This window comes from Wyeomyia smithii, chromosome 3, assembly GCF_029784165.1.
Source record: "Wyeomyia smithii strain HCP4-BCI-WySm-NY-G18 chromosome 3, ASM2978416v1, whole genome shotgun sequence".
Taxonomy (NCBI): domain Eukaryota; kingdom Metazoa; phylum Arthropoda; class Insecta; order Diptera; family Culicidae; genus Wyeomyia; species Wyeomyia smithii.
In genome coordinates, this window is record NC_073696.1 from 48,243,315 (window position 1) to 48,357,790 (window position 114,476).

The following is a 114,476-nucleotide window of genomic DNA, read 5'->3' on the forward strand; positions in this document are numbered from 1 at the left end:
CGAAATCTTTAGGAAACCCACACATACTAAGCGGGTAATACCTAACACTTCTAACCACTCCTCCCAGCATAAAATGGCTTCTTTCCACCATATGATCCACCGTATGGAATCTTTGCCTCTCAGTAACGAAGGTAAGAAAAACGAAATGGAATATATTTTTGATATTGGTGAGCAGAATGGATATAACAGAAGAGCCATACAAGCCATTTATGACAAAAAGAAACGAATCCAACATAGGAAATCTCACACAACACTCACTCCGCTAACAGAAGATCGGAAAAGAGTAGTGGTTGAATATGACGTCAGTTTCACTCGTCAACTTCGTAAAAAGTTTAGAAAATTTGGTATCGATATTATCTACAGTAGTAGAAATAATCAAATGAAAACAAAGTTGGGGTCTACTAAAGACACTATTGACAAATTACATAGGGCGGGTGTTTATAAAGTTGCATGTCCACATTGTGATAAAGTTTACATTGGCCAAACAAAAAGAAATTTAGACATCCGGTTTAAGGAACATACTTCAGAACTTGTAAAGGCTAAGAAAGACTCAGAAAAAGGAATAACTCACCATTTCAGATCCAAAATAGCCGAACATATATTTCATGAAGATCACGCTATGACTACCGACAACATTAGTCTAGTTCGATCAGTAACATCCCCTTGGAAATTAGATGTCGCAGAAAGTTTAGAAATTTTCAAACAAAACCCAGCTACCCTCCTTAACAGAGATCAGGGTAATCATTTCTCTTGGCTTTTTAAATTTCTACCGAAAACTCCCCGACAAGGCATGGATCACCAGGCCGCACATTTCTCTACCTAACTCAAGTTGTTTACGTTTTCTGAGTTAAAATTTGCCCCAGTCGTTTACCTAATTAGGTATAAAATTCTTGGGGTTTCGCTATTTTCTCCACAGTCCAAATAAGCACTGACAAAGGCTCTATGTCAGTGCCGAAATACGTATTTGCAAGTGAAAAGTGAAAAGTGATAGAATTAAATAGTGAAAGTGAATAAAAAGTGAAAAGTGTAGTGAAAATTTTTCTATCAAGACGCTCGAACATAAGTGAATAAATTTGAAGGGAAATAGGTTTTCTCGCATCTTTGAGTAACCTCTTGATCAATTGAAAAAAATATTTTTTTTTGCTTCTGAAAATATTTCTACAAGGGCATGAAAGAGGCTTAAAAATACTGATAGATGATGGAAAATAGGTTTTAGCGCATCCTTGAGTAACCATTAACATTCTTGCAGAAATTAAATAAAAATTGTTTTGCTTCGATATAACCAGTGGTGAGCACCGCTAATCGAAAATTTAGCGACGCTAATCGCTAAGTCGCTAACCGGAAAATTTAGCTCGATAATCGCTAAACGTTAAACGCTTAACCCACATTAGCGGAACTTTCGCCAATCGCTAATCGCTTTTGTAAGATTTGGACCACTTTGATCTTTTTTGGTTAAACAAACGAAAACAATTACTTTTTAAAGCTATTTACAGTAAGAGGTTCACGAAACGGTATTCATATTTGATTTTGTAAAAACAAGAATAACAAAAGTTTTTTAGCTTGCATTGAAAATAGATACTCTTAGGAATATTTTCATAAAAATTCAATTATTATCTGAATCAAAAAAGTAGAACCAAAGTTGTCATAATTTCAAGCGCATTGCAATTTACCAAAGTTCTTGGTGTGCCGAAAATTCAATCTAGACCTTGTACTTGATCTTCAAAATGCTCCTGTGGCTTGTACGATAGCTGGAACTTCATTCTAGGGTGATGATGATGATGATGGTCCCGCCACATACCCCTACAAAGGTTTGAGCTGGATGATCTATAGATAATTAATGTAATCACAATTTCAATCAGTTATACAAAAAAAACGAACTGATTCCATTTCGAGATATAAACTTCTTCAAAAACTGTTTACTTGATTCACATCGGTAAAGACGTGAATTGCTGTAGAGTTACACAAAGCTAGCACAGGGTTTTCATGACCTTCAGTCAGACTAACCACAACTACTTCATGCATATTCTCTAAGCATTCAAATAACAATTTAAGTTTCAATTGTAAAAGAATCCATTTATATCTGACTTCCGCGCGCGAGGCTCAAACTTATGTAGTCACTTTCTTTTATTTTTTAAGCTAAAACAACATAAAGGAAAAAAAAATCCATCATCACCACCGCGACGAACACAGTAGTTTTGTCATTATATGTTAAAAAAAGATCTAATATAAAATATAAATTATATTTTACAACACAATCATATCCGTTCGTAAAAAACTTCGTCAGTTACAGGCTTCAATTAAACAATCAATAAATAAATAGGTTCCCAAAAATAAATATTTTATCCAAAATAAATCCGTTGTTTAAACTTCGTCATATAAACTCTCGTCATTGTTAAAAGCTTTTAAATTTCGTTCTGTACAACAGAAACTTTCACGTGTGAAATACATTGTCTCTTGAACTCCGCAAATGTTGGTGCACGTTTAACATGTCTTGGCATCGAATTGAAAAAATTCATACCTATATAAAATAACGAATTCTGGGTAGAAAAACTGACAAAAGTAACTTTCGCAGTAAAGTATGTTCAACTTACGAAGCAATTTACGTACGCCATCAGCAATTCACAGTTTTTCTAAATATTTCTATTGTCGCTTCTCTACAAAATTTAGCGAATTAGCGATTAGCGTTTCGAAGGCCAAAATTTTAGCGACGCTAACAGTTTCGCCAACCAGCTCAAAAATTAGCGAAATCGCTAACTGAATTTTAAGTTGCTAATAAGCGAATTAGCGAATTAGCGGAATGGTGCCCACCACTGCATATTACGTAACTCGATATAACGTACCGAAAATAAAAATAAAGTTGCCTTATATCGAGGTATGACTGTATTTGTCTTCCGTCCTACGTGAGAGGACCGATGGCTTCCTCCTGCATACTACCGCATTTCGAGAATTCCTCATAGAATATCATTAATTTTTCAACTAACCTGCAATAATCTCTTGTGAAACTGGTAAACCAGCATCAGAGCACCCAATTTAATCAGTTTGCAAATTTTATTTTACCGTGAACCCTTTAAAACGTTTAAATCTTGATATTTTCCACATCACTATTCTTTCTCTCTCTATGTTGTTTATGTTTGGAACATTCTCCAGAAATACCGACACGTAAGAGTCGCGTAACCACTCAAACTAAGTATACTTTTCTCTTTACATTAATAAACAGCGCGATCGTAACTAATTTCCGCAAAAAAAAAAACGGCCAGAATGGGCTAAAACTTGCTTCTATATAAAAGTAGCGCCACGTGAAATTCCAGTTTTTGCTTTTTTCTAGTTTTGAGTCTACTAGGTGCGTCAAATTTTGCACCCGTGTTGTCAGCACTGCCAGCAGCATGCTGCGTTAGCATATAGAAAAGTTTAAATTGTTATGATTCTGTTGAATTTTATGGTAGGTCAAAAATATCAAAAATTTGTTAACCATATACTGTTAACAATGATAAAATAATGCTTGGATTCCGTCCCGTTTCAACTTAATGCAAGAACACTCGTGTTGTTTTCATGTGAGCCACTGCTTGAATGCTCTTGCTTTGATTTTGACAGTTGAAGTGCTCGAAAAGGAAACAAATGATTTTGAAATAAAAGTGAAGCTTCTCGGTGTCGTCGAAATCTGCTTATTTTGAGTTGAAAATGATTTTGAGCGCTGCCGAAGTCATTCCACAGTCGTCGTACAGTGGGAATGCTAATCATGATTCAATGGCAGTAGCCAAAACAAATGAAACTGGTCGAATAAAAATGATTGCTCGAAAGGTTCAGTTTTATTTTATATTTCGAAAATATTAGGCTTAAAGTGGAAAGAATTGCTATTTTCTTCTATTCAGATATCGCACCGTGATTAACATGTGAATAGATATTTACAACTTTATAAGAGGAACACTTATTTCGTGTTTGGTTTACAAATTGTCTAATACAATATAAAAGGGTGTTTTACCGTAGTTGATTAATTTGGTTTTAACAAAACAAACAGTAATCAATGATGTCATTTGTTGTTGCAAAACCTAGCAAATTCCCCACTGATTCCTTGAAACCATATTGCAAAACAATGCTGAAGGGTTTTCCCAAAGTATTAACAAATCTGCTAAGCAAACATTGCTAAAACGTGACTCGATGATGTTATGGAATGGCCGAAATCGTGATGTAGTAAAACTTTATTAGACGCCAATCGACACACTGTGAGGTGTCATTAACATAAAGTTGCTAATGAATGACACAGAATGTGGAACTTCAAAAGGAGCCCAATGCAGCGATGCATAGTTGCTGGGAGAAGCAGTGCTGTTTTGGATATGTGGTAAGTGGAGCACTCTTTTCTGCAGAGAAACCACGACATATTACCATTGTCCCACTCATAACGTGTGTTAATTTAACCTTGGCCCATAGAGATGGGCTGCTAGTGCTCTCGTTTTTTTGAGCAACATGTTTTTGAGCCAAGAAGTGACAGTCGTTACGATCTCAAAGGTTTTTTTTTTAATTTAATTGAAGGCTGCAATCGTACGCGTGATACTGTAACTTATACTGTTTAAAGAGTAAAATAGAAAAAAGGCAACCGTACCACACTTCCTGTATACGAAACCATACAGAACAATATTTTATATTACCATCATCATTTCCATTGTCAATATGTTGCAAACATAAACTGTTACGCAATTTTCCAAGTCTCCCAAGAATCGATCTTTCACTTTCGCTTCCAACTAAAGCCACCACCATTATGATGTAACACCTCGCGGCTTCTGCATTTCGCTCGCTAAATGGTCGATAAAGATTACACCGGTGACACATATAAACCCTTGTACCAGTTTCCGTTTACCAGATATGGCCGGCTAGCAGCAGCTTCATCTGTCGCAAATGGCAACGACAACGACCACCACTGCAGAAGCAGTAGCAGCAGCTGGTGGTACGCGAGCTGAAACGACATTAGACTCGAATCGGGTATCCGTCCGCCGATTGCACAAAGCTCTCCAAGTGTCCACAAAACTGCTTCGAACCAGTATAGGGAGGCTCGACAGGAGGAAGCCGAGCCGAGGTTTACGCGAAACAATCACGTGATACACGTTCGCAATCTTCCCAGTGGAGTTTTATTTTTCTACCGTTGGAGCAAAAACGACGAAATTGTTGTCGGTAGCGAAGATGAGTTTGTTAGACCGATTCATGAGTTTTAATAAAACTGATTGAAACATTCTTAAATTTTATTTCTCAAAAGAACATTTTGCAAATTTCAATTTGAAAAATTATGAACATAGAAAATTTTGCAAACTCATCAGTGCCGAATTTCCCCCCTCAACAGTCCTAATATTCATGTTGCAATACGGCGAACGTAAAATGGCAAGATAATTACACCGACCGCGCTCGCGGTTGTTGGTTCCTTCGACTGGCAGGCAGATCACGTGCTTTTTGTTGCTGCGCAAAACTTGTCGCAAACGCCGGTCGCCGCTGTTGCTGCTGCTGCTGTTTGGGGAAGTAAATTGAGGATGGTTGTTTACGGTGGTGCTTCTTTTCGTGCATAGCGTGGATGGTCACTGCAGTCCTCCTTCCTCTGTAGCACGCGGGGAGGCAGTTAATGTTGGCAAAATTATGAAACGCGGCAAATTCTTTGTCACGAGTAGCCCTTACAGGTGGTACTGCCTGCATACTTCCAGAATGGGTTAGTAAGGTTGGAGAGTGTAGGTATATGTTGCTATACAAGACTCCGACTAAAAGTGGCTATGATTCAACTGGCATATAAGAAGATATGAATTTATCAGATCTCTATCTGAGGGTTCAAAATAATAACAACAACAGGAGCATAATCTATATTAGTCGTCTGTAGACGCATCTACGGGACGGAAGAGATTAAAAATTAAAAATGATCACTAATTAAACACCAGAACAAAAAGAAATCACTCTCAGAAAATGATCTCAAATAAGCCCTGAGCGGCTGAAAACCGCTTCCCTGAAAAAAAAAATCCTGTTTGCTAGAATGCCCAGAACCAATACCAATGATAAATGTATTCCTAATTAAGTCTAGACTTGCTAAAAACTGCTTCTAATGACCTAAAAAGTGAAAAAATAGCTAAGCAAAACACACCACACATCTAAAACAGCCGAAAACACCACGAAGTTTCTTGGGAATGATCCAAAAATATGCTTCAAATCTCCGAAATCCGCTTCCAAAGGCCACGAAGTAGAGGACAGAAATAAACAGAATCGCTGAAAATACTCCTTAAAATCAAAACAAAAGAGATTCAGGAAATGATCCCGGATCAAACTATTAATCTCTTCAAAAACGTTTTGAAAACTAAAGAAAATTAAAGGAGACCATGAAAAAATGTGAGGAAAAACATGAAACGATTTTAAGTTTAACCTAAAATAGCAGAAACGAATCCAAAATTGCTGAAAAGCCCAACTAAAGCCAACGAAGGGAATTGACTGAAAACCATTGAATAACGCTGCTACAGACAGAAAATGATTTTAAATTAAGCTCAAATTAGGATAAAAAGTGCTCATAAAGGACAGAAGAGTAGAAAAGCATGAAATCAAACCCAAATCGAGCTAAAAATTTAAAAAATCACTCGAAAACTATTAGAAGATATGAAATGAATATAAAAAATTGAAATTATGGCCAAAAAGTTGAGAGTAGAAAATAATCCAAAATTAAACTCCGACATATTAAAGCGCGCTTTCAAAGGTCAGAGAAGAAAAAAAACACTATTTCTTTGTTTCCCAAATTGAATTCATTATCGCTGCAAAATGTCTCTGAGAAAGAAAATCCCAAATTAAACTCATGTTAAAGTCGCCAAAAACGCATCTAAATGTTACCAAAATTATTGTAAATAATGCCCAAAAACTGAAGAAACTTTCCTAAGCCCCGGAGATGAAAAAATGGAAGTTACTCTGAATTAACCCTAGGACATTTCGTTCTTTAATTGAATTTAACGCAAGTAAAACTATTTTGAATTTTTCTTTAATGTGGTAAATGTACACCGGGAATGGGTTAAGACCAGAAAAGAAAAGGAATGAGACTGGTTTCATGTTTAACTCAGAACTAATAATAAACTAATAACTAATAACAAATGCCGTTGTAGGTCACAATAAATGAGACTAGAAAATTATCAATTTGAGCCTGGATTGACTGAAAACCAATTCTGCACACATTGTCTGCTTAATGAACTCGAATGTTAACGGGTAAAAGCCATCGTAAAAAATATAAATTTAGTTCGAAAAAATATTTCTGGAGTTCATTAATTTGTATATTTCATCTCAACACCTATATTCATTTCATGCTCATTTTACCATCAAATTTTACCATATATTGTAAGTAAAACTTTCGACTACTCGACTTGCGAGAGGCAAAAATATTTAGCTTAGAAATTTAGGGAAATTTGACGTTTTGATGAACAAATGAGAGTAGCTATAAGAGCGATTACTTTACTGATTTTTGGAATCATATTCAATAAACAGAATTCAACCCGTAAAGACCCGGGACGGAACTTGTTTTTTGAAAATGCTCGTTCTCAGCACTGGAATGGCCGATTTGGGAAAACTTGGACTTTTATTCAAGGGGAATAGTTGCTCTAAGTTTTGGTAAAGGTGTCACCTCTCTGGACCCCTTCCCGTATTTGTGAGACGCAAATATGTCTGTGTTTATTTCTAATTTTTCAAACAGATTGAGCAAACACTGGTAATTTTTATACATATCAATTGCTCTTTGCATCGAATCAGTTCAGGTGGATGAAATATGGTATGTAAGAGTGAATTTTGGAGTTTTCAAATTATTTCAGTACAAAATCACAAAACTACATATTTTTATAAAAATTCAAACAACAAAACCGTTCTTCAAATTTTAAGCTCTACATTTTTGCGGTAAGGTCTCCTGTACCCATACGTGATGAAATGTTTATTTTAGCATGCAAACATTTTGAGAAAAACCAGTTTAAATTCACCAAAGTACGTATTTTCATGGAAACCTAATTTTCTCAGTCTTCCACGGTAGGTTTCAACTTAGCTCTTCAATTTTCAAGCTCTATAGTTTTAGAGTAACGTCTCCTAAATCCAAAGATGCTGAAATATTTATTCTAGCATGCACAGATTTAGAGAAAATCAAGGTTTCATAAGAACTCGTACTTTAGTGAATTCAAACTCGTTTTTCTCTTAATCTGTGCATGCTAGAATAAATCTTTCAGCATCTTTGGATTCAGAAGACGTTACTATAGAAATATAGAGCTTGAAAATTGAAGAGCCAAGTTGAAACCAACTGTGGGAGACTGAGAAAATCAGGTTTCCATGAAAATACGTACTTAAGTAAATTTAAACTGGTTTTTCTCAAAATATTTGCATGCTAAAATGAATATTTCATCGCGTATTGATTCAGGAGACCTTACTTCAAAAATGTAGAGCTTAAAATTTGAATAACGATTTTCTTATTTGATTTTTTATGAAAATACGTAGTTTTGTGATTTTGTACTGAAATGATTTGAAAACTCCAAAATTCACTCTTACATACCATATTTCATCCACCTGACATGATTTGATACATGAAGCAATTGATACGTATGAAAATTACAGGTGTTTGCTCAATCTGTTTGAAAAATTAGAAAAAAACACAGACATATTCGCGTCTCACAAAGAAGGGGAGGGTCCAGAGAGCTGGCACCTTTACCAAAACTTAGAGCAACTATTCCCCTTGAATAAAAGTTCAAGTTTTCCCAAATCGGCCATTCCAGTGCTGAGGACGAGCATTTTCAAACAACAAGTTCCGTCCCGGGTCTTTACGGGTTAATAACGTTGTTGAAAACTTCATCAGGAAAGTAATTATTTCAAATAAGGCACAGAATCTTCAAAATGCATTTCTCGCGTAATTTTTCAAAAGGACCTAAGTAACAATAAGAGATGCTCTCCTCTCTCACTTTGTTTCGTTAATTACGTCGTCATTATAAATATTTTCCAAGCTTTCTTCCCCTTAATCGAGTGATTGTAATACTGTCTTGCTTACTATGCATTGAGTGTAATGAAATATGGAGAATATAACATAGTTATTGACCAAAGAGAAAGTAAACAAAGAGAGTCTCTCAATGTTAGATAGGTCCTTTTGAAAATTACGCGAGATTTCTGAATACTAGAAGCAGAAAAGATAGGAAATGACACTGGTCAATAAAAGCGAAAGGTGCGTTAAAGGGGCGCAGAGTAATTGCTCGCCGGGTTCGCCGCTTTGCTTACGGGATAACTTCATTTAAATCTCTGAAAACTTGACGCACTTCCGACCTAGCTAAAAAAATATTCAATTATCCAGCCAACCGATTAATTATTAAGAGAAATTGACTTAATCTGATGGTCCACTAGAGATTAATTTACTCTCAATATTGTCCTGTGGCTCTGTGGTTAGGGATGTCGATCGGCTAACTCTCCCACAAGGTTGTGATATCGGGTTCGATTCCCGATCTTTTCGAGCTGGAACTTTTCTCGACTCTCCACTGGGGCACGGCGTATCGTGGTACTTATCCTACAACATGAAAAATGTGCCACAAAAACAATATCGATAGCGAGCTCTCTCAGGCGACATCCTAAAATTACGTAACGCAAAAAATTATTTCCGGACCCCACCTTCCCATATGTAACGCAACGTAACGCCAACACCTACCTCCCTCCCCTACAAAAATGTAACGCTGTAGGAGAATTTGCATGATAGAAATGCTCGTTATGTTTTCCCTGTGTAACAAACCGAAACGCTCAAAGATAGGAGTCATCCACAAATTATTTGTTATTTGTTATTTGTTATTTATTGTTGTTAAATCAGCTGGCAGCGATCCGAGTACGCCGGTAGCTGCTGCGGGTCTCGCCACGGAAGAAAACGTAAAGCGTACTGTACAAGTTTCCTTTGCACGGATTCAATTGTTGCAATCCAGTTTGCGTTGAATGGACACTACACTACGAAGTTTGTTTCAAGGACAGATCGCACCAGAGAGTAGAATAATGATCGGAGGCACAGTGGATCATGAAAGTCCGAGGCTACCTTAAAAATAAAACCGAGTTGTCGGTTCGCCTTTGCTATGATCTTATTATAGTAAGACCTGAAGGACATGGCTGAATCCAACGTAACACCCAAATCTCGAACCTGGTTAACCCTTGTCAGAGTTTGACCAACATTTTTCCTATGGAACGAAATCACACAGCATTTCAGGATACTAACTGTCAACAAGTTAATGGAGCACCACTTTAGAAAAAGACTAGGCGCTGGAGTTCGAGACAGTCTGAAGTATTTCTTATTGTCTTGAATAACTTGACATCGTCTGCAAAAAACATTCGGCAATTTTCAGGCAACACTAAAGATACATCATTTATGTACAAGGCAAAGAGCAATGCGTTTGAAAACACCAAGAATCATCGTGGTATACCACGGTGAAAGCACGACATAGAGTAGCCGAGTTCCGCCTACAAGCAACCAACATTTGAAAGAATCGTTGCGATCGTTCGAGGGCAATCGTTTACGATTCTTTCGTGAAACACTCGCTATATGTTGCTCGCTCCGCCTACAGCAGGCGATAGTGAAACAAAATCATCAAAGAAAGCTACCATATATTTCTTTGCTCTAAGTTGTCTCTTGCATGCGTGAGAATGTGTAATTTTTAATAGCGATAGTTTGCTGGGATTGAAAGCTTATGAACAGCATGTTCAGAAATGATACCCGAATGATTGTTATGCGATACGATTTTTTCCATCCTTGAGCAGAATGTTGTGATCCAATCTTCACGTAGAGTGTACGATTTACCAAATAGGACCTCAGCCATTGTACCAGAGCGGGGGCCATTCCAAGTTTCTCCATCTTAGCGAGCAGGATACCATGGTCGACGCAGTCAAATGTAGCTTTTAAATCAGTATAAACCGCATCAATTTGGGCTCCTTCAGTCATATTCTGCAGGCACGTTGCAGTGAATTGAACGAGGTTAGTAGCGGTAGAACGTTTTGGATAAAAACCATGCTGATCGATTGAGATATAGTGTTTACAACTAGCGAAAGTGCATCATAAAAAACGATTTCAAATACTTTTGAACAAGCGCAAAGAGAGGTTATGTCTCTGTAATTCTGCACGTTGCGTTTGTCACTTTTTTTGTGCACCGGAAACATGGTCGATATTTTCCAACTGGTTTTAAAATTATGTAGGAGGCTTTAGGAGGAGAGGGGAGGTATCCAATTTTCTTACGAATGCTTACGAGGAGGAGAGAGGGATTAGAGAAAATCTTACGTAAGATTGAAAATTTTTAAATACAAACAAAAACTTACCAAACTAAAAAATAAAATTAGTTGAATCATTTCTCGCTGAGATCCTAACAGTTGTACCCTGGGAAAGCGTGAATTCATCTTAGCTGAATGATATTTTATTAAGTTACTGAATGGGTAAATTGTTTTGTTTTTATTCTTCACGAATACGCCATATGTAAAATATGTTAGTTCTTCATTAACAAATTTTTTTTTGAAAAAGAAAATCTCATATGAAATTTATGGGGGGAGTGGGGTGATGCAAAATCTTCCAAAGCCTTATTATGGGGGGAAGTATATGTTGTTATAATTCGAAAAAAGTCCTTATGTAATTTGTGGATGACGCCATACCTCCCGCACTCCTATGAGAGTTACGTAATTTCTGGATGCCGCCTCAACTAATCTAGTTCATCGAGACCGCTATTAGCCCCACAGGCTAGTCCACGATTATGTTGTTTAGTTCAAACCAACTGAAAGCGCATCTGAAGATCATAAGACAAAAAAAAAACAAGAAAATCCAAAATTTAATTTAACCTGATGAGTGATCTACTATAGAAAATGAGTTAACTATTGGTTAATTTACCCAAAATAAATCCTAGAATTGATTAACAACTTTTCTACCATAGGGTAATATAACCTATTAAGGGACTCCTTTATTTTATTAACCCATAGTGGACCACCCCTTAGATTAACTCAATTTCTCTCAACATATTTACAAATGTTTGTGTTTCAGCTCGCAGTCGTCAGCGAGGATAAAAAAATTGCCTTTTGCTTACAAGATATTTTAGACCATACGGCATTAGATTAAATTGGCTCCGTAAAACAATAATTTGTATTGTGCCGTGTCAAATAAATGTAGTGAAAAATAAATGTTTGTGTTTGGCTGGATGAGATTTTTTCCGACGAAAGTTTTCTGAAAATCCCTCGAGTTTTCGCTTAAATTCAGTTGATCTGGCGGGTGGTAGACTATAAGGAAAGGCCCAATATAGATTAACTTAACCTACACGAGAAAGGATAACCTCAAATTAACCCTTTCCCACTTACGTGGTTTCCCATGACTTAAGCACTGACTTTACGAGTTAATTTTGGCAAAATATTTGGACCACCACGTCTTTTAGTGGACCACCTGTCAAATTAACTAAATTTATGCGAATTATTTCTGAAAAAAATCCTTCGGTAAAATAGGGTAGAACTATTTTGGATGAGCCACTTCCTTCAGTGGACCAGTTCAATGCAAGAATGTGGGCGATCAAGCATTCCAATGAACGTAAGGTTTTCGCTGGAGAACTACAGACAAAATTAAGAAAAACGTGTATTTTCCTGAATATTAATATTTTTTCGAGCTTAAACTCAAAATAGCTCGAAAACCGATGCCTCTAGAATGACCAAGAGCTTTTTGATTCAAAATGACTCTCTACATCTTTTCAAATCATCAGAATGCAAAGATTTTGGAAAATGTTTGAATTAGAATTTTTATAAAAAAATTAATTTACCATGAAAATATTAATTTTCATTTCTCTATCCTGGACTTTTTTATAAAAGTTGCGTATCAACATCAAGTTTCTTTGAAAAAATTAAAAAAAAAATCATCTCTTATTTTTTTAAATTGAAATTCAATAAATTTTTTTTTTTTTATCAGATTTTGTGTTTGTACAGTGCATTTTTAATTCCATACAACTCATTCTCAGACAGTATTTCTATACAACCAACGGCTTCTGGGCTACAATGCTTCGAATAAGATTTATGCCGAAAGGCATACGCTCTTTTAGAATATAACTCATGGGTGTAAAAAAACTTTCCATCTGTGAAAAATGCCAGTTTGCTACACCAAATTCGTGTGCAAAAATTTATTCAAATCAAAAATGGTCGATATTCGACCATAGGACATTTGGCGCGATTTGTCTCTGTAGTTCTTTTTCTCTGAGCACCATGAAAAAGCATGGAACAAGCAAAAGGCATGCTAGTTTTATAGATAAACAATGCATTTACCTAAACAATATTTTCATTATTATTTTTACCAATGAATGAATGTTTTAAAGCGGTTGTTAGAAATTCCAACCAAAACTTTGAATCTAGGTTGTAACTTTTCTAAAACTTTTCTGTAAAATTATGAGCATTGCTACTGGTGATGCTCTAGAATCACCATGAGCGGGAAAGAGTAGGGCCTCGAATTTACAAAAGAAAGCTTCTAAAGGCCAGAATGAAAATGATACCAACAAAATGATACAAACAGATAGCAGTTTCAGATGAAACTAAAAATGTTCCCATATTTAGCCCAGAAGTGTTACCCATATCTTACTTGACAATCAGAAATCAACGGCGATTGGACTATTGGACCGCCATCTCCAAAAAATAATTCTAAATGTTAGAAAAAAAAAAAATAGGAAATAATCCTTTCATCAGACCAGAAGGATTGGAAACGCTTAGACATTGCGAATTCCAAAATGTGTTGCAAATACTTCTTAATTCCTCCACCTGACAATTTTCTCTGCGGACTGGGAAAAAGCTCTAAACCAGCGGAAATTGCATCCACCTATACTGCCCATAATCGCATATAAGTCCCAGCTTAATTTATATCAAGTTCTTCCTTAAGTTATTTCAGCTGAGCTTCCTTAAGTTATTTGAGCGTGGTTTATTCCCATATTTTTGACATAATATTATGAGATAGACATTTCCCATAACTTCTCTAGAAGAACGACAAAAATGCAGAATAAGAACGATGCGAACGATAAGAACGATGGACACGATACGAAAATTGTAAGTCTGGGGGAATACAAGCACTATAACACGTAACAGGTAACTTCTATATAAGTGACACTGCGGAAAGGAACAATAACAAAAAAGCACGAACGGCAAGAAACGTTTAGACAAAGCCACAAAAGATCAAAATTACTGGTTGCTGTGGGGCCCACACAACAAATATGCACATAATTATTCAACAACACTTCTTGAGACTGAAAAAAGGAAAAAAAAGAAAATTATTACAAAAAAAAACAAGATGGAGAATGATTTCAAATTAAACCTAGAATTGCTAGAAAACGTTTCTGAAGAATTGAAAGGGATTTCAAAAAAACTTAGATCAGCAGAAAACACAAGAAATATCCAAAAAAATGAAATGCATTACTTTCCTCCCCTCATAAATCTTATGTAAGATTTTCTTTCCCAGGAAAAAAATGTTAAGGAAGAAGTTTTACTGAGATTTTTCTACATATGGCGTATTCGTGAAGAAATCAAAACCAATTAAACCAATTCAGGCAATATCATGTTGAAGTTAATGAAACTGAAAATTAAGTGAACGAAGTAAAACACATAATCATTCAGCTAAGGTGATTTCACGCTTTCCCAAGGTTCAACTGTTAAGATTTCAGCAAGAAATAGTTCAACTAATTTTATTATTTTAGTTTTGTAAGTTTTGGTTTGTATTTTAATTTTTTCAATCTTGCGTAAGATTTTCTCGAACCCCCCTCTCCCCCTCGTAAGCATTCGTAAGAAATGTGGATACCCCTCCTCTCCCCCTAAACCCTTACATAATTTGTGGATGACCCCTAAATTAAAATTTGAAACTCAAAAAAAGTTCCTCAAGACTAGAAAGAAGTATTAGATCAAATCCTCACTTGCTACGAAGTACTTCTAAAGTTAGATTATCCGTGCGTTTCGTCTTCGACTCATCAGTATGGGACAGTTCTACTTGAACCGTCCATAGACGCAATGTCTTATAGGTAATACTACTTGTATACCATGTAAACGAATGGCTTCCGGTGGATGGAGCAACTTCGTCCTGATGAGATCCAATAAGATTGAAACATGGGTTCGGCTCCAAGCCTGACAACTATAGTGTATTATTCACACCCTCCAAGCAATGCGCTGGTAAAGTAATTTTTAAGTTATAATGCACCAAAGCATGGCGCAAAATATCAAGTAAAAGCTGAAATGTATATTTTTCAACGATGCGAAAATTGTTAGAATTGAAATTTAAGTTTTATTGTTTCGTTATTCTATTAAAAGCGCTGTTTTAATTAATGAATTCATTATTATAATTTTTTTCAACTTATTCCGAGTTACATGTCCGTTTTACCCTCGCGCGTCTCAGCAACCAGCGTACGACCTCACGCGCCACAGCCGGGTCGTGATCGTGACAAAAACTTTCTCCTTGCTTGCGACTGTCAGCCACCCGCGCTAGCCAAACGCATGTGCGAAATTTGCACTCAGCTCCCCGTTAAGCGCCGGTTCATTCGCTCGAGAGCAATCGTACCGATTCGCGATCTGATATTAAAACCCCTGTGCAGCTCTCCAGCGGTAATCATTCACAACACAGCAATCCGGCCGCAACCGGTGACGGTAGGTGAATTTGTGCTTCTTCTTGCAAGTACGAATATCAACGGGTTCGTCGTCTCTGCTACGCTACGAGTCTCTCACACGATTCGCCTTGCGGATCTCGCGAGTGCCTATCGATCGTGAATCGATGAAAAGTGTTTTTTTTCCGGCTCGACTCTCACTGCGAAAGGCGATGGCGAAACTTCATTTATACTTTTGGTGGTAAACTTTTGATTTCATTAAAGCTCCCAAGAGGCACCGGGCCACGAACCAGTCGCAGTGAAGTCGTCGTAGCGCGAGCACGCAAACTTGCCGGTTTGCCGTGCCGTTTTTCGAGAGTCCGTCCCATCTGCTAACCTTTCCCCCACCAGGGATACAAGCTGATCGTGAGTGTTTGTTAGTGTATCGTTAATAGAGCGCAAGAGGCGCGCGCGGAGAGGGAAACCGCCAGCTGGGAGCTGTTTTCTGTCCAGTTTGTCGCGATTTCTGGTCTCGAGTAGAGCGTCTGCAGAGTGGCTCTTCGCGGAATAATTACGATGTGTCTCGATACACGAGTGATATCCTAGGGCACCGAACGTGATATTTGATGTGACGTTGTGCCATCTCTAATTATCGGTGCTCAGTGTGTAAGAGAAAGAAAGAAAGAGAGAAGTTTGACAGATCTTTTTTCACCTCGATAATCCAGTGCCAGTGACACATTGTTTGATATTATTTCACACGGAACCGCACTACCCTGCTGTGGGTTGAACCCATCACAAACCGGATTTGTGAAACGCAGCGTGACCGCTCGGAAGGCATGAGACAAAATTTATCTTGAAGTTATGGGAATTGAAACTCTTTTATTACCGATATTTTAATTTTGCTTTCGCAGGATTTTGTGTTACAGGAGAAAGTGATCATTTGAATTTGTTAGTGAATTAGTGCGTACGTAACTGCAAGTGAGTTGAATATCAGTTTTAACTGAAAATACGTAATAAAATTATTTGGGCACCCAGTGGAAGCCACTCAAGATGGCGAAAAAACGGATGGGTCTGTTCAATACAAGGTAAGCTTTAAACTATTTATTGAGTATTTTATAAGCAATCCCGAAAAATTAGATTTTTTCTTAAACAAAATCGGTTTGGTAGATATATCTGAAATGTAAATTAATGAATTCAACAGAAAAAAAAGAACAAAAAAAACTTAAGCTAGCAATTTCAAATATCTTCCCAATTGACCGCACATCTTCTCCAACTCGTCAGCTCACGGTAAACAGCTTACGGGGGAGACGAAGATCACTCGAATAACACGCAAAAACGAGGCTTTATGCTCATGCATTATTAAATACTTTGACCGGCAGCCGTGGCAGCAAAGTTAGTTTATAACACACTAGTAAAAGAAGCTAGCCTAGTATTTCGGTTTGGCGGTTACGAACTAAAAACGCGCGCATGCATGCTTCTGAATAAGAACAGGCGAAAGGAGGCTAGCCGTAGCTGCAGTACCTAATGGGATGATCATAATCGCATAACACTGGCGAAGACTTCGGCACCGTCGAGCGGAGCGTAATAACCGCTAGAGCTTTGAAGTCCACTTGTACATGAAAAGTGAAGCCGAGAAAATTCGCATGAAAATGTTGAATGATTGGCCTGAAAAAATAAAACAAATAATTGGCCCGAAAGTTTCACTGCCACACTGCACTGTTTGGCGCCGTGTTGGAGTTGAACCGAGCTGCACAGACAGAGGCAGCCCGGTTCAAACAGTGGTGACCGGTGCCAGGAACACGTGACATTGTACGTTGGATGCAAAATTTTGCAATCTTTCTCAAAGTCGATGCGTGAGAACTGGAATTCTATGGTTTCAACAAGATCTTAGTTTAGAATTAAAATGTTGACTTCCGAGAGCGATTTTTGTCTCAACATCAATATTGCTCTAAGGGCAAGTTTAATTTGTTCACAATAGCAGAAACTGGGAGTCACGTTTTTTGTCGTGGGCTGCTGGAAGGCTTTTGCCTAGTTGGAACTAGTCTGCAGATAGATTCTGCGTCAATACCAGTAGGCACAGTTGTCAATCAAATTATATGTCGGATTTGTAACTCGTTGGAAACAAGCGCAACTAGCCGGAGAATTAAAAATATTTTTTCAATGTGACTTTGCATAGAAAATAATCGAAAAACGAAATCTCGAAAAGTTTTGAGTAAAAGAAGCGTGATAAATTATAGGTTTAATACTTTGCAAAACTGGGTAGCTGTGTTATTAAGAGTTGCGATCCTGATGAGTAATTTTGCGGTTTTCGCAAATATGGGTCAGTTTTTCAAAGTACAAACGAGTACAAAATAAATAGACGAAAATGTAACTCAGAAAACTCAAGGTTAATCCTAGAAAATCACGTCACGTTTATCTTCGAAAAATTTGGAAAAAATATGTAGGATATCGAACGTCTTCGTCAGTGGTTTTCATCGGCCCCCTTTTGCAAAAGATTGCTGCAGAAAAACTGCAGAAGTAAACCACTGACGAAGACGTTCGATACCCTAATCAAAATTACTACCACGAGCATTTCGGGTTCGAATCCCAAAAATAAAAATGGAAAACAAAATCATAGCATCAATACGGCTGCGTAGTGTCAACAATTAGACAATTTCAATAAAACCATCGAAAAGAAGCGGCCAAAATTGGCAACTCGTGAAGGTATTGTGTTTCATCACAACAACGCGAGACCACACACAAGTTTGGTGACCCGCCAAAAACTGCTGGAGATTACTTCTAGTTGTATAAAAAAAGACCAGAAAATTAATCTGCGTGCTTTTCTATGCGTAATATATGAAATTATTGGAATTTTTGTCATGTTTTTAAATTGAATTTATTTAAATTTAAAAAATAACATATTTTTAAAAATTCCTCCATTAATAGAGTCAAATATGCCCTTCAAAATGATAGCAAGAGATATTTTTTTATGTTTGTCCCAAAAAGAATGACAAACAAATGAAAAACGCATGTTTTATGATGAAGAATATTAATAACTTTGAGTTGAATTGAGATATTTACAATATCAGCATTGAAAATTGTTTCTCTTAAAAAGCTCTAAAAGTCGTTCAAAGACAGTTTTAAGATAAAACTTAAAATAAAGGAGTTAGAGCGCACAATAGGTTTTTTTTTTCAATATAAATCGTTTGTTTTCAAAGATAGGGAAAAACTTTTTTTTAAAAGTTACTAAAATTATTGGAGCTATAACATTGTAGCATAAGTTTTTCTTTGATCTACAAAGATAAAAAAGTTAGATACCTACTTGATTGCATCGAACATTTTGGTCACCCTAATTTTTGATAATTTTTCAATAAGCGCTTTATCTAATGTAACAACTTTGTAGAAGAAAATTTTTCTCTAAAACATTGCTATAGTTTTGTATACAATGTCCCAGTTATGACTAGTTTGGCATTTTGTCAACAAACTTAAGATATATATTTTGGTCAATTTGCATATCTGCATTTTTTAAACTATTGGGGCTTTGGATGCATGAAACTTTGCCAATTTTTCTATTTGATAGGCAACACTCGCATTAACAGCTAATAAAGAATCGGCGTGAAATATCGTGCTCCCGAGCGTCTCCGTCGGTAGGCGTGGATTGAGCGGTCGTGCATAATGCTTCGGTGTAAACGCGTCTCCGGCCCGGGAGAGTTCTGCTCATATAAATGTTTTCGAAATGTAGTGACCCAACTCTATAATATGTTAGTTCAAATCGTCCACATAGTGTAGTATAACATTCTGCGTTTCATTAGAATATACCACACACACCTGTGCGTGGCCCTAATAACATTCTATTGTTTATTTCTGCTTTAAATCGGTCTCAAATCAGGAAATCGCTCTTCAAGAACAGACGAACAATTTACAAGAAACGTCGTTAGTCGACCTGTTAAGCTCAAAGCCAGATGTCCGGGTCACCGAATATCTGGAGACTTCGCGTCGATACCTTTCATGAGGTCGTATTTTCTACAGATTGGTTATAACCGTGTTATAATTTTCGGTATAAAGAGGGTCACTTCACGAAGAAGTGATAGGAGTGGCGAGGCGTTAACGTAGAGTCAACTCTCGTAGCTTTCGTAACATTGTGTAGTCAGCTGAGATAAATCAATGAGAGATACGTTTCGGTAGTTGCATAATGACTTCATAAACAGATTTTCGAATATTTGAGTCTGTCTTGATTGAGTCATAGGTCCGGTATCCTCGCGTGCGCTTTATTTTTGCGGTGTTACATCATCAACCGGAATGAGTTCGGATCGCGTTATGATTTCCGTAGAAGATATGATGAACTCGGACGTGCGATATTTGTTATTGTGAACCCGGTACTAGAACTCAGCGCATCGTTTACCAAAACGAAACCTGCTGCAAACCTTACCCTTTTCTCCAACATCCCAGTGGTTTCTCGTGGAAGTGCAGAGGTGTTCTCGGCTTGCAATAAAGCGAGTATCACGTCAACATATTCCAATACACACTCCTTCTTTGACCTGCATTCGGATGCGGCCGGCGCTGGTATTGCCTAAAATAAAGATTAAGGTCACCAGTTTTTACACATTGAGGATGAATGCTAATCCCAAGCATCATCCATTGGTTCTCTGTGTAATTACAGCTGATCTGGCAATAACGGAGTAGCAACCGCGGGCGGTCAATCATGCTCATGCTCATGTTCAAAACATTGCTATAGAGCTCTAGATCCAAATTTCCCCCTGAATTTGGTTTCTGGAGCATTGTCACCCGATAAGTCTGTGAATTTTCTGGTTCGTGCAAATATCCATTGCCATTTGCATCCGACGGGGGATAATCCTCGTTTTCTTGTTATTTCTAGTAGTCCATTTCATTTAATTTAAATCACAAGTAGTTTTCGCGAGTTGTCAAGTCGTTTAATCTGCGTTACACATTACTAAACGACTCAACCACAGCAACAAGAAAAGTTTAGATTAGTGATTCAAAATTGCTCGCTTTGAAAAAATTAAGAACTGCACATTTCCTAATTTGAAAGATAAAAAATCAGTATTGTTTTAGGAACGTGTTTGGGGCCTTGGTTTGACTTGGAGCAAGTGTAATTCGTAACAGTTTCAGCCCCTTCGAACACAGCGTGCTTGGCGTACGGACGTCTGAACTTCACTCGGATAGCTCTCCTTACGATGTGGCTTCTTCTTTTTCTTGTCACCTCTGGCAATGTTTTTCTTAGCTGCCAACGATATGCTTGTTGGCGGTGTGCAGTTGACGACAAGGTCACGCACAACGATCGTGTGTTCCCTGCGAACAGTGTACAGTACAGTACCATTCTTTTTTTCGCTTCGCTCATTCTATCATCTACGCCTACTTGTTGCATTAGTCTTCTCCGTAGATATTCAAGACAATCACACGAGATGTTTTATGTTCCAGCAGTTTTGTTCATCCTCACCTCGCTATTTTGCTCAATCAAATTTGCTTTAGTTCGCGGTAGATTTAATTCATCATTTGATGCACAATGAAAATTACGCGCGTGTTGATCTGCTGGCTATAATGGAGCTGCAGAAGTGTTAGAATTGACGGCAAGCGCTACTGCAGATAATAATAAAACGAGAATCATCCTGCGGCATCTGCAGTTGGCAATCCGCAATGACGAGGAATTAAACAAGCTTTTATCTGGCGTTACTATTGCCCAGTGAGGTGCTCTGCTATTCTGCTTCCGAAGAAAACGGGAAAAGCATAACTGGAATAATTTTCAGCTATGTAAGAACTAAAACCAACCATCCTATTAGGAACAACCACTTATTTTCCATTGAAGCAGTTAAAATCAATTTTCCGCCTTACAGTACTGTAGCCGTAAGTTTACTGTCAATTAAGAAATAATCGCCATTACCAAATTACCCATATTTTGATACCCTTAGAGACACAATAACAAATATATTGTGATTAATCTAAACATATAAAAATGCAGCTCTGTCTGTCTGTCTGTCTGTTCGTCTGATTCATATAGGCTTGGAAACTACCGAACCAATCGGCGTGAAATATTGTATATAAGGGTTTTAGGGGCCGGGAAAGGTGACTAAGATAGTTCGAGACCCCTCTCTTTTCTGCAAGGGAGGGGTCCCATACAAATGAAACACAAATTTCTGCACATCTCGAAAACTAACCAAGCAAATGGAACCAAATTTGACATGTGGATGTTTTTAGGAGTAACAAATATGTCCATGTTGATTCGACACCCTTCCCTCTTCTGCAAGGGAGGGGTCCCATACGAATGAAACACAAATTTCTGCACATCTCGAAAACTAACCAAGCAAATGGAACCAAATTTGGCATGTGGCTGGTTTTGGGAGTAGCAAATATGTCCATGTTGATTCGACACCCTTCCCTCTTCTGGAAGGGAGGGGTCCCATACGAATAAAACACTAGTTTCTGCACATCTCGAGAACTAACCAAGTAAATAGAACCAAATTTGGTGGGTGGATGTTTTTAGGGGTAACAAATATATCCATAATGGTTTGACACCCCTCCCTCTTCTACAAAGGAGGGGTCCCATACAAATAAAACACGAATTTCGCACAGCTCGAGAACCAATCAACCAAATACAACCAAATTTGGTATGTGAATGTTTTTAGAGGTAACAAATATGTCCATAGTGGATCGACACCCTTCCATCTCCTGGCATGTCTCCAAATACCATTTCGAAATCCAAGATGGCGACTTTCCGTTTCTGAAAAACTGCGACAAATGACCAAATACCACCCAACATGGGTATTTCCAGAATTGTTATGATGCACTGAAGCCACAAATCGACCTCAGACAACATTTCAAATTGTAAGATGGTGACTTCCGGTGTCTGGAAAACAGCCGAAAATGACCAAATACCACCCAATATGAGTGTTTCTTTAACCAGATTGACGCTCAGAGGCCAGGAATTGTTTACAAATGCCATTTTGAAATCCAAGATGGCGACTTCCGGTTTCTGAAAAATAACGGCAAATGACCAAATACCACCTAATATGGGTATTTTCGGGATTGTAATGACGCACTGAAGCCACAAATCGACCTCAGATAACATTTTTAATTGTAAGATGGCAACTTCCGGTGTCTGGAAAACAGCCGAAAATCATCAATTACCACCCAATATGAGTAATTCTTTAACCAGATTGACGCACGTAGGCCAGAAATCGTCCCCAAATGCCATTTTGAAATCCAAGATGGCGACTTCCGGTTTCTGAGAAACAGCGGCAAATTACCAAATACCACCCAATATGGATATTTCCGGAATTGCTATGATGCACTAAAGCCACAAATCGACCTCAGACAACATTTTGAATTGGAAGATGGCGACTTCCGGTGTCCGGAAAACAGCCTAAAGTGATCAAATACTACCCAATATAAGTATCTCTGGAACGAGAATGAAGCTGAAAATTGATTTCAGACACCATTATGAATTGTAAGATGGCAACTTCCGGTTTCTGAAAAACGGTCAAAAATGGCCGATTTCCATACAATATGAGTATCTTCTGTACCAGAATGATACATCGGAGCTAGAATTGACCACAGACACCATTTTGAATTCGAAGATGGTGACATCCGGTTTCTGAAAAACGGCCGAAAATGACCAAATAACACCCAATATGGGTGTTTCTTATACCGAATGACGCTCAGGGGCCTGAAATTGTCTCCAAATGCCATTTTTAAAATCCAAGATGGCGACTTACGGTTCCTGAAAAATAACCCAAAGTGACCAAGTACTACCCAATATGAGTATCACCGGATCCAGAATGATGCAAGGAGCCAAACATTAACCTCAGACACCAGTTTGAATTGAAAAATGGCAACTTCTAGGAAACAGCCGTAAATAACCGAATACTACTACATATGGATATGTCCGTAATCGAAATGATGTAAAGAAGCCAAGCATTGACCCTGGACACCATTTTGAATTAGAAGATGACCACTTTCAGTTTCTGGAAAACAACGAAAATAACTGAAATGCACCCAATATGTATCCGGAATAGAGGTCATGTACAAGAGCCAAAAGTCGAGCATGTTGTCATTCCGATAAAACCAATCATTTCAAACGATTTAAACCAATCGCAAAGAATCAATGAATTTGAAATGGTTAAAATTATTAATTTAAACAATAAAATAGGCGGGACGAAGTTCGCCAGGTCAGCTAGTTATTAATAATTTCCTACTCAAATTTCGGACAGCGCGTCTTTTTCGTACGTTTGCATTTCATGGAATATTCAACACAACTACAGTTATGAAATAAGCAACGTTTTTCACTTAAAACCTCAATTCTATCGAAAACAAATATAGATGCTATAAACAGAAGTAGGTATTATTTGGCTCAAGCGCATTTCCATTCCCACGAAAAATTTAAAGCTTCCCTTTCACATTAAACCTGATTGGGTTTATTATGTTTTGAATCTTTCGAAGACAAGTGAATGGAAATCCATGAATCATGAAATAAATTAATTTAAATCAAATTTAGAAACATGCGGAGAAATAATATTCTTCTGTACTGCAGTCAGGTTTATCGGTTCCCCTTAGAAAAACACTAGCGTGTAGGAGATTATCTTTCGCTGCAAAAAACAACTGCTCTCACACTGGTAGGCAAAGCGACTAACTTGTTTAAAGAAAACAGCGAATCGTTTGTGTCTGAAGAACGAATGCTATCAAATTTATCTCAGTTGAGCTCATACTAGAGTGATTCACCACTCTTGTTTCGCACAGCTATGATGTACGTGGAGAGTGTGATAATTTTTCCGCGAGCGACAGAAGTACAGCACAAAGCAGAAGAAAGAAGTGTGGTGCAAAAAATTGCTTCAAGGAAGATGCGGTGAAAATTAACTCTGCTCTTTCCACATACTGAGGAGAGAATAACAAGCCTGTGTGCAGTACATAAAATTGAGTTTTCTTGTAGTAGCACGTAATTTATTGTTGGAAAACTGAACTCATTTTAATGTGCTTGCTTTATTTTGATTTCAACTGGAATTGATCTGGTTTAAGATAAATGAATCTGCTTTTGGATGTATACTAGGGTGGGGAATTGTTATATGGAAAAAACGAAACTTGATAGCAGAAAGCCAGAACCAGGTTTTTTTTGTTCTATTCGAGGCCCCAAACAATCCTAAATTTACCTGAAGTCGATTGGTTTTGTCTTCGCTTGGCGCATTGCATATCAAATTTATATGTAGATTTGTATGGAAAAACCAACTTTTTTGCATTTTCTATTCTAATAAGCTCAAAATGGCCCAAACCATAGGTTTCATGACTTCAGATGGTAGGTTTTTTGATGCCCAACAACTTGGCTGAAGACACTAAAGAGGCAGGGAGTCTCAAAAAATACTAGAGCTGTTCAAAGTTGATTATTTCGAAATTTATGTTGCAAATCATTTTTTCTGCCAACACTGTCAGTGTACCGGCGTCAGTTAGATTTCCATCTGAAGTAACCTCTGAAACACGTTGTAGACTTTACCTACGCCTAGAATATTGACCTAAATTTGTTTGCTGGATCCAGTCGAGTGTATAAACGCGTTACGACAGGTTACTTCTGATGGGAATCCTACTGACACCGGTGCATTGGTAATGTTGGCAGAAAACAAGATTTTCTGCATTTAAATCGACATACTCAACTTTGAACAGCTATAGCTCTTTTTAAGGACATCCTAGCTCTTCAGTGTCTTCTGCAAAGTTGTTCGGCATCTAAAATACTATACTTTAACATAATGTAGTGCATTATTAGAGCTTTCTAGAGCTTTCTAGAAAGGTAAATGCTAAAAAGTGGGTTTTCCCATATAAATTTTCATACAAATTTGAAATCCAATGCGCCAAGCGGAGACAAAACCAATCGACTCCCGGTAAGTTTAGGGTTGTGTGGGGCCCCAAACGGAACCAAAAAAACTTGGTTCTGGAAAATCGATCATTGTTCCCCACCCTTATGTATACATTTAGTGACGAGCGTGAAAAAAGCACTTAATAAGAAAATCACATTTCCTCTTTAGCGTGGTTGATTGGTGGCCCTGCAGACATAGAATTACATCTTTAGGCAATATTCTTATAGATGGCGTAAATAAAAAATTTAGACATCAAGCGCGTCTCTAAAATTGCTCAATTTCAAATACTTCAAATTCGGTCAATTTTCAACGAATTTCCTTCATGTACAGATACTTAAAATCGACATCAGATGTTATTTTAAAATTGAAAATTTTAACTTCATCTTTCTGAAAAACAACTTAAAATGGCCGAGTATCACCCGAAACTGAAACTGAGTACAGAAAAGAGAGAAATGGAAGAGAATTATTACTGAAATTTACTGCTTCAGACCATCACATTGTTAAAACCCCAATCTAGTGACATATTGCTAAAAAAAAAAAAAAAATTATATATAAGACGGGCCTAATTCTCGTAATTTTACGGTAACTTGTGGTCGTGTCTCATACACAAATTCTTCAATTTTTTACAGAGGAAAAATTAATTTTCTACGATTCACAATCGTTGTTCGTTTATAAGTGAATTCACGATGGAAAGGCATGATGAAGTGAACTTTTTTGAATTTGACAGATTGACTTGAAGAAAGAAAGGTTGTAAAAAAGACCCTTTAGTAGTCATTGCCAATCAAAAAACCTTCGGTTATTGAATTTTTAAACACATGTTGTGTCACATCCAGAAGTTTTGTTATAACTTCAAGATTTCACCTAGCTCCAAGATTTACCTAGTTTATCCTGGAATAGTTTTCCTGATTTTTTTATTTGGTTTTGAAAACCTGCACCAATGAAACCTCGGGTAAATTTTATATTAAATATTTTTGAAAAACTACTAACTAGGTACTAACTTTGTTTATAGGATGTACTGTGTGCGAGTTATGATCCTTCTAAGTAGGTTATGTTCAGTAGATTGATTTATAGATTCGCACGGCGTCTTAGCAATTGTCGTAAAGTATCATTTTCATTATTACTACCTCAACTTTCGAGATCATTGACTTTTTTTCCACTGTGTCTGAGGCGGTACGTAACATCTTCAATAGCTGCACTGACTAGGCGGCAGCCGCACTGTCTACCAGTAAAATTATTAACAGCACTTGCCGCTGGTTGGCCACCGTGCCGCAGTGACCACTATTACATGGACCACCGGCAAACCACTGAGACTCTTTGGGTGCTGCTGCTGTTGCTACCAGCAGCGGTAGATAGTGGATAGACTCTTGCAGTTACTAAGATGCTTTTCAATATTTTCCGTGAAGTCGCCAGGAGGAGATAATAAATACTTTTATTTAATTCAACTTCCTATTCACCAAAACGGACGACGCTAGGTGGCCACAATGCGGTGCAGAAGACAGCTCAGTGAAATTTATTATTTTTTTAAATAACATCGTTGCTGTTGCTGTTATTGTTGCATTTCTTATGAAATATAGAATTACAAGACAGCAATAAATAATACTCAGGAGACATCAGCTCCCCTCACTTCAAGTACAGACATTTCAAATGACAGCTTGCTGACTTAGTTATCAACTAGCTGATCGACATCCTCTGCTTGTTTCCGAGAGTAATGTTCGCACATGTACGAGCAATTAGTAGGGCTTGCTCCATAAACCGGTGCGTGCGAGGTGCGAGAAATGTTAAGCATGTTAAACGTCACCAATCAATCTGTGATTGTGTGTTGTAAGCGGAGAGAGAGAGAGAGCGATACAGCGAGTGAGAGAATCAGTGCAACCCGGTTTAATCGAGATTTGCATCTGGCGGCGTGATGATAACAGCGCTTCTGCGATGCGTGGGATTTTTTTGTGCACTCTGTTCATTATCTGCGTGTTTGCATGCACTGGATTTCACGGAAGCGGGAGTTTTGTAGGGCTGTTCGACTTGAGTATAGTGGAGAAGCCACACGCGGACCAATTAGTCTGCCGGGTTGGGCGATTGAACTCTGGAAGGTCGGGGCTTTAACTAATGACAAAGTTCTGTGCAATTGAAATTTGATATCATCTTAGTGCCCCGCGGAGCCGCACCTGACATTGAACTTTGTTTCGAATCACTCGTTACGAATGATTGACGACTTTAATCTGATGACGGTAGGGTCGAGTGTTTACCTGCAAGCGCGAAGTGATCGTTTAAGCAAAACATTAAAAAACGAAACTCGTGTGCAGACATACGAGGAGCTTGCCGCCTTGTGATGGCGACGACGCGCGTGGTTACAACATCCAAATTACATGGTACCACATACCAAATGGCGCTTTACAATGGAAGGACTTCTAGGGGCACAAAAGCACGCACGGCTAACTCGGAGTTGTTGGACCGAAGAAACGTGCAGGTACGGGCCGTGTTACGTGCCCGAGTAGCAACGGTCATTGTGCTACATTTAGATTTTTGATTAAAATCGTTATTGAAGGTTCTGCTGCAGCACTGATGAAACGCTGGAAATCTGAAATGCATTGCAAAATCAGGTAGCAGGACGTCATTAGAAGTGCTTCGAATTGCTTTTAACGATTTTCAACACGTTCTTACAACGGATTCTTAATATAACATGGTCGCACTGCCTGTATGTGTCCTCTAGTCCCAAACATATATAAAATTAGATCAGAATAGAAAATTGTTGAAACCTTTCGCTTAGACGATTTTGCTGAAAGGCCACCTCAAACATTTATTTTAGTAATTTGAATGTCGTGTCTCCAAACGAACAGAAGCGAAGTCAAACTTACGATGAGAGGCAGTTTTTTTTTTGTCGCAAACAAAAAAAATCATGTGCATATTCATATCACTCTACTAACGATAATGACGGCAATCGGACTCGACAGAGGCGCATACCTACTACAACAAGAGCAGCGCGAGAGTGATGAAGCAGAAAAAAAGGTTAATGCTTGCAGCAGCGACAGGCACTGGGTGTTGTGTTGGATGCTTGGGGGTGGATGGCGCGGCTGATGTTATAATAGCTGTGACCAACTTATATCGTTTTATAACAGGCAGCCTTCGTAGTTTGAAAAACCACGAAAAAAAACTCGCAAGAGTTACCAATTTGACCCGATTGATCCGGTTATGCGTATGGGAGATTTTCTCTCCTTTCGGAGTGGCGTAGTCGATGCGATTGAAAGTATCGCAACAGGTATAGGCGCATAATCATATGATGGCTGCGATCATAGTCTGATCGACTTATCGAAATCGTTTGATGAAGTCGTCCACTTGCGAAGAAAAAAGGAGCCATTTGTTGTACAACAGGTGTTTCCACAAATTGTGTAATTAACGTCTGACATCTTGTTTTTGGTTCAATTTTTTCTCTCTGTACAACCGATTGCTTCCTCATCGGACCTGCCCTCTTTGTGCTTGAACATGGTACAAAACATGCTCCGGAAGTTCAGGCTTGCCAAATAGATCACAGCGCAAAAAAAAATCATGATGGACCAAAATTGATCATTTTTCATGCTTGCATCATCTGCCGTCGAGTTACTGCTATTAGCGTAGCTTAACCTGACCATCTCTCAATTTATTTCCATTTTGACTGGAAAACCGGCGTCGACTCGATGGTCTCACCGCCCATTTGCTTCCTCATCGATGGCCGTTCAAGATACTGGCTAAAGCTCGGTTTCCTCGGTTCCGAGGCGGCTGCAAAACTGTAATCAGTTTCGAGAAAATCTCTGAAGCACAGCCCCATTCCCATCCGCCACCGCCAATAGTGCAGCTCAACAAAGTCGGTAACACGCTTGAGATAGTGGTGAAGAGTGAAGATGTACTTCTTGCATCTTTAGAGCATAACAATACCCCGATGCACAGTGGGGCGACTCCATATAAAGGCTGGCCAAGCAAAAAAAGTGTCGATAAATGCGACAAAGACTAAGTATTTAAATAATTTTGGGGCGCTGAACACGAATTTGGCATCCATTTTTTGTTTGGGGCCGTCCATAAAGCACGAAATCCAATTTTTAATATTTTTTGGCACTTTTTTTCCTTTTTTGTAGAATTAAATGATCTTTGACCACAAGTAGTGCCACTGGGCGTCCTCCCCATTGAAAAAAATACGTAATTTAAGGACGACCCCTCGAACTAAACAAATTTTGCTTCAATATATTTTTTTAATAAACTAAAACAACATAAGTGATACAAACTAATAAAAAAATAAAAAAATCATCATCAGCATCATCATCTTCCGCTGTGATCGCTTAAATTTCGTGTTGAATTGTTTCCAGAAAATTTGAAGTTCATTATACTTATCAGCAGGAAAAATGTCTTTCGCTGCAATTTACATTTCTTCTAGCAATTTTCGATGTTTCATTGTTTCATATATATGTTATCTTCCTAATCCGGTTTCTATGGTTGAAAGAGGACTTTTAAATACATGTATAACACCATGAATTGACAACTTACTAGACATTGAATTAGGTGGTGCCGCTGTAGTTAAAGGCTCCATAATAAAATTCAACGAATTTATGAATTTGAAAACCAAGACACTGGAATGACACAACGTTCTAAATGAATACGAAAAGATGCGGAGGACGACTGTTCTTTGTTTTTTTTTTCTCATGAAGCAAAGTGTGTGCTTTACTTTTGTATGCAAACGAGTGCGAAGCAAAAGCAATCTTCAAACGAGCTATTGTTAGACGGAGTTTGATGGTATGAATTTGCTTCTAGTATTTGACACTTCGATCAGTTAAGCAAATTTCATGATCATAAATTGAAATATGCTGAATGTTTTCAATAACGTTTTTAATTTGCAGCAACTGATAGAGATTGACATAATTAAAATTTCATAAAGATTTGTTTACTGTTCTCTTGTTGAACACTTATTTTATAATTTTTCATTGATAGAATTTGTGATTATTGCCCAAATTTATACTTTATCCTTACGGATTGAGTACGATATCATAAATTTTCATTAATGGGGAATCATGGTTATGATTAAAATTAATCCTGGATGAAATTTCAACTTCAAAAATAAAAACTAAAAAAATCTGCTATCGTTTTCTTCACCAAAGTGACAACTTGCGCAGTTTTGCGCTACAGCGGACAGTATGCATTTGAAAGCTTACGTTTTAACCTAACTCTTGAATGTAGTCACAACCGTGGCAAACTGCGGCAACTAAACTTTTAAGCTACTTTTCTACAAAAAATAACGTTTTTTAATTTTTTTTCTAGTGTCAGGACTACTATGACCAAATTTTACAATATCTAATGAAAAGGGTTCGTTTTGCACAATGTTTTCAACAACTTTTCCTCTGACGTCAAAAAAATCCGAGCTATCATTGAAGCTACAGAGCGTTTCAAAGTAATGTACTTTTTTTCAAAAAAATGTAAAAAAACGGCAGTATGCCATGCCTTGAAAAGTCATAAAAAATTCAGATTTCATGATATTGCGCCCAAATTTTGGATTTTGACTCTTGAATATTATAGCAAAAAAGAAAAAATATTATGAAACAGATAACGAACAAAATTTTTTTTGGCTGATGGCCAGCGATTCCCCACTGTGCGATGGTTGTGTTGTTGTGTGTACTAACCCGACAAACGACCACGTGAAAATTGCATAATCTAGCCAACATTGGCTGCAGGTGGGTAGGTAAGTGGTGAAACCATTTCGTAGCATAACCGGGTTCGGAATTGATTTTAATTTGTGGCAAACAGGCAGAATCTTTTATCTAGCTGAAAATGAAATGTCTATCGTAAACTACTGTACCAACTCTAGGATAAAGCGGCAAATTGAAGATTCACCATTCAACAGTTTTTTGACGAACATAAACCACCGATTTTATCGGACCCAGTGGCATCAAAGGTGAAAATGGTGCCCACCGACGTGGAAAAAGCGATAGTGAAATCATCTCGAATTTTCGGTTGTTTTGCACCCGATTTTAATTCGCGGCGAGATCGAGATCGATCAACGAACTTGGCGGCCAGCTGGTGGAAATGGATGTTGTTATTTTACTGCCAACTTTCGTTGGTAAATATTAATCATTTTCGTACGGCGGCCGCAGTTCGTCTGCCCAAAACATGGTACAACAACGATGATTTGTATCGGCTGGGTTTATCTGTGCGTTTGCTTTAGAAATTTACAGGAGAAAACCCGACATGTCCGATTGAGCGATGTGAGTCAAGATCTTTGGTTTCTGTTATTTTTTGAAGTTAACAGGTGGAAGTTTTCCGCATCAGTTGATTCGGCCATCGATAATAGATTGAATTTTGTGACTTGAGTGCGACTTCTCTCTAGATATAATCATCAATTATAGTAAATAGACCGATATGTGCACCATATTTTATGATTCGTTGACCATGAAACTGACTGGTTGAAAATTACTATGGCGTGGAATTAATATTTCTATCGCTAACGTTGGTGGTTTTCTGACGAGTGTGACAACACTTGGATGTTATTTTTGCTAGACATTTGTGGATATTTTTCGATCCGAGTTGGTCATATGGAAAATTCTCCCTTTCTCCCTTTTCTTCACTTACCATAAACAGTTTTGTAATAAACTAGTTCCAGAATATATGAAAAATAATTTTCAACAGCTTGTATGTTCTAGAATGAATTGACGATTCCGATTAGTTTTTTTAAATGTTTGAAAATTTTCAGGGGTAAAAATCGTAAACCTGATAAGGGTGTTGCATTCGAAAGTGACGAAAATAGAACTGTGTACTTTTCGTTAATTGTCAAAAACGTTCGATTTTAATATTTTTATTGTGAATGTTGATTCTCAAGATAAATCAACGTCATTTTTGATGAACAACTTGATTGCTTCTTGTGATCGACAGTTTTCGGCGGAGTAAATAAATTAAACTACATTTGCCAGTTTGTCCGTACGTTTCGAGTTACTACTGGCTTTCACTCATCATCAGCGGACTCTAAAATTAACTTTATTTAATATACATACAGAACAAAAACACAAAATTCGAACATGCAAACTTTACGACTTACTCTACACACCACAACTACTATTTTGTTTTCGTTTATCTAATTTTCTTCCTTTTCCTGTTTTTAGTTTGCAAATTATAGGGTTGTATGTAGCTTTGAAAATTATAGAGTCTTTTTGTTTGTTAACAACGTTATCATCTCCTCTAACTTTAATATGAAATGTTTCAGCTATTAGTCTTGTATTATGCTTAGATACCTTTCCTTTAATTTTAGTTTTGTCGAAATCAAACTTATGCCCTGTTTCTAAAGTATGTTGGCCCAAACCTGTGCCTCCGATGTTTATTGTCTTAATAATATATGTGTGTTGTTCCAATCTCTTATACAAAAACTGGCTCGTTTCTCCGATATATGATTTGTTACATTGACCACAATTAATCTCATATACCACGTTTGTGTTTTTGTCTTTTGGGATTTTGTCTTTAGTTTTTGTGAACAATATGTTTTTAATTTTGTCAAGTGGCCTATAAGCAACATCAATCCCAAATTGTTTTAGGTACCTAGCTAGTTTTTCTCCTAAGCCTGTGATGTACGGTATAGTGACAAAGCGTTCATTCTTAATTACATTTGGTTTTTCCTGTTTCCTGTGACTTTTGTTCATTTTATGTAATCTTTGCTTTATAACATTTTTTACAAAGAAAACAGGATAATTATTTTTATTCATTATGTTTTTGACAACTTCTAAAGCTTTCTGTCTTAGGTCAGCATCGGTTAGTTTTAGAGCTCTATCTACTACAGCTATCACTGTGTTTTTCTTGTGACAGAAAGGGCTGTCCGATTTGAAGTCCAGATACCTACCGTCTGGATCTTTGGGGAACCATTCAGTCGATATCTTTCCATCGTTTTTCCGTAGGATAGTGTCTAAAAACTTCAGCTTCTCTTCTGCTTCCATTTCGATTGTGAACTGCAGTCTAGGGTGAAAACTATTGAACACTGCAAGAAATTTATCTGTGTTTTCGCGTTTAGCACCCATCAAACAGTCATCCACGTAGCGCCTAAAGAAATCCGGTTTTATACCTCGTGCTTGTAGCTTTCTAGAGCCGCACTTTCAATTCGCTCCAAAACGATGTTCGCTACCACAGAAGACAAAGGTGGTCCCATTGGAATTCCAAACTTCTGTTTTTAAAAACTGTTGTTGTATTGGAAGAAAGTGGATTCCAACACATTTTTCAACATTTCCAAAAATGAACATTTTTCGATAGAGGTATTATTTTCTATTTCATCCCAACGACGGTCAACAGATTCTATCGCGAAGTCAACTGGTACATTTGTAAACAGCGATACTACATCCAGGGAGAAATGTATTGTATCCGAATGTTGTTTGCGTACATCATTGTTTGCGTTTTTGTATAAGAGATTGGAACAACACAAATATAATATTAAGACGAAAAAATTCGGAGGCACAGGTTTAGGCCAACATACTTTAGAAACAGGGCATACGTTTGATTTCGACAAAACTAAAATTAAAGAAAAGGTATCTAAGCATAATACAAGACTAATAGCTGAAACATTTCATATTAAAGTTAGAGGAGATGATAACGTTGTTAACAAACAAACAGCCTCTATATTTTCAAAGCTGCATACAACCCTATAGTTTGCAAACTAAAAACAGGAAAAGGAAGAAAATTAGATAAACGAAAACAAAATAGTAGTTGTGGTGTGTAGAGTAAGTCGTAAAGTTTGTATGTTCGAATTTTGTGTTTTTGTTCTGAATGTATATTAAATAAAGTTAATTTTAGAGTCCGCTGATGATGAGTGGAAGCCAGTAGTAACTCGAAACGTACGGACAAACTGGCAAATGTAGTTTAATTGATTTACTCCGCCGAAAACTGTCGCTCACAAGAAGCAATCGAATAGATGCGGCGATAACCACGATAAAACACTGATGAACAACTTCCAATCACTTCTCACTGTCTGTCTAAGGCTGTGCCACTAAACGCTGCAGAAGACAATCACATAAATCGCCGCAGGGGCGTCTATACTTATCTGGCGTTCTAAAATATACTATGGTGACGGAAGAGGCGTCCTCGCTAAGTTGCACAGTTTTGGAAATAGGTGCGTCATAAGCTTTGTAGCTCTAATCAGAAAGTATTCGCTTGCATCGATCGTGTCTCCTAATATAATTCAACCAGAAGAGCGAAAATGAGGCTCGAGTTATAGGAATTGTGCGAAAATGTTCTTTCTGTGTAGTAAAAAAATAATGTATAAAATTAGGATCTAAGTACTTTATGCGTTGGTTTTAAAATCCAAAACGCGCTAAAATAATATATATTGGATGGTTAACAACCAATTTTCATCTTCAGGTTGCAGGACTGGTAAAACTACTGAATTTAAGACATTTGAATTGGAATCAAATGGCGGAGTTTGTCATGGGATGGACGGATGCTTAAAGATTGCACATTTTAGTCAAAACAAGTTGCTGAAATTTTGTAAAGTTCAAGGCTTTATTCGCGGTAATTTTTATTCAAATTTCATGCAAAGCCGTCAGTGTATGTAATTTTTGATATGCGAAACTGAACGAGAACTGGAGAATGTGACCTAGATCTTGAAAAAATATACCTTTTCCAAACAAAACACGAAGACGAACCCGCAATCTCCACTACAAGTATTTTTGACGTTTTTAAATTTAGTTTAATTTTTTTTTTTTGTTTAGCAAGTATCGAAGGAATAAAGAGAAACCAATTTACGCAGGCATATAGCAAACGGTTTGAGAAACCGCTCAAAACTTGAACGCCCATTTCTTGAATTCGTAAATATGTCTTTTTTTTTCAATCATTCAACCAACATCTAGTGGAAATTATAAAATTGTAAATTATTGGAATCACATTCAAACATAGCTTTTATTACAAAAGGAGCAATAGAGAAAAAACTCCAATTGGGCTCTGAATTATATTTTTCGAATGAATATTTTTTCAGAAAACATTTTAGAGAAGTAAATATATTCGTTTGAAAAATATAATTCAGAGCCTAACTAGGGTTTATGGTAAATGCAAATGTTCGTAGGCGATTCTGGGTTTCATTTTGGATGATTTCATAGCCTCATCTGTTTGACCTTTAGGCGTGATTTCTATTTGTTTCGGGTCAAATTTTGAATCATTTCCATAATTTTGTCTACTGGGAATGCTTTTCCAATCATCATTCCGTGGTTTAAAAGTAAGAATCTGTTCTATTTTTCCCTCTTTTTAATAAAATAGTAAAAAAATAATGTATAAAATTAGGATCTAATTACTTTATGCGTTGGTTTTAAAATCCAAGACGCGCTAAAATAATATATATTGGATGGTTAACAACCAATTTTTATCTTCAGGTTGCAGTACTGGTAAAACTACTGAATTCAAGACATTTGAATTGGAATCAAATGGCGGAGTTTGTCATGGGATGGACGGATGCTTAAAGATTGCACATTTTAGTCAAAACAAGTTGCTGAAATTTTGTAAAGTTCAAGGCTTTATTCGCGGTAATTTTTATTCAAATTTCATGCAAAGCCGTCAGTGTATGTAATTTTTGATATGCGAAACTGAACGAGAACTGGAGAATGTGACTTAGATCTAGAAAAAATATACCTTTTCCAAACCAAACACGAAGACGAACCCGCAATCTCCACTACAAGTATTTTTGACGTTTTTAAATTTAGTTTAATTTTTTTTTTGTTTAGCAAGTATCGAAGGAATAAAGAGAAACCAATTTACGCAGGCATATAGCAAACGGTTTGAGAAACCGCTCAAAACCCATTTCTTGAATTCGTAAATATGTCTTATATTTTTCAATCATTCAACCAACATCTAGTGGAAATTATAAAATTGTAAATTATTGGAATCACATTCAAAACATAGCTTTTATTACAAAAGGAGCAATAGAGAAAAAACTCCAATTGGGCTCTGAATTATATTTTTCGAATGAATATTTTTTCAGAAAACATTTTAGAGAAGTAAATACATTCATTTGAAAAATATAACTCAGAGCCTAACTGGGGTTTATGGTAAATGCAAATGTTCGTAGGCGATTCTGGGCTTCATTTTGGATGATTCCATAGCCTCATCATTTCTGACCTTTAGACGTGATTTCTATTTGTTTCTGGTCAAATTTTGAATCATTTCCATAAATTTGTCTACTGGGAATGCTTTTCCAATCATCATTTCGTGGTTTAAAAGTAAGAATCTGTTCTATTTTCCCCTCTTTTTAATTTGGAAATTATTTCCATCAGTGTAGATTCCTGTGAATTTTGGTGCCACTAGTTCTCGTTAACATAACGTTGAAGCGGCGAACCCGGCGAGCGATTACTATGCGACACTCTGACGCACTTTGACGTACTTCTGTATACACCAGGGACTCCAAAATTCAAGAATGGTTAAAAAGCTAATCTTTCTATTTGTTTATTTGTTTATTTGGGTATAATTTTCATCCGACTCGAAGTCTTAATGAACTAAGGTATATATGTATATAATATTAAAAACTTATCCTATCTAGCTTTTTCTTCAATTTTTGCGAAGGCTTACCAAATTCAAAATGTTCTTCTATACGACTAAACATATTAATACACGAGGCAACGGGTTCATTGTGACCAAAGTTCGTACGATGAGAGTGATTTATTAATAGTGAGGATGATCGAAGGGCTCTTTGCGGCGCACGAAAATTTATCAACGACAAGAGTTCTGGAGAGTCTACCTCATTATTCAACAACTTTGCCACAAATAATACCTGTTGTATCTTGCGGCGGCGTTCCAAGGGTAAATATTTTGAGCATATTTTTTTCTTTTTTGCTTCTATGATCATTCCCAGTTTTCCATTTTTTGTATTTTCTTTGATTTTGCGTTATTTTGAGCACTTTTGCGTTATTTTGAGCTTAATAAGATAGCATTTTTTGATTTTCGTTTTTCTAGTTTAAAGCAGCGTTTTAAGCTGAATTATTTTATATCATTGTCTCTTTTTCTCTAATTCTGAGCAGTGCTAAGGCGATGTGCCTTGTTAATCTTTTTTTAAACTTCAATTTCAGTAAATTGGAGTTTATTTTGAGATCCTTTTTTCATTTCTTTTGGGTTTTGAAAACGTTTAAAAGCATTCCTGGACCTAGTTAAAGATATTTTTTCATCTTGTCTCTTTTGATGTTTTCAAATTTATTATTTATTATTTCTGTGATCCTGGGCTCAACTTGGGGTTATAAATATTTTTTTCAACTTGATCAGTTACAATAATTAACAAGCATCTGAGATAAATTAGAGAACTTTTTCATACACGCATGTTGAGCAAGATAAGATAAGATTGATGGGCTTCAGATGTCATTTTATGCTATTGGTAATTTTAGGACTTATGGCAAAAAGTACAATATCAAAAACCAAGAACAAGCCGTTTTGAAACACTGATTTCGATTGATCTAATTGATCGCTTAATGTTTGCTTTCCCTAGCACGATCGACAGAATATTATACATAGTTAACCGGTAATCATTCTTGGGCTATATAAAAACCGATTCTGCTCAAACTAGTCATTTTACTAATGGATGGTGGGAACCGATCACTGTTGCAAGAGGATGAGGATGGAGTAAGCTTCTTAGCAACAATATACAGCACCCGTGATAGATTTGCAGTATTTTCACAAAAAGAATGACGAACAAATTGTCACTGAATTGGCATATCGTCTTTTTGTCTAAAACTCGCACAACTTAAAATTGGATTTGAAAATTTCAAACTTCTAATTTTTATTAAAAATATTTGGGTACTTTTACTACTCGACAATCAAATGTCTTTTAATGTGTGTAACACATTGAGTGATGAAAAAAATCGTTATTTTTTTTTAGGAAAACAAAAAATAGATCAGCTAAGCATTGATGACTATCTGTTAATGGAGAAACTAGAAACAAAAAAGTTAACATTTGAAACAAAAAAAAAATAAAGCCAGATCGGTTTGTTTGGTATAATGTCTTCGGTAAAGGAGGTATTAGACGAAGCAAATATTTGCGTTTTTTGGTACGAATTTCATTTTTCGCAAATGAAAATCGTATAAAAAATAGCAAATATTTGCTTCAACTAATATCTGCTAAGGTTTGAAGACAGTAATTTTGTCCTTCCAGAGAAATTAAGAAAAAACACACACTCAAAAATAGCGTTGCACCGAATAATAGGGCTGGGAAGTTTTTTTGTGGAAAGTACCGAATTTTTAGTTTACAGAATAATGGTTTTAACTTGAGCTTGACTAGGGTAAGTCACATTAAGTCAATAATAATTTGGTTTTTAATTTTTCTCATCTTATCATCATTTCTCGGCCGAACGGACGACCGAATATTCAACAGAACATGATAATTAAATGAGAAAAACTGAAAACCAAATTACTCATTAATTATGTGGATTACCGTGGTCTAGTTTGAATCATTAGTCGATAACCCGAATATTCGGTAATTATATATATATATATATATATATATATATATATATATATATATATATATATATATATATATATATATATATATATATATATATATATATATATATATATATATATATATATATATATATATATATATATATATATATATATATATATATATATATATATATATATATATATATATATATATATATATATATATATATATATATATATATATATATATATATATATATATATATATATATATATATATATATATATATATATATACATTAATATATTCGAACGAGAAATTTTATTGTTGGACTTTCGTTGCAACACTGTCTTATTGCATGACAAGTTTAGCTTATGCTGTCTAAAAAACAACTTCTTGTAGCTGTAAGCGCTGAGTATCACACTTTTTCTTTGTATACAATGGAATGTTATTATGAACTATAGCTGTTACTGTTATAAACCATAAGGGAACATATTTCAACTTAAGGGGCAATAATGACGTCATTTTGAATTTTTTTAAATCGGAAATTTTCGATGTTTTTTCGACGCCATTTTGTTTTAAGGCCAAATATCAAAATTCTAAGAGTTTGTCCACACATTAGCATCTTCTTACCCATCTTTAAAAAAACAGATCTTAAATCGGACAAAACCTGAGCTCAAAACGATGATTCTACGAAACCGGTTTTGGCATGGTTTTATTATATTTCACATAGCAAAATAATATCGAGTATGTATGAGCATTGATGGTAACGCGCTAATATCTAAAAGTGGTAGTCAAATTATGTCTTATATTGAGTAAAAAAGTCTCAGAAATTGATTGGTAGGAGTCTGATCTACGTGAAATGTCAGCAACATATCGATTTTGCCCCAATTCCCCTGCAATACTAAAATAGGTTTATCTCGACGTTTAATTACCTTTTTTGAAATTTGTTAAACGTTATATCGAGAGTGCAAAAGATACTCAAAGATACAATAACAATTTGTCTTCACATAATTCTTTCCTTTTTGCGGGGAGGGGGTCACATTTAACTTTATCGAAGACGCGATGATTCTGTCTCATAGCTGAAGCGAGACTTCTATGTTTGGACCAGCCCTGGCCAAAAATGGAACCCCCTCCCCGCAAAAGGGGGAGGACCATGTGAAGACAAATTGTTATTGTATCTTTTAGTATCGCTTACACTCTTGATATTACATTAAACAGATTTCAAATAATTTAATCTAATGTCGAGAAGAACCTATTTTAGTATTGTGGGGAATCGGGGCAAAATTGAAATTGCTGACATTTTACGTGGATCAGACACCAACCAATCGATTTCTGAGACTTTTTTACTAAATATAAGACATAATTCGACTACCACTTCTAGATATTAGCACATTACCATTAATTAACATACTCGATATTATTTTGCTTTGTGAAATATACCTAAACCATGCCAAAACCGGTTTCGTAGAATCTCCGTTTGGAGCTCAGTTTTTGTCCGATTTAAGATCTGTTTTTTTTAAAGATGGGTAAGAAGATGCTAATATGTGGACAAACTCTTAGAATTTTGATATTTGGTCTTAAAACAAAATGGTGTCGAAAAAACAACGAAAATTTCCGACTTCTCAAAAATTCAAAATGGCGCCATGGTTGCCCCTTAAGTCGAAATATATTCCTTCATGGTTTATAACTGTAACGGCTATACTGCCGTGATATGACATTGTGACGTAGATCCAAGTGATCAGTTTTTCAGTACGGCCCAAAAACGAAAGAATTTCTCGTCACTTTTGTATGGAAATGTGTGCCAACGTCACTTTGTTTTTTTGATTTTATGCAACGTACGGATAAGTTACAACGAAAAGGAAGATATCGATCGATAGGTATTCGAATAATGAACAAATTGGTATGAAAAACTCATATTCGGGAAAATGGCACTTACGTCACTTTTTCATCTCACGGCAGTATAGTTCATAATAACATTTCATTGTATACAAACAAAAAGTGTGATACTCAGCGCTCACAGCTACAAGAAGTTGTTTTTTAGACAGCATAAGCTAAACTTGTCATGCAATAAGACAGTGTTGCAACGAAAGTCCAACAATAAAATTTCTCGTTCGAATATATTAGTCCATAAAACAAGCTAATGATGCTACTGCATCCCATGATATGAACCGGTTACGAAACAAGTCGACTTTTGCGAAATATTTATCACTACACGCAGCTTTCGGACAAACGAAACCAAACCGGGATCTAATTTACAGCTGGTTGGCCAAGAGAAAACCACATGCCGCACGGTAGAATCCCACGTTAAACAAGCTTTTCATCTTACCATTGACCGCTCAGCCCAGCAAGCGGGATCCCTTTCGCTATCGCATCGTTAAACAATCAACAATCAAACGCATCTCTCCCATACAAAACATCGTTTGCTGCACAAATATAACAACACTGCAGAACTAGTCAATGTGGGGAGTTTGGAGAAGCGGCTGAGAGCAAACCGGCTATTGAATGCGGATTGCATTATTACAAACAACCAACCCGGGCGGTGGCTGCAGCCGCCGGGTTGTCGATGTTGACCGTTTTCGGACTGGCATATCGGCCGCATAGTGAAGGTGAAATTCAAATTTGTTAGCCATAAACTTGTCTACAGAGACCGGGTCGGTTTCGTAATAAATATTTCTAGCCCGCAAACGAACAAACAAACGAGAAACATGATCAATGTGTTCATTTTTTTTCTATGGGTAATTTTTCGCACATGCATAGGGGCATGAAACCACATCACTGACATCACCGCGACTTTATCCATCATATTTCACTTTCTACGGCGATGAGCTCCGGAGTATGCAACTGCGGGTTGCGCAGCATCACAGCAATGCGGGTTCGCTAGGAGAATGCGGCCCCGCGACAAACTCAGCCGAAAGGATTAACCAACAACTAACCGAGCGGGGATTTTGTGTGTGTGATGTTTGCTGTTTGACCTTCGGATCGAAGCACGATAAAAAGCTGCTTTGCGCAAGAAATCAGTTCCTCGTTCGGTTAATTAACATACAAAAGTGTAAATATTTACCTACCCTCAGCCACTCTCGCCCGATGCACCCGATGGGTGTACCTACCTGTCGGCAGCGACAAATCAAACCCACTGTCGTCGTCGTCGTCGTCTTCTGCGTGGCACGTCTAGACGTTGATTGATTGGCATGCTTTGATGTGTCCCGGTGTCACCAGAGGAAGATCTCAGGAGATTTATTAATTCAATTAGGTATCTGCTGGATATGCTCGATTCTGAAGACGCTAATAGAGACGTTGAAAGTGGCATCGACTCTACAATGAATGCACAAATTGGCACGAACTTAGGACCTTTTGTTGATGAGGAACTTGTGAAGTAGCTAACTAACAGGGAAGAGATTTTAGTCGGTCGAAGATAAATGAAGGTAACTTGAATTGGAGATTAGCTTTAAAAAATGTTTTACTCAACAATTTCACTGTCATATGTACTGCTAAGCAACTGACGGAAAGCCGATTTCCGGTTGAAGAGGTGTCAGGTCGACTTCAAGTTATGATTACTGACTGGTCGCTCGAATGTACTAGCGCCAAGACTCCGAACCTCCTGCTTCTGCTCTCCACGAAACAGGTTAAAAATGCATCATAGACATGAAAAAATAGTTGTTAGCAAGACAAAAAAGTAACAAAACTTCAAAAAAATCATTGAAAATTCAAACTTCTATGTATTGCTTTAAAAATTAAGGTTTGAAGCTTCGCTAGTACTCTACCATGAGCTAATTTTGCCTCTGCAGATAATGTTTTGGTAACATGTTTTTCATGAGCTAAGGTCGTTCGCGACAGCATCATTATTCTTTCAAACGAGTTATTGTTATGATTTTCATAATTCCAGTTTGGACGCGCAGAAAAAAAAAGTCTGCGATGGTTTTTAAGAATTCATACCAGTTTTTCGTGAATTCCTCATTAAAAACCAATAAAAAATAGGGTGACTACAAATTGATAGAACACAGCCAAAAATGGTTTTCTTTGCAGTCACCCCAATAATTATATTTGCAAAAATGCAAATGCTTCCAAATGTTAGCGCCGTTTCAAACCAATTGGAGAGACTGCCTACTCAATATTTTATGGTTGATGATACTGAGTTAGCATTTTGAAGTGATCTAGAACAAACAAGTTTATGTGATCAATATTCTGTTCTGTTTGTTCCTTGGATTGTCTAGAAAACATAGATTTTTTTTACCGTAGAATTTTAGTTTCTCTAAATGATTCAATCAATTTTACTAATATCCACTCAATATTTTATGGTTGATGATACTGAGTTAGCATTTTGAAGTGATCTAGAACAAACAAGTTTATGTGATCAATATTCTGTTCTGTTTGTTCCTTGGATTGCCTAGAAAACATAGATTTTTTTTACCGTAGAATTTTAGTTTCTCTAAATGATTCAATCAATTTCACTAATATCCACACATTGTTTTAGAAAGTAGCTGACATTTACTCTGGAAACCGTTATAGACCTCTGCGTTTCTGCTGGCGTCCTCCATTGTACTTGACCAGATGCCTAGCTTGATATACGGTCCAGCCAGCCGCATAACAGCCTTGTGTAACACCCGTAACCGGGCTGCGTGCTGTGCACCTGGACCAAAAGTGAAAGTGCATCGGAACATGTTACGGAGCTGCGGTAGAGTGGAAGCCAGCGAAAGTCGATTGGCGTCCGGTTCGTGTTACTCCTGCGGGATTTTGTTCTTCTGATGTAAGATTCGTGCTTGAGTCACGTCCAAGTCAGTGTGCTAGAGACTGCACTTTGGGTGACCGTATACGAGAACAACAATGGACGTCATTTTTCGACTAAATTTGGCTGGTGACGCAACTTTCGCGATGAGATTTAGACAGCGTCTGAGACAGTTAATTTTTTGCATCTAATTTGAATGACAGTCGTTAACGTGAGTTTTAACAAAAATCAAGCTCGCTCACCGGAATCCTAACCAGAATAACAAAATACGTTTCCTGCAGCTCTTGCCACGCATACCAATCATGTTGGGGAGCTCCGACCATATAAACGATTCACTGCTTTGCAATTTTGATGTTTACATGCGCAAACAGTGGACCACTGGCTGCCTTTGTTTCGATCTTTGTTTGTCGTTTGTTTGTTGTCCAAGGTTAAAGTTTTTTTTTCTTTCAGTCAAACGTCAAACTAGTCATCTTTTCCTGTTTGTTATTTGCTAGAAAAGACTTTTCGTTTCCGTATAGAACCAATTTGGACTGTTCGTGGAGCACCTTCAAAATATTGTCGCTTTTTCACTTTTAATAATGTTTGTTGTATAACAGGATTCCATCTGTATTCCAAAGGCATTACAACCCATTTTTAAACTTTGTAATAAAAAATTACTTGCTTTATTTCTATTCAATCGCTATATTTAGCGTACACACTTAGTTAATTCAGTACATTTTAGTTTTTCGAGGTCAAAATACAAACAATTTGAAGTTACCTTTGTTCTTCATAAGGTCGATCCTTTTTCTCTTATGCAGTCAAAAGAAAATACAAAAACGGTCTTATGTTAACTTTCATTTGTGAAAAAATCGAACAAAAAGTCATCAATTCAGACATGGCAAAATTTAGCGTACAGTTCTAGTTTTCATTCAAGGTCAAACGGTAATGAATCTACAAACGGCCGACTTCGAACCACTACTTCGAATTTTCAGAAGCACAAGACTCGGAAACAGTTTTTTTTTTTTTTTTTTAAGGGGGGATTTGTTAGTAGCTTAAGTATTTATGATAAATATTAGTAAATAATGAGTATGTGTGTCCAATCACAAATGGTGACTTCTCAACACTGTTAGAAATTTGTAATTTTAATTGTTAGGATTTGTTTGCTTTCGCAATTAGGACTTATAATTCGTAGGGATTTAAACCTACTTGTCAGGAAAGGGGAAGTAAACTCACAACTAACTTAATTGCTAACTTATTGGCTATAAAGAGAGCTTATCGTAGCAATTGAGGATTGCAACGATTTTTGTCGAAAATTGTTAATAATTTTATTTGACATAGCTTCTAATGGTTCAACACCAGTAAGTCTATGTAATTCGAGTGTACCAAACCAAGGAGGACGCTTCAAAATCATTTTCAGAATTTTATTCTGAATCCTTTGGAGCGTTTTCTTCCTTGTTGAACAGCAACTTGACCAGATCGGTACAGCATAAAGCATTGCTGGTCTAAAAATTTGTTTGTAAATCAAAAGTTTGTTCTTTAAACAAAGTTTAGAATTCCTGTTAATGAGAGGATATAAACATCTCGTATATTTGATGCACTTGGCTTGTATACTCTCAATGTGCTCTTTGAAAATAAGTTTTTTATCATAAATTAGTCCTAAGTACTTAACCTTGTCGGACCAACTTAAAATAACCCCATTCATCTTGACAACGTGATTATTGTTTGGCTTGAGGAAAGAAGCCCTAGGCTTATGCGGAAAAATTATCATTTGAGTTTTAGAAGCATTGGGAGAGATTTTCCACTTTTGCAAGTAGGAAGAAAAAATATCTAAACTTTTCTGCAATCGACTGCATATGACACGAAGACTTTTTCCTTTTACGGAAATGCTTGTGTCATCGCAGAACAATGACTTTGTGCATCCTGGAGGCAAATCAGGAAGATCTGAAGTGAATATGTTGTACAGGACTGGACCCAAGACTGAACCTTGAGACACACCTGCTCTGACAGGAAATCTATCAGATTTTGAATTCTGATAGACAACCTGCAGAGTTCGATCAGTAAGATAATTTTTTAAAATTTTGATTAAGAAAATTGGAAAATTAAAAGTTTGCAATTTCGCAATCAAACCTTTATGCCAAACACTGTCGAATGCTTTTTCTATGTCTAAAAGAGCAGCTCCAGTGGAATAACCTTCAGATTTGTTAGCTCGTATCATATTAGTAACTCTGAGCAATTGATGAGTTGTGGAATGCCCATGGCGAAATCCAAACTGTTCATTTGCAAAAATTTAATTTTCGTTGATGTGTGACATCATTCTGTTAAGAATAATTCTCTCAAACAGTTTACTTATTGAAGAAAGCAAACTGATTGGTCGATAACTTGAAACTTCAGCTGGGTTCTTATCCGGTTTTAAAATGGGAGTAATTTTTGCATTTTTCCATAATTTGGGAAAATATGCAATTTTGAAGCAGCAATTGAAAATTTTCACTAAAAATTCCATTGTGCTCTCAGGGAGATGTTTGATTAGTATATTAAAGATTCCATCGTCACCAGGTGCTTTCATATTTTTGAAATTTTTAATAATTGATTTAATCTCATTCAAGTTAGTTTCAATTATTTCTGCAGGTAAAAAATTCTGGGAAGAAATTAAATCAAATTGACGTGTGACTTCATTTTCAATTGGACTCACAAAATTCGAATTTGAGTTATGAACACTCTCAAGCTGCTGAGCAAGTCTTTGAGCCTTTTGTTCATTGGATACAAGAAAACGTTCACCATCTTTTAAAACTGGAATAGGCTTTGAAGGTTTCTTAAGAATCTTCGACAGCTTCCAAAATGGTTTTGAATATGGTTTCAATTTTTCAACTTTAGTCTCAAAATTTTGATTTCTCAGAAGAGTAAGTCTATGCTTAATCTCTTTCTGTAAATCTTTATAAATAGTTTTAAAACAGGGTCGCGAGAACGTTGATATTGACGTCTGCGGACATTTTTCAAACGAATTAGAAGTTGAAGATTTTCGTCAATTATTGATGAATCAAATTTCACTTCAGCCTTTGGAACAGAATAATTCCTGGCATCAACAATTGCACATTTTAATGCTTCCAAAGCGGAATCAATATTCACTTCGTTTTGCAAATCAAGCTCATTATTGAAATTTCTCTCAATATGATTATTATAATTAAAAACAGAGCTCATAGGGTTTAAAACTGATTTATGTGATAAAGAAAAAGTTATTGGAAGATGGTCAGAATCAAAGTCAGCATGTGTGATCAAATCACTACATACATGACTTTGATCTGTTAGCACCAAATCAATTGTTGAAGGGTTTCTTACAGAAGAAAAGCATGTAGGACTATTCGGAGACAAAATAGAATAGTATCCTGAAGAACAATCATTGAATAAAATTTTGCCATTGGAATTACTTTGAGAATTATTCCATGAACGATGTTTAGCGTTAAAATAGCCGATTATAAAAAATTTCGAACGATTTCTGGTGAGTTTTTGTAAATCACCTTTAAAATAATTTTTGAGCTCGCGTGTGCATTGAAATGGTAAATATGCTGCGGCAATAAATAAAATCCCAAGTTCAGTTTGAACTTCAATTACCAAAGTTTCAATAACTTTCGTCTGTAGATGGGGAAGAGCACGATGTTTGATTCGGCGATGAATAACAATTGCAACTCCACCGCCGGAACCCTGAATCCTATCATATCTATGAACCACGTAATTGGGATCGTATTTTAGTTTTATGTTAGGTTTTAAAAATGTTTCAGTAATAATTGCAATATGCACATTATTTACTGTTAAAAAATTAAAAAGCTCATTCTCATTGGCCTTCAATGAGCGAGCATTCCAATTTAATATTTTAATTGTTTTATTTAAAATCATTGCTAAATTGTAAATTAGAAACAATTTTAATAGTAAAATTTGTGCCTATTTGAATGGCTTCAAACATTGATTTTGCCTGCAACATGGCGTTCATAAGATCGAACATTGCCTGTTGCAAAAAAGAAAGTTTACCTGCCGTAATAGGCCCCAGGCAGTTGACATTAGAAAAAATATTTTCGGTAGCAATATTAGCTGGAGCGATAGGTGTACAATTATTTTCTAGCGTGTTTTGCTTACCCATATTAACGGTCATTTTCGAACTACCAACACTAGGCGGTATAATGTTCGAACTACCTGTAACCTGTGCATAAGTTAAACGGGTATGCAAAGGAGTAGGTAAACTATGCGTTACTGGTACGCTTGAAGAATTTTGTTTTGAAGTTGGTTTCAATTGAGAAATTGAATTTTGTTTACCTTGCCTTGCCTTAACAATTGCTAAACGGACTGGGCATTGATAAAAATTTGACATATGGTTGCCGTTACAATTCGCACAGCGAAAATTTTTACTCTCTTTCACAGGACATGTGTCCTTTTTGTGAGAAGAGTCTCCACAATTAAGACATTTTTGGTCCATGTTACAGAATTTGGAACCATGGCCATAACGTTGGCAAGTACGGCATTGGGTGATATGCTTTTCACCTTCGCCATACTTCCTAAAAATTTACCACTTTACACGCACATTATACAAAGCATGTGCTTTTTCAAAAAATTTTTAGTTGTTAACCTCATTGCGGTTAAAATAAATTAAATAATTAACAAGGGAAATTCCAGCTCTCTGACTGTTTTCGCCTCGTGATTTTTGTTTCATTAGAATTACTTGAGTAGGGGCTATGCCAAGTAATTCTGTTAAAGTAAGTTTGATCTCATCAACAGTTTGATCGTTGGTGAGACCTTTCAAGACAACCTTGAACGGCTTGGCGTTCTTGGTGTCATATGTAAAAAATTTGCACATCTTGTCAGTTAAATACTGAACAAGACGATCACGACCCTTTACTGAGTCGGCTAACAAGCGGCATTCACCTCTACGGCCAATTTGATAGGTAACTTTAACGTCAGAAACAAACGTTGAAAGTTCTTTTTTGAATATATTAAATTCAGAAGAAATAGTTACCACAATAGGTGGAACTTTCTCCTTTTTTAAAGATTTTATATTTTGTATAGTTTCATTATTAATAACTTTCATTTCACCAGCTCAGGCAAAATATCAAAAGGATTGTCACTACAGACACTCGAAGTGTCAGAAAGAGATGCCTCTCTTTTCCTCCCCGCAGCGATGCGAGGTTTCTTTTTCCGTCCAGCCATTTCAGGTGATACGAAAAAAGTTAAAACAAATGTTAAATTCAAAAGTAGGTAGTCTTGAGAAAGACTGATGGGAAATAACTTTCAGGTAGTCTTTAAAAGACACACTGACAAAACACAGACTTTGAAGCTATAGGCAGTCAAAGACCAGTCCACAAGAAACCGAAAAAACGTCTGATCTGTAGGACAGTTCAAGACACACTGATCGGAAACAGTTAATGCATCACCAGTGAAAACGCTATTTTATGTTTGCTGTGGTGAATCAAACATAAAACAGCGTTTTCACAGGGAACGCATTATCTATTTCCGAGTTCTGTGCTTCAGAAAATTCGAAATGGAGGCTCGAATTCGGCCGTTTGTGGCTTCAATACCGTTTCACCTTAAAAACAAAATAAGAATCAGTTGAAAACAGTCACCAAATAACAAGTAATGATCGTTTTATATTAGGTTTCTGGTCGCTATAGACGGCAGGCTTTCCCAGTTCCCTATAATCGTCGTTAAGAGTTAAGCCTGTATTACACTCTTTGACCAATGGTGAAGTATTTGACCTTTTGACATGATGGCCAAATTTATTTGACATCATGATTGTTGTTTGCCCGTCTGTTCAGAATCTGTCTTCCAAGAGGTTGATTTTAGTGTCATCCGTAGATAGAAACTTGTTCTAAAACTCTTTCGGTTTGTTCACACACTGACAAAAAAGAGTATGCTTTTTCCGAAAATTTAAAAAAAAAGAGGTAAATATTTTTGAGAACATTTAAAGTGTGCGCTCAATTTTGTAATGGTCGAAATAGAGATTTTTATCGATTTTTAGGATTAAATATTAAGCCAGGCTTGTTATTCTCATAAATACGTGATAAGAGCGTGATTAAAATCCATCACGCACTTCATCTTCGGCATGAGTACTGCATGTAGCAATTTTGAGCACCACACTTCATTTCTTTGCTTTGTGCTATCATTTGCTGCTCGAAAAAAAACTCACTTGCTGCTCACAACTCAGCCGAGCGAAACAAGAGTGGAGAATCACTCTAGTGAGAATACACCGAAGTACACCGCAATGCGCACTAATACAACAGAGACAACTCGTAGAAGAATGTGATGCGAAATGATCGAAATGTGATCGAAAGCCACAGCAAACGCAGCCTACTTTCCTGCCCAGATGCTCCTTTTTTTGAAAAATGCTCAAGAGTGTCATTGTGAGCTTTGTTGTGTAGTTATTGTGCGTAATATCCTTTCGAGTGAGAAAGCTCACCTCAAGATATTATCTCTCACGAGATATATATTTCAGATTCCACCACGATGTTTTTTGCACACTCCTCAGATACACACGATTTGCAGCTCTCTTCGAACATATTTCACTTTAGATAAATGGAATGCATTGTCAAATCGCAAGTGTACAGTCAATTCTACGATTGACTCCTTTATTCAGTAGTATTCTGTGTTTCAGTACGAAAAGCTCGTTAAAATAATGTGTTTTGGTTTCATCACATTCATGCAGAAAAATGGAAAACGTGAGTTGAATTTAATCCGAAACTTATCTACCTTTAATTAGGAAATAATTGATTTGATGAGAAGGTCATCAATATATAGCTTTGTATGAGAATATTTTTCGAACTAAATTTCTATTTTTAGCAACGGCTTTTACCCGTTAATACACAAGTTCATTAAGCATACAGTATGTGCAGTAGGGAAAGCGAAAAATAAGCGAACTGGAAATATGATACAGATTTGGAAAAATATACCGCATCCCGACGGGACATGAACCCGCAATCTCCCTGTCTCCGGCATTGTGTTTTGACCAATTAAACTACGGGGGACGGTGGTACTGTTCCACAATCTATATCGTATCACATTCCACTGCCGACTTATTCTATTGCTCATCCCTAAATACACACACAGTTATTTATAGACTGAAAGGAATGTCTCATCACACACAGAAGAGTCAGCTGATGCTGATAACTCTTATAGACCCTTGTGGTCGAGACCAAAGTCAGTCTGAGTCGTGCTTGCAAGTGCGACACAACGGAAGAGGCTCCGTAGGGGCTAAATTTTTCGAACTAAATTTCTATTTCTAACAATCCGTCGGGATGCGGTGTATTTTTCCAAATCTGTATCATATTTCCCAATCGCTAATTTTCGCTTTCTCTACTGCACATATTGTCTGCTTAATGAACTTATGAGAATATTTTCCATTTCTTTTTTTCTATATTTGATCTCGTCAGATTCAATTCCGTCTTAGGAAGATTCCCTTCATCCGTAACAATTAATCTACTGGAATGTTTTCAAAACAAGTTATGAACAAAATATGAATTTCAAGAATATTTTATTATTATTGTTGTTTATTTTCTAAAATTCATCCGACACAAGGCTTAATGAATTGGTGGCTGGGAAAAGCCGCCTTGAAAAAGTACGTAGCGGTTTTCAAAGCGTCATAAAAACTCAGTATCTTGATAACAGGAAAATTACAAATAAATGACAATACTTTTCCATGCAAAAACTTAGTACAGATAAACATTTAAAAGTTGTAAAAAGCTGAAAATTAAAATTTTGTTCATTCAAATTGTACCATTTAAATTGCTGAGATAGCTGAAGGAGTCGCTGAGGGCGAGAGGGGTAGTTCAGTTTAGGTGACGACAGGATGTTTGGGCAATCGTAGATTCCAGTTAGAATTTTATGTGCAGTTCTTGCAATGATATCCTTCCTATGCCGTCCTAATGGTGCTATAACAACCATCGAACAGAGATCCTCATATCCTTCGCAAATCCTTCGTACAAAAATCTTTTGTACACGTTCGGTACGTTGGGCCCAAAACTCGTATTCAATGTTGTACACGGTGCAGGCAGACTCCAATATGGAACGTACCGGTGAACATCCAGGATCATCAAATTCCTTGTCAATTTTCATAACTAAGCAAAGTTGTCGGTTGGCTTGTTAATTTTAGTGTCAAGTATAACACCGAGATCAGTGAGAACATCTGAGCGCGTTCCTTCCAGCGATGTGTTAATCATAAAACAAAGGGTGTTTTTTCGGTTAAGCTACGGAAAACTTAGGGATACAAATCCACATGTGATTAGGGCAGCACCAATCGGCGAAAAGGTCAATTAGCTCTGGGAGTCTGCTGCAGTCGTCGTGAGCTTGAATGAGCTTATAGATTTAAGTATCATCACCGCATAATAGTCTCGTGCCTGAAGACAATAGTCTGGTTACAACGTTGATAAATAGTAGAGGTCCTAAAATACTGCCTTGGGGTACTCCTGAGATGCTACAGGAGTAGATTGATTTAAGTCCGTATAGATCGCATCAACTTGAAATTTAAATACATACTGAAACTGGGGTGACTTTGATCACTTTTTTGATTGTATCTCAAATATTTTCAGAATATACTGAAAACAATATTATTCGCTATTTTTTTCAAAATAAGTACTGGCATGCATTGAAAAAGATTCAGTCACTACTTGAAAAGTTTAGCAACATTTTTGCTGTTTTTGTATATGCTCTAAAAATTTTACACCAATCATCATTCCGGGGTGACTTTGATCACTTCATTGTTTTGATGAATTTGGTGTAACACTTTGCTACTTGCACTAAATTGAACAGCCTTAAACGGCTTAAACGAGTTTATAAATATGGAAAGCAATTTGGGGGCCATTCACATTCTACGTGAACAGTTTATAATGGCGAATGTACGAGATTCATACGAATTTTTTTAGAATATATATGAATTGTTATCCACTGAGAGAGAAGGTGGTCTAAAATCATCAAAAACTAGTCCACGAGGAATATGACTGATGAAATTGGCCAAATTTGCATGTTACTTCACGTCTTGGGTTTTTGTTAAGAAGAAATATGTAATACGCTGTGGAGAATATTGGGACTCAACATTGCCTTTGAAGAAAAACTTGCAAAAATAACAATAAAATGTATTATTATAATATTTGTTCATCTTAAGAACTATCTGGGAATAAAATAAATAAACTTACGTATTGCAACTTGTTGTTTTGAATCTGCCTGAACCGATTGTTTGTATGCAACAAAAATCGCCAAAAATACACTTTCTTTTCAATTAATATTTTAGCATGAAAAACACTCTTTAATAGCAGGAAATGCATGAGTAGTAGCAATGCGAACATATATCCACGCATTCAGTGAAGATTACGACAAGGCCCAAGCAGTACGAGCGCTTTTTTACCACATTTTCTAAAAAGAGGTACAGTGATCAAAGTCACCCCGGTGATTAAAGTCACCCCAGTTTACGGTATTTCGTAGGCAAAAAGATGTTGGTTCCAGGAGGTTATTCGTCACGGATCTGCCGGGGTAAAAACCATGCTGAGCAGTGGAGATTTAGCTTTTCACTCAAAACTTTCGTGCTTTCGTGTAAAATTCTTTCCAGCTGCAGAGAGATTATTGACCTTGCAGAGAAATGTTGAAAATAGATGCCAACGGAGATTTTAAAGCCTCAAGGCAGTTTTTCAAAACGACAGCCGGAATGCAATCAGTGTAGGGCGTTAAGATTGTTTCAGATTACTGACAGCTTTGACAACATTCTCGTTTGTAACTCTGAAGGTATCTGTAATGAAAAAGTCACTGGAAACAGGCAGCAGAGCGACGGTAATATTATCATCTGTGGTTCAACTACTGTTGTAAACGCTAGCGAAATCACATTTACTCTTTAAAGTAGATGCTTCTCTTTGGAGCGGAAACATCCTGGAGGGGAGACCGTCCTCTTTGCGTTTCGTGTTGGCAAATTTCCAAAATCCTTTAAATCCATAAAAGCAAAGATTAAGTTCTGCTTTTTGCTCGAACAACCTAGAGAGTCTTCTGTTTGCTGCTCTATAAGATCTACTTGCAGAGATAAAGCGAAATCGGTTGACAGGATTCTTGCACTTTCGGATTTGGATTCCTGTGAATCTAGGTGCTGCAAGCCATTACCAAAATGGCGTTTTTATTTAAGGGCTTCGGAAAAGTGCATTGTAATTCCCAATTCAATAACGGCGTTTCTAACTTTAATAACTTATTTGTTTCTTATTTGTTTGCTATTCACGCAGTAATATATGTTTATGATTTGAAGCAATTTGTACACGTATATAACGATTTACATTATTTTGTAAAAAAAATCCAAGATCAGTTGTTCCCCTTTCGGGCCAAAGACAATCATAACATGAAAACCTATATGAGTTATTTTTTCATTCATTCTACATGTTTGCTAAGTGAAGAATTCGCAAACCATTTCAACAACAACCACCTAATACAAACATCTAGAAACGGCTCAGAAAAAGTTGCAAAAAAAAAATATTATAATCAAGCCGAATCATTTCATCGTCAGCTCATAAAATTAAAGATTATCGCGGAAATGGCAGATGGGCTAAACCCACGCTGATCCGCAATTAGATGCTTTTGCAGATCATTTGGGTATTCCAGTGCCGAGGTAGCTAGAAAAAAAAACTATATGATAATCCTGCTGATCACATGATAATGAGTGTTCGATCTACATCGAGCGCTTCGTCAGCTTATTTTCGAAAGAAACGCCTGGCGCACAAAACCCACGGATGATGACGTACTCCGCAGCTCGTAAACAACATTCTTGATAGTGTATTCAACCTCGAATGATTGATCTGGCAGTAGTGTGCCTCGGTGAGTGAGTGGCTTGGCAGTCGTGTCTCGGATCTCGCTCCAAGCCATACGTGATTCTGAGTACCTACCGCCCGAGAACGGATGTAAGCCCGAAGCACTTGCTTCTCTACACACCAGCATCTCTCGGCACGGGGGAAATCCGCATGCCACATTGTCTTCCAATTAATAGCTCCGACCGTCAATTATCACTTTGGAATCAATCACAGCCCGGGCTGTGTATGTGACAGATGACGACGCTCCGGTACAGATCATCCGCACCGTCACCACCACGAGGGGCTGGGCAGAATCCGTGCCATTTACCTGAATGGGTTAATTAGACAGCGGGGTCGTCGGAATAAGGCCGCCACGATCGGCTCGAGAGAAGGAGCGGATGATCATTTTAATTCTATGTACAGCGGGTGTAGCTTAAGATGAAACAAGGCAACATTTTTTGAGTGCTTTTCGTTGCAATGCAATTGCAAAGATAATAACTATTCCTATTAATCATAATTAACGATTAGTAAAGTTTTTTTAGAAGTGAGTATGATACGATACACGGTTGGAAGAATACAAACCTAGACCATCTAATATGACGTTCACTAACATAAGTTTTGGTTGTTATTGAATTATTAAATTTTTCCACACTAATACTTCAAGTGGAAGTAATCGATAATTTCGTCTAATTTTTCTTCAACCGCGAGGTAAAATTCCATATTTTATGCTCGTACTTGTTTGGCCCGAGAGGACCCTGAAAGTAATTAGGTTTAAACTTGACACTCTGGTCGTTAAAACGGCGCACATGCACCGACAGTAAAGTCGATTAGGTATTGTAGTCATGCCCGATTGGGTCACACCGAACACTCAAAGAGACCTTCGCGAAAAAAAAAACGAAAGTACACGAACTTCCAGATTGTTGGGCCGCGGGGGGTCAGTGTGCAAGTAGGTCTTCGTTAATTAGCAATTTAAATTAGAAACGAAAAAATGCAATAATCAGCATCGTTGACATTGTCCTGCGCGGTCACGTACCTAGCGATGATGGCGGTTTCGTTCGAGGAGGACAAAGGCGAACCCAAGCATACCTTGGGCAAGCTCATTTATGTAATTGAAAAAAAACTTATTATTTTCTTCTTTGCTTTGTTCTTTGCAGGTATGTATCGTCTATTTGACTATCCGTTACGTATTCATTAAGTATCGCGATGAACTGCTGCATTTATAGTCGGTGAGTGAAGCGCAAAGCATATTTCAAATTTTCCCGAAAAAAAATCAATTGCTGTGTGAAAAACAAATGGTATAAATTAAAAAAACTGCAGTTAGAATTCATTGCCTACCGTTTGCAGAGGTTATTAAAAGCGATAAACAAAGAACCCGCCAAAGTCGGTGCGAAACAACGTCGAAGGAGTCTTAAGAGTCAAAATTTTCGCAAGCAAAAATGGCCCCCTGAGCAATTAAAGCAACGTCGGAAAATGTTCATGAAACCTAATAAACTTCACCTTCAGTTTAGCCTTCTCTTTAGACGGTTTGAATGTATTTGCTAAATCCTACTAAAACTTGTTGGTTTGATCATGTCAATTCATTTTCAGAAACAAACTTCAACTACTTTCACAAAAAAAAATGTTTTTAATACAGTAATTCCTCACATCCCACAATTATTTTTTAAGATTTTTTTTTGGTAATAATGAATGATTTTCACTCCTTTTCGTGAGACTTTTTGCGATAATAATTACCAAAATTTTCTTCCCAATTTTCTTTTGCCTTTAAAATTAAATTAATTTGCCAATGAGATATATACAGGTGAAGAAGATGAAGACATTTGTCTGTATTGATAACGTAAAATAAGCAAACAACACGTGCTTTTGGGTTGTGACGTAGGTTTCGACCAACGAGTAAATGCCATTTGAAATGATTTTGCGCATTGTTTAATTGAGCTTAAGCTTGAGCTTGACGACCGCACATTTTGTAGTTGCTCCTCCGAGTAAGATTTGAGGTAGAGAAGTTGCACAGGGAATCACGTATAGGGCTACTTGGGATTAGATCACCATCTGCAATGTACAACAATTCAGTAGTTTCCGCTTTGTTTAGATCCATAATGGCGTCTACCCCGTACGTCGTTAGGGTAAAGAAGAAGATTGTAAGGAAGGACGTGTCACAGTCGTTGTTGCCGGAAACCGAGTTTACCTCTGCATCTCCACGACTGCGACGGAAAGGTAGGGTTTGGTCAGTCGAATACCCTCGAGAAAGCAAACACACTTCAGTAAATGCGGTTCTTTGACAGGTATACATCACGATGTTACTTTGACTTTGACAGGTATACATCACGATGTTACTTACCCGGGCCGAAAACGCATTTACACCGGACCAATATGGACGACCGCTCTATTTTTTACTGCCGTCGCAGACACGGCAAAAACTGACAAAGCTCCATGCATCCATAGCCAGAAAACTTATAAACAAATTTGCATATCAAACAAAGCAGAATTCTAAGTTTATTTAAAAAATGCAAAAACAACTGCAATCAAGATTTGGTTGTCATGGTCTACTGTCACGTCGACCGACTTCGTTTCATTCAACATAAATAAAGAAAAATTGTTTATGTGTATCAAAACAAAAGCATATAACTGGGTAAAATGTCCGTAACCGTCCGATTAGGACTCACCATCGAAGGCGATATGATCAGATAGGGTTTTTGATACTGGTTTTTCATGATACACTTGAATTGATATCAGCGTTTCTAATAAATGACGGCAGTTATGTACCAAAAATGATTTTTATTGCCGATACACTTAAAACGATTTAATATATTGTAGTACTTGCAACTGTATTTTAATGCCTGAATGATTTGCTTTTTTGATATTTCATGTCAGAGAATCTAATCACATTCTTCTACCGATGTCATCCTACTGCGCATACGGGACGGTGGTACAGCGAGAAGATCCTAAAACCGATCTCTCCAAATTCCAAAAAAAAAACAAAATTTCTCTCGCTCGACCGCTGTGTTCACATCGAACGAAAAAAAAAATCTCTCTCTCTCTCCCTCTCTCTTCCTCTCTGTTTACCTCCCTCTCTCTCCGCTATCTCTCTCTACCTCTCTCTCTCCGCTCTCTCTCTCTCTCTCTCTCTCTCTCTCTCTCTCTCTTTCTCTATCCCACCCTCGCTATCTTTTTCTCTTTCTCTCACTCGCTCGTGCTCTCTCTCTTGATCTCTCTCCATCCCACCCTTGTTATCTCTTTCTCTTTCTCTCAATCGCTCGTTCTCTCTCATTATCTCTCTCTCGCTCTCTCTCTCTTTCTCGCTCTCTCTCTCGCTTTTTCTTTCGCTCTTTATCTTTTTATCTCTTTATCTCTTTGTCTCTTTATCTCTTTATCTCTTTATCTCTTTATCTCTTTATCTCTTTATCTCTTTATCTCTTTATCTCTTTATCTCTTTATCTCTTTATCTCTTTATCTCTTTATCTCTTTATCTCTTTATCTCTTTATCTCTTTATCTCTTTATTTCTTTATCTCTTTATCTCTTTATCTCTTTATCTCTTTATCTCTTTATCTCTTTATCTCTTTATCTCTTTATCTCTTTATCTCTTTATCTCTTTATCTCTTTATCTCTTTATCTCTTTATCTCTTTATCTCTTTATCTCTTTATCTCTTTATCTCTTTATCTCTTTATCTCTTTATCTCTTTATCTCTTTATCTCTTTATCTCTTTATCTCTTTATCTCTTTATCTCTTTATCTCTTTATCTCTTTATCTCTTTATCTCTTTATCTCTTTATCTCTTTATCTCTTTATCTCTTTATCTCTTTATCTCTTTATCTCTTTATCTTTTTATCTCTTTATCTCTTTATCTCTTTATCTCTTTATCTCTTTATCTCTTTATCTCTTTATCTCTATATCTCTATATCTCTTTATCTCTTTATCTCTTTATCTCTTTATCTCTTTATCTCTTTATCTCTTTATCTCTTTATCTCTTTATCTCTATATCTCTATATCTCTTTATCTCTTCATCTCTTTATCTCTTTATCTCTTTATCTCTTTATCTCTTTATCTCTTTATCTCTTTATCTCTTTATCTCTTTATCTCTTTATCTCTTTATCTCTTTATCTCTTTATCTCTTTATCTCTTTATCTCTTTATCTCTTTATCTCTTTATCTCTTTATCTCTTTATCTCTTTATCTCTTTATCTCTTTATCTCTTTATCTCTTTATCTCTTTATCTCTTTATCTCTTTATCTCTTTATCTCTTTATCTCTTTATCTCTTTATCTCTTTATCTCTTTATCTCTTTCTTTTTCTCGGTTTCTCTCTCTCTATATCTCTCTATCTCTCTCGGTCTCTCTCTCGATATCTCTTTCTCGATATCTCTCTCTCGACATCTCTTTCTCTCTCTCTCTCTCTCTCTCTCTCTCTCTCTCTCGACATATCTCTCTCTGTCTTTCTCGGTATCTCTCTTTCTTTCTCTCTCTCTTTCGTTCTCTCTTTTTCTCTCTCTCTCTCTTTCGTTCTCTTTCGCACTCTATCTCTCTCTTTGGATCTCTCCTCATCGCTCCTTCTCTCGCGCTCTGTATTTTCTAGATGCAATTTTTTGTCTTTTACAAATAATTGAGCAATTTTGTTCGACTGACTCGAAAATTAGTCATTGCTGATTGTTTCTTATTCTCTTCTTTTATTTTGTAGGTTTGCTCAATTTATCTTTTGTTTTGCTTTTACTTTACACTCCGCCCAATTCTTATATTGTTCTCATAATAACTTTAATTTTATGATAAGTTTTTTCTATTTTGATTTAAATTTTATTCAGAGAAGAAACTTTTTGTTATGAACAGCTCAAAAATATTTCAATCTATCATATCGGCACTCGTAACACAAATCAATTGGGGTACTGACGTACTCTTCATTTTGACTCTAACGACGTCTCTCAACCAGAGTTGCCAGTTAAGTGTAATTCACCTAAATGTGATATTTTATTTTTTTACATGTGTTTTAAAGTTTTGTTTTTTGTTAATAGTAGGAAATCAGCTACTAGGTTGCGCTTTCGAGAATGGATCAAAATAATATTCATGAGAAATCGGCGAACATTGCACAGTGTCCAGGAATGCAATCTAGCAGAACACAATTATAACTCCATATAACTATTTTGAGATAATGTATTCGCAAATGTTCATGAAAATAATCAAGGATGTGGTCCCCGTGGCTCTGTAGTTAGCGATGTCGGTCGGCTAGCTCTCCCACACGGTTGTGATATCGGGTTCGATTCCCAATCGCGTCGAGGATCTTTTCGAGCTGGAAATTTTCTCGACTCAGCACTGGGGCACGGTGTATCGTTGTATCGTTGTACTTATCCTACACATACAAAATGTGCCAAAAACAATATCGATAACGAATTCTCTCACCTAATCTAGTTGATCGAGACCGCTATTAGCCCCAAGGCTAAGCGTGCGATATTGTTTTTTTGTCCGTGGCTTCTTGAATAGTTGTGACTTTGGAAGGGTTTCGTATTATTAGCTAATAAACAACTTTGTAATAGAAACCATCCTTCTAAATTGAAAAAATGAAGAAAAAATATTTAGTACTAGTACTAGTTCAGTACACGTTTAGTACAAATATTTTCATACAAAAATATTCCTTGATTATTCACATGAACATTGCTGAAAACACTATCTCAAAAAACCAACACGATCAGGAGTTATTTTTTAGTCTTGCGAAATAAATTCTAAGTTTTTCTAAGTCAGTTTATGTAATATTGGATGTGCGAAAAAATAAATACATATTTGCTTTACAAAAATATTGTATTCTTGGTAATTCTGATACCACTAAATTATTATTTGCTAACACTGAAAGTATTTAACTTGTGAACACCAAAGCAGATATAAATTAGATCTATCTCTAATGAAGAAATAAAATCATTTGACCAGTTTATAATGGTATTACAACGATAATTCTCTGTAGCAGATTGCAGAAAATACACAGGGTGGTTAAACTTTGTGTGCCAATTGCTCAAAATAATTTTTTTGCGTTTGGTTAAGCTTGGTTGCACACCGACTAATTGTATTATTAAATTTCAATTGAACTGAAACCTACAGAATTATTACGACTTAAAGTGCACTCATGCCTGCTGACTCAGACTATTCTTACGAACAAAAACAATATAACGTGACTCTCCTGTTTCTCCTCCATTCCATCATTGAAACCTCCCAGATATTTGTTTATTGCACGCAGGAGATTCCTTTGTTTCGTCACCGAAAACCACCCGGATGTTCCGATTGCACAAGTTATGCGCATTCTTAACCCACTGGAAACCCAGTTTTGGTACATCATGATGAACAAGATTAATCGAAAATCACGATCCAGTGGAATGAATAATTATCTTCCGAAAATCACCGAGCCACGGCAAAAAAATACAAAACAACAAGCTTTCGGGATTAATATCTTTGCACGCTTTGCACGCATGGAAGACTTTTTCCCCCGCGGCGAATATTTGTTTGCGGATATCGGACCATGGTCATTCATAATACAGATAAAGAAAAAAAACGATTTCTGCTTCGCCGGATCCCAAGCGATTCCAAGTACTGATTAAACATGCAGAAGATTAAATTTTTCAAAAAGCTTACTCAAGATTGCGCAAGACCTTTCGGCTCGCGTGCCGGCATTACGCGCCGTGATAATGGAGCTGTTGTTGTTGATGTTGGTGCTGTTAACAGGCCATTGAGAACACTCAAGGCCGGTGCCAAATTAAAATATCCATTGGGGCTAGCTGCGACGGCAATGATCTCATCACGATGAAGGCGGCCGGCCTCTAGCTCGCAACGCGCGCCGGTTAGAGTTAGAGACTTTGATGATCGGTTCGATTAGTTGAGCTTATCAGGCGTAAACCGTGTGCATACGGCTGAATGAAGTTACCTAAAAACATACGAAGATGGTGTGTTATCTAAGGAAATTACCAAACTTACTTGTTATTTGATTATTCGATTATGAAACCAGACTTTCGGTTTTGATGAAGCTGTAGTCATTTTACTCTTAGTATTTTTGGAAAACAAACTGATTAGTACTACAAAGTTGAGTGTTAAAAAAGCATTAAAAAACAAACATCAAATGGGCGGTCAACCCGAGCCGACACGCCATCCATCAAGCAACTTGACTTTAGACAGCGGTTTCTACTTCCCAGTTCTCAGGCCATACATTGACATCGTACATGAAATACGGCCTGTCAATTATAAAACGCATCGGATTCTTCCACAGAACAAATCATTTGCGGCGCACTGGAATACAGGATTCATGGGAAGTACTTACGCGGCATTGTTTCATTTCCCGGCAGTTTCGAACTTCAATTGTTGGTTGCGTTTTTCCATGCCAAATCCATGTTAATATTGGCTTCCGGCATTCCAGTTGCTTGTCATAGTGCAGTATTCAGTTCGAGATGAAATCGGGTTCGTTGTCTACATTTACCAAAATAGCAGTCTTTCTCTAATACATTTATGTCATGCAAGTTGCGTGCAAAGTAAAATGGAACGGATCTATTTTCAACATGAATTCTTATCATTTTACAGGGTTTTAGAAATTCTGCTTTCATTTGCAGCACACCTATCACAGTGAGTGTTTCCGGGGCTCGGTCAAGCAGGATATTGGTCCCAAAATTACTGCTACCGAGGACGGTTCTGAGATTAAAGCATTCCTTCGCGTCCATTAATTCTGGGCACGACTTAGCGAATATTATAAAGTCTGGTGAGATTTATGGGTGTCATAACTGCCGTAAATTGTGAAGGATCAATCTAAGCCGCACCGAGAGTCTTCAAGCCGACTTGTTTATTTACTAGCAAAAAACAGGTAGCAGTTGCGCCATCGCGAACACAACGGTGATAATAATCTTTGCAAGTTTGACGAGATAATCGTGCCGCTAGTTCGGGTCAACAGTTGCCTCCGGGAGCGGTGACACCAAAGCTTCAACCATGCTTGCTATGTGACTGTGGATGGTGGCTATTTATAGTGATTCGTCAAAAACGGATGGCGTTCACTAACTTTAAGCTGACGATTAATAGCACGTCCGATAAAAAGAAGAAAGCAAGCCTACGTTTTGATATTTCATATGCATTTTTAGAGACTAGCAATTTTGATGCTTTTCCTATGCATTTTGGAACTCTTCTGCATATTGTAAATAAGGACGCTAGAAACACTGCACATATTTCAATTCATTAGCGTAGGGAAAAAAGCAGTTAAGTTCAACAGACGCGACAGGTAAAGTTGTTCAATATAACTTAACTGTGTGAAACGCAAACAAAGAAAAAACGCAGAAGACCGGTGATGGTCCAAAATAAATTAAATCGCAAAAATGTTTATCAGTAACAGTCCTGTTACATGAGCAAAATAAGACTAACACTATCCATCAGAAGTGGTGATGTCTTACAAATAGAAATTTATCTTAAGTTAAGTCACCCAAGCACCATAAACATGAATTTAAGTGTTGCCAATATCAAGTTTTTTTTCTCAGACACTCAATGTTAACCCCAGGGGGGATTTACCGCTGTCAAATTTCATATATGTGTGCGTTATCGCAGATCAACTCTGGTCCATGAAGTTTGTTGGTTCATGACGTTTGATAAATTACCAATGTGAAGATAATCCATCACCAATTTTCGTTAAAAACTTGTTGCTGTCCCAAAATTTCACTACAGAACGCATTATTAATAAAAGTTTTCCGCTATTTCTCGAGTTTTGTTAAAAGAAAACGTTCCATTTTACTCCGATCAAAACGACAAAAACTAAAACATACAGACGCCTTGTTTCCAAATGTGCTGGTCACGGTTTCACGATATTTGGCAGATAGATTCCCCGTGGTTTACCCACGCGGATATCGCGAATCATGAATCATCAGCCATTCCTCGCTTTGTTTTTAGAACCTAGAAACATAAATTTTCCATAGCACTTGAACAAAACAAAACTAGGGCATACATTCACTGAATTGTAAGTCGAGCGATAAAGGTATGACGCATGATTTGCAGGTACACAACGGTCAAACAAAACCTGTTTATTGTGCAGACAAAACAGTAACCGGATGTTGCTGTGAGGTCCAACTTGCGCGAAGGTATTTCGTCTCAAGCACAGCGTCCATTAGTGGGTACTTGAATTTCAATCTGTCACGTAATCGGGCGGCTGTTTGGCGTTTCGCACTGGCAACCATATTTTGCGAATGTATACAATTTTTGACAGCTGTAAAAAAAGGTGAGTAAATCGTACTCGGTTGAGAACCAGTTACTTTTCGATGGTTCGGTATCTATCGCCATCAGCAGCAGTGCACTTTTGTCTCAATTGATTGCACATATAACCAAAAAAAAAGTAGGAGGTTGTATCCAAGACACGACCGCATAAATGACGTAGAACTACGTACACTATTAACAAATGCGTTGAGTGTTTCATTACCCTAGTAACACAACTGTTTTTATCAAAGTTTTATAGCGTTTTTTTGGCTGTATTGAGCGCTATAAAACTTTGATAAAACCTATATTTTTACTTGGGTAATGAGTTATAATGTCTACTAATGAAGGGTTGTGAATTTGGTGAACCGGTTTCAGCAGTTAGCAGATCGTGCCAAGTTAAAAACCATACACAGCACACACACACAAATCATACCTTATCATAGACACACACACATCATACCATATCATTATACCATACACACATCATGGTAATATCATACACACATACACACATACACACATGATACCATATCATATACACACAGCAAGCAAGCGACCAATCAGAGGACGTTATTTTTATTTCAACAAGGCTTGAAAATTTTCAATAGTGAAATAGTTCGTAGATTCAAACAACATTTTCCTGCATTTGGGCAGATGCGTGTATAATTTTCCAATCGATTGCTGCAAGAATGAAGAAAATCGGTTGAAAACCAACCGACCTATAAGCATTTGAAAAGGGACAAATTGCGTCCCAGTTTTTCAGTTTGCATCCCTGTGTGGTATGCTAAAGTGAAACATAGTTCTACGCCAAAAAGGCATTTTGTTGTTCAAAATCGGTTGCTGATCGCAACCTTTGTGCTGCCCCAACAGTGGGGGAGTTAAGATACACGGACAACATGCACTGTGGAATTCACCTTCTGTAAATTAGACGGCCGCGACAGATGTAACTGCTAGAATCCGCACAGAATGCTTGCTTACGTTGTCAAAAATTATTAACTTTCAATGACTTGTTTATTTGCCTTGAAAAAAAGGCATTTTGCTGTTCAAAATTGGATTTGGTGATGACGATCTTTATGCTGCCCCAACAGTGGGGGAATAATGGCAGTCTGGCGAGGCACGCTGAGAAGAACCGCGCTGCTACTGAGACGTGATGACCAACCACAACGCAAGTTTTTTTTTTCAATTGGGGAGAATGTTTGTAATGATTTATTTATGTACTAAAACATCTATTCAGAATGAGTATTGTGTGTTCTGCCACAAATGGTGACATTTCAACACTATTATATATATGTATTTGTACGCTTTTTTATATTATTGAATGTTATTAGCTTTCGCAGTTAAGTTAATGTAATTGTAGGAAAATTATTAAACCTACTTGTCAAGAAAAAAAAGGAATAAAACAAAACTTAAAATAAACTTAAAACTATCTTACTGACTATAAAGTGAGCTAATCGTTGTAATTGAGGATTGCAACGATTTTTGTCGGAATTTGTTGATAATTTGGCTTGACATATTTTCTAATGTTTCTACATTAGTGAGCCTATGTAGCTCGTTCGTGCTTAACCAGGGAGGACGCTTCAAAATCATTTTCAAAAGTTTATTCTGAATCCTTTGAAGTGTCTTCTTCCTAGTTGTACAACAACTTGTCCAGATGGGAACTGCATATAACATTGCTGGCCTAAAAATTTGTTTGTAAATTAACAGTTTATTCTTGAGACAAAGTCTAGAACTCCTGTTGATAAGAGGATATAAACATTTGATATACTTATTGCACTTTGACTGGATATTTTCAATGTGCTCCTTGAAAGTGAGATTCTTATCATAAATTAGCCCTAAGTATTTAACTTGATCAGACCAATTTAAGACCACACCGTTCATCTTAATAACGTGGTTATGGGTGGGTTTGAGAAATGAAACTCTTGGCTTATGAGGAAAAATAATTAACTGTGTTTTAGAAGCATTATGGGAAATCTTCCATTTCTGCAAGTATGAAGAAAATATATCTAAATTTTTTTGTAGCCGACTGCATATAACACGAAGGCTTTTTCCTTTTGCGGAAATGCTTGTATCATCACAAAACAGAGATTTCTCACAACCTGGTGGTAAATCAGGAAGATCAGAAGTAAAAATGTTATATAAGATTGGGCCCAAGATACTCCCCTGAGGCACACCAGCTCTAACAGGCAATCTATTAGATTTACCATTTAGATAGTTAACCTGAAGAGTGCGATCAGTTAAATAACTTTGTATCATTTTTGTAAGGTAAAGCGGAAAACTGAAATTTGACATTATAGCTATTAAACCTTTATGCCAAACACTGTCGAATGCCGTTTCTATATCTAGTAGAGCTGCTCCAGTCGAATAGCCTTCAGAATTATTAGTTCGAATCATATTTGTTACTCTAAGTAACTGATGAGTAGTGGAATGCCCATGGCGAAAACCAAACTGCTCAGTTGCAAAAGTTGAGTTCTCATTAATATGTGTTATCATTCTATTGAGAATTATTCTTTCAAAAAGTTTGCTAATAGAGGAAAAAAAACTAATTGGTCAATAACTTGATGCCTCAGCTGGATTCTTTTCGGGTTTTAAAATTGGAGTGACTTTGGCATTTTTCCATTTCGTAGGAAAATGTGCTAGTGCAAAGCATCTGTTAAAAATTTTTACCACGAAATTTAAAGAGTTTTCGGGAAGTCTTTTAATAAGGATATAGAAAATCCCATCATCCCCTGGTGCTTTCATGTTTTTGATTTTTTTGGGAATAGTTCGCACCTCATTCAAGTTTGTTTCCAATACCTCTTCAGAAAGAAATTCTTGGGTGGTGATCTGATCATACTTTTGGTTTACTTCATTTTCAATAGGACTTACTACGTTCAAATTGGAGTTATGAACGCTCTCAAACTGCTGAGCAAGTTTTTGAGATTTTTGTTCATTCGTTAGAAAAATGCAATCACCATCTTTAAGGACTGGAATGGGCTTCGAAGGTTTCTTAAGAACTTTCGAAAGTTTCCAGAAAGGTTTTGAATAAGGTTTTAGTTGTTCAACTTCTCTCATGAAATTCTCATTTCGCAAAAGAGTGAATCTATGTTTAATTTCCTTTTGTAATTCTTGAAAAATAATTTTCAAAGCAGGATCACGAGATCTTTGGTATTGACGTCTCCGTATGTTCTTCAAACGTATAAGAAGTTGAAGTTCACTGTCAATAATTGGTGCATTAAACTTCACTCGAGCCTTAGGAACTGATAAATTCCGGGCATTGAGTATTAAGCTGCTAAAATTATCTAATGTTCTGTCAATGTCAGCACTATTTTGTAAAATAATATCATCATTTACATTTTCTCCGATCGTAGAACGATATCTATCCCAATTAGTCTTGTGATAATTTAACACAGATCTAGTGGGATTTAAAATAGTTTCATGGGGAATAGAAAATGTTATGGGAAGATGATCAGAATCAAAGTCAGCATGGGTTAAAAAAACACTGCATGAATGACTTTGATTTGTTAGTACCAAATCAATTGTAGATGGATTCCTAATAGAAGAATAACATGTAGGACCATTTGGAAATAAAACTGAATAAAATCCAGCCGAGCAATCATTAAACAATATTTTTCCATTGTAATTGCTTTGAGCATTATTCCAAGATCGATGTTTCGCATTAGAACCACCGATGATTAAAAATTTAGATTTATTTCTTGTGAGTTTTTGCAAATCTCCCTTGAAATAATTTTTTCGCTCACCAGTGCATTGAAAAGGCAAATACACTGCGGCTATAAATAAAATGCCAATACTTGTTTCAATTTCAATTCCCAAACTCTCGATAACTTTGGTTTCAAGATGGGGTAAAACACGATGTTTTATTCGACGGTGGATAACTATTGCAACTCCACCACCGGCAACATCAATTCTATCAAACCTATGAACTATATAATTTGGGTTCTTTTTTAGTTTAATATTTGGCTTAAAAAGCGTTTCAGTCACAACTGCAATATGCACATCGTGGACTGTTGAAAAATTGAAAAATTCATCCTCTTTCGCTTTTAAAGAACGAGCATTCTGATTTAGAAAATTTACAGCATTATTTTAAATCATTGCTGAATTTCAATTTCATAACAATATTAGTTGTAAATTTTATACCTTCTTGAACAGCCTCGTACATCGAGTTACAGTCCAACAAAACGGACATTAGCTGCAGCATGGATTGTTGTAGGTATTCAATCTTTTCTGGAGTTGGACTACCTAAATCAATACTGGCTGACTTTTCAGCACCAAACACGAATGGTTTGTTACTGTTTGAATTTGAAATATTACCTGTAAGGACACTGGCATATGAACAGCCTGGTGTTGCCTGAACAGGATTTTTTGTCTGAAATTTGTTATCTGAATTCAAATTATTACCCACAGACACACCTGCTAATGAAAGTGCTGGTGATGCCTGAACAGTATTGAAAGTCTTTCGTATATCCACATTGACAACAGGTTGCTTAGAATTCCTACGTTGTCTGGAAGCAATAATTTTTGACCTTACAGGACAAGAAATTAGATTTGTGATTTCCCCCACAATTTACACATTTGAAACTATTAGTGGTCTCTTTCACGGGGCAGATATCTTTCGTGTGACCAGTGTCACCACAAATCATACATTTTGCTGCCATATGGCTGTTTTGAGTTCCATGACCATAGACTTGACAATTCCGACATTGAGTAAGATTATGAATTTCTCCATGTCTCTTGAAATTTTCCCACTTTATTCGCACGTTAAATGAAACATGTGCTTTTTCCAAACATTTCAAGTTATTTACTTTGGTACGATCAAAATGTACTAAGTAATTTTCCTGGTGTATTCCAGTTTGATTAATTTTGGCATTTGCCTTTCGTTTCATCAAAATTACTTGGTTGGGAGCAAAACCAAGAGATTCTGACAAACATTTTTTAATTTCCTCAATAGTTTGGTCATTTGAAAGACCTTTCAAAACAGCCTTAAACGGTCTCTCGTTTTTAGCATCAAAAGAATAAAATTTATACATCTTTCCAGTCAAATACTGTAAAAGATGTTTATGGCCATCAAGAGATTCGGCCAAAATACGAATTTCGCCTTGGCGGCCAATTTGAAAATTAACTTTCACATCCGATAGAAACGATGAAAGCTCTGATCGAAATGCTTTAAAATTTGCTACAAATACTACAATAGGTGGAACTTTAACCTTCTTCATAACGGCTTTATGCTCAGTATGAGAAGTTTGAATTTCTTGATCCCCAACGAAAGAAAGAATATCATACCTGTTAGTCGAAATTTCAGTGTCACTTGGAGGAGATGCCCTACGTTTCCTTGAAGCCGCCTCAAAGCGAGCTTTTTTATTTTTTCCAGGCATAACTGGAAAACTTCTTTACACTTTCACTTCACTATAGAATTTAATTGAAAATATCTCAAACCAAATTTACTCACTAACGTTAAAAACAAATTTATTACTTTGCGTTTCAACAGGTAGTCTTTCAAGAAGATTGCCTGTTGAAAGCGAAAAACAAAATTTCAATATCTCTCGGTAGTCTAAGACTTAGCCTCGAGCTGTTGGTAAAATACGACTGTACTGTAGGACAGTTCAAGTCGATCTGAACCACAACGCAAGTGATTTATTTAATTTGAAGGCAGCAACAGGCGCAACCCGCTGTTACTTCTGTTTGCTGTATTCGCTTCTACTGCTGTCAACGTTGTGGACGGTCCATCCAGCTCGCCTTCCGACTAATGAATGTAGCTAGTTTTCCCAGAAACACTCTTTTATAGCCGAAGGGTGCTACGTAATAGGCCACGCCCTTCTGTTCAGTTGGTTAATTCTCTAATGTTCTTTAGATGAATTATTCCACAATTCGCATTCGATATTTGTTTCCAGCGAATAAACACCGATGGTGCTCTCACACACGCAACGGTTTTAACCCGTGTTTTATTGCGGTTTGTAACATCAAGCGATTTCGTTTGCTCGTTGTTGCGTGTTGCATCATGTTGCAACTTGGCAGCTGGGAATCGACGAAATTCTGTTAATGCTGATTGATTGAATCGACTTCATATTAGCTCTGCATATTCGAATTAACTGCCTTTGTGAATGAGTTCTAACAGGGTAGTTGGTTATTCAAAATCGGTTATGTTGATCGCAGCCTTTGTGCTGTCCCAACAGTGGGGATATTAACTAAATAAACTACAACAGAATTTGATTGCTAGGATCCCGCGAAGAATGTTTGCTTGTGTTGATGCTAGGAAATTTTCACCCTTCAATTACTTGTTTATTTGCCTTGAAAAAAGGCATTTTGCTGTTCAAAATCGGTTGCTGATCGCAACCTTTGTGCTGCCCCAACAGTGGGGGAGTTAAGATACACTGATAACATGCACTGTGGAAGCTATTTCACCTTCTGTAAATAAGACGGCCGCGACAGATGTAACTGCTAGAATCCACACAGAATGCTTGCTTACGTTGTCAAAAACTATTAACTTTCAATGACTTGTTTATTTGCCTTGAAAAAAGGCATTTTGCTGTTCAAATTGGATTTGGTGATGACGATCTTCATGCTGCCCTAACACGGGGGAATAATGGCAGTCTGGCGAGGCACGCTGAGAAGAACCGCGCTGCTCCTGAGACGTGGTGACCAACCAGAGGGCTAGTGCTGCTGCTGCGGGAGGACGACTGCTGTTGTCGCTGTCTAGTAACTATTATGAGCGGCTTCGGCAGAAACAGGCTCTTATATAGGCCAAATAGCATGTTTTCAATTGCAAGGTATATGATTCCGTCGACCGTGCTTGGGAAGCCAATCAGAGGACGTAATTTTTGTTTAAACAGGCCATGACAATTATCAATAGTACAATAGTTTGCATAATCAATCAACAATTTTCTACATTTGGGTGGATGCGTGTATACTTTTCCAAACAACTGCTGCAAAAATGAAGAAAATCGGTTGAAAACAAACCGATTTATAAGCATTTAAAAAGGGACATATTTCGTCCCTTTTTCGTTAATAGTTTTCCTATTTACATCCCTATGTGGTAGGCTAAAGAAAAACGTAGCTCTACGTCAAGAAACAATTCACAAGTCGCGATAAATTTCCACTCAAACCGGACCCGCTCCAGACAAGTTTGTCTCGTTCCTTAATTTTCGATCTGCTACATGTTACGATTACCTCATGCATCGTCGCTCGACCTGGCTCCGAAAATTTGGCCAACATAAATATTACAGCATCACTTTCGCCCGGCAGGCAGGAAGACAAGTCCTCGCGGCGACAGGCTAGAGGGAACCAGAGGGTGAAGGTTCGAACAACGTTTGTTTCCTCTCCGCCTGCCGGTAGAAGACTCGTACCAAAGAAAGAAAAAACCTCGGTAAAAGCCGGTTTTAACTGTCGTCGCCGAGTTCAGTGCAATTCTTATGCGTTCCGACAAAGTTCCGCGCGGTGGTTAGAAAGATACCTGCCTAAGATGGGGGTAAAATTATAGAGTTATGGTAATGAAAGCGTGCGTGTGCGTAATATATTCTGTCGATTATGGGTCGCGAAAAATGATGATTGTACTTTCTTTTAAAGCTGTCTTTTTGTGAGGTAATATGTAGAAGGAGTGTTTAACTGCTGTGATGAAGTATGATTTGGGATCATAGATTTGGATTGTCTACTAATGCAGTTTCGAAACTAATTTAAATACAGTTGTCAACGATAATCACGCCAATTCACTCAACACCCTATCGGATTGAGTTTGATGGTACCAATAACTTGAGAAAAATTCTACTGAAATCCGTGAGAATGTTACCAACTCCATAGTCAATATCACGATCACAGATTAAGAATACAAATCACCAATCCCCAACAAAAGATAATCGAAACCCGTAATCGTTTTATGACCCAAAAAGCATAAACTTGACACATGTACGGTAGAAGTACATACAAAACAAAAACAACAGCGCTGTTATTAAACATTCCTCGTTCAACAACCGATTGTAGGTTGTAAAACCTCTGCCTACCTCGATGGTGGCGAGCCTGCCGCACAGGGCTACGTAACAGCTACGTAATCGCAGTTTGATCGCACGATTTGGCGGTGCAGTAATTCACACACCAGTCACATTAACTGTCGTATCACCACCGCCACATATCGACGCCAAAATAAATTAGCTCCAGCAAGAGAGAGCGAGATACACACGTGCATACCCCAACACAAAAGGATGGCCCACTAACCTGCATGTTTTGGCGTGTTCGTACATTTCGATTCGGCTAGCGGCTAGCGGACACCCAGTAGTAGTCTGGCTGAGCCGGATCGGGCCCGGGGTGTGGAGGACTGGCAAAGACCTCGCGCAACCTTGCCGGTCGCATTTTTTTACGATTTGCACGTCATCGACGACGACAACAACGCGAACTCGGTGGATGCGTTTTGTTATAAAGTGGTTTATAATGTGGCTGTCTCGTGTAGTAGTAGTAATACTGCGTAGTGAAGGATACGATCACAGAGCTACTACCGCTCTGCGCCGGTTGAACCGGAACCGCAGATACTACGAACGAGGACCGTTTAGCAGTTCGCACTCAGCACACAGCGATCGATCGTCATCTCCCCTACATACAAAATTGGGTAGCTTAGGTGTAGCTAGGAGAGGTAATACACTGTCTGGTAGAGGCCGTGTTGAGTAACTCCTAGGCGTCACGTAATTTACTTTTTGCTGCCGGGACGTGTTGTGGAATCTCTCTCTTGCTCTCTTTTCTTCTGTTTATTTAGCCGGTCGCGGGAGAGATTACAATCCGACGCGGTATCTAGTGTGGATCAGTCGATTGAAACATCGATTCCGTTTACAGTGAAATCTGTGGTAATTACAGCTTCCCATATGGCGAGCCTTAGCAAACAATTCGAGTTTATGGTGTTGCTGATATTTGTTTGGTTTTTGCGTGCGAAAAAATAGGAAGGAAATATTTTTGCTTTTGTCATCACGCACATTTTGACAATTACATATGAGAATTCACATAAGTGCGAACAGCCTTCAAAATCTTTTTCAACACAAATAAACCGAATATTCCCTGATACAATCATATCTGGCGACGGAATGTTATTTCTGAAGTGATAAACCTGCGAAATGCAAAATATTTTATGAGGCAGAATCACGAAATGCACATTCAAAAAGTAAAACAGTTTGGGCCTTAATGCGCAAACGCAGGAAACAACCGATGTAGGTTCAGTTTCCGCTCCCCAAGGGCGTCACAAATTCTGAATTTACACGGTAGCAAATAAAGTTTCATCCGTATGGGTTAGCAAGAAGACAGTTGACGTGTTCGCATGATACGACTGTGCTTTTTTATTAGAAGCTTCTGCAACTGAATTTTCGACACCCTCTCCTCCCATAACAAGGCTTCGTAAGATTTTTCTTATGTGTTTAAACTATTTTCTAGGTGCATCGCTTTTTATGTCACATTTTCACCATTGATATTACATGTAGGTCCTAAATAAAATACATTGATCGTAAAAGCCTCTCTGTCTTGTTTACAGAAATAATAATTTATAGCAAATCCGACGTAAATTTTTTTAAATATATCGTTTACTCTGGTTATAGAATTTGTATAATGATCGGACCAAAATATGTATCATAATCGGACTAGTGTTCTTCTGAGACTTCAAGCGATTTTCCGCTTCGCGTGATAAGCTTTACTTGCATGCTGTTTGATTCAGCGTTCCAGATCGAGCGAGAATGTATGCTATGCTTGTGTACATGTCTGCATGTGCACGTTTTGCTTGTCTAGTGTGTTACAATTTTTTTTAATGTATGTAGACGTATGTAAACATCTACTTTTATACATGTGATTTTTTTTCTTCCCTTGCTGTTGTTTTTACTTCACACCTTTCGGCATTCCCGTCCGTTTCTAATTCTTCGTCTGAAATTTCGCTATTTTCATTCCCATATATTTCCTCTGCTTTATGTTTTAGTCTCTCCTTGTTCATTACAAGTTGGTGCCATTCTGTGTCACTGCTGTATTGCTGCAAGTCATGTTCTAGTGAGTTTTTCCATGTAAAACTTGGTCTTTCTTTTTTTTTAAGTTTAGCCCTTATGCTAACTTTAGTAGATGGTTGTTTCCGCTCCTGTGAATGTGACTCTAATCCTTCGATTTATTGTTCTACCTGGTAGTGCCTTTCTCATATTTAGTTCGCTTGCTTTTTCCTTTCTGCAGTGCTTCCAAATATCCCTTAAAATCATTTTTCCGTATCTTGCCAGTTGTTGCCTATTCCTTTTCGTCAAAGTAGTTACTTTAGTTCCATATGCCATTGCTGGTGCTGTGACCGTATTGTATATAAGTTTGCCAATATCCCAAGGTGGTTTGAATTTTCTGCAAAATTCGACTACTGTCTTCGATGCTCTAGTTGCATTAAGGGGTTATATACCTTTTTAGTTTTCAAAAAACCGAAAAATTTTTTGTTGTATTATCTTCAAATACAACATCTTGAGAACATTTTCACAAATTTTCATAAAGATCTGAGCAATAGGAAGAAAGTTAGAGTGATTCGCAGCGCGCCTCGCCACGGCCCATAAGCTAAACTTGAAACTTTACACGCGATTATCTCGGAATAGTGTTTTCCGAAAAATGACTTTGCCGTGATCCTGATTGCGGGAAAACTACTGAACCGATTTCCTTCATCTTTTTTTTTTAAATTTTCGTTATTGAATTCGCCGGTCCTTGAACGATCGCTTTTTGAAACATACAGTTACATTTTGCCGCAAAAAAATTTTTAGTGCAATTTTTAGCGCTCAAAACGTGCATTTTTTGGGAAAAACGTTCCCGTTTGCACTGAAAACAAAATACTCATAAAAGCGATCGTTCAAGAACCCGGCACACTTCTAAACTGATGAAATAATATGAGTTTTTTGATTTCGGTTGATCCGCTGAGTCTCTATCAGGATCACCGCAAGCCTCTGCAAAAAATAGCGTTTCGGGGAAACGGCCATTACTCCAGTAATAATCGGTATATCTTAAAATCAAAAGTATTTTTTGTTGTTGTTGATAAACTGTACTTTCAGAAAAATACCCCTTTGATGCAATGAAAATGGTGCTATGCACTTAAAAATAGATTCAAACTTCCCTCATTTTTCTCGACCAAAAAGGTTAAGGGGTTATTAACGCACCTCTGCCTCGTTGCTGCCGGTCGATTCAGTTTGCTAGTTAGATATATTCCCAGGAACTTGATAATATCACATACTTTGTATGGTTTACCATTAAGCATCATTTCCTGTTCGTTGTTTCCTGTCCCTTTTGGCATCCTTAATAAGACTTGGCTCAATTATCCGTTCCAGATCCTCTTGTTTCTCCGCTAATATTAAAAGGTCATCCGCGAATGCCAGTATACAAGGAAGCTCGAGCATTCTTGTACCAATAGGTTTTAACCTTGGTACTTTTTCTGCTACTTTCCAAAGCACGCTTTGCATAATCAAATTGAACAAGAATGGAGACAATGGGCATCCTTGCTTGATACCCTTTCCTCTTTTGACCTCTTTCGATAGTTGATTATGCCATCTAACTCTAGTCCTTTCTTCCTTAATGCACCTCAGTGTCCGGTTTATGATGTGAGATGGCACCTCCAACCGTAATAATACGTCTTTCAGGTGCTCTAACTTTACATTATCGAATGCTTTTTTATATCTAGTGCAACTGCCACCAGCTTTTTCCTGAGTTCCAATACTCCTTCATTATTCGTCGAGCTATGAATATTTAATCCTCGGTAGACCTTCCTTCAGACATTTGTCTAGTTCTCCAATGAACCTTTTAAGTCGATTTTTAATCAATTTCGCATATGGCTTGTATCCGACGCAACATAAACTGATTCTTCTGAAGTGATTCGCTTCTCTGGGTCTGCCTATTTTTGGGATGGGTACTTGGATAGATTCTTCCATATTACTTGGTAGTACATTTGTCATTCAATTTTTTCTCCATATTTCCATTAGTTGCTGTACTGTTTCTTCGTCCGCGTCTGATTAATTCCATTCTTAACCCATCTGGACCTGCAGATTTCCCGTTACACGATCTTCGGATAATCCCACTCATTACCTCTACCGTCGGAGGCTCCGTCAGTGGACAAGTATCTTCTTCCTCTATAAAGTCTAATTCAGGTCCTTCGCTCTCCTTCAAAATTTCTTGCCACGTTCTCGTCGAAATATGCGCTTGTTTATAATTTTTCTTTGGTTTGAATTTCTTTAAAAACTGTCATGATTAGAACTAAGAATATTCTTACTAAAAACAGGACAAACCTTTGTCTTTTTTCGAATATAACTAAAAATTAACTAACTAAACACCTGCCCAAGCAGCACGCATTGTTGCAATGAAACAAATGCAACTCTCAATGCAGCATTCAAAGATTGTAATAAATCGCATCCTTTACTTATGTTTGAATAAATGCAAATAACCGTAAATAACCGAAAAAGCGCAGGAGGTGGAGCCTATATGCAACTAACAGTGCTATGTGAACCATCATCTGCATCGATAACCGCTGCAGTATAAAAAGAAAAGAGAGGAGAAATAAAGTTAAGTTTGTTTACCTTTACTGTCATTACTCTTCGGTGATGGTGTCGCGAAGTTTAATATAACTACATACATTATAAAAAATGTCGAATATATCGAACTTTTTCTCTACTAACGCTTCTGATAAGTATGTTATTCTACCTGCGATTCAAAATTTACCGTGCAAAAAATGTTGTTACTTCGTAATTATTCACGCGCCTTTTTATAAAGTGTTGTAAAAAAAATTTATGATTCAAACTCGCCAAATTATAAACAATGTTTTGGGAAACGATAGTTCAGAAAACCTTGCTCAGTGGATTTGCAGTATTAATCATGCGTAATATGGAATAACAAAACCATATTTCCAAGAATAATCATTTATCATTCGTTTATATCAGAGATGGCTGTTTACTGTGTGGTAATTTTAGCGAATATATGGTTCAACAAGATGTTACTATACATTTTCATCACTAGTTTGCTTTCCTTAGAAGAAAACGTTAGTGAAACAACAATATGCAACATCATGTGACATTATCGTTATTTAAAAGCATCATGAAATATGCAGTTGGAAATAGATTGCAGAAAACTATTGAGCAATTTCTAGTTTTCAGTTACGAGAATGATACACGTAAATAACAAAATGTTGCTAAATTCTTTTATATTTCTTCAGAGTAACCGAAAAAGTTTCTTGTACCGTTAAAAAAGTTTTAAAACAACAAATATTGAGTAGTCTCATTCGAAAACATGTTGCAAGTGCTGCTTGGTTGAATACCATCCAAGCTCATTTCTGACGGGATATTCTTAAATAATTGATCAAAAATTGTTCTGATTAAGAAATTTCTATCTTTATCGATTCTTTTTATTCTTAAAATGTTATCAGAGCGGAATATAATACTGCATATAGTCTATTATCCTCGTTTCTTTTGTTTTCCTTCATCTCTTCGCTCTCTTTTAATTTTACAATTTTCTTTCTACATCCAATTTGGCTTCTGGATTTTTTTTTTTCAGCAATTTCATTTGATTATTAGTTATAAAACTGTCGTAGCTAATTCCGTTGAAGTAAAGGTGCAAACATCTTTCTCCTGTTTTTGTCGCATTTCCCGTCTCATCGAACCATCCACCTTTTTTCCATATTCTCATCGGTATTTCTAGCCTTATTAATACTCCCAAATATCTCATTTGTACTCCAATCCCTAATCTTTCATTTTTTTCTAGTGGAAGATTTAGAGCTCTATGTTATTGCCAGTGTTCTTCTTGTACACCAGCGCACTTAGGGATCCAGAAACTCCTCGATAGGACGACACTGGGGAAAGTTCGTTGGGTTCCATTTCTTAGGCATGTACGTATCTGTTTTTCCTTGAGGTACGTCAAAGTCTTCTTGGCGTAATGGGAAGACGCCTTGCCCGGTCAGAAGACGTACTTTCCATCAGAATGATGCTCCTCCAAGAACGGAACCAATCTTCCTGGTACATCTTATAGTTGATAGCAAGTCAGTCATGATCTTAGCCAGATGGCCACTACTAATCTTTCGTTGACTTTTCGGGATGCCAGGATCCGGTTAACAATGCTCACGAGCACATTTTCGTTTCGAAAGTGTCTAGTGTAAACTTTTTTCCTTGACTACCATGCGTTTCGAAGAACCGTGGGGCTCGCGAAGTGCTTGTTGTTTCGACGCCATCTTTAATCGAACTGACAGCATCCGAGCGACCCGCTTCTAGAGAGCCTAGGGAGCATTCCTCTCGATGAGAAAATTTTTTACGTTCTTGAATTTTCTTACAGGAAGTTATTGAAATAGGTCCCTTTTGTTATTTTTGAACACCCGTTACAACCAAAACGGCGGCAATACCAGCGAGTTAGATACCGGCTTTGAGCGCTATCCACACTGTTTCCGGGCCGTGTATGCTTCTCTCTGGGATTTTCTATGCGTTCACACTGCTCCGGGTTCGAACCATACCTGCACCGTGTTCTTACTGAGAAATGATGATTTGTGTATGTGAAAGAACGTCTTCGGTACTTTTTTTTTCACTACTCAACCGCACTTCGCGCGAAATATGTCACTACTACATTCATACATCAACGCGAGTGTCAGTCGTGTACTCTGTTTCATCTAATGTCTGCTTCACGAACGCACTTTGGTGTGAATGCGTTCGTAAAGCAGACATTAGATGAAGCAAATGTTTACTTATTTGCAAAAAATAAAATCCCTTCCAAAAATTGAAAATTTTTGCTTTGTCTAATGCCTGCTTAAGAACGAATACAATCAATCTCAAACGTGCACGAATGACATACGGCGCGGATCCTGCCGGTGCCAGTCCCGAAACAGTTTCATAATGCTCGTCACGTACTCTGCATCCAGTCGTCTGATCAAGTGGCAGACGATCAGCGACAGTACCTATGTGTATGTTGATTGAGAATAAAAGAGAGAATATTGACTCGGGCCACGCACAGCATAATCGAACCTCGCGGCTCAACAGCCAGAACTCCCAGGCTGCAAAGGAATACTCGGAAGAGCTTGGCGTACTGCCTCTCGAGTACGGCTGATGCAGGGTTCGCACAGTTATCAGGGAGACCGCAATGGCAACACTAGAAGTGGAGACACCTATCGGCAGAAACGACTGGTATAATAAAAACCAGACCTGGCGATTTTTCTCATGCTTGGACCTGGGTATGCCCGAGCAAGTCGATGAGGGAGAACAAAGCCAATGACATGATCACGATTCTTGAACGATAGAAGTGCCAGCAAAAGGATCACAACAATGCGGATGGGAACCATCTCACAGATGCCAGCGAGGTGGTCGAAAGGTTGAAGCGACCTTGAAGGCACCGCAGAAAAACAAGCAGAAACGGAACAGGAATTTATTTTGTGATCGGAAAACTGAGGAACTACAGAACCGCCGGCAAAGACGGGCTGCCGAGTGAGCTCTTCACGTATGGTAAAGAGGCGAGATGCACTGCACTTGGTGGGTCACTTCGAGGTTTTGGAAGGGTGCAAAGCTACCAAACAAAATGGATGGAGAGAGTCGTCTCAAAGGGCGCAAACTGGAGCGCTTATGGCAGAGTTAGGCCTCGATTTCGGTATAGGACGCACGTCGCGTATTGTGTAGATGTGTTGTGCGCTTTTTTGTCCTGTTTAGTTGTGTATCCAGCGAAAGTTATCACGCGGATTCGTGTAGACCAGATAAGGTTGTTCCACTAGCCCGAGATTCGAGTGTTTGTGTTTGATTTTAGCTCACCGGTTAGGGTAAGCCAAGGCTTTCGCTACCCCCGTCTAAATGCAAAGAAGTAGCAGGAAAACAACATCCCGCCGAGGACCGTTGCAGTGACTGGTGGATACCTCGAGCTGCAGGAGCAGCTGAAAGCAGTCCTGGACGACTACCACCGTCCTGTAAGGGTTTCACCGGGTAAATTTAAGTGTGTACAGGGTGTCCTCCTGTTACAAGGGTTGAAAAAAGGTGATGGACTTTCTTGTTTGCTGTGCAACATCGCTTTTGAGGATATGATCCTGAAGCTACGTGAGTCACGATTTTCACCAAGTCGATTCAGTTTCTAGGTCACGCGGATGACTTTGGCATCATAGAACGTAACTTTGCGACGGTGGACAAAAGCTGCGCCCGCCTGAAAGTCGAAGCCAGACGAATCGGACTGCACACGCAAAAGTTCAAGCTTACATCAACCGATGTGTCCTCTCAAAACGCACATTAAATGGTCTGGCTTTGCACAACAAATGTGTCAAAAATAGAACGCAACAGTTGCGCAATGAATACATTGACAGACATCGAAATCAGAATATGTATAATACACACAAAAACGTGGTGTTTCGGTAGACTTCGGTTTTGGGCATACAATCACCCCCAAGGGTGCTCAGAAAACCGCTGGTTACTTTCGCGAGTCGATGCGTATCAAAGGCTCGTGCATCCCTAATCACCGTCAGCAACCGAAACAACCAACAGCGAGCCTTGTTGCAACAGAATTTACCGACGCTGCTGCCAGTAACGTGGAACCGAATGCATATGAATAAAATCAGAGTCGTCGCGTAATGCAAAATGTTTTAAACAAATCCAATATCTTTTTAATTGTTATTGATTCGACGATGTTTTTGAATTCCCGGATTCATGATAGTGAATCGATCAGTTTATGTTTGCATTAACCTAGTCAGTACCAAGATCATCAGTGTTGATTACTGCTTGCACTGCTTTAACGATAGCAGCATTCTGAAAAATCATCATGGCAATACTAGCACCGGTTAATACTTCAAAAGTGTTCTGATTTTGAGCTGCCCAATACATTGAACATTTGCTAGAGCACCAAATGCGTTATGAGCAACACACATTCGTTGTACTGGTTCCGAAACAGTACAAAAGATGCTCTAAAAAGACGCAATATTGGTGCGGTTACACACAGTCCAACTTTTGCGTGCAGATAGGGTAAATTAACCTATAGTGGACCCCTTTCCAGTAGTGGACCACCCGTCAGATTAACTCATATTTTACGAAAATTCGAAGGATTTTCAGAAAAAAATCTCGGGAAACATTTTATGCAGCCAATCTGCAACACAAACTTTTATAATTTCCGATTTATGTAAAGAAAAATTTAAATGATCTGCCGGGTGGTCCATTAGAATTAAGGAAAGGGCTCCACTATAGGTTAATTTACCCTAAATGCGCTGCAAGGAGAATAGAATCAGCCTTACCTCTATAGACGACAATGAGCTTGGGCTGGTCGACGAGTTCGTGTGTTTTAAAAATCTAGGAACGCATTCAGACTGGGAATCGTACCTGCTTTTCACTTCGGAAGACACTGTGATCGAATCGGGTGTGACGATACAGATCGAAGGATACTATCGGGTTACGCGACTGAGTAACATGGCGATAACTTCATGACACAGTTCTAGTTCCTACGGTTCTCGTCTGATTGGTAAGGTTATGTATTATAGCATGAAAATTCCGAAATTCCGAGTAAGAAGTGACGAAGCGGCAGCAGCTGAATAATATGTAGTCAAGTTGATTTTCCCAACGAATCGCGACGTTGCAGTGCAACGACTGGCAGGGCACTTCGTCTTTTACCTTCCCCAAGAAGGCAGCTCCAAGGTAAAGTTCATTTCACAATCCCAAAAATTTTGTCGCGAAAAATGAGGAGGAATTGATAGAAGAAACAAAGGAAAAGTTCAAAAACTTACCTACACACATGTTTCCGTTCGCCATGACGAGTGTTCCGATTAGTTGCCGGAGGGCTGCTCGCAAGGCGTAGATTTTTTTTGCAAGTATCTAATACAATTAGCTTCCATAAGAAATTTACAAGCTCATTTATCGGTCGTAGTTTTGTTTTCACCATCCGAATAAAGCCCGTTTTTAATGCGAAAGTTATACTGTAGAAAAAATCGTTGAATCGTTCTGATGAACCAGAGACTTAAAACAATTAAATCGATCGTTCTCTACCCTACCAGAGTAGAAATAAAAGGAAGACATCGCGCGCACATGTTCAGCCATATTGCAAACGGCTTGACAGTTATTAGTTATTCGTTATCGCTCCATTAGTTGACCCAACATTGCTTTTAAAATAAGTTCTGTACATTCAATCAAAACACATCCCTATGTGCAACACCAATTTTCTCACTAGCACCTCGTCAAGCACACAAACCATGCGCCCCCTTTTGGTCTTAATCACCCATTCGCCCTTTCAGTTAGTACCTTAATGCAACGCGATGATGTCGAAACAAACAATGGCACAGCAGAACAAAAAAAGGTTTCGAAAAGTGTCGCAAAGTAATGTCTTTTTCAGTGCGCACAAAAGTGCACGTCCCATTTCGCACAGTACCGCGAGTACCAGTGCGGTTTTGTCATGACTATCGATCCAGTGCAATTTGCTTAGCCATATAAAATAACACCTGAAGCAAGGCAATGCAACCGGTGACGACGATGGTCTTTGTGCGACAGTTTGCGGAGTGCGAGGGAGGAGGATGGGAGGTGGTAAACTCGATGCGCGGATAATTTATTAGATGCGCCAGCCAGCAGTGTCAGCGATAATCGCCGGTGTCTGCTATCTATCGAGAACTGCTGTTGGGCCGACAATAGTCAATCAATCGTGCCGAAGGTGGCATCGAGACACCCGTTTCGACACTTTAGTGCATCCGCCCGCCTGTTGGGGGTATTCCCTCGTCAAAATGGGGCAAACGATGAAAATACGCAAAAATGATGATTTTTGCGAAGCATGAAGTACATCAAATAAAAATAATAATAAAAATCGCCTAGACAAATGGATCACAAAACAACATAGAAACGATTTAATTTTCGACCATTATTCAAACACATGGGGGCCACGTAAACATAACCGCCTTTCGTGAAAAATCTCATATGTAGCGTGAAGGCCTTCCGTCATAGCGATTACTATGCGACAATTTGGTCGTTAATCATCCAGCCTTTCGTTGACAGCTTCGAGGACAGCCAAGTTAGTTGGCATTAGTGGCGCCTGAACAGAGCAGCGAACAGCGATGGCTTGGAAGACAATACGTAACACGATCGCTGTAAGCATATAAGCATATGTATACTTCATAAATATGCATACGGTAAGCGAACCTGCAAAGATGAGCCCTAAGATCGAGATGTATCATTCATCGATGAGCGGATTAACAACTCGAGAAAAAAGAACGCACTACTACCAGACGGAGTTTTAAGTCACTTGATTACAGCAGTACACGAGTAATAAATTACCAACCCACCTATGCTATTTTACTTCTTTGTTAGCAGATGCAACTAAATATTCTGGCTTGCCACAGGAATCATACTGTGATAGAATGGTTTTTAATGGCGTATCCAATTTCGTCATGATATATTTTTATTGCGACCATTTTCAGCAAACATCAACTTTTGTTTTTCAACCGTGGGCATCGCTTGTAATTGCAAATCTGATGTTCTCAGCTGCGTTTAAAAATCAGAACAGAACCTTGATTCTGCATATGCAAAAGGGAATTTAATTATCTCATCTACCATACGCGTACGAGGCGAAGGGGGCTTGAAACTCCTACCCAGAAACGAACGAAAAATATGCTTTTGATCATAGATTCATGAGATAACTAAACAAATTCCACCATAAAATTCTGTTTGACGAAAAATTCATAAAACATCAGTTTCTTGAATGAACAGTGCGTAAACTATTCCACCTCCAACTTATTTGGTTTTTATGCAACCTTAAGAAAAGCTTCGCAAAACACACATCTTTCATCTAAATATTGACATAACTAATAACTGCCGAACTGCAACAATCATAAATTCGCATTTTACTCAGAAAGAAAGAAACCAAAAATACCTAACCATCAACTCAGAGTAGCCATGAAGAATAAGAACAGGAAACAATTCGAAAAATCTAAATCTGGCGGGTGAATAGAGTGCATGGGAAACTAGTCTAAACAATTGAAGAAAATTATGCCACGCTCATCCTAAAAAACTGATTCCGTGACCTTACCAGCAAACGAGACTATCTTTACTATCTTCTTTCTGTCACTAAGAATATTCTTCGATTTCAAGCGTAAGACGAGAGTAAAATCGAGTAAAATTGAGTTCGAGCTTATTTCAAAATGTGTGATTTGCAAGTTTATCAGAATGGTACAAGGTTTAAATTTTGTCAATCTCATCGGTCAGAGGTTTTTTTTACTGGTTATACAAATCACTGTGCGTATCCTCTCCTGATTCGATGGTAACGTTTAACATCGCAACGGACGGTTTCAATGCCACCAACTATGATCCTAGATTGGCAAAACCATCTACGGACATCTATAAATTACAGTCATTAAAGCTGCGAAGGATGATTTAATTCTAGCGATATATATTATAATATCATCATCTTAAGTAATGGCAATTTTATCACACATAATCATACCTTCTAGTAGCGGCAAAATTGAACGGTAATAATATCGAAATTATACAGTCAAAAAGCGGACCTTATGGTTCGTTTTAGTTTTTTTGCTGAACATAACTTGTGTACGATACCGAATGCGATCTGGGTGGAAAACAAAATCCAGTTGAACTCGTCCTCACAGCCGACATCGCCAAACCTAAGACAATCATTCTCTCCAGACATTCCTCCTTGATTGGTCAAAAATGTGTGCTAACAAAAGCAGAAGCGCTCATCAGTATGCACCAACTGGTTCACAGAAAAGTTGAACTTTACCAGTAAAACAACTACTACGAATATCGACACCGAGACGAGACTGGTAGCATCACCAGAACCGGATTCCACAAATCAGCAGCAAACCGGCGGTGGAGATACACTTAAACTAATAAACACCCCTCCCCACTCCTACCCTGCCAAGACAAGCTTAGTCTGGGGAATGTCTGAACGCGGCCAAGTTTTAAAACAATTACCGCTGAGCGCATAGAATCGATGCTGTGTGACCTCCAAATGCCAGCGAATCCGGACCAGTCACTATCTCCTGCCATAGGGGAACAGCAAGATGCAGAGCAGAGCAGGGTTGATATTTGTTGACACTCTTGAGTGAAAGTGAAAAAAAGCATCCATAAACGTTATTTTTTTACAATCCTTTCAGAGTTCTCCCTTCCCGCTTTTTGCATGGAAGTGAACTGTCAAAACACCTCATTATATTTCATGCGATAAAAGCAAGACAACAAAATCAGTTTATCAGTTAACGAAGATTGTCAAGGCATCGGTCAGTGTCAGTGAAACAGTGTTTCGGTAAGGTTCATTTTGGTTAAGTGGACTGTTTGTTTTTCTTTTTCGCTTTGAAGTGAAGATCATTTGGTTGGATTTGTCGTCAAATTTTATTCCGTAACCGTGAACGATGAGCGCGATCTATTTCATCTGAGTATAACAGCACGTTACTAGGACGAAAATCTAGTGTATCTGAAAGAGTGGATCATTGGAAGTGAAAATTGAAAATGGTTGGCTGTAATTTTCGAAGAATTTTGCTGGGGAAAATGACTTTTATCAGCACTGGAGCAGAGATTTACTTCGCTTACATTGGGAACATTATTAATGTGATCAGTCCCTCGGTAGGCTAAATAAAATGGTAAAATATAAGAAATAGAAAAGTTGCAATTTAACACGGACTCCAATCTACCAAAACAAATCCCTAGGGATGATGTGATATGATGTGCGAATAGTTGCTAATGTCAAACAGTTAACGTAAAAATAACTCTTCATTAGCATGTTAATTGTGTAGATAACGTCCACTTCATGTCAAGAACCCCTAACACCACATTAAATCCATGTTCAGCTGTGTCTTAACCTCGCGGACTCGAACCACTCGAAAAACCTGTTCTTGAACAAATCAATATACCCAACCGGATTCCAAAAGCTTTTCGCAGTCAAACTAAGAAAAAAAACAGGAGGGTTATGTGCAAAGCCACGACCGCAAGGTTGAAGTAGAATACTTTTACAGGAAAGATAACCCGGCGTGTCAGCCATTTTTTCTAGTAAATAAACGTTAACTAATCAGATCAATCGAACTTTGCGGATTGACCATTTTCAATAATATAGTAAGTTGCTTGTCATGGTTGAGGCTTCCCAGCAAACAAATTGGTTCATATAAGTCGCGCTCAACTCTGTTAAGTGAACCCTTATTTGGTAAAAAATGACCTATAAGATGCATGGAATGCGCTTATGTGTACAAATCTGAAGGGCATATACGTACATTGTAAAAAAATTGGTTACGATTTTGTATAACTTCGCATGATATCTCAAATGGCCTCATTTGAAACTTCAAATTGCATTCTGTACGACTTAGAGGATTGACGCATTTTACAATTTTATATGACACGTTGAATGGCTTCATATATTACATTATATTGCGTTTTATAGGATTTAAATTTTATACGATACAAACAAATTTAATATTGCATCTTTTGTAATTTCAAACTTGTCCATTTGAACGACTTAGATTTAACATCCTTATACAATTTTTGGTTTGCTGGGTTGACAATTTTCAAATTTTGAAAAGGAATTTTTTCGGATGTCGTGCTCATGACTGAAGGAAAAGATAATTCAGTACGTTTTGAGACACGGAGATGAAGTAAAATTTATACTTTTGCAAATTTAAAAATGTGAATTAACTTATTAGAAAATAATAACTCTTCAATCAGGTTTTTATTTCATCCTGAAAAGGACGATTTGTTGTTCATTTCAGTATCGGATAAGATGCCGATCACATCTTTGCGTTATCACTGGCAGGGTGAATAAAGTATTCCTTGTGATAAAGTAAACAATGAAATGCTGATATAACACTCAAAACTAGACGGCTCACGTGGCCGCTTTCCGCCATCGTTGGTATCCACTGCACTGCTAGTGCTGCTGCTAAAGGAGGACGACTACTGTTGTTGCTGTCTAGAACTATTATGAGCGGCTATGGCTGAAACAGGCTCTTATATAGGCCAAATAGCATGTTTTCAATTGCATGGTATATGATTCTGTCGACCGTGCTTGGGAAGCAATCATATAACGACCAATCAGAGGTCGAATCTTTCGTCTTGACTATTTTCAATAGTACAAAAGTTTGAATAATAAAATTACAATTATCTTATTTTGGGAAGAATCTTAGAAGATTTTCCAATCTATTGCTGCAAGAACGAAGGAAATCCATCGAATACTAACCGATTTATTAGCATTTGAAATTGGACATATTTTTCACTTTTTTCGGTTTTAGATTTTCATTTCACATCCCTATGTAGCCGAACTTCCTGAAAAAAGTATTCTACTTCAAAATGCCTTATCTAGATCCATTCTATACACGGGATATCGCACATCTCTAACGTGTTTTTTCTTCGCCACTTTTTTCTTTCAGTGTTCTTCTAGTCACGCTGATCGCCATCGGTTTTCGGCACAGCGCAGATGGCGCCGATTTGAAGGAACGGGCACGCGCTGCCCTCCTGCTGGAGAAGTCCAACACCGGCGGCCAGTCGCAGCAGTGCCGTGTGGCCCAGCCGCTGCCATGTCCGCCGAGCAAGTTTAGATCCGCCTCGGGCGAGTGTAACAACTTCAACCATCGCTACTGGGGCGCCCGGGGCGATCCGTTCCTGCGGCTGCTGAAGCCGGATTACGCTGATGGTGAGTGTGTGTTATTTTGACGCTTGATAGATGGTGACTTTAGAGCAGAATTCAAATTGTACAATAAACCCGCGTTATTTTATGCGGAATTATATTAGTTCAAGATTTTAGGAGTTTGGGCAAAAATCACCACGCGCCTCCACAGTCACTCTACAACTATGGGTCAGCCAACGTGTTATCTGAATATTCAAAAATGAATATAAAATCGCAAAAATAATTCACTACCATTATTTTGTAATTTACTACCAATGTTTTACCAAACACTGATACTGAGACAAACACACCATTCGCAGAATATGCCAATCAGTTTTTGTAATGCAATACAGGCAGTAACTGAGCGCACTACAAAATAATTCGTTCTTCGTAATACAGCGACGATAGCAAGCGGTCTACATTGCTACCTTGAGGTACGCGGAAACCGCGGGATTATATGTTCTCCGGTTTCACAGAGAGAACTAAGATGCCTTAATTTGGCTGGCAGTAGTGTAGTCGATCGCCGCTTGATGTCAGTGAACACCGTGTCAACCAACTTGTACTCTATTTTCCGTATGTTGCAAACAAAAAGAACTGAACTTAACTAGATTAGTACTAACTGAGTGACCATGAAAAAGGAGACGCTGGGACCGAACTCAGAAGCATTTTGTACATTATAAATTGAAGTACTATCGGTAGCGAGAACACTAGAGAACTGCAGAGCAAAAAGGTTGCAGATATCTTCAGTATTGCTGGAAGATTAATCGCAAAGTGTCATTTGAACTGGAAGCTTAGTTTCCTTGCGTTTTTAACCAAAAAGGTTCGGGATTTAGCTAAAGATCAAGTTGCTTCCACGAAACCTCGAATCTCAAGTAGAGAAAACGATTATAAGTCGAGTATTGGTTCTAGCAAATTCTTGTTTAGTGATGGGTATCTCGAGAATGGGAGTACTTCCTGAACGCAGCGGATCTCTTACGTTTTAGTCGACGAAGCCGTAGATTTGAACACAATGGTTTCAGTTTTGGCCTGGGTCGAGAAACGAATTTATGAAAAAGTGTCAAGAGTAGTTGACTGAAAAGTGTTGCGGCCATTTTTACATCTTCTCTGACCAGTCTGTTGAGTTGAAAGCTTCATTCAACAGTACAGAAGAAACCACACTCTTTATCATCAGGTATCTCGTAATATCTAAATAGAGGTGAACAGCTGAGCGGACAAGAACTTGAGGATCAACTTTGGTAACATTTGGATTAACTGCATTTTTATTAGAAAACACCAAGTCCAAGGCTCGATCACGGTTATTCGTTAACGAATTAATCTGCTATATGTCTAGTAATGATACTCTATCCTTAAGTGCACTATTTGCAGCAAAGAATACAAAAAGTTTTTTTTACAAATTCCAGTCACAAGTCGTTGAGAGTATCGACAATTGAAAATTTTGGAAAAAAAATCATGGTTCGTAAACAGTAGGTTATAGATTGATAGTTAGCATTTGAATTTGCTGTGGATATTCTCAGCTATTCAGATAAATATGATCAAGGAAAAAGTTCTACAGAAACGATGAAAAACGTAAAAACACATTAAAACTAGGCCAACGAAAGAAAAAATCCAAATAAAAGTGTACAGTTCATTTATCTTATTCACTACCATTTTCATTGAATTTTCATACTAAAACGTATTTGAGAACAATAATTTTGGCAATAAGTTCGTTGCCGAGATAAGCGACGTATGTTTTTGTCCGATTTTATTCGAGAATAAAAAGTTCATACCGAGGAAACAATTTTATTACAGGTATATGAATAAACACTTATTTTTTTAAATTTTTCATGATGGTTTCAAGAATGTTGAGGAATTAATCTTAAGGTATTTTTGTTTTTTAATGACTGAGAATATGTACCATAACATACTTTTTTCGATTCTACGAAATAATCAAGAAACTAATTAAATTAATTTGCAGTTTTTGTGCCTACATGATTGAAAGTAGTGAAAAAATGAGAAAACCACTTTGGCTAGTTCATATTGATGGAACCCTCGGGCACCAAGGGGTCAAACGGTTTTTAGAAAAGCCAATTTTTTTCTACCACAAATGAAAGCCCTATCATTCCTCTTTAAAGCGACGTGCTAGTTGTAGGAAGTTTAATGACAAATTCAAGAGAAATAGATTAATGAAAAGATCAAGAATTGCTAAAAACACAACTTTTCTAAAAACCGTTTGACTCCTTGGTGCCCGAGGGTTCCATCAATATGAACTAACCAAAGTGGTTTTCTTATTTTTTCACTACTTTCAATCATTTAGACACAAAAATATCACCTCATGTCACCAGTGGGACGGTTTCAACGAGAATTGCTCCTATTGTGGTTTGAGGAAACTGTGACTGAAATACATTTCATACTTCTATATCGTTCTTTTCCTATTCTGTCGTTTTCCGGTCAGTCTAATTGCGCCATTTTTGTGTTGTACTATCCGACGTTCGGAAAGGCGATTCTGCACACCAAATTCCCGAGGCCAAATTCAGTATTCTCCACTGGAATTCAACAACAGAAACCATGACTTAAAATTTCAGCAATTAATGTTTAGTAAAGTGGGCAATTTATGTAATTTATTCGAGGATGCGGAAAATGAACAAAGATAGAAGGTGTGACTTAGACCCAGAATGAATTTTCTTCATCCAGACGGGACTCGAACCCGCAATCTCCGATGTCTCTGGTTTTTTGGCCCATTAATTTGATTATTTAAACAAACTTCCACTTATTATTCGGAATTTTACCAAAAGATAAAAATTCCGTAGAAATCCATAAAATATACTGTTTTAAATCTTAAAAAAAGGAAACCTAATAAATTAATTTTTCCGTTGTATTCAATGAAAATCAAGCTTAATAAATTTTTACTTTTCACCCAACGTTTTGTACCTTTCAAGTCACCTGGAAAAGATGGCGTTTTCCCTGCGCTTCTTCAGAAAGCAGGAGAACCATTACTTGAGTTATTGACGAACATTTTTACAGCAAGTCTAATGCTCGAGCTTGAGCTTGAGCTTGATGACCACACTTTTCGTGAGCGATCTGAGGTAGTGAAGTTGCACAAAGAACCACGTATATGGCTTCTCTTGATAAGTTTACCATTTTCGGTGTACAACAATTCAGTAGCTTCCGCTTTATATAGAACGATAACGGCGCCGGTCACGTCCTAATGGTCGTTAGGGTGAGGAAGGATGTTGTAAAGAAGGTGTAACGATCGTTGTTGTCGGAGACCGAGTTCACCTCTGCATCATTCCATCTGCCCGCGTAAGTAATTCATTATGAAGACGAACGATGAGTATCATTTTTTTAAACACCGCGAACACATGCGAGTGACGCGATTTGTCCGAGAAAGTAAACGCACGTGTTTTTTGAAAAGTACATAGGTATTGCATAATCATTAGAATAATCACGATATATATCGACCGAACGAAACCTACTCCGATTTGCCATGCGCTAATTTTTAACAGCAAGTTCAATGATCGGTAATCATGCTCGGGGACATGGAATCAAGCACATGCTATCTTTATTGCTAAAGCAGGAAGAACGGATAGGACAGCTTCGAAGGCATATAGGTCACTGAATCTTAATTCAACTATGTTAAATATTATGGAAGAAGTAATAGATGAATATATCAAATCATGCAATTGGCAGACATATCCTCTAAATAAGTCTCAATTTGCTTCTCAATCCAAAAAATCTACAGTCACAGCATTGCACAGCTTTGAAAAAAAAAATACACTTGACATTGAAGGGATTGCGTTAGTAGCATTTCTTGATATAGAGAGTACTTTTGATAATGCGTCTCACCACTCAATAAAAAGCTCAATGGAAAAAAAGAAATTTTGATCCCAATATTACGCTTCGGATCATGGAAATGATGTCCAAAATAAAGGTATCTGCAGAATTGGGAGGCTCATCGATAACAGTGAAAACCACAAGAAAATGTCCCCAAGGTGAAGTGCTATCTCTTTTACTGTGGTCACTTATTATGGATGATCTTCTCAATCAGCAGCTGAAGTCTGAATTCTGTCCTAAATTGTACTTCAAAGTGCTATCAAAATGAAGAGTTGAATATAAACTCTTGCAAGACAGTAGAGTAGTATGGGGTAATTTGGACCCCCTAAGGAAAACTCCTGTTATTTCGTAGCCTGTGTATTTTATCCCATAAACGTAATGTATTATAGTAATATTGACCTGTTTTCTATGTTTTTACACAAGGAAATCATTATATTGAGGACAAAAGCACAAAAAATAACGAAATTAAAAATAATGATTTTCGGACATAAAAAAATCGTTTGGGGTGAAAATGGACTGTGTTTGGGGTGATATGGACAGAGTAGAAAATGTGAGTATTATAGTATTATTGGTGGCTTAATACACAGTAGAAGGTGGTTTTAGGCATACGGAATGATAATTGCAATTCTTAGGCATTGCACAGTGATTCCACCATAGGCCAAACAAATTAGCCTTTTCCAAATACATATTCAAACTAGCGCGCGCGACACGTGTGTGTGTCAGTGTGTGTGTGTGTCAGTGTGTGTGTGTGTGTTTGAGTGTGTGTGTGTGTGTGTGTGTGTGTGTGTGTCAGTGTGTGTGTGTCAGTGTGTGTTAATGTGTGTGTGTCAGTATGTGTGTGTCAGTGTGTGTGCCAGTGTGTGTGCCAGTGTGTGTGCCAGTGTGTGTGTGTGTCAATGTGTGTGTCAGTGTGTGTGTGTATGTCAGTGTGTGTGTGTATGTCAGTGTGTGTGTGTATGTCAGTGTGTGTTAGTGTGTTTTTTTTTGTTTTTTTTAAAGGTGGCGGGGAAATCTGCAAACAGACACCTGAGAAGAGAACTCAGGGTGTGGGGATGAGACTAGGGGAGAGATGCTGGGGTAGTTACACTCGCCCAGACACCTACTGATCCCTGTCCCGACCCACTAAAACCCCTCCAGTCTCCAGCCCTGGTCTTCCCGGAACGACGGTTAAGTATTACGTCGGGGAGTGGCTTTTGTGCGTGATGCACCCTCTTTACTCTTATAACCTCCTAGCTAACTACCTGGAGACTGGTAATTAGCTACCACTGGCGTGTTGGTGGTTGACCCGCCACACACGTTGCAGCTCCAGAACAATCTGAGAGGCGGCCGCACAGACCGCGTTCCAGATGTCCGGGTCGTCGCACATCCTCCGGACTAGATTGTCCGGAGTAGTGCCAGGCCCGCTCACAGCCATCATGTTGCTCCTCGCTCTTGCGAAACGGGGGCATACGAAGAAGACATGCTCAGCAATCTCCTCCTCCTCCACGCACTCGGGACACATGGGGGACACCGCGTGTCCGAACCTGTGCAGATATTGCCTGAAACAACCATGGCCTGACAGGATTTGTGTCAGGTGGAAGTTCACTTCACCATGTCGTCTCCCGACCCAGCCGGATATCTCCGGTATGAGTCGGTGCGTCCATCTGCCCTTTGTGGAGTTGGACCATTCCCGCTGCCAGCGGAGCATCGAGAATGACCTGACACCGTACGATACGCACTCGCAACTCTCAGGCACATGAGCCTGTAGGTACTTTCCAGTTTACCACGGTAACTGTTAGTACCTAGCGCTCTGGACCACACTGGCCCACCATACCTAAGTATGGACGAAACCACGCAGGCAAGAAGTCTTCGCTTGCTGCAATAGCCGATGAGGCCCTCTTACAGGCATAGTCGACGTGACTCCCGAACGTGAGCTTGTCGTCCACCATAACCCCCAAGAGCTTCAGGGATCGCTTCGAGGAAATGGTGCAGTCTCCGACTCTGACCACCGCCTGTTGCTCCGATTTACGGTTGTTCACAACCGTGACCTCCGTCTTATGATGCGCGAGCTCCAGTTTCCTGGAGCGCATCCAGTCCTCGACCTTGCGTATACAGTGCGCGGCCGTCAACTCGACCTCCTCGATAGACTCGCCGTAAACCTCCAGCGTTATGTCGTCTGCAAAGCCGACGATCACAACCCCTACAGGGAACTTGAGTTTCAACACTCCGTCATACATGACATTCCACAACACCGGGCCCAGGATAGAACCTTGCGGAACTCCTGCGGTAATTGGGACGCACTTCTGACCCTCCTCCGTGTCGTAAACAAGTACTCGATTCTGGAAATAATTTTCCAGAATCTTGTACAGCGACACCGGTACATGGATGCTCCTGAGCGCGAGCGCTATGGAGTCCCAACTGGCACTATTGAACGCATTCTTCACGTCGAGCGTGACGATTGCGCAGTAGCGTATTCCCCTTCTCTTGCGCTGAATTGCTACCTCCGCCGTCTTGATGACGGAAGAGATTGCGTCCAGCGTGGACCTGCCCTTCCGGAAGCCGAACTGGTTACTTGCCAGACCGTGTACACCCTCCGTGTACCTCACCAGTCTGTTGAGGATGATCCTCTCGAGCACCTTGCACGCGATGTCCAGCAGGCAGATAGGCCTATATGCCGATGGGTCCCCTGGCGGTTTCCCAGCCTTCGGCAATAAGACCAGTCTCTGCCGCTTCCACCTGTCCGGAAAGAGACAGTCATCCAGGCAACTCTGCATGACTGCCCTGAACAGCCCGGGGGCCGTTTTTATCGCCAGCCTGATCGCCAGGTTAGGGATACCATCCGGTCCCGGTGCCTTGCTCACCTTTAGGGATTTGGCGATCACGATGAGTTCCTCATTCGTAACCCTTGCCTCCTCCCCTGCCTCGACACGGCTGTCGTCGCTCACGGATTGGATGCTCGGCAGGTTGGCCGACCATCTCTGGTCTATGTCTGAGATACTGGAACGTCGGACGTGAGACTCGACTGCCGGAGGCCAAGGACTTGGCTCGTGGCGTGGAAAGAGTCCCCCGATGATACGCTCCAGCATCGCTGGTGATCGCTCTGCAGGCGCCAGCGCGCCTTTAGTCTTGGCCATTACGATCCTGTAGGCGTCACCCCACGGATGTGTATTGGCACTCGCACATAGCCTATCGAAGCAGGCCCTCTTGCTGGCCTTTATCGCACTCTTTAGCATCGATCTTGCCGAACTGAATGCTGCGCGGCGCTCTGTCCTCTCTTCTTCGTTTCGCGCACGCTGCATCTTCCGTCTTGCACGGAGGCACGCACTGCGAAGGTCGGCTATCGCGTCCGTCCACCAGTAAACCGGTGGCTTTCCATTCCTAGGTTGGCGAGTCCTAGGCATGGTGGCGTCGCACGCCCGCGATAGCATAGCAACTAGTTGGTCAGCAGTCGGGCGGAGCCAACTGCCCCCCTCGCGCTCCCTTCTCATTGCCTCTTCGAATACCTCGGCATCAAAGTGCGATGTATTCCACCCGCGAACGGTCGGAGTGTTGGCTCTACCCGTCGCTTGCCGCCTCTCGTTGTTGTCTACACTATAACAGACCGCCTGGTGGTCGCTATTAGTGTAGCCATCGTCTACCCTCCAGTTCTTGATCAGTCCTGGGCTGGAGAACGTCACGTCGATGATCGACTCCGCACCATTTCTGCTAAATGTACTTTTGTTCCCAACGTTGGCCAGATCTAGGTTGAGCTTTGCAAAAGCCCCCAACAGGATCTGGCCCCTCTGGTTCGTGAAGCGACTTCCCCACTCAACAGCCCAAGCGTTGAAGTCGCCCGCCACCACCAACGGCGTTAGGCCCGTTAGATCCATGGATAGGAGGTCGACCATCTGGGTGAACCTTTCGGTAGACCAACGTGGCGGAGCATAGCAACTGCAGTAGAACACTCCGTTTACCTTAGCAACTACGTACCCTTATTCTGAGGTTGAGAACCGGGAACTTGCTCGTCGTACATATGGCCGCCAAACTGGACTTATCCGCAACCCAGTTACCGTTTCCGGGAGGGATGCGGTAGGGATCCGATATGACGGCGATGTCCGACAACGACTCAGTGGCTGCTTGGTGTAGCAGCTGCTGAGCCGCGAAGCAATGGTTCAGGTTCAGTTGCGTCACCCTTACGCCCGTGGTTTCGCAGCCGGCTTACCGGCTGGGCACCTGGGGCCTCCCATAAAGTCTTTGGCGTCCCGTTTCCCGGAACATACCATGCACTTGGGAGACTCCACACAGTCCTTTGCTTTATGGCCTGCACCTCCACATCGCCTGCACAGCTGGCTCCTATCGGGCCCCTTGCAGGTCCAGGACTTATGTCCACCCTCGAAGCACCGGAAGCAAATGTCTGGTTGCTATAGTATGCCCAGAGGACATACAGACCAGCCGACCTTCAACTTGCCCTCTTTCAGGACCAGGTTAGCGTCCGCCGACGGTAGTCGGAAGGTAGCTATCTGGGTCCCCGCCGGACCTTTGCGGAGGCAGATTGACTCCTTAGCCACCTCCACCCCGCACTTCGCTTTTAGGGCTTGTGCAATGTCGCACCCCTCAGTGATTTCGTCCAGGTTTTTAAGCTGGAGAGTCACTTCTGAGGTGAGTGCCCGCACTTGCACCTCCTTCCCTAGGACCTTTTCAGCTACCGTTTTGTAGGTAGCCCCCTTGTTCTTGGCGTCCTTCCGGAGCTCAAGTATCATCTCGCCAGTGCGAGATCGGCGGATACTCCGCACATCCGCCCCCAGATCCTTGAGCTGGGTTTCCCCCCTCATCTTCTTCAAGACTTCTGAGTACTTCGACCCATCCGTCTTGAGTATGAGGGCATCACCCCTACTCCGCGCCTTTTTGACCTTTTTTGGTCCTCTGGCCGCTCCGCCATCATGTCGCGTCGCACCTTCCCGACGCTTCCTACCCTCTACGGTAGTCCAAGGGTTGCCCGTAGCCTCCACCTGTGCCTTTTCCGCGGTGGACCTTGAACCGGCTGGCGTGTGTTCCCGTGGGAGTAGCACGACCAATCGTTTCTTGGTGTTCCCGGGGGCCGTTTCCCCCGGGGACTGCCTCGTTCGCTTAGCGACCTGCCCCGTGGAGCAGACCGACGCGAACGAGGGGGCGTCTGTCTGCACCTCTTTAGATGCAGTCGCCCTCCCGGTCCTGGCCGCTTTCTCGGCCGCCTTCACCCGAGCTACGAGTTCTTCGTGCTCCTTTCTGGCTTCATCAATGGTGCTCCGAAGCAGTAGGAGGCTCTGCTTCAGGTCGCCAGCGATGTTTCGCCTGTTCGCCAAGAACTCGATTATGGCATACACCTTTCGACGGCCTTGACTAGCAAGGGACCGTCTACCGAGATGTCTGGTGTGGACACCGACGGATTCGCCGTTTTTCCACCTCCAGACTTCGCCGCATCCGTCTCCGCCTTCTTCTGCGGAGACCGCTGGATGCCACCTCGTGCGAAGGGATTTGGTAACCCCTCCGCACCCGTCTCTTTTGTTTTTGAGGTTCAACATTTTTGTTTATTGGGTCCCCCTACCAGCCGCTATCCTTATCCATAATGGAGTAGTCGCCTAAATGGTCCCAAGGTAGTCTATGCCGGAGCAGTGAGGCCATTGCTAGGGGCGGCTGCCATAGCGCCTTATGGGCAACTATGACACCTCCGACCGGCGCAAGTCAGGAAAAGACATCTGATCCTACTCCTGCCGGGTTCCCACCAGGCAATGGACTCGGAACGTACTGGAAGGCCTGCCAGGTTTTACGGGACGGAGACCCCTGCACCGGTTGTAATCTCGCCGTTTCAAGCCGTTATCACACGACATTACTAAGGGAGCTCGGCGCAGGTGCCAGCCCAAAATCATGGTACGAAAACGAAATCCGACTCTTATCCTATAGTGATGCGACCAGTTGCCGTAATTGGGAACATTACTGGCATCAGTCCCAATGGGCGGTATAGTGCATTTGGGTGGTGGGAGCGGCACTACTCGCTCCGTCGGAGCTGCTTCCGGCCAGTGTGGCTTTTGCGAGAATTCAGCGGCCCAGTGCCTGAATCTCGCCACGACCTAGGCTAGCTCCCGCTGATGGTCCGGGACTGCTTGCTAGCAGTGAGCACTTCCGTGGCCTTCGGTAATCGCCAATTACCGACCCGTGGTGGCATTCAGCTCTGCCCGTGTGTTAGTGTGTGTCAGCGTGTGTGTGTGTGTCAGCGTGTGTGTGTGTCCAGAACTCATGTGAACCGTACAGTCTTGTGAAACAGGAATGATTAGATGATCAACAGCCTATAGAAAATTTACCGTACTTTTCGAATATTTGGATCCCTGTTTGCATATCGTCGCTCCGAATCCGTTAATCCCAAAACCGTGAATCGGAAAAATATACAACGAATGTACTTTGACGTACGATTTCTTATTTTTCATTCAAATACCTTTATTTTTCCATTAAATCTTTCAATCGGTCAAACGACTCAAAAGTTACAAATTTTTGAAAAATGATTGTCGATTTTTGGCAGCCCTGATTGAAAAAGGATCACCCCAAGGACCGAACAAAATAATACGGGCACAAAGTTTCTCGATAAAGAACAAGTATACCAATGTTGAGCATGATCTGAACAATAAATAAATCTGATAATAAGAAAGGTTTAACGGCATATTAAGTGGATAACATTTTCTGACAACAGAAATGAGTTCAGCACCCCAAAATTGGTATTATACGTCATTTTCAATCATTTCAAAAGAACTTTTGGGTTTCTTCCAACTTTTGTTCAGAAATCTGCCACTGTGCGGGAAATAAAAAACACTTTGTTTACAAATAATTCATCCCGGATTACCTGCAATACTTTTGACAGTTCATCCTACGTACACCGCCGTCTGTTCGTCCGTTTTTGTATGCCCGCGGTATCAGTCAAACAAAGGAATTCACTTCAAACTCACCTGACCATATCACCCCAAAAAAACTGTCCATTTTACCCCAAAAAATACGCCTTACAAAAAACGCACTTGCTTTCACTATTTCTTCCACTATGTTATCATAATCTTTTGTCAAAATGTAGCCTGTTACTAGACAAACACGGCTGCAAAGCCGTGAAAACACTGAAGAAGTTCTCAAAAAGCCTTAAATACACGAGCGTAAAACTTACAGCAAAATCAACTTTTGGTGTTTCCTTTATTTACATTGGTACAGTGGTGCACCTATCACAGCAAACCATGAAATTTTTATGTTAGGTAGAGTTTAGTAGTTCAAAGAAAGGATAAAGTAGTACATGGAACCCAAAAAAGTAATACTTTCCAAGATAAAGCACCTGTCCATTTCACCCCAAGGGTCCAAATTACCCCAAACTACCCTACAGGACACTGTGGGACCGAAGGAAATGAAAAAGCTGATACACTTGCTAGACAAGGCTCGAGTGTCCAAGACAGTGCTAGACAAGGTCGAGTGACCAGAGTCGTTTTGTGGAGTGTCAAAATGTATAATACAGATGAAATTAAAAAGGTGGGAAAAAGCTTTGATACAGAAAAACTGGTCTGCTATAAATTTTTTAAGACATTTCAAGCTGTTCATAACACCCAACTAACAAAAAAAAACAGAATACAATATCTTAACAAAGTATCACTTAGTATATTAGCTGAACTGGTCACGGGGCACTGTCTAGCAAAATATCATTGAAATAAAACTACAGCGATGTCAAACAGATATATGTCGTTTCTGTGGCAGTGAAACTGAAACAAAGTGAAGCTCTGTACAATCGTAGACGACAGTTTTTCAACAATAATATTTTGAGCCCTTCTAAATATACTTAGAAAATCCCAATAGGGTAGTTGGCAATTACCCATTATGGTAATGTGCCATCCTGAACCGATGCAAAAAACAGGGTTATACCACAATAGACCAAAGTAAGGGACGCAGTGGTTCGAATCCCAAAAAAACGTTGCAAAAGCTGTTCACAACCACGTCATTTCTGTGCTTTATGCTTCGATATAGTGTGCTGTTCTATGTTCATTTCTACAGGACTATTTAATACAGAAAACCTCTTTGAATCACGTACAGTGGAGTTCTCCCTTTTCCTCGTAGTACTTTATTCTTTACGATTGCTTTGAACATTAATAGCGTGTATACTTCGCTCGTCCTTTACAAGCATGCTATTTTTTAGCCTCAGGAATTCAAATAGTATCACAAAATATGTCCTTTAGATTTTTTTTTCTTAAAACAATTTTATATTCTGCGTCGATTGCGTTATTTTATTTTCAGTCGTTTAAATGTTGATCAACTTCTTAAAACACCATCCCGAGGACTTTTACCGTGTATCGTTGGGGTGCTTCTGCTTCAACGTCTTTCTGGGTGTGGATCTAGACAAATTGATTTTCATTTGCGATCGTTCTATGAGCTTCGGCACTTTCGCATTTGGGCTTTTCTGGCTTTCAAGTGTTTTTCGGTGGCTGCGCTTAAACTGATATCATGGTTTTTATTTTACACTTTCCCGGTTCAAGGAGCATTTTAGGCACTTGCTTGCCTGGTTGTTCAATATTTTGCTGCTTAACTTTTACACTGTTCAGACTTTTTAAAATGTTCTTAATTTGAAAATATTTTCCATCTGTACCCTTACTGCCGTTCCACTCTACACGCAAAAGTTGGAGTGTGCGTAACCAGATCATTCATGAGCGATATTAGCGCATTTACTAATTAAAATTGGAACCAGTACAACGCATGTACGTTGGGCATAACGCATTTGATGCTCTAGCGTATTTTGAATGTATTGCGCAGCTCCAAACCACTACACTTATAAAGCATCAGCCGATGTTCAGAAGGTTGGCATCGTTAAAACAGTGCAACCAGCAATCAATACTGATAAGTTGGGTACTGACTCTATTGAAGAAATTATTGTCTGATCGATTCACATTCATGAATCAGGTCATTTGAAAACATCATTCAATCATTAACAATAAACAAAAACATGAGATTAGTCCAAAACATTTTGCATTTAATTATGACTCTGGTTTCATTCACATGCATTCGGTTCTGCGTTACTGGCACCAGCGTCAATAACTTCCACGGCAACAAGGCTCGCCATTGGATGTTTCGGTTGCTGACGATTTTTAGGGATGCACGAGCCGTTGATACGCACCGGCTCGCGAAAGTAAAGAACGGTTTTTTGAGCGCCTCGAAACTGATCGTTCAACCGAAGCCGAAGTTTACCGAGACATTACGATTTTTGTGTATATGATAAATATTCTGATTTTGATCTCTGTCAATGTATTCCTTGTACAACTTTTGCGTTATGCGTATCACGCATTGGTTTCGCGAAGTCAGAGCAAATTCTGTACGAATTGAAAGGACACATTGGATGATTAAAGCTTGAACTTTAGCGTGTATTGTGAATTAGTTGAAGGTTACAATAATCTGATTTTTGTTTTCTCTGCCATTGCGAATCATCTCTTCAACACAATTTTTTTACTGGAAGAACCGCTTTTGTGATGATTGCTTACTCTCAAATAGACTTATGTCTAATTTGAGACCGCTTTTGTGTGTGAAAAAACACCTTCTTTACCTTGTAGGCCGAAAACTCAATTATGCGATTCATGCCGTAGTGCACCACCGGGAGGATCAGCATCCTGTAGAGCGCACATTTCCTACGGATCTGTAGGCTGTGGGATTGCGTAGCTAGCAATCCATAATATGCTATGTTTGCTGCCGCAATCTGTCTCATCACCTCGTGGCTCATATCGTCATCACACATTAAGAGTGTACCAAGATAAACAATTTCATCAATCAATTCGGAGGTATCCTCCCCGGAGGTTTATGGGAGGTTTAATCCTTCCAGTTTTCTGTAAAGGCCCTTTTTGCAGCCCCCGTCCCCTTGATTCAGACCATACAATAACACAAACTCGTCCAAAATTTCACCCCCTGTCCTGATGCAACGTTACATGTATCAGCTCAATCAGTTCTGTTGGGAAACATGCTACAACCCGTTGCTCTTCACTAAATCGTACGCCACCTTGAAATCTACAAACAAATGATCTGTCTGCAAGTTATGTTCTTGAAACTAATCGAGATCTGGTCCGATGCAGATCGTCCCGCTCGAAAACCGCACTGATATTCACTAATGAAGGCTTCCTGGAACGACATCGGTCTGTGGAACAGGATATGAGAGAGAATTTAATATTCGAAACTGAAGAGGGTTATGCTTCGATAATTGCTATTATACTACACTATGATTTTAACCTTTAGGCCGAGAAGCGATCGAGTCGAGTCGCTGTCCTTTCTTAAAGATAGGGCATATGAGTCCTTCCAGCCAGTCTGTAGGTACTTTCTTCTTAGACCATTTTTTTTTGTGGAATTAGATACTGCGTCCATTATTTAGAACTATTGTAGTATATCCCCCTTACTATACGTGCTATATAGGATACCCAGTCACCCACTATTGATCGAGTGATGACCGGTTGCCTCGGCACGCTCCCAGTCAGGTATAATGTGCTTATTAAAGCCAATTACCTTCCGAGGATTAGCAGACCAAATTTCACTAGGTTGTAAGCAACCCTTGTTGAGAAATTTGATTCTGCTCATGCATAATGCACCACAGCTGCATAGCAGATGTTCCGAGGTTTCACTTTCTATGCTACAAAAGCGACAGGTTCTTAGACCATACCCTCAGCATAATCTGATGAATTGCAGTCGCTCCCGACTTTAAAAAGTTCGACTGGTAAGCCGTCCTCGTCAGCCAATATCTGGTTCTTCAGCTCTCTGTAAGCTTTTTTCACTTCGTCCAAGGTTGCGGGTCTACAGCTTGTCAATCCTCCCTAACCTGTTCCCCTCGACGACTCTTCTGCCTTCGCACATATATAAATATTAATAAAAGAAGCAATTAAATTGTCGTTAAAGATCAGTTAGTTGTTGCATGTTTACACTACGTTTAAAGTCAAACTAACTTAACCTTTAGTTTGAACGTTCTTCGCCAACGGTAAAAAGAAAACAACAATAAAAGATTTAATTATTTTATATCAACTCTGGTTGAATAAGCTTGCAGCAAGACTGCTTAAGTGCCTGCGTAGCAGCACCACACACGATTCAAACATTTTTTTTTTTTTTTTTTCTTCACATAACATTTATTTGACACGGCACAAATACAATTTAATGTTTAACGGCGCCAATTATATCTGATGACTTAAAAACTAAAGCAAATTTTTTATCCTCGCTGCCGACTACGAGCTGAAATTAAGTCTAACTTAAAACTAGCATGGGATTTCCAATCAGTGTTTTGTTGTTCAATGGTCGTCTGATAATCGTCGAATGGCATGTATGGATTCGTTCTGCTGAGCCACGATGTCGTGAGTTGGGACAGAGGCTCGTAGTCCTTGGGTCCTGGTTCTATTGTGCGGGGTCTGGTTGCTGGTTTTGTGCTTAAGGTTCAAACGTGTTCTTGTCGTTTTGTTGGGTGTAGACGGAGGGGAACGGGACTAGACTGGGGCGTGGATGGATTTCAGGAAAACGTATATAAGGGACATGTAGGATAGGTCACGGCTCGCCAAGACATCACGAACAGGAACAGCCGGCTGTCTACCCTCGGCCTGCAGGGAAGCTATTAATTTAGACCTGGCGTCACGGTGTACAGGGCATGACCAAACCACATGCTCTATGTCGTGATAACCTTCACCACAGGCACAGATACCACTTTCCCCGAGCCCAACACGACGGAGGAGCGCGTCAAATCTATAGTGATTGGACATAAGCCGGGACATCACGCAAATGAAATCCCGACCTACATCCAACCCCTTGAACCACGGGTTCGTCGATACTTTGGGGATTATGGAATGTAACCACCTTCCCAATTCCCCTCTGGTCCAAGCATTTTGCCAACTGATGATCGTATTCTGACGTACAAGTGCGAAAAATTCATTAAAGGCAATTGGTCTTTCATAAATATCACCGTTTGTTGCGCCCACCTTAGCCAAAGAGTCCGCTTTCTCATTACCCGGTATCGAGCAGTGAGAAGGGACCCACGCTAAGGTAATCTGAGTAGATTTTTCGGATAAAGCACTCAGATGTTCCCGTATTTTCCCCAGGAAATACGGAGAGTGCTTAACATCTTTCATCGATCGGAGAGCCTCAATGGAACTGAGACTGTCCGTAAAGATGAAATAATGGTCCGTGGGCATTTTTTCGATAATCCCTAGGGTGTACTGAATTGCAGCTAATTCTGCGACGTAAACAGAAGCAGGATTATCGAGCTTATGGGAGACGGTTAAATTGTTATTGAAGATACCGAAGCCAGTGGACCCATCAAGAAGTGATCCGTCAGTGTAGTACATATTGTCGCAGTTGATGTTTCGATATTTATTGGAAAAAATTTTAGGGATCTGCTGCACGCGTAAATGATCCGGGATTCCACGAGTTTCTTCTATCATGGATGTATCGAAAAACACAGTAGAATCAGAAGTATTTGATAAGTCGACACGATTTGGAATATTCGAAGAAGGGTTAATATTTTGGGACATGTGATTGAAATACAATGTCATAAAACGGGTTTGAGAATTAAGTTCGATTAACCTTTCAAAATTTTCAATCACGGGACGGTTCAAGACCTCACATTTGATTAGAATACGAGAAGACAGGCTCCAGAAGCGGGTTTTCAATGGTAGTACTCCAGCTAAAACCTCCAAACTCATCGTATGGGTCGACTGCATGCAACCTAAGGCGATACGCAAACAACGATATTGTATTCGCTCCAGTTTGATCAAATGTGTGTTTGCTGCGGAGCGGAAGCAGAAACACCCGTATTCAATAACAGACAATATCGTTGTTTGGTAAAGCCTTATAAGGTCTCCTGGATGGGCTCCCCACCATTGTCCGGTTATTGTACGAAGAAAATTCACTCTTTGTTGACATTTTTTCATCAGATACCTCACGTGACAACCCCAGGTGCCTTTAGAGTCGAACCAGACACCAAGATATTTGTGTACCAAAACCTGAGAAATCGTGTTTGAAGCTGAGCAGGTTCATGCTTCCTAGAAAAAACTACTATCTCAGTCTTCTCCGGAGAGAATTCGATACCTAGCTGTAAAGCCCAAGCAGACAAATTGTCCAAGGTATCTTGCAATGGTCCTTGCAAATCGGCAGCTTTGGCTCCTGTAACAGAGATTACACTGTCGTCTGCAAGTTGTCTTATCGTGCATGAATTTGCCAGACATTCGTCGATGTCATTTACATAAAAGTTGTAAAGAAGGGGGCTTAAACATGAGCCCTGGGGAAGACCCATGTAGCTAATGCGAAAAGTTGCCAAATCGCCATGCGTAAAATGCATGTGCTTTTCGGACAACAAATTGTGCAAAAAATTGTTCAAAATTGGAGAAAATCCTTGTCGGTGAAGTTTACCCGAAAGAATGTCAATAGAAACGGAATCAAAAGCCCCCTTAATGTCCAAGAACGCAGACGCCATTTGTTCTTTACGAGCATACGCCAGCTGAATATCTGTTGAAAGCAACGCAAGACAATCATTCGTCCCTTTGGCACGGCGGAAGCCAAATTGAGTTTCTGATAGTAGACCATTTGATTCGACCCAGTGGTCTAAACGACGGAGTATCATTTTTTCCATCAATTTCCGGATACAGGATAGCATTGCAATCGGCCTATAAGAGTTGTGATTAGAAGCTGGTTTCCCTGGTTTTTGGATGGCGATCACCTTCACTTGCCTCCAATCCTGCGGTACAATGTTTTGCTCCAGGAACTTATTGAACAAGTTCAACAAGCGCCTCTTGGCATTGCCGGGTAGATTCTTCAACAAGTTGAATTTGATTCTATCTAATCCAGGCGCGTTATTGTTACAGGACAGGAGGGCAACTGAAAGTTCTGCCATCGTAAAAGGTGATTCTATCGCGTCGTGGCCCGGAGACGCATCGCGAACAATATTTTGCTCAGGAACAGAGTCCGGACATACTTTCCTGGCAAAATCAAATATCCACCTACTTGAAGACTCCTCGCTTTCGTTGACCGTTACGCGATTCCGCATTCTTCGGGCTGTGTTCCAAAGAGTGCTCATCGATGTCTCCCTCGACGTCTCGTTCACGAACCGACGCCAATATCCACGTTTCTTTGCTTTAGCCAAGCTTTTAAGCTTGGTATCAAGCTCCGAATACCGTAAATAGTCGCCAGGTATACCTCCCGTCTGGTAGGCCTTAAACGCGTCGGATCTTTGCGTGTAGACATCGGAGCACTCTTGGTCCCACCACGGAGTGGGAGGCCGTTCTTTGATCGTTACGCCGGGATATTTCTTCGTTTGGGCTTGCAACGCGGCGTCGAGAATCAAGCCCGCGAGGAGGTTGTATTCTTCAAGTGGTGAATGATGTTGAATCGACTCGACCGCTTTTGAAATCATTTCCTCGTATAACTTCCAATCGACATTTCGTGTGAGGTCATACGGAATGTCAATTGGTCGCATGCGAGTTGACCCGTTAGTAATTGAAATAAGAATAGGCAGATGGTCGCTACCGTGAGGATCGAGGATTACCTTCCATGTGCAATCCAACCGTAGCGACGTCGAACATAAGGATAGATCCAAAGCGCTTGGGCGCGCTGGAGGTTTCGGGATACGTGTCATTTCACCGTTGTTTAAAATAGTCATGTCGAAGTCATCGCAAAGGTTATAGATTAAAGAGGAGCGGTTATCATTGTATGGGGAACCCCAAGCCACGCCATGAGAGTTGAAGTCTCCCAAAATCAAACGTGGCGAGGGAAGAAGTTCTATTAAATCAAAGAGCAGCCGTTGCCCAACCTGTGCTCTGGGGGGAATATATATTGAGGCAATACAAAGCTCTTTACCTTGTATTGTCATTTGACATGCGACAACTTCGATGCCTGGAATCGAGGGGAGGTTAATACGATAGAAAGAATAGCACTTTTTAATCCCTAAAAGTACTCCTCCATATGGGGTGTCTCGATCAAGGCGAATAATATTAAAATCATGGAAGTTGAGATCAATATTTGAAGTAAGCCAAGTTTCACAAAGGGAAAATGCATCGCATTTGTTTTTATTTATCAAAACTTTAAACGAATCAATTTTTGGTAAAATACTTCTACAATTCCACTGTAAGACAGAGATAGAATCCTTCATATACGCAGTTGAATTAGGCATCGAAGGATACAATCGCTGCAAGGAGAGGCCATTGGGCAGTCAACTGCTTCAAAAATGATCTAACTGTTGGGAGGAATGCTGTAAGAAAAATTTAAATTGGATCGGGTACATTGAAAGTTTCAAAATCCAGTCCACAATGTCAGAAAATTTCACTAATCCAGAGTTTGTTTCATCAACTGGGAGTGTAAAAGGAGCAACTGGGGTTTTAGATGTTCCTGGCAGTGCTGGGAACTCCTTCTGGGACTTTAAATTTGCCAGCCCAGGAGGAGTTTGCTTCGGTTTTTCCGCAGCACTGTTTGGTTTGTTTGTAACTTTCATTTCACTTTGAGAAATCTTAGGACCTTTTCTGGGAAGTTTAGGAGAGGAAATATTTTTCCTCTTTCTAGACTCCCCAGGATTGGCGTAAGATGCTCCCGCTGGTGAATCGTCAGAATCGGTTTCCTCAGAGGGCAACAGATCGAAGGGGTTCGAAGTAACGGGAGAAGTGGTAACGGTCTTCTTCAGCATGTCAGCGTAGGAACGCTTTGAACGCTCTTTGAGAGACCGTTTTATTTTATCCCTGCGCTGCATGTACACCGCACATGTCGAGAGCTCATGCAGATTTTCTCCGCAGTGGATACACTTTTCAGCGTTAACACTGCAAGAATCTTCCGCATGAGACTCCCCACACTTGCCACAACGTGCCTTATTGCAGCAGTAGGCGGCTGTATGGCCTAACTGCTTGCAATTCAGGCAGTTCATGACGCGGGGCACGTAGAGCCTCACAGGGAGACGAACCCGGTGGATCGAGACGTGGCTTGGTAGTGCAGACCCGGCGAACGTAACTCGAAACGAGTCTGACGGAGTGTATACTGTTTTGCCACCGATGATCGATGCTGACCGCAATTGCTTGCAGTCGAGCACCTTTACTTCGGGACACGTTTTGTTCTTAAAGCACCCTTTGGCACTTTGCAGTATACACTCGACGGACAGACTCGAATCGGTTATGACACCGTCGATCTCCACGTCTCGTGCGGGTATGTAAACGCGATACTCGCGTGTGAAGAGCTCAGAGCAAGCTATATCGTTGGCCTCTTTCAGGTTACCGACCACGACACGGAGCTTGTTAGGCCGGACCTTGGAAATTTCGGTCACGCCCTTGTACTCCTTCGTCAGGTCTTTAGAAATCTGCAAGAGGTTCAACTTTTTCGATTTCGGTCCTGCCTTTGGCCGAAAATAAACAGTATAGCTGCCCTGGGCTCCGTCTGGGTAAAGCCTGGGGCGAGGGGGGACTGAAGAATGAACAGGGGAGGGGGTAACAGAAGGGTCAGGGTCAGAGGGGTTCGGGGATGGTGGCGCGGGAGGCGAGGGATCTACATCCATCGCGCTATGTTTAGCGCACTAGCGCTGACAAGAACACGTACCTTTTTATTTCTCCCTTCCAGTAAGGTTGGTTGTCCGATCGTTCGAAGTAGCAGCCGTTACAGCCAGCAGCACCAATACAGCAGCACCAAACAGCCACCAGCAGCGAGCCAGGTGTGAGATCACTCCACACAGCGATACGACTCGCTGACACTGATGGCTTCTTCTTTTTCCTCGTTTGTGTCTCGTCCACTGCTGTAGCACAATCCAGCCAGCAGCCAAATCGGCTTACGCACCAGCTGGCAGTCACGATGCGAAACAGTTGCACAAAGGAACGACCTTGAACCCGGATTTATTTCACTCGACCAGGCAAACAATGCCAACACTTGTTCACACGTCTTTTGTTTTATACTCTATCGGACCGATCACCAAACACGTCCAGTACTGATGCGTGTTCGGCACAGAATGATTCAAACATTTATCGTATCATGAGATTTCATGATTGAACAGAATCGCGTCTATAAAAGCAGTTGTTTAGTATATCTTTGACTTTTGAACTGTTTCAAGCAAAGCCTTGGTGCTACATTCCGTATCGGAGCTCGACCTTCTGTTCATTATACACAGACTTCGCAGCCAACTCTTAAGTGTACAGGACAATGGCGGGGCTAGCAATACTATCCTACTGACACTAACAGTTTCTCCCGAGTTGAGACTCGAACCTACGACGACTAGCTTGTTAGGCTAGCATCGTACCTCGAGACCAGCTGGGAGATTTGAACTGTATACTCAACACAATAATAATCGCGATGTAGTAATTTTTTATTGAGGCCTCATTCTTACAGAATCGGTGCAATGAGAACAGGCAACATAGCCATAAAATCGATGAAAAACACCTTAATACAAACCTTAAGGTGAAACGGGATTGTGGTCTTTTCCTATACAATTTTGAGGTTAGAGTTCTTTTTACTTTTGTAGTTTGAGCGTAAAAAATTCGGCTTCCACTAAATAAACAGCACTCAAATTGCTACTTCAGGCATGCAACAGTTGTGAAAACAATTGATCAAAGTTTCATGTAAAAAATTAGATTGCAAAATTCGAGTTGATCGCGACCACGTCCCGTTTCACCTTAATTAGTATTCCCCGTTTAGACTACGTAGTGAACCGAGGGATTCGTAGGTACTATGGGAGCATCCATATTGAACTGTTATTCTGTCAGCTGTGTCACGAAACGGAAATGATTTCGCAGAAATCATATTCCAATCATACCAAAAACTTGATTCGCAGCAGTTCACAATACGACCAACTGAGGAAATGCCGATCGAGACTTCCCTCAACCCTTCAATTTTTCAGGATTACTTTATGCAAATGACCTCGGCTACGCTTTGAATAGTCTATATAGAAGGTCCAATTCGGCACAACTTTTTCCAATATTTCGGCCTTTGTTCCATCAGTATCCCGGGAAACCCGTGCTAGGTTGTTTTACAAGGCCTTAATAGTGTTGGGTTTGCCCACGTAGACCACAGATTTTACATATAGTTCCAAAAAAAGTCTAGTGGCGTAAAATCGCATGATCTTGGAGGCCAACTTTTAGGGCCAGAATGAGAGATATATTAGTCATCAAATTCATTCCTCAAAATGTCCACTATTTCGCGCGCTGGAATAGGTCATTTGACATCATTTCTTGCACAAGTTGAATTTTGTAAGCTTTAAAACCGACACGCAAAATTTCCAGGTGATGAAGTACCACATCTAATTGTGATTTCACTGGGTTATGATTGTATTTGACTAGTCCTTAAAATAAAATTTTGAGTATTGTAGCAACAACTGTTAACAAGTCAAAAACTATTTCATTTTCAGCCCAAGTGAAACCTCGAACCTCGGTAGGATCACACGCTCTGCCAACACCGGACGACATAATCGGGCAGCTGCAGCGCTTGATACCGGTGCACGCAAATCATCCGCACGTTACCGCCATGCTGCCTGCCTGGGGACAGCTCCTGGCCTACGATCTGGTACAGATCCTTTCACCACATTCAAGTTTCCACTGCTGTCGAAACGACACTTCCGCTGCTACCGATGAGATTATCCAGTGCTACGTTCGGGCCGGCTCGGACTGCAAAGAGTACAAACGATCGGTGCCGTCCCATGATCCCGGATCCTGTCGGTTTGATTACCGCAATCAGATGAACGCCGCCTCTGGTTTTCTAGATGGATCCGGATTGTACGGAACGACGGAGAAGGAAATCCTTGCGTTGCGAACCTTTTCAACTGGAAAAGTTGATATTAAAGCCTGCCTGCGATGTAACGAACCGGGAGCGATCGGAGCTTTGCATACCGTTTTGCTGAAAGAGCACAATAGAGTTGCTGAGGAACTGTCCAGACTGAATGATGAGTGGAGTGATACCACACTATTCTACGAGGCTCGTCGCGCTGTGATCGCGGAAATACAGCACATCACCTATAATGAGTTCCTGCCGATCGTGCTGGGAAGCGAAATTGCAAGCAGCTCTGATTTAAGGTATGTCATTCTACAGTGAAGAAATACTAGAAGCTCGAACATGGTTGTTTTTTACAGACTTGTTGGAGGTAAACACTACAACGGATATTCATCGGCTAACCGTGGTGGAGTATTCAATGAAATTGCAGTAGGAGCTATTCCCGCTTTTTTGACAATGTTGCCACCGGATATGTATAATGAATCAGCTTCTGCCGAAATTCTGATCTCCAGTCCGGCAATGCAGCAAACCTTTGTGCCGGATCACGCCACCTTCAACGACGAGTGGACACCTATTGCCTTAGCTATTCAACGTGGTCGTGATCATGGCATCCCGTCCTATCATAAGGCTCTGAACTTGTGTGAAAAACGCTTCGGCATTCCGTACGGTTCTAAGCTGACTTTCGATGATATGGAGTACTTTGGACTGTCGCCTGCCAAAAGGAAGTCCCTGGAAAATATTTACCAGTAAGAATAATTTGAACTAAAGCTGAATCTGAACTAATTTCATATATGAACTTACAGAGATGCGGAAGATATTGATTTACTGATCGGTGGTCTTTCGGAAACCGCAACTCTGGGTACAGTTTTTGGACCTACGATCACCTGCTTGCTAGCAATTCAGTTCGCAAATCTACGCAGTAGCGATCGGTTCTGGTATGAAAATGACCTTCCACCATCGTCGCTTAATTTGCCTCAATTGCAAGCCATCCGCCGAGTTACGCTCTCCGGATTACTCTGCGAAGCCAAGGGAGTAACGAAAGCTCAACCGAAGGCTTTCATTCGAGAGGATCCGTACCTGAATGCGCGCCTGAACTGCGATCAACTTTCCGGACTGGAAACCACCGCATGGCGTACCGAAACGGTCGAAGATGTCGAAGAGATCATAACTGAACGCACGCCAACACATCCCGAGGTGGCTGAACTGGATGCTGACGTTATTAAGGACGCCATCAATAAGGCAAAAGATCGACTGAATGAGCGCAAACGTTTCGAGTATGAGGCTTGGAAGAATTGTAAGTATTATCTTTGAAAAAAGGAATGAAGTAAACTAAACAATTTTTTAACAGTGGGTGGAGTTGATGCGAAGTCTCCTGCTGGAACTGCTGCTTCCTTCAGTAAGGCCAATAGGAACGCACTAATCATTGCAAACACTTCACTTCTGTACGAACTGGCTTCCAATGAAATCCTAGGAACGTTGCACTCGTGAGTATTACTACAGCAAAAAGTAGCGCGATTTTTTCTCAACGCAAGTTCTTTTCAGGATTCGACGCCGTAAACGGCAAGTTTTCGACAACAATCTAGGAGCTTTCGGAGGTGATGACTTCAACAGTGCTTTGCAGAATATAGATGTCAACCAGTTTATCACGGGTTCAATCTCCCCTATCAATCTTGAACCACAGTGTGAAAACCTAGAGGCCCCATGCGATACGTCGACTCCATTCCGCACGCTTACTGGCCACTGCAATAATCTGAGAAGCCCCGAACTGGGACAGTCACTAACTGTATTCGCCCGTTTGCTGCCACCTGTCTACGATGATGGAATTTCCCAGCCCCGTAGTATCTCCGTTTCTGGTAGTCCGTTGCCGAATCCGCGATCAATTTCTGCACTTATTCATCCGGATATATCGAACCTGCACACTCGGTATTCGTTGATTGTTATGCAGTACGCTCAGTTTTTGGATCACGATCTCACGATGACGCCTATCCACAAGGGCTTCCACGAGTCAATCCCCAGCTGTCGATCGTGTGATTCACCTCGAACGGTTCACCCTGAATGCAATCCTTTCCCCGTGCCACCGAGGGATCATTACTATCCGGAGCTGAACGTAACCAGTGGTGAACGACTGTGCTTCCCGTTCATGCGTTCGCTGCCAGGCCAACAAACGCTGGGACCCCGAGAACAGATCAACCAAAACACTGCTTTCTTAGATGCATCGCAGGTTTATGGCGAAAATGGTTGCGTTGCCAAAGGCTTACGTGGATTTTCCGGTCGTCTTAACTCTACCATCCATCCAATCCGGGGCAAAGAAATGCTACCGCAGACACCCATCCATCCGGAGTGCAAATCAGCTAGTGGTTATTGTTTCGCTGCTGGTGATGGACGAGCCTCCGAACAGCCCGGACTTACCGTCATGCATACACTTTTCTTGCGAGAACACAACCGAATCGTCGAAGGACTTCGTGGTGTCAACCCACACTGGAATGGAGACCAACTTTACGAACACGCCCGTCGTATTGTAATTGCCCAAAATCAACACATCAGCTACAATGAGTTCTTACCTAGAATTCTCAGCTGGAATGCTGTCAATCTGTACGGCCTCAAACTGCTGCCACAAGGTTACTACAAAGACTACAATCCAACATGTAACCCAGCGATTGTTACCGAATTCGCTGCAGCGGCATTCCGTATTGGTCACTCACTGCTGAGACCACACATTCCACGTCTAAGTCCTCAGCATCAACCAATCGATCCTCCGATTCTACTGCGTGATGGCTTTTTCAAAATGGATATCTTCGTTCAACAACCTGGTCTGATAGACGAAATCGCTCGTGGTCTTGTGGCTACACCCATGGAAACCCTGGATCAATTCATCACAGGAGAAGTAACTAACCACCTATTCGAGGATCGTCGTATTCCGTTCTCCGGAATCGATCTGGTGGCGCTGAATATTCAGCGAGCTCGCGATCACGGAATTCCTTCGTACAATAACTACCGTGCACTTTGCAATCTGAAGAGAGCCCAAAACTGGGAAGATCTAAGCCGTGAAATGCCCCCGGAGGTGATTTCTCGGTTGAAGCGTATGTACAGCAGCGTTGACGATATCGATCTTTTCCCCGGCGGTATGTCCGAACGTCCCCTGCAGGGTGGTCTGGTTGGACCAACCTTCGCTTGCATCATTGCTATCCAGTTCCGACAGCTGCGCAAATGCGATCGCTATTGGTGAGATTTTTACAGCTGATTTAAGTGATGATTGTGTTAATCAATATGGTTAAATTTTGTAGGTATGAGAACGACGATCCAGTTGTTAAATTCACCGAAGCACAACTGGCCGAAATTCGAAAAACAACTTTGTCCCGAATCATCTGTGAAAATCTGGATATTCAGGGTGATATGCAGCGTGCTGCTTTTGATCTACCCAGTAATTTCCTGTAAATACTTAAGTTGCAGATTCGAGACAATTTGTATGATCTTTGTTGTAATTTTTCAGCAACCCACGTGTACCATGCAGCTCAATGCAGCAAATAGATCTCAGTGCTTGGCGCGAAAATGTGGTCCAGGGATGTCACATTGGAGGAAAGCACATCAACGTTGGTGATTCGGCCTTCCCTTCGCCCTGCACGAGTTGTATCTGTACAAATGAGGGGGTAAGTCACGACCCCTGCCCATGTCCTAACATAACTCATCATTGCCCTTTCCTCTTTTATACAGCCACAATGCGCCTCGTTGCGTATCACTGACTGCGCTCAGTTGGCCCGCGAATGGCCCCGTGATGTGATTCTTAGAGACGACGTGTGCAGCGCCCAGTGCGGGCTGGTGCTCCAGAACGGCGGAAACGCCCAGGCACGCCAGATTCCCATTAATCTGCGCCCGCCACCACAACGAGTATCCCGTTCTCGGGTTGTCCAACAGCAGGCAGCAATAGCGGTTGGCTTCCAAGGTTTCCAGTTTCCCGATCTGACGCAGTTCATCGGTTAGAAATTATCCAGCAAACGTAACCTTACAATTATTATAATTATTATGTACATATTGAGCGGCCATATTACTACTTTCTTCGTACCAATTTAGAAGAACAAAATTTTTGCGCTAGGAAGTTTTTTTCTGATTCTTCAACTGCCCTTAGGATGATTCTTTCAATTATTTTACCTATTACTCTAGACGTTACAATCGTTGCAGTGATCTATATTTATTGTAAATATTAGGATGTAATTCAACCAAGGAAAAAAAACATACTTGCTTTCGTAGTTGTTTAATGTAATGTCTGTTCCAACTTTTTGCGGTAAAAAAACTACACTACACAAGCGGTTGTAAACTATTTTAAGCTACGTTTCTGTTTTTTGGTGAATACCAACCAGATCGAATTATTTTACTCACTGTGCAAATAACGACGTAAGTTAAACGATATGTATGAATATGAAAAAAAACGAAAAGTTCGCTATATAAATAGATATACGTGGAATTGCAGCGTATCTGCAGACGTCAAATTTTCAGGATGAAAATTGATTGCACCTGAAAATGATAAATGATCGATATACGACAAGTCCAGCTTTTTACTGAGCATGGATAAGAACGGAACAGTTTTAAATAAAATGAATTATAAATTAAGATACAGTTTCTGATTGAATTTGAATCCGAAAGCGTGAATGTTTTCGATTTTTTACATCCCGTATGCTTACAATCTGTAAGATAACTATTAATAACAATACTTCAAAGTGAGGTAAAAGCCTTTATTTAAAGCTCAAGTCATTTAGACTGTGTGCAGTGCTCTCAAATATTGCCATAAGCGTTATACTATCGTTCGGCATGATCGTAGTAAGAGTCATGGCGGAAATACGGGTCGGAAGCTGCATTTGAAAGTATTGGGAACGATTAGAACTATAGTACCCAAAACCGGGCCAGATTCTCACGAAATATGAAGAATGCATTCTCATGGACGACGAAATGCACGTGAAAATAGCCTATGAGCAGCTCCTCGGACAAAAGTTCCATAGAAACACTGGCCGAGGTGATGTCCCTACTAACCC

At 39.3% G+C, this 114,476-nt stretch overlaps 1 protein-coding gene across 2 annotated transcripts; it reads left to right on the forward strand.

The window, feature by feature from the left end:
* Nucleotides 1–15,775: 15,775 nt before the first annotated feature.
* On the forward strand, nucleotides 15,776–114,057 carry LOC129731820 (uncharacterized). 2 transcript variants are annotated; one of them, XM_055692143.1, is made up of 11 exons: nucleotides 15,776–15,974; nucleotides 16,460–16,633; nucleotides 86,729–86,991; nucleotides 109,094–109,754; nucleotides 109,812–110,198; nucleotides 110,256–110,746; nucleotides 110,801–110,936; nucleotides 110,995–112,674; nucleotides 112,737–112,883; nucleotides 112,943–113,099; nucleotides 113,164–114,057. In XM_055692143.1, exons 2-11 carry the CDS (start codon nucleotides 16,599–16,601, stop codon nucleotides 113,428–113,430), a joined length of 4,224 nt encoding a protein of 1,407 aa, XP_055548118.1. In that variant the 5' UTR covers nucleotides 15,776–15,974; nucleotides 16,460–16,598; the 3' UTR covers nucleotides 113,431–114,057. The 2 variants fall into 2 exon arrangements, with proteins under 2 accessions (XP_055548118.1, XP_055548119.1); XM_055692144.1 differs by lacking the exon at nucleotides 15,776–15,974 and adding an exon at nucleotides 15,993–16,214.
* The last annotated feature ends 419 nt before the right edge of the window (nucleotides 114,058–114,476 follow it).

Excerpts from the sequence above, each read along its gene's own strand:
- LOC129731820 (XM_055692143.1), top strand. The coding sequence starts at position 16,599 with ATGGCGAAAAAACGGATGGGTCTGTTCAATACAAG. Across the intron at positions 86,992-109,093 it reads GAAGCCGGATTACGCTGATG|CCCAAGTGAAACCTCGAACC; the intron begins GTGAGTGTGTGT and ends TTTCATTTTCAG. Across the intron at positions 113,100-113,163 it reads GTATCTGTACAAATGAGGGG|CCACAATGCGCCTCGTTGCG; the intron begins GTAAGTCACGAC and ends TCTTTTATACAG.